Source organism: Mercurialis annua, linkage group LG2 (genome assembly GCF_937616625.2).
Source record: "Mercurialis annua linkage group LG2, ddMerAnnu1.2, whole genome shotgun sequence".
Classification (NCBI taxonomy): domain Eukaryota; kingdom Viridiplantae; phylum Streptophyta; class Magnoliopsida; order Malpighiales; family Euphorbiaceae; genus Mercurialis; species Mercurialis annua.
The window spans coordinates 12,653,938-12,798,116 of NC_065571.1; the positions used below are offsets into that span (position 1 = coordinate 12,653,938).

At 31.7% G+C, this 144,179-nt stretch overlaps 8 protein-coding genes and 2 long non-coding RNA genes across 13 annotated transcripts in view; 6 read left to right on the forward strand and 4 right to left on the reverse strand.

Moving 5' to 3' along the window:
* Positions 1 to 21,707: 21,707 nt before the first annotated feature.
* LOC126667765 (uncharacterized) lies at positions 21,708 to 29,268 on the forward strand. Its single transcript, XM_050360835.2, has 7 exons — positions 21,708 to 23,625; positions 26,177 to 26,267; positions 26,643 to 26,800; positions 26,891 to 26,942; positions 27,028 to 27,110; positions 27,267 to 27,360; positions 28,267 to 29,268. The coding sequence occupies exons 1-7, from the start codon at positions 21,955 to 21,957 to the stop codon at positions 28,863 to 28,865; spliced, it is 2,748 nt and encodes a 915-aa protein (XP_050216792.1). The 5' UTR covers positions 21,708 to 21,954; the 3' UTR covers positions 28,866 to 29,268.
* A 2,251-nt stretch (positions 29,269 to 31,519) lies between these two features.
* LOC126669144 (protochlorophyllide reductase, chloroplastic) lies at positions 31,520 to 34,282 on the forward strand. The gene is made up of 5 exons (XM_050362513.2): positions 31,520 to 31,664; positions 31,864 to 31,962; positions 32,652 to 33,183; positions 33,274 to 33,632; positions 33,954 to 34,282. Exons 1-5 carry the CDS (start codon positions 31,611 to 31,613, stop codon positions 34,107 to 34,109), a joined length of 1,200 nt encoding a protein of 399 aa, XP_050218470.1. The 5' UTR covers positions 31,520 to 31,610; the 3' UTR covers positions 34,110 to 34,282.
* Positions 34,283 to 35,003: 721 nt separating this feature from the next.
* LOC126670102 (lanC-like protein GCR2) lies at positions 35,004 to 44,573 on the reverse strand. 2 transcript variants are annotated; one of them, XM_050363760.2, is made up of 6 exons: positions 44,150 to 44,573; positions 43,763 to 43,941; positions 36,672 to 36,783; positions 36,436 to 36,552; positions 36,038 to 36,352; positions 35,004 to 35,483 (listed from the first exon to the last, which is right to left on the reverse strand). In XM_050363760.2, the coding sequence occupies exons 1-6, from the start codon at positions 44,315 to 44,317 to the stop codon at positions 35,145 to 35,147; spliced, it is 1,230 nt and encodes a 409-aa protein (XP_050219717.1). In that variant the 5' UTR covers positions 44,318 to 44,573; the 3' UTR covers positions 35,004 to 35,144. The 2 variants fall into 2 exon arrangements, with proteins under 2 accessions (XP_050219717.1, XP_050219716.1); XM_050363759.2 differs by having other exon boundaries at positions 36,436 to 36,558.
* A 7,015-nt stretch (positions 44,574 to 51,588) lies between these two features.
* Positions 51,589 to 54,425, reverse strand: LOC126666710 (stem-specific protein TSJT1). The gene is made up of 4 exons (XM_050359559.1): positions 54,165 to 54,425; positions 52,998 to 53,238; positions 52,688 to 52,808; positions 51,589 to 51,908 (listed from the first exon to the last, which is right to left on the reverse strand). Exons 1-4 carry the CDS (start codon positions 54,374 to 54,376, stop codon positions 51,715 to 51,717), a joined length of 768 nt encoding a protein of 255 aa, XP_050215516.1. The 5' UTR covers positions 54,377 to 54,425; the 3' UTR covers positions 51,589 to 51,714.
* Positions 54,426 to 57,653: 3,228 nt separating this feature from the next.
* Positions 57,654 to 58,344, forward strand: LOC126669920 (uncharacterized). The gene is made up of 2 exons (XR_007638591.2): positions 57,654 to 58,025; positions 58,131 to 58,344. It is a non-coding gene; the product is annotated as an uncharacterized LOC126669920 (long non-coding RNA).
* Positions 58,345 to 67,260: 8,916 nt separating this feature from the next.
* Positions 67,261 to 68,683, forward strand: LOC126670265 (uncharacterized). Its single transcript, XR_007638698.2, has 2 exons — positions 67,261 to 67,742; positions 67,853 to 68,683. It is a non-coding gene; the product is annotated as an uncharacterized LOC126670265 (long non-coding RNA).
* Positions 68,684 to 113,200: 44,517 nt separating this feature from the next.
* LOC126669086 (CBS domain-containing protein CBSX5-like) lies at positions 113,201 to 115,231 on the forward strand. The gene is made up of 2 exons (XM_050362410.2): positions 113,201 to 113,718; positions 114,164 to 115,231. The coding sequence occupies exons 1-2, from the start codon at positions 113,354 to 113,356 to the stop codon at positions 115,017 to 115,019; spliced, it is 1,221 nt and encodes a 406-aa protein (XP_050218367.1). The 5' UTR covers positions 113,201 to 113,353; the 3' UTR covers positions 115,020 to 115,231.
* A 5,105-nt stretch (positions 115,232 to 120,336) lies between these two features.
* LOC126669085 (ultraviolet-B receptor UVR8) lies at positions 120,337 to 127,091 on the reverse strand. 3 transcript variants are annotated; one of them, XM_050362409.2, is made up of 7 exons: positions 126,891 to 127,091; positions 125,847 to 126,551; positions 124,993 to 125,202; positions 122,663 to 122,773; positions 121,526 to 121,894; positions 121,325 to 121,432; positions 120,337 to 120,908 (listed from the first exon to the last, which is right to left on the reverse strand). In XM_050362409.2, exons 2-7 carry the CDS (start codon positions 126,183 to 126,185, stop codon positions 120,603 to 120,605), a joined length of 1,443 nt encoding a protein of 480 aa, XP_050218366.1. In that variant the 5' UTR covers positions 126,186 to 126,551; positions 126,891 to 127,091; the 3' UTR covers positions 120,337 to 120,602. The 3 variants fall into 3 exon arrangements, with proteins under 3 accessions (XP_050218366.1, XP_050218365.1, XP_055960735.1); XM_050362408.2 differs by having other exon boundaries at positions 124,993 to 125,205; XM_056104760.1 differs by lacking the exon at positions 126,891 to 127,091 and adding an exon at positions 126,719 to 126,734 and having other exon boundaries at positions 124,993 to 125,205.
* Positions 127,092 to 140,937: 13,846 nt separating this feature from the next.
* Positions 140,938 to 143,219, forward strand: LOC126669088 (uncharacterized). Its single transcript, XM_050362415.2, has 5 exons — positions 140,938 to 141,158; positions 141,351 to 141,489; positions 141,627 to 141,677; positions 141,822 to 141,873; positions 142,729 to 143,219. The coding sequence occupies exons 2-5, from the start codon at positions 141,361 to 141,363 to the stop codon at positions 142,917 to 142,919; spliced, it is 423 nt and encodes a 140-aa protein (XP_050218372.1). The 5' UTR covers positions 140,938 to 141,158; positions 141,351 to 141,360; the 3' UTR covers positions 142,920 to 143,219.
* A 642-nt stretch (positions 143,220 to 143,861) lies between these two features.
* The window catches only part of LOC126669083 (plant intracellular Ras-group-related LRR protein 6), an 11,497-nt gene continuing 11,179 nt past the window's right edge, over positions 143,862 to 144,179 (reverse strand). The window contains exon 22 of the mRNA XM_050362407.2: positions 143,862 to 144,179. This exon is cut by the window's right edge and continues 26 nt beyond it. Within this exon, the coding sequence (XP_050218364.1) occupies positions 144,130 to 144,179 (50 nt within the window). The 3' untranslated portion in view covers positions 143,862 to 144,129.

The window sequence follows — 144,179 nt, forward strand, 5'->3', positions numbered from 1 at the left end:
TCAAGACAATGGTATGCGCTTTGAGTGGTGGAATAGCCAACGAAAATGCATGAAATAGAGCGGTCTTCTAATTTATTCTTAGTATACGGTCTTAACCAAGGGTAACAAAGACATCCAAAATTATGGAGTTTTGTGTAATCGGGTTGTTTATTATGTATTACAGAATATGGTGAGTTACCATTTAAGGTTTTGGTAGGGAGTCGGTTTATAAGATAAGTTGCTGTACTAAATGCAAATGGCCAATAAGTGGTCGGAAGACCTGCGTGGTTTAGGAGAGCTAGGCCCGTTTCCACAATGTGACGGTGACGCCTTTCGGCATATCCATTGTGTTCTGGAGTATGAGGTGGTGATGTAGAGTGGGATATTCCATTATCAAGAAGTGTTTTATTTAACTTAATATATTCACCTCCATTATCGGAAAAAAAATGTCGAATCGGTTTTTGGAAATATTTTTCCACTAATGCCTTAAATTGAATAAATATTGTCGTGGTGTCGGATTTGCGTTTTAATGGATATAACCAAACATATTTACTAAAGTGGTCTACGAATACGATGTAGTATTTGTAGTGATCTCGAGATAGGACCGGGCTAGTCCATAAGTCCGAGAACAAAAGATCAAGTGGTGCGTTTGACTTCAGTGAAGAATTAGAAAAAGGGAGCTTTTTGCTCTTAGCAACACAACAAGAATGACAGTGTTCATAGTCCAATATTGGTGAAGATAAATTTTTATTAATAATCTTAATTACATCATAAGATGGGTGGCCTAACTTATGATGCCAAGATATTGGAGCGGTTCCTTTGACAGCGGTTTGAGCAATTGGTTGTTGAGGACACCACTCGTAAATTCCTTTCTTAACTCGGCCCTGGAGAAGAATTCTCCCCGATGATATTGCCTTTAAACAAAACAAATCAGGTGAGAAAAGTATAAATGCATTATTATCTTTACATAATTGCGAAATTGACAGAATATTACGAGAGATGGTTGGAACATGCAACACATTATTGAATTGAAGAGATTGGAGAGTAAAAGAACCTATATTTTCAATCGGAAGAGTTGAACCGTCTCCGATGATGAGATCGTCCAGTCCGGTATAAGGAGAATGAAAAGCTAAGGTGTCCAGATCGTGGGTGATATGATTGGTAGCGCCGCTGTCAAGCAGGAAGTTTGGATTCAGTGGAGGTGCTCCATAGGTGGCCGAGTGGGCCTGAGGTGGTGGTTGATTATGGCGAGTAGATGGTGGCGCCGGGAAGACAATGGTTGGAAAAAGTTTCCTGAATAAGGGGCAATTGGCAATGACATGGCCTGTTTGACGGCACCACTGACATCGCCCTTGGAAGGGTCGGGGATTAGGATGGTTGTGGGTGGTGGTTTGTGGGTAAGGAGAGTTTGGTTGGTGGCGGGAATAACTACGATGGTGGTGTTGGTTATTCTGGCGATATGCGGGATTCGCAGATGGGGTGAAATGATTGGTGGTTTCTTGGTGTTTAACAATCAGTTCGTGTTGAAGTAGTTTTTCATGTAATGCTTCAAAACTAATGGGTGTATCACGAGCTCTAATGGCGTTGATGACGGGTTTATAGAGCTCATAGTTAAGGCCCTTTAAGACCTTGGAGATAATATCTTCGGGATCAAGGACTTTGCCCATAAGGGCGAGTTGGTCTACACACGCTTTAATCGAGTGCATATAGTCCGAAATGGTTTGATCCGTTGATTTAACAATGAAGTCAAATTTGTCTTTAAGTTGCATAATATGCGCACGCGAGGGGTTTGCGTAAGTATGGGCAAGGATATCCCAAGCTTCCTTAGCGGTTTTAGCCCTTACAATTAAGGATTGGAGGGCAGAAGAGATAGTACCCATTAAGGCACCAAGAATCAGTCCATCTTGCTTGAGCCAAGTCAAGTAGGCGGGGTTGGGTTTTTCATTTGTCTCAGAGTCAAGGACGGTGGCGGGTGGTGGAGACTCGGATCCATCCAGAAAACTGAGTAAGCTGAGCCCGAAAAGAATATTTGTTAACTGAAAATGCCATGAGGAATAGTTAAGCGGTGTCAACTTAATGACATGGCTTAGGTTGAGAGCAGTTAAGGGTTTTGTGGTTTCATGTGGGTTGGGAATCAGGGTTTCTTGCACAGTGTTTGTCATGGTGGAATAGGGTTGAGGCAAGGGTGGGTTGGTGCGCTTGAAAGTGAAGCGTTTTGGTCGGAGGTTGTTTGTTGCGGATCGTTGATGGCGCTGTGATACCATGTAAGACAAGGTTTGTGAATGTTTTTGAGAATTGTTTGACTGTCAATATTGGTAAGGATTTTCTGATTTGTATTGATATGGTTAATAAATAATATGACTGCCACATATGTAAAAAAAGGCCGAAAAACGATTTTGACTATAAAATATAAAAATTAGAAAAATTAGAATTTATTTCGCTAATACCTTTTTGGATTTTTAATCACTGGAGATTTTTTTTTTTACATTCATTCCATTGGGATTATTTCCTTGGTCAATTATTGAGGTTTATAAACCTTATTGTATTTTTATGTTGGAATTGTCAGTTTTTGAATGTCAAAATTTCTGATGTTTATATGTAGTCTTGAAAATTGGTTTTACTTATTGTTTTTGGAAGGTCCGGCATCATGGGGATAATTTATTTGAAAAAATTTAAAGAAGTGACTAGATAAATCTAAAGTTTTTTTGTCATTTACGATATAAAAATGGATTAATCTATTTTAAGTTCCCTCAATTTTACGGGTTTTGTTTCTGGTCTTTAAATTTTTATTTAGGCTTATCTGGTTCTTTAACTTTATGATTTTTATTTATTTGGTCCCTAAATCTTCTTTTAGGCTTATTTGATCCCTTAACTTTATATTTTTTTTATCTGGTTCCTCAGTTTTACGTTTTTTCCTTTATATGGTCGCTTAAATTGTTATGTTTTTGAGAATCTGAGGAAGCAAAAGATTAAAGTTTAAAAACAGATAAGACCAATTGAAAGTTAAGACCAGATAAATAAAAAATGTAAAGTTAAAGGGCCAGTTAAGTCTAAATGAAAATTTAGGGATCGGATAAATAAAACGCGTAAAGTTAAGGAAGCTTAAAATAGATTAATTCTATAAAAAATCATTTATCACTAGGGATGCCATCATACTTTATATCCATAAAATGACTCATTAAAGGAAAATAACAAGGTTATAGCCTCACCGACCCATTGGTTTGCAAGTTTGTTGTTGTGCACAAAGTGAATAAAATGCGCACGACCTCCACAAATGTGCATGTGCAGTCATGAGTTGGAATGCCTTTTGGCCTCGTTGGGAGACCATAACAGTGCTTTTTTGGCTGGAGATTTAATTAAAAGTATCTTCCTTACTTAATTAATTTGATTATATTTCCCTAAGCATCATTATTTCATTGGATACCGAACATGTTTTGAGTTGTATTATTTTGTGCGTTAATTATTTGGGTTGTTAGGTTTATGTAAATAATTGATCAGTTTTTCATCATTAAGGATAACTTCTAATTTATCATAAATTATTGTTATTAAATGATTGATCATTTTTTTGGGTTAATTAGAAGTTATCCTTTGTTCAAAATGCAGCCACTACATAAAATCTGAAAACGTTCCTACCACTATACTAAACCAAGCGGATTAGCTAGACTTAAACTTAACTTTTCTTAATCTTTTTTTTAAGAATAAACTTTTCTTAATCTAAAAAAGGAAAGATCTCTTCTTCCATTCAAAAAATTCACCTTCTATCAAAATAGGAAAAATTATAATAATAGTGTCTGAACTTTTCTAAATCTACAATTTTGATATTTAATCTTTTATTTTTTAATTAACATTTTTTTCCTAAAATGTATCAAACAAATACTTTTAGCTGTATTCTAAAAAATAAAAATAAATTTTGGTTTTATTTAACATTTTACGCCATATTGATAAAAAAAATTACGGCTATGTGTATAATGTTAAATCTATATATATGGAACAAAAATGACAAATCATATCAACAAATTATTTTAACCTTGTAAGCAGCATGATGATCAAAAAATTGCTAAAATCACTTATTTGATACGTTTTTTAAAAGACAAACACTAATTTAAAAGAAATATAAAAAGTTAAACACTAAAATAGCATAGATGTAATTATTTCCTCAAAATACAAGGCTGCTAATTAATCTGTGGAACAAATTTTATGTGTCCTTTTAAGTTGTGCTATCATTTATATTAGTTTAAACCAACAATGTCCTTGTATTCTATATAAATGCTTGGGTTCAATTTTAGAATTTAGGTGAAATTTTAGAATTTGGAAATGGTTAAGGAAATTACTAGATATCAATAAAAAATCGAACAAAAAGGGTAATGATTGCAAACAATACTTAATATAAAAACGAATTGGGGAAAATCCAACAAAGTCCATAAATATAGGTACGAGTATGTAAATAATGGGAGATTCGAAAAGAGAACGTGATTAAGGCAAGTAATGAATGAAAAACAAAAAAAAATTAATTACTTTGACTTGTATTTTTCTTTTGTAAATATTTTGTATGCCATTTTTTGTGTGCTGACAATCCAATCTCTATCCTACCCTATTTTAGGCATTCTTCCTCCAAAACTGAGTAGCCATTTTACCTCTTTTAGAATCATAGCTATAATCTACTTGACCTACCTTTGTTTCCAATATTAGGAGATCTTCACATTTCACATTATTGCTATGCCTAGCATTAGGACCGGATCGACTGGTTCGACCGATTAAACCAAAACTTGAGTGTATTTGAATTCTAATTCAAAGTAAATAAAATAAAAAATAAAATTTTGATCGGATCAATCGTTCTAATTGAAATTTGAACTGATGAAATATATATAAAAATATTTGGTCGTCTATACTTGTGCCAATGTTTTTATAAATTTATTTCGCATAGTTACGTGAAAATTTATTTTGTCTTTAATTACTAAATGGATCTTATATGAGATTAGTTTCAAAATATCTCATTTTGAAACATATTTACAACAAATTTGTCAATCTTTTCATAATTTTTCACTCTACACTAATATCAAACATATTTACAAAAATATCTATTATATATAGAAGTCTTATCTCATTTTAGGTTAACATTTTATATAGCCACACCTCCTTTCTCTCTCTTCTCTCTTTTTCTCAAAATTCTCTCTTATTTTCTCTTATTTTCCGTTTGATTTTCCGTTTATCTTTTTCGGTTGTTTATCCGTTCGTTCGCGCTTCCGTTCCTCTACTTCCGATGGGTTTTTCGTCTCTTTCGGTCGCTTTTCCGTTCGCCCTTTTCCGTTCTTCTCTTCCATATGCGCTATGGATTTCTTAACATCGTTTTTAGATTTTTAATAATTTTTTAGGTTTTTTGTGATGATTTAAACATTTTATAAATAAATTATTGTAGATATATGGTATTTTTGTTTATAAAATTGTTCTACTATTCATATAATTATTTTGTCTTTCTTTTACCCATAGATTCATTTATTTATTTTGATGCTTTGTAAATAACGAATTGATTTATGATGTATTTACAGTGTTTTAATAATGTATTTATGTTATAATTTTTGGTGTATGTCTTGTGTTTTCTGTATATTTCTGCCGTTTTTCTAGTATATCTATGGTGCATTTGCAGTGTTTATGATATATTTGCAAAGTTTATGGTGTATTTGCAGCGTTTTTACGGTATACACCATAATAACACTATAAAAATACTATATATATTATTATTATTACACTATAAAAACACCATAATAACACTAAAAAACACAATAAATACTATAATACACCATAGTTATCCTAAAAACACGATAAAAAAAATCTATAAAAAAAATAAATTATTAAAAAGTGAAAAAAGGTGTTTGTGAAATTAAAAAGAAGAATGTATTTTTCGTAATATAAAGGTTAGAAAAATAAGGACAAAAAACAATAGAAAATTACAAATAAAATAAAAAATAGTATGGTGCAGGAAATTTCCTTATCTTATATTTGAGAGTAATATTTTTAAATATCTAGATATTTGAGAATAAGATAAGATGGATCAAAGTTCACTCCTATAAAATGATTGATAGATTGACACACTCGGATACACAAGGGTCCAATATGAGCACTCAAACAATAAGAACATTCAATACTATACATTTACCTCCAAAGTAAAAATATGAGCCTAATAATAGAAGAAACTTAGGCCATTCTATTTTACTTTTTTAAAATTTGATCAAATTAATTAATTCTTAAAACAATATAGTTGCTCTCTAATATTTTAGTTTTTTTTAACTAAAATGTCTGTTTAGATATGTGTTTATAACTACCTAATTCAAAAAATTTAAAATAAATTAGTATTTTTTTTAAAGAGAAGAAATATAACGCGGCAAGCTGTGGAAGAGCCATTCACATGCGGACGTGTGCGTCTGTCTTGATCGCAATTGATCCAAAACACAATTCTTTAAAAAAAGCCTTGATTCTTAATTACGTTCTGATATTTATGAAAATAATTCTGTATTGGTGTTTTTTTTCTTACGGTTAGTCTTCCCGACTACTCCTTCCGTTCTAATAGAATTGTCCACTTTGAGAAAAAAATTTGTCCCAAAATTTTTGTTCACTTTTAAAAAGTAATTGACTTGTACACTAAATTTTCCTATATTATCCCTATTTAAAATCTACTAATGAGTAAATTAAAAGTAAATTGCAAGTGAACCCTCTATTAAATAAGGGTATGACAAGAAAAGTAAGAAAATTTTTACAGAAAAAATAATAATTGCTTTTCTAAAACTGTGTGATAAAGACAAAGTAGACAACTCTATTGGGACGGAGTAAATATATTTTTTTACTAGGCCACTAGCTCAAAACCTCGGGAACCGGTGATCAATTTTAATTTTTTTTTTTTTTTGAAATAAAGGATGGCTAGTAGCTAGGAGCAGTAGTGAAAGGAACAAAAGTTGATCCAAAACAGAGATACAGAAAGAAAGACATAAAGAGGAGAGACAATGGTAAGAAATGGTCCCAAAAAGCAGTTGAAATAAAAGCAATGAGCAGCTAGCAGTAATGGGCTACACTGATTGTGTCATTCTGTGTTTTTAGTTTTTACCAGCACAAATATTTTAGAGATTTCTTATTGTATTCATCTATTAATTTACATAAACAAGCCCATTTATTTTCACTTTCACTAGCCCAATGTTACATAATCTTCAGTTCAAAGAAACAGTTTTTCTTAGGATTTTGCATTTTTTTTAGAGATTTCCAAATCCGAACTGAAAATAAAACTGAAAATATATATGAAAAATGACATGAAATTTCTCAAAAATTAAAAAGTTTACGTTCTCAAATTTTAAAAATACTTTCCATGCCTATCTTTTTATAATTCTTTCTATTTTATTCCCGTGGTGTATTTTACCATAATTCTTCCCTTTTTTATAAACCGGACCATTGGTGGGATTATTATTGACCAGACTGTTGACGGCCAACAACCGGTCAACAGCGGATCAGACCAACAGTGGTTTGGTCAAATCGTTTTTAATGGTTGGACCAATATTAGTTAGATATTAAAAATTAAACAAGACATCATTTTATGGATAAGAAGACTTGAACCCTTACCCTCTTAAAAGAAATACACTGTGCTTTACCATCAAGGCAAACATTCATTGTTATAAATATTTACTCTATATGATATATATAACTGATTATAAATTTAAATTAATTTATTAAAATAAAATTAGTTCTATAGTGCAAATTAAATATAATCTAAATGCCAACTTAAATTAAATTTACTATATATATAATATTAAATTAGTCTAATTTAATTTATTTATTAAATATATATATATAATAAAAAAAATAAAAATATACATATATTTATATTTTACTCTTTATTAATAAATGAGTAAGACTAGTAAGATTTTTCACTTATTAAAATTGAAAAATATATTCACTTGTTAAAATTAATAAATATAGTGGTTTGGTGGTCGGACCCGAGGTGGTCATGGTCAGATACGTGGTAATGGGACCCGTCGTGGTGTGTGTAAACTCAATATAAACTCAATATCAACTTTATTATTTATACTACTAAAAATAATTTATAAAATGAGACATGAATTAATAGTAATTTAAAATTAAACTATCTAAGGTTTTATTAAATGAACAAAAAGTAAATTTAAAATAAGTGAACTGAATCTAAACTTAATGTAAACTCAACATCAACTCAAAGTGAACTCAACGTAAACTTAATATGAACTTAATATAAATTTAATGTCAATTTAATATCAGCTCAATATAAATTAAATATCAACTCAACGTCGACTCAGTGTCAACTCAATGACGACTGAATGTTAACGCAATGTAAACCTAATGTCAACTCAATGTAAACTTAATGTCAACTCAATGTAAATCTAATGTCAACTCAATGTAAATTTAATGTCAATCCCAAGTAATATTTTAGTAAATTATTTTAATTTTGGAATGTAAATTAATATTAACTCAATGTAAACTTAATAACTCAACGTTGACTCAATATGAATCTAACGTCCACTCAATGTAAACTTGATATAAACTACATGTCAATACAAAGTAATCTTTTTAGTAAATTATTATAATTTTAAAAATTAATTTAATATCAACTCAACGTCGACTCAATATCTACTTAATGACGACTCAATGTAAACCTAATGTCAATTCAATATAATTCTAATATCAATTCAATATGATCCTAATATCAATTCAATGTAATCTTAATGTCAACACAATGTAAATCTATTGTCAATCCGAATAAATCTTTTAGTAAGTTATTTTAATTTTGAAATGTAAATTAATATCAGCTCAATGTAAACTTCATATCTCAACGTTAACTGAATGTCAACTCAATGTGAATCTTGTGTCGACTCAATGTCAACTCATTGTAAATTACATGTCAATCCAAAATAAATTTTTTTGTAAATTATTATATTTTTAAAACTTAACTTAATATCAACTCAATTAACTTATATAATCTATTTTGAGTTTATGTCGAGTTGATGTTAAGTTGATTTGGTTGTTAATACATTAATTTATAAAATCTATTTAACTTACTTTAATTTAAGTTAATATTTAATTTAAACTACTATTAATTTAATTAAAATAAATCAATTTAAATTTTGACAAGAATTATATCTTATTAGTGTTTTATAATAATATATTATGTATAATCAACCAGTTTAGTAAGTTATATTTAATTAATATGCTTTCTTATACATTATTAAAGAGTACATGTATCTATATTAAAGAGTAAATAAAGACAACAAACATGTCTTGCCTTTATGGAATCCCACTAAGAACAAAATTATGTTTTATTAATTTTTTTAAAATCTCACCACTATAGTTGACCGGAGTTGAGCAGGGATTGACTTTCCCTGACCGGGGGTTGGCCGTTGTTGACCGCCCATTGACTGTCGCTGACCAAGCATTGACCGCTGCTTACCGATCAGACAGGCCGGAATTCGGTCGGTGGTCGGTCGCTGTTGGTTGGTAAGTCTAACCAAACTCACATAGCCACGTATCAACATTTTATTGACTCAAATATAAACCAATGAGATGTTGACAAATAGTTAGAATAATATTGTCACATTTTCTTTTATTTTGGATTATGAGAGATTCTTGAAAACCTTTTTTTTGGGAGATTTTTGCTAAAATCAAAATGGTGAAGGAAAAATACACCACCATAGCACCTTTGGGAGATTTGTGTAAAAAATCTTATATATATTGACAATTGACTTTCTTTGAATTAGTTATGGTTGAAACATTTAGATAAATTTTCATACGAAAAACCGTACCAAAATGTACCATCCAAAAACCAAAACTAAACCAAATTATATATGTAAACACACACACATGATTTGATATTTATTAACATTATTTAATAATAAATTAGAATGGTACAATAGTAATATTTTTAATTAAAAAATCTTATTTTCCAATTAATTATTAAATTAAATATTATAAGAGATAAAATTGTATTTGATAATGTATGTTGTATTAATTACATTATTAATATTATTTTGATAGCTTTTAAATTTTATATAACTTAAAATATAATTTAAATAAAAAAAAATTCCTACAAAAAATAATTTATAACTGTAAAAAATATTTTCCAACAATACTTATAGTATAATTTTACATTTATTGATTATAATGTATTTTTTAAAATTAAATTTATAGAGTTTTCTAATACTAAATAATTAAATTTAGAAGTTTTGTAACTCTAAGAAGTCATTCTGAGCTGAGAAAACAATAAATGATCTTAAGAGTTTAGAATCAAATATGCCATCTATTATAGTTATTATTAGGGATGGACAAAGAAACCGGTGGAACTAATTAATCGAACCGAAATCGGAAAAGAAAATCGAAAAATATGGTACAATCAGTCCATGAATTTATGTTTTAAATTTTTATGATTAATGGTTTAGGATTTGAAGTTTTAAAATCCGTGATTAACTATATATATATATATATATATATATATATTCAAATATTCAAATTAAAATCAAATAGTGATTAAAATAAAATATATATTTTAATACACTCATATACAAATATCAAAAATAAATATATATATATATATATATATATATATATATAAGATATTTTATATATTTATATTTTAGAAAAAATATATATGAAAAATATTTTAAAAGATTTTTATTTTTCTTAGTAGAAATGAAAATATATTATAAGTGATGGAACAACGTAAAACAATCAAAATTCTACGTCGGCAACAAATAAAAACTCACACCAAAGAGCCTATAAAAAAGGTAACCATCTCATGCTCTGATTTTTCTACTATGTTCATTTATTACTGGAGTTTTATCACTATATCTATCCAATTGACTTAGGCATTGGAATGAACACGGAGCTCAAAGCCCAAGTTCTCCTATCAATTATCTACGTATCCATCTTCCATAGATAGTCTAATCCGTACCTGCACTCTAAACAAATCTGCGTAGTCTATAATAGATCCCCAACTGTCTTTCCGAGTTCATCATTTCACGCCGTCTGTGGAAACAACTTTTTCAATAAAAAAATTCAGTGACTGAATCCCAAAATGACAGAACCCATCAAATTCCACGTCCATAGAAAAGGCACCTCTGCCACTAGACATTAGAGAAGTGCCTGACGATAGTCCATACATATTACTAGTCCAACTACAAACAGCAAGATAGGCCATCTATATCCAGGAATTCGAAACGTCCAATCTGAGCCGGGAAGAGAGTTTTGACTCAACCTTGCATGAAGTGATCACCCAACTTATAAACAATGCTCTGAGATTATTTCGTGAAGATATAGCTATAATAATTGAGGAAGTTACAAGCGCATTAATATCCCAAGCTCCGACAACAAGGACAGAGGAAACTCCAGGAGAAGAAACAAAAGCATGAGGAACCGGTAAGGATACGAGTACAAGAATAGCGGGACTAGCCAAAGATACGGATAGGTAGGAGCAGGAAGGAGTAGCGGCCAACCATGGATTAAAAACAAGGAACCAACGGAGATATCACCAAGGGAGATTATGAGAAGACAATCAATTATAATAACGAAAGGCGTAGATTTGCTAGACGTATTGGGATTGATAGTTGAAGCCATGCAATCGGCAACGAAGACCAGAGTAAGAAAACACATTAATCCTAGGAGCCTAACCCAAAGAAAATTGCCCCTGACTATGAACATCTTGTTAGAAAAAATGCCGAAAAGATTCAAAATACTAAATTTCGATAAATTTGACGGAATGGGATTCCCGTAGAGCCACGTGACTAACTTCTACAACAAAGTAGTTCTCTTAGACGTTACTGATGCAATACTATGCAAAATATTCCCTACCACCCTTAGTGATATCGCACAACGCTGGTTCAACAACCTAGGAGCAGGAACAATCACGACCTGGAAGCAACTGAACCAAAAGTTCATAATGAGGTTTTTCACAAACATTCCACCCAAGAGGAGCTGAGAGGATTTGTATCGATTCAAACTAGAAGAATGAGAAACGGTGAGGTCCTATATAGAGCGGTTCAACAATGAAACAATAAGGATCAAGGACCTGAACAAGGTCATAATTGTACAGGCGCTAAGAAGGGAACAATATGGGCGTGCTAGGAGACAACTTAAGTTCAAAAAAGCCAAAAGCCTACCAAGAAGGTATATGCATATACATGGATGATGGAAGGAGATAGAAGAAACAAGACACACCAAAGAAAGAAGAAAGCAAAAGGAACTCCACACAAAGGCAAACATCTCACTCGAGGAAAGATCACACTGCTGGTCATCAAAGTACCAGCTGATAGTCTCCCTATGAAGAGTCTAGCCACTAGCGGAATGAAAGCAACTACACTATTAGAGTAGGAGATACAACAATAGAAACATAGTGTTCACCCCTCTCAACACCACGAGAGCCAATGTGTTGATATGGGTCAAAGACAACCGAACGCCAATGACATGGCCCCAGAAGATGATTCACAAAACATGGACAAGAGATGAGAGCAGATATTGCAAGTTCCATAAAGACTATGGAAACGACACTAAGGAGCGTTATGATTTGAAGAAAGAAATCAAAAAATTGATAGATTCAACAGCGTTGAGGAAATTTACAAACCAAAAAAGAAGATAAGGAGCACTAGAAAGAAGAAGCGGATAAAAAAACAACAAAGGATGAAGAGAGCCAAGAAGAAAGAAGTCGCAGGAGTCATTAATATGATAACAAAAGAAAAAGTCTAAGGACGGGGACAAAGAGGTCAACGACAGAAATAATGCAGGTGGCCAAAGGAGCAATAGGAGAATCAAGTTCTACAAGGTTCATCCCTTTCAGTCTAGAAGCATATATGCAAGGACCATATAACAATGCCTTAGTGGTCGAGGGAATTATCAATTATTATCTCGTTATGAATTAGTGGTCGAGGGAATCATCAATAATTATCTCGTAATGAAGCTGATGGTTGATGAAGGAAGCGCAGTCAACCTAATGACCTAGGAAGTATATAGGGGAATCGGAGGAGAGTTGGGAAAGCTCAAACATTGTCCAACACCCATCGTTGATCTTGGTGGGACCCATATTCAACCGTAAGGTCTGGTGAACTTGATCCTAGAGTTTCGCAGAAGAGAGGAGACAAAAAAAATCAAAACCAGTTCAACATAGTGGACATGACGTTTGCATATAACGATATACCAGGAAGGTTGTTCCTCTATGACCCGAGATTAATAACAAGCATTCAATACTTAACAATGAAAAATACCAACGGCGGTAGGCATAGTCAATGTGAAAGGAGTACTAGAAGATCACAGCCAAATGCTATATGGTGACCATGGAAAAAGCAAAGGAAGAAAATTAAGGGACCAAGGAACATGCGTGCAAGACAAAAAGGAGGAACACGAAGAAACGCAAAAAACAAGAGTAGAATAGCGATAGTAACATCAGCCTTTATAAACGGTTTTCCAAATGAAATATATAAAATGGTACTTCTAAGAAAATGACAAGACAAGCAACACAAGCGGAAAGTTAAAAAGTTATGATATGATAGGGCTATAAACCTCGAGCATTATTCAGAAGGCAACATCCAAAAATATATAAGAAACATTTCTCAAAAGTCAACAACTAAAAATATATGAGAAACATTTCTCATAAGGCAACAAACAACAATAAATGAGAAGCATTTCTCACAAGGCAACAACCAAAAATAAATGAGCAATATTTCTCATAAAGCAATAAAATAAAGTGTATTCATGTTCTTTTATAGGAGTTAAGAGTTTGATTCGATTTATGAAAATTAAAATCATTTTTTTTTCCTTTTGTTTTCTCTTATACTATGAGGATTAAAAGATTTCTTTCCTACCTTGGTGATGAATTGAACGCAAAACATTTAGCAAAGGTGATTCTCTAGGAGATGTGGTGCTATGATGTTATGATTTTTGGGTCCATATTTTGGACATCCCGGTTGGATTTGTGAAAAGATTGGAAAAAGACGGTGGAAATTATATTGGTGAATTTGTCCATTATGATACTAGTTCGTGTAAGAATGAGAAAGTCTTTATTATGAGAATCATGATTTTCATAGACATCTGGTTACCTTCTAAGAGAAGAAGGAGGTTGAAGAGAGGGGAAAACGTATGAAATTGTTTAATTTTCTATACAAAAAAATCAGATTTTTTGTTTCTATGGTGGGATCATTGGGTCGCAACTTTGTCCTGGTGTATTCTTAATCCCTACAGATATTGCGATTTACTTTGTGAAGGTAAAATAGGCTTTTTGATAATGAATTAGAGTTGACATGAGATGGATGACGGAAAAAGACGTTTCTGATGAAGTGAATGGTTCAATCCCCTCCCACTCGCAAGATTGATTATGAATGTATCACTCATAGCTTGTTGAATCTTCTTATGTTAGTTCATCACTAACTTTTGACATAAAATGAAGAGAAGTTTTGTTCTAAATTATTTATTTATCCAATTCCAAAAGAATGATTTCCTTATGGCATTGAGATGAGCTTCACTATGAAAAAGCTCCAATTAGCAATAGAGAAACTTGTCTCAGGTCGGACAACCCTTATAGGGTTTCAGGGGACGATGATGAAGCTGACATGACATTGCTAAATGGAAAATTAACTCATGATTTGGTAATCGCATTCCTTTATTTTAAAAAGGTGGAGAGATAAGGAAAGGCGGTGATAAGACTATATCAACAGTTGTTAGCAAGGGTGGTGTGAATCTAGCAATATATTCTACTACTAAGGAAGATACTGTGGGTAAAACTAAAAGTAAAACTCATGTGGTAGAGCTAAACCCATAAAGGAAAAGGGGAGATTTAGAACTATTTTATGATGATGAGGTTTTTGGGCCTAATTTTCATACTTCTTACATAATTACAGACCCAAAGAGTTTTAGTCTAGCGAGCCCTGGAAACCAGCTTTCCAAAAACAATGAATGACATATCCTAGAATTGACATGGTTTGGCCAACCCACGAGCAATTAGGTTCTTGAAATAGTTGTTCAAGGAAAATCATCATTTGATTATCTTGTTACGAATATTAGATTGGGCTTTGGGGTTTGAAGGTATTTATTTTTTGGACTGCGTTGGCAGGAAAGGAGGTATTGCTTTAATGTGGAAAAGTAACCTTCAAGTGAATATTGTTGTTGTCTGTGACAATTTCATAGACTCAAAAATTTTGGCTGTTAATGGGAGGAAGTGGAGATCTACCGGGTTCTACCGGTTCCCAAAGAGGACCAGGGAAGAGATCTATAAAGCCTTATTCGTAGTTTGAGTTTATCTAATTTGCTGCCTTGGTTCGCTATGGGTGATTTCAACGTTATTTTAGCTAGAGATGAAAAGAAAGGTGGTTTGTCTTAAGCTAATTTGCTCACCTAGGGGTTTAGGGAAGCTACATTTTTGCGTAATCTGGTCAGCGGAAGGAGGTTACTAATTCACGTGAGCTAGAGGTAGGAATCCGACTACTAGAATCGATGAATGAATGGATAGAGTTTTGTGCTATAAAGATTGGATTAATGTGTACCATGCAGCAATTCTCATATATTTAGAGTTCACAACTTTATATCACCTCCATATATTACTTTCTTGTGATGGTTGTTAGAGACCTGTTGGGTATTCTTAGGTTTCATTTTAATAACGTCTGAGTCCAAAAACTGAAATTTCACGAGGCGGTTGTTGCTAGTTGGAATAGTGCAGGTGATGGTAATATGTTGGAAAAAATATCTAAAAATAAAGATTCTTTATTGGCATGGGGTAAAAAGTCTGGCCAAGATTTTAAAAGGCTGATTGACAGAAAGAAAAAGGAGTTAGGTCAGCTTCAAGGAAGAGTTGATGTAAAAAGAGTATTGAGATACATGAATGTGGCAGAGCAGTATTAAAATTTATTGGCTGATGAAGAAATATATTAGAAGTAAATAATAAAGCATTTTTGGCTAGCGGAGGGGATGCAAACACGAGATTCTTCCACAATGTAGCGTCCTCAAAGAGAAAATCATATCGTATCATGAAGTTGTAGGATGATAATGGCATTTTGTAATATTATAACGTGGAGATTAACGACATTGTCTACAGATGTTTCTTTAATCTATTTGATGATTCAAAATTTAATTCTTGTGATTTTGTTGATATCAGACCTAGCCTTGATAAGCTCATAACGAGATCTTGAACAACCCTATTTCGGTTGAGGAAGTGATGTGTGCCATCTTCAGTATGCATGGAGATAAATCGTCGGGTCCACACGAGTGTAATCCAACTTTCTTTCGTACTTACTAGGGACGTTGCATAAGAATTTTGATAAGTTAGACCGTACTTTGTACCTAAATTAAGAAATCTAGGTCAAGTAGGTCGGAATCAAGAACGGAATTGAAATGAGTAATTAAGTTTATCGTAAAATAATAATTTAATTAGAAATTATTATTTGATAAATTGATATTAAGTGGGATTAAATAAAATAAAAACAATAAAGATAAAATATAAATCCCGAGCTAATAAATCTCACGTTAAAATCATGAAATATAATTGAGATTTGATCGGAAAAGGTTTTCCGAAATCGTTTTGAGAATTAAACACGTCGGTTAATCAATTGAGTTAAAGTGTATTTTAACCTAGTTTAAGTGGACAATTTGCCAACTAATGATGTCATAATCCACTAATATAAGGATTAATCATCATCTTCATTATTCATACGACACCAAAATAAGAAAACCCTCTCCTCATTTCTCTCTCAAGGCCGAACCACCCCATCTGCATAGCTAAGGGAATTTCTCATCAAAACTCATAAAATTGGAGGCAAATCAACCATTAAGCAAAGATAATCAAGTTAACCTATTCAATTTAGTTGTTTGATTTTTGAGTTTAATTGATAAGAAATCGGTTAGGGTTTGTGAGAATTTTTGATTTGGTGTAAGCTATGGTTAGCTTGATGTTTAAAGCTTGTTAGTGAGATTGTGTGAGAGTTGTGATGGTAATGTTGAGCTAGAACTTGATTATGGAGTCTTAATCATGATAAGTATATTAGCTTGAGTTTTGATTAAGTAAAAAAATGATGAAATTGATTGGAAAGTTGGTGAGGGTTTCAATAGCCAAAATTCGGTTTGTGTATAGTTAATGATTAAGTGTGTATTGTGAGTTTAAAGTGAGAGTTGTAAATTGCGATTAATGGCTGAATTGTTTAGGAAAAGGAAGGATGTCAGAATGAGGCTTCAATAGCCAAAATTCTGCTCCGGTGAGAGTTGGTACGAAGGTCATTTTGACAGATTTAGTTCTGAAAAATCAAATAGAACGTTAGATTATTTGATACGGAAAATAAAATAACGCTAAAAAATGTGAAAAGCAATAATTAACGCTTTTTGCTATACAATGCTATATGGTTTAAATTGAGTTTAAAACCATTTGTAAAGGGGACGTTTAGAAGTGTTAAATTGATAAAATGAATGAGGTTAAGTAAATGTATAATGATAAGCCATTTGATATGGAAATCAAATAAATGATCAAAGTTAAGCATGACGTTAGTTATTCGACGAAATAAAATGCGCTTAAAAGCTAACGTCGAAATTGTATACGTGGACAGTTATTTGATAAGTGAATCAAATAACGTTGGAACGTTAAGTTTAAGTACTAAACCTAAAGACAAGAAATAAATATAACATTTTTGTATCGATAAGTAAATAAATAGAAACAAACCGAGCTAAACGCAAATAAAACACGATAACCTATAAATACGTGTTTTCGAATTTAAAACGTTTATAGAAATAGATTCTTACTCGAGCATTATTTGACGATTGTTTTAGATCCGGCAAGGCAATCTAATAACAGACAAGGAGCTCCGGAAGCTTGACATGAATTATCGTTTAATCAAAGTTTTTGGAAAATAGCAAGTTATGAGTTTATATCGATGTATATATTTGAAGTATTTAAAGTGAATTTCTTTATACGCAAAATGTTTATACAATTTGCATAGCATTGTTTATGAATAAAATGCTTATTTGAAATGCATACATCATGGGTTTGAAACCGATATAAATTCGATGAAACGAGCTTTCCTATTAGACGGCAACAGGAACTGTGTGATCACTAGTTAAGATCAGAGAATCTGCAGCATTAGAAATTGACAGAGATCTTCTCGAGAACACAACAGACACGAGGTTGAAATCGGTGGAAATATCTCGGGACTTGTGTCTAGGGAGTCGAACTTGATGGAATATTCCGGGACTCGCCTCAATTAATTGGATATGAGATAGTACGAGTTTAACTCGATTGAATTATCGCCGGCCTATACTATATGGTTGTAGTTGAACTCGATGGAATTATCCCGGGACTAAACCATCAGGAATAAGTATTAGAAACTTGTTCAAGACAGTAGTGGTTATGGGTTATGATAGTACAAGTTAAGGTTTAGTGTTTCAATTGGAAAGTTATACGTGGATGCATATGAATGATGGTTGTATAGCGTTGTTTTGATGTTTTATATAATACTCATTTGTAACCTTATGAACTCACTCATTTTTCACTGACCCCGTCGATATACCCATTTTTAGGTATATAGTCTTTTTGGTGCAACAGACTTCTACCCCTGTCTTAGAAGCCAATGCTTGAAGTATGTACAGTAAGAGGAAGTCTATCTATAACGCTGCAGTAGTCGGGCCCTAATGTGTATAAGTGGTCTGTCAAACAATTTTATATATATTGCTTATAATTTTGATATGTATATAAGGCTGTCAAACAATGCATTAACCGTTTAATATGAAACGGGTTATGCTGGATGTGAGACATCACTTAATAAGTCCCGTGTTTCTATGCAACGTTTTCAGATTTTGAACAAGATGTTTGTAAACGTCAAGCTTTGAAAATCTTTTATGAAAACGTAATATGTGTAACTATGTGATTGATTGTTTAAATGATTGCGAAAAATTCATAGCATTTTTAAGGCTTACTATGGGTTTCAGAACTACCATTCTCATTCACTAGTGCCTGTCTCGGTTCGAGATTTCGGGTCGTGACACATTACACTGTTGCTCCTCCTCACCTAGTCCAAGCTAAGATTTGTTTCCAAATGAACGGTGATGATAGATCTAAGAATGTTGTCCTTTTTTATGACATATTCAAATCTAGTGATGTTTGTAGCATTCTTAATGTCCCTATTAGCAATAGAAATGCTACAGATAATTGATGTTGAAAGAGAATATGAAGTTCTCTTTGAGAAGTGCTTAAAAAGCTTTGAGATGTGTTCTTGATTCTCCTGCAAATATAGTGTGGGCAAATATTTGGAAGCTTAAAATTCTGCTTCACCTTTAAAACTTTTTATGGAGAACTTGCTCATGATTTCTTCCAATAGCGGTTGTCCTTGCCACCAAGCATGTGTTTATTAATTCTACATGTTTTTTCTATTATGCATTCACAGAGAATCATGTCCACCTTTTTTTCTTGTGTTCTTTTGCGGTGGATTGTCGGGCTAGGTCAGGTTTATGTATGTTGAAAGGACTTATTTTTGATTTCAGTAACTAGTGTGCAGACTGGTTGTTTAATTTATCAATGGAAGATGCTGGAGTTGCAACTATGATATGATGGAATACATGGTGTAGGTAGAATAGTATTGTCTAGTCGAAGTCCGGAGGCAAGCCTATTGGAGTTGTTAATGCAGTGGATGTGTAGCTGGCATCTTGGACGTCTGTTAACTTCAATCATCCTAAGTTGAGGGTCTTTACATTGGGTTTGAGAAGACGGTGTGGTCAGTTGGGTTAAGCCGCAGTGGGCACTCTAAAGGTTAATGTGGATGCTGGAATTTTTGCCGGTACTAAATATATCGGTACTGGTTGTATTTTTAGGGATAACACCGGTAGAGTGGTCTAGGCTCGGCGTTTAAAGCTAGTCGAGGTTATGGCCCATAAATGCTGAATTAATTAGATTCGTGAAGCATTGAGTTGGATTAAAGTCATGGATAAGGTCATTATAAAACATGACACATCAAGTGTTATTATGGAGCTCCGTAGTTAGTAGAATGTAAAGCTGATGTTTTGGTGGTAAACTGTATTCATTTGTCGAAGCAATTTTTAAATTTATTTTTTTGTTTATAAGACGATCTACGAATAAGACAATGGACTCTTTAGAGCAACATTCTCTGTTTATTGTCTGGTCATCGTGAGTGGTTCATATTTTTTTATCTTTGTAATTGCTTCGGATTTTCCTTAATAATATTTGACAATACTAAAAAAAGTGAATAAACCATTTAAAAAACCAAACAAAAAATAAGATAATTTAAAAAAAAGCAGAAGGTACAAAAAAAACCTCTGACTTTTCCTCAAAAGTATAAATTAGCCCTGTTATATTTTGTGGGTACAATTAGTCCTCATATTTTTAAATTGAACATTTAAACCCTTGTTGTTCTAAAATCGAATAAATAAACCCTTTTAGTTTACTTTTGAGACACTTACCCCCTTAAATTTTCGGTAAATATTTTAAACATTAAAATTAATTTTGAACTCTTTTCCTATATGATTATGACAGACATGTCAGCGATTAACGAGTGTTTCTAATCTGGATGAAAGAGGTTATTTGTTATATTTGAAAATAAAGAGGGCTTAATTATATCTCAAAAAAGTAAAAGGGCTGATTTATATTTTTATAAAAACTAGGAGGATTTTTTTTACCTTTTGCCTCAAAAAAAAGAGAAAACAAAAATGAACAAAAGATCAAATCGCCCCCTCAACTTTACACAAAATATCGAATGAGTCAATTTCGCCGCTTTTAGTACATACAGACCCAAAACTTGCTCATTTTCATATCAAAAGAGCCCCTCTGACACAAAAAAGAGAGTGGATGAACTAATTACAAATTTTAAACCTAATTAGTCTCAATTTAACACAATTAAAAACCTATTTAACACTAAGTAGACTTAATTAAAATTAAACCTAATCTCATCGAAAACTACTGCCGCCACCTCCGTCCTGCCGACTACCGCCGCCAGATCCTCAACCGTTTTCATCCCTTTTAGGGGTAGAGGGATTTGTGTTCATCCCTTTGAGGGATGAACAGCACAATCGTTCAATGTTCATCCCTTTAAGGGATGAACGCAATCGTTCAATGTTCATCCCTTTGAGGGACGCAATCGTTTATCCCTCAAAGGGATGAACGCAATCGTTCATCCCTGTGAGGATGAAGAGCAGATGTTCATCCCTCAAAGGGATGAACACAATCGTTAATCCCTTTGAGGGATGAACGACAGATCTGCTGTTCATCCTTAAAAGGGATAAACGGTTGCATTGTTCATCCCTCAAAAGGGATGAACAGTTCTGTTGTTCATTCGTTCATGGCGGAGGGGTAGGTGGGAGCGGAGGACTATGGCGGGTGAAGAACGAATGGTGGCCGGAAAGAAAAAAAGAAGAAAGGGGAAAAAAAGGAAAAAAGGTGCTTTAGTTTTTATTAAAAATTAAAATAATTATTAAACTTTTAAACTTATAGAAATATAAATGAAAATTAAAAATTATTAAAGATTAATTTAAAAAATAAATAAAATATTAAGGGTTTTTTAAAAAAAATTCACTTTTTTATGGAGAGTGTAGTTCACTTGCTTGGGTGAGAGTGGGGGAGGGGCTTTTTAATACAAAAACGCAAATTTTGGGTTTGTTTGTACCAAAAGCGGTGAGAATGACTCATTTGATATTTTATGCCAAGTTGAGGGGGTGAATTGATCCTTTGTTCAAACAAAAATAGAGAAACAGAGACACTACTCTCGCTTCTTTCACACGCACACAAACAAACACACATCTTTACATCACTCGTAAACATCTCCTCTCTCCGGCCGGCCACCCATACATAAGCCTTCATCGGATCTCTATCTGCTTCAGTTTCTGTTTCAATCTGCGGCATTTCATTTCCATTCCCATTGGCTCATCTTCTCTGAATGGAAATGAAATGCCGCCCACGCCCATTCTTCAAATCTTGATTTAATTCCATCAGACAATGACAGTTAAGAGATGAGCAAGTACAGTTACACCACCACCAACACTAACCACCGTAGCCAAGAAGAAGAACAAACCGATACAGAAGAAGAAGAAGAGGAGGAGGAAGAAGAAGAAGAACTGTTCTACGAATCACTTGATCGCATTGCTTCTTCTTCTTCATGTTCTTGTTCCGCTTCAAACTCCGACTCCGATCTTGACCCTAATCCCAACCCGACCCATTTTGATTCTAACTCTAACAATGCGTACCCATTTCTTGTTTCTAAAACCCCCAATTATGATGTTTGGATCTCTGAGCCTACTGCTTCAGTCTCCGAGCGCCGCCAACTCCTTTTACATCAAATGGGTCTCGCTTCTAATCGGGCTAAACCCGGCCGTTCTGCTTCTACCGATTATTTGAACCTGGGGGAACCGGGACCGGGTTCGGATTCTTGTGGTAGTTGCATTGTTCGATCCAAATCAGACGGTGCTGGCTCAAGATTTGAGGGTGATGGTGATTTTAATTCTTCTTCTTCTTTGTTGTCTGTTTATTCTCCTCAGATTCTTTCTAATGATATAGTTAGTGTAAATAAATGTGATGATAACAACACTATTAGTAATAATAATGTTTCAAAGACTACTCTTTCGCCTAATAAGCCTCCTTCAGGTAAATACTGCTGTAGGAAAATGGATTTGATTCGATCCGATTCCGCAAATTCGAACGGTAAATTGAATCGAAATTGCTCCAATACTAGTTTGGTAGAGTTTGACAGTAATGGGGTTGATGAGATTGATGATGTTACTACTTCAGTGGCAGTAGAAGAAGTAACCCAAGTGTGTACGATTAAGAATCTTGATAATGGAAAAGAGTTTGTGATTAACGAGACGATGGAGGATGGGAGTTTAAACAAGTTGAAAGAAGTGGGTACTGGAAGGCAGTTGACGATGGAGGAGTTTGAAATGAGTGTCGGGCATTCCCCGATTGTGCAAGAATTGATGCGGAGACAAAATGTGGAAGATGGTAGTCGAGAAAGTATTGATTCCAATAGCAATGGAGGCGTTGGAAGTGGGGGGTCGAAGTTGAAAAAGAGGGCTACTTGGTTTAGGAGCATAAGGTGTGTGGCGGGTAGTGTCAAAGGCGGTAGTAAAGAGAGAAGAAGTAGTGACGAGAGGGATACTGGATCTGAAAAGGGAGGAAGGAGGTCAAGTTCTGCTACGGATGATAGCCAGGATACGTCGTTTCATGGGCCTGAGAAAGTGAGGGTAAGGCAATATGGAAAGTCGTTTAAAGAGTTTAGTGCTCTTTATAAGAGCCAGGAGATACAGGCGCATAATGGTTCTATTTGGTGTGTTAAGTTTAGTTTAGATGGGAGGTATCTAGCAAGTGCAGGCGAGGATTGTGTGATTCACATTTGGCAAGTCACTGAGCGCGAGGGGAAAGGGGAGCTGGTGATTGATAAACAGGATGATGGGAATTTTAACTTTTTGTTGACAGCAAATGGATCACCTGAGCCTTCTTCTATGTCACCATCAATGGAAGGTCATCATGAGAAGAAGAGAAGAGGGAGGTCATCTATAAGTAGAAAATCTTTGAGTTTCGACCATATTGTTGTGCCAGAAACTGTGTTTGCACTTACAGATAAACCAATTTGTTCATTCCAAGGACATCTAGATGACGTGCTTGACCTTTCATGGTCCAAGTCTCAGGTTAGTTACTTTTGTTCTTTGCACCATAGCTATTTGAATGATGGATACTTTATTTTCCCTTAATGTGAAATCTGTTGCTGTTATATTGGTTAGGATATTTCTATTCACATTCTTGTCATATTATTAGTTGATTTGTTTTATATGTCACATTTGATATATTTGGAAAACTTTCCATAACTCATGCATTGAAGCTTTAGGGTAAATACTGCTGTTTCCAGTTTCTGTTTGGGTATGGGCTTTTAAGGGTAGATATCCAGATATGCAGATGGGTTGATTAGTTTTTGATTTTCCTTGTTATTAAGTTTTCTTAAAATGATGAGCTTAGCATACAGCTTACATCAATATGACTTTTCCATCTTCCTTTTACACAAAGAGTGCTCCTCCAGACAATTTTTCCTCTCCATCAAAAACTGTAAATCAAAATAATATAAAATTTTGTAAAGATTGTGATAAACCCTTGTTTAATAGCACATTATGAATGTGACTAATAGGAAAGATAAATTGTTAGGTATGATATCATCAGGAACCTCGGTGCAAGTAATATTTTTTGAGTTTTTCTGGAATGGAAATGCCGTATCTTTAAGCGGTTCCTAACTTTCTATGGAGATTAAATAAAATGTGTGGTTATAGGAGTACTCATTCCGAAATGCTTTGTGATTGAATGCTTTAATCTTCAATTTGTAGTCTACTTGAGCACTAGCATGTAGTCACTAGCTAAAATAGCATAGCAATAGCATTACTTGGACCTTGGAACTATTTTTGGTTAAATCCAAAAGCCCAGTGGTAGATATAGTTTTTGATTTTGGTTCCTATGAAAAGGTGGCCAGTGATTATGCCAAATGCTTATGCTTCTGGTTTGTTTTGCTGCCAATCTTCAGCTGGATTCTTGATATCTTCTTCACACATGCTGTTATTAGCACCATTTTAAATGGTCGTTTTCCTCCATTCAGTAAAGGAAAAGTTTATTTTGTCATCTTACCCATGTTATTGGAAGAATAAATACCCTTTCTGGTTTGCATATGCAGTTTAGGTTAAGGTATTAGACTATAGTGATATTGGAAATCATGTAAAGGTAGAGGACTGAATCGAGCCATATTGGCCTCAACAGCTACTGTAATGTAATATTATCCTTCACTCTGCACTTATAGGGATTCCCATTCAGTTTGCTAAGTTTAAAAGTATATTGGCTAAATTCCTTTTGTGAAGAGTTCTTTTAAACATGGTAAGCTTAAAAGAAGTGATGGAGCTAGATGATGTTGGCAGAGTTTAAGAGAAAGATGTGACCGAGTTCTTTCATAATCCAAGTAATATACAGGCAAATTGCATAAATGATGGGCAATACACTTATTCGAGCCTCTAGGCCTAGTTTTTATGGATGTGGCATTTTAAAGTTGCTAGAGAGGAGTACCCTGAATTATTATAAGGAAGAAGAGCATATCTTGCTGTTTGTGATTCAAGGTTCAATAGGTAGTTAAATGCATAGTTTATTGTGCTATGGCCTCCAAATAAGGATAAAATGATTGTTAATGTAGAAAAGTTTAGGATACATAAATTAAGGCGGAAGGTACAAAAAAGCCCTCGAGTTTTTTTCAAAAGTACATATCAGCCCTTTTATTTTATCTGGGCACAATTAAGCCCCCGTATTTTTAAAATTGAACAATTAAGCCCTTATTATTTTAAAATCGAACAAATAAACCCTTTTAGTTTACTTTTGGGACACTTATCCCCTCAACTTTTTGGTAAATATTTTAAATATTAAAATTATATTTGAACTTTTTTCCTATATGATTATGCGAGACATGTAAGCCATTAACGAGTGTTTCTAATGATGTTGGATGAAAGGGGTTATTTGTTCTATTTGAAAATAAAAAGGGCTTAATTATACCCCCAAAAAGTAAAAGGGCTGATTTGTACTTTTGTAAAAACTACGAGGGTTTTTTTGTACCTTTTGCCATAATTTAATTAATTGGTTTTTCCCATTATTGTATTAATCTGTTGGATATATGTTAAATTGGATAAGTCCAACAAATTGGGGCAGTCTTGGAGACAGAAAAGAAGAAATTAGAAAAAGCAAGTATTGAAGATAGAAATAAGTAGTGAGAAAACTGATGTCGTGGATGAACTTAACATGGTAAGGAAGCCATGATCTTACGGAGTCGGAATTATGCTGATATTATAATTTAGTGTCGCAAAAGCACTTTAAGATTTTTCTGTACTTTGCATAATTTTATTATTTTTTAAGTGCTAATTTATTTTATTTTTTATCACTTAAATATGAGAGGAAGGTGCATTTAATTTTGATGATGCAAACCTCACTAGATAATAATGATACTTTTCAGAAGCCTTGAGGAAGATTTTAATGATATTCGTTAATTTTTTATTTTGGTGGAGGAATCTTGGAACTGAAGATATGTGCATGAGTTTAGCAATGTTTCTGAGACACAGATTATCTTCTAATTTATCCATGTAAAATGTCATAGAATTTTTTTCTTTCTAAATTAGTTGTTCTATGAAATTAGTCCTGACAATATTCCTTTCCGGTTTTATACAGCACTTGCTTTCGTCTTCTATGGACAAAACAGTGCGCTTATGGCAATTGTCTAGCAAGACATGTTTGAAAGTGTTCTCACACAGTGATTACGGTAAGTGCATTCTGCAGATGTAATCTAATGCCCCACTTTGTTTGGCTTATAATTTATCCGCAGTTGAACTAACTATTGTTGATAGTATCTGCCCATTTTCTTAAAAGCCAGCCCATTCTTTGTTTCATCGTCTCATGAAATTGACTTTCACCATTGATTTCATTTTGAATAACTTATTCATTCTTTAAAGTGATAAAGTTGTTCTTAGGTTTAGCATATCAGCGTGACCTTATTTTTCCAACTTTTTTATTTTGTGTAAATTTTCTTTTTTCCTGGGTGGTGAAATTTCCATTGTTTTTGCTCCTGATTTCTTTCGTTTAATCCTTCTTTTTTGGCTAATTATAATTTACTTTCTTTGTCTTTGCATTGGCACAGTGACTTGCATCCAGTTTAATCCTGTTGATGATAGATACTTTATCAGTGGGTCCCTAGATGCAAAGGTTCGCATATGGAGCATTCCTGATCGTCAAGTTGTCGACTGGAATGATCTGCATGAGATGGTTACTGCTGCTTGCTATACTCCAGATGGCCAGGTATGTTTGCACATAATAGTATTTCTTTGCTCTGCCTATGATATGCGTAAGATTTATTTGTAGCTCAATTAATTGTTGTTGGCTTTGAAGGGTGCACTTGTTGGCTCATACAAGGGAAGCTGTCGTTTATATAGCACTTCTGGTACAATTTTAGAATTCCACATCTCTCATTTTACGTGTATACGTCACATATATCATCCCTCAATGTTTCTGTATTTTCTTTTCAGATAATAAGTTGCAACAAAAATGTCAGATTAACCTACAGAACAAGAAGAAGAAAGCTCATCTCAAGAAAATCACTGGATTCCAGGTAGCTTGACAAATTACATTTTGCTCATAAGCACATACATATAGATTTTTCAAGGGAAATTGTATTATATTCCCTGCAGGCATAGCCTGTATGTACAATATCCGAGTCACTACTATCTATGATCCTTGCCAATCTCTGATCAGTTTTAGTATATAGTTTGCACGCGGAAGCTCATCAGAAGTGCTCATCACATCAGCAGATTCTCGAGTTCGAGTTGTTGATGGCGTTGATCTGATTCACAAGTTTAAAGGTAAATATGCTGGCAAATTGTTTGTTATTCTTTTTTAGCTATGTGGTGGATGCCGAAAGAAACCCTACCTGTGGTTTTGATCTGAAATTTAATTCTGTTGAGCATTTTGATAAAACTCGACTGCAAAAACTTCAAAATCTAGTATTTCTTATAACATCTTATTATGTGAATGAACTTAAGAGTAATTATCACATGCAACTGATGTACCCCATCATTAAATGCACACTTCTCTTATGTTGACAAATTTTATGTTTTCTATTTAAACAATCAACACTGACAGTACACACATGGTGGTAAATGTGAGAGATGTGTTGTAAAATGATGTGGCACATGGGTTGTATATGAATTTTTAGAATCTGTTGTAAAGTTTTTTGTAAAGCCTCACTTGGTCAACTGGTCAAGTAAATCAAATGGTGGAAAATTGCCTTGAAGTATTTTATTCTTAGGGAGACGCTTTTAATTCATGAAACATAGGAGGCGATGCATCTGCTTGACCTCAAAATCCCACTAAATGTATGGTTTCTGTATTACTTTGAGAATGGGTCAATGCAGACACCATCGTTGAATTGAATACAAATTGTTCCCGGGCCTGCTTTATGTTGGATTAGTTAGTCTAATATATGTCCGTCCTGCTTTTTGGTGGTCTTTTTTTTTTTTTTTAATCATTATTGCTTCAATGCCTGCTTGTGGTTCTCCTTAACTTCCAAAGTTTATACTTTATCATATGGAACGGGGTATTGGAAATGATAAGGCTTCTTTGATTGCTGATCTCTTATTCAAGATAAACGCAATTGATCAGAGTTTATCTTCCTTAATATAATTCTGCAACATGCTAGTTTTTATAACGTATGCTTTGATAGAATTGTACGATTCTCAAAGGTTAAGTTGGTGATTATTTTGTCACAGGGTTTCGCAATGCCAACAGCCAAATCTCAGCTTCCCTCGCGTCAAATGGAAAATTTGTAGTCTCTGCTAGCGAGGATTCATATGTGTATGTGTGGAAGCATGAAGCTGAATCTCGACCTAACAGAAGCAAAGCTGTTACCGTCACACGTTCATATGAGCATTTTCACTGTCAAGATGTATCTGTTGCTATTCCATGGCCCGGCATGAGTGATGCATGGGGGCTACAAGATCCGTTGCCCGGAGAATCAAATGGACTTGATAACCATCTCGACGAGGTCTCAATAGCCAATCATCCTCCTACGCCTGTTGAGGTATTAAGTGGCAGTAATGGTTCACAATCTTTATCTGCGTGCACAAACAGTCCGCTGAATGGAATTATTTGTAATGCAACAAATGGTTACTTCTTTGATAGAATTTCAGCAACATGGCCAGAGGAAAAACTCAATGCAGCTACCAGAACCCGGAGCCCCCGGACTAGTGTGGATATCTCTAATGGGATGAACCAAAATATGTCAGCCTATGGAATGGTAATCGTAACTGCCGGCCTTCGTGGAGAAATTAGAACTTTTCAAAATTTTGGATTGCCCGTCCGATTATAAGGATTAAAATAAGGCATTCAAGTGCGGGTTTCCAAAAATTTGGAATGCCTGTTTGCATATAAAGAGTCAACAGGGCGATGGAGGGCGAGGCAAATACAGTGGCAAGCCAGTAGAGTAAGACATTTCCACCCTCTTGGTTATTTGTGTACAGAAAATACTTGTTGAGATGTGTAATATTTAGTGCGTTCCGGTTATTTCGTCATCCTCTTGCTCACCGGATGTCGAATTCCATGGTTATCCATTCAGATGAGCGTCGAGAAAAATTTATAGATTTGTTAAAAAGAAAAAAAAAAGAGAAGTTAAACCTTGAATTTTAGAAGCCGATGCATTACTCAAGTCACGAATTGTAGAGTTGTGAGCATGGCAAAAGCTTATTGAATTAAATGAAATTCTTTTACATTCATTCTCAGCTGTCTTGTTTGATGCTTTTATTGTATTCAGCTAGCCAGTGATTGCTAAAAGATTCTGCAATTTTTTTCAGTTCAGCAGTCAAAGGGTTTGATTTAACTTATTTTCTATTCACCAATACTAATACTAACAAATCAACACTAGTAGAAACACCAACTCCAATGTGGGCTAAAAACATTATAATAATATATCATTAAAAGATAATTTAAATATTTAATTAATGTAATATAATCAAAATTTATGGGTTTAATGTAGGGGTGTAACCGAGCCGAAATGAGTCGAAACACTGCCAAGCTCGAGCTCGACTCGACTCTAAAATCTTACGCTCGAAACTCGAGCTCGATCGAGTTTTATTTTGGGAGCTCGAGCTCGAACTCGACAGAATAATTGAGACTCGAACTCGACTCGACTCGATTATCAATATAAATATTTAAAAATTATATTTTAACATTAAAATAAAGGTACTATTATAAATATATATAAATAAAAAGGGTAAAAAGGTAAATTAACCGAAGCTCGATTAGGCTCGCGAGCTCATCGAGTCAAGTATTTTGGAGCTCGAACTCGACTCGATAATTAACTCGAGTAGCTCGAACTCGAACTCGAGCTCGACTCGATTTGAGTCGAGTCGATTTCGAGTATTTTTCGAGTCAATCCCGAGTAGCTCGCGAGTTAGCTCGACTCAGTTACTCCCCTAGTTTAAAGTAACTATTTAAGAAAGAGATATTAACAGTAGAAATGAATCTCTACAAAATACATGTACTTTTTTAGTACAAAGGTAAAAACTGTTATATTTGTTTCTTAAACGAAAGGCCAAATAACAAAAAAATGCCAAATTTTTTATAAAAATTTCATAAAAGTTCAAAATTTTCAATTTTATCCAATTTGTCCTGAAATGCATGATTTTGTTTCAATTTTGTCCAACTGCACAATTTTACTTATGTGGCGTTGATGTGTGGCATTGCCACGTCTGCTCTCCGGTGAGCAGACCCACCGCGGTGGGTCTGCTCACCGGCATGAATTAAAAAAAGTATTTTTTTTTTATTTTTTTATTTAAATTAAAAATAATTATTTATTTAATTTTTAAATAAATTTAGGTTTGATTAGATTTGTTTGGTTTGATTTGATTGGGTCGGTTTTAAGTGTGGTTAGATTGAAGTTGTCTGGTTTGTTTGTATTTATTTACAGTTTTGAAGGGTATTTTGGTCAATTTATGCGAAAAGGGGTTTAGCGAGCGCCGCCACAAAGATTAGGGGGTTTACTGATCGTTTTTTTTATCAGGGGGTTTGTCGTAAGGTACCCCTAAAGTCAGGGGCCGTAGGTGATTATTAGCCAAGAGAAAAGGACCATAAAAGTTTAAGAGGAGAAAAAAATGAATATTTGAGAGAAGAACAAACAAAATTACAAACCGCATAAAAGAGAGTAAAAGAATAAATTTTTAAAAATTTTAGAGCATTTTTTATAGATTTTACTCGGGTTGTAATTTCTGTAAATATGTTTAAAAGTTAAATATTTTCTATAACTTTTTTTTTCTGAAAAATTTGTAACTATTAAACTAGGAAATAAAAAGACAATCCATAATCCAAAACATGGTTCAATTGGTGCATTAATAGGGCATATACATAATCCATACCATGTCCTTTTCAACATCTCCCATATCTATCTTAAACCCCATACTAGGAGTGGCACTTTTTGGGAACCGCACCTAAATATCCTTTCACAATCATATTTTGTTTTCTCTTACAAAAATCAATCGGCTTAATATATAGTTTGACCCCTGAACTTGTACCCTTTTACCCATCTAACCTCTAAACTTAACGTCTCACCTATCGAACCTCTGAACTTGTTTAATAATCCGATTTGACCCCTGAACTTGATAAATATGTAAATATTGAACCCTTCGTGTCCACCTGTCACTTGAAACATTCTAGAAGAAATTGTGTACGGAGGGGTTCAATGTTTATGTATTTATCAAGTTCGGGGGTCAAATCGGGTTATTTAACAAGTTCAGGGGTTTGATAGGTGAGACGTTAAGTTTGAGGGTTAGATGGGTAAAAGGGTACAAGTTCAGGGGTTAAACTATGTATTAAGCCAAAATCAATCTATCCCCAATAAGAAATCCAACCCCAACTTCTGATTGGCTACTTCATTCTGATGTGGCAGCCACATGTACTTCCCTTATTTATCTTATCCTCTTTCTAACATTTATTATTTTCCTATTATGGACACTACACTTGGCAGTTGGGACTATATATAGATTGCATATGACTTCATATCTTTTTCAACAGCTCCACTGAAAAAGTATCAGCTTTTCACTTCAAAGAATCCAGTCCAGTAATGGCTCTTCAGGCTACTTCTCTGGTTTCCTCTGCTTTTTCTGTACCTAAAGAGGTTTGTTTTTGCTTGCTAACTGGGTAGCACGGACACGGATACGGGAAAACGGTGTTATTTTAAGGTTTTCTATGTAAAAATGAAGTTTGTTCATTTCGTGTCCGAAACGTTTCCGAAACATTGTTTGGGTTCTTGATTTTTTGGGTTTGATTTAATTTTTGTTTTCTTGATTTGGGATTTGTTGTTTGATTTCATGCAGGGGAAGTGTAGTGCTTCGTTTAAAGATTCAAGTTTGTTTGGTGTTTCCCTCTCGGACCATCTTAAAGCTGACTTTAATTCTTCTGCATTGAGATGCAAGGTCAATTTTGATCTTTTCGTCTAATTATGAGTTTATTTGATGTGGGTGTAACTCAATTTCATTAAATTTTATGAAATTCCAAAGACTTCATATGATATTATACTAGTTGTAATCTATTTACTTATGAATTCGTTTTAGCCGTGTGTGTAACAAAAGTTAGTCATGTGGAAAATTGAATGATAAAAGAAATAAGTAGTAATTAAAGATTCTATATCGCAAATGCTCATTGGCTTGCTGTAAAATGGACTTGGCGGAACAGTTATTTGGGATCAACACTCTTCATTTTGATCTCCAATATTTTCTTGAACCAAACACTAAATGCTGTTCTTGAATTACGCTTGTTATATTTAACTGTTTCGTTACTTACCAGCTTTGTTGCACGGAAACTTCTCCGGTTCTACATTTCGGTATTTCATTTTCATTTACGGAAACAAATTCTTATAAACTATGTCATTTCGCCATTTCCCTTTTCTGCGTTTTTCGTTTTAGTGCTTCCATTTTCGTGCTATGTAGCTCACGCTAGTACATAATATTTTGTCAAGCATATATATAGCAACATCAATTGAAACTCTTTAGAGGATAAATTTGTTGTAACTGAATGTTCTAAATTTTACATGATAATTATATTTTTCATAATTCTACTATGTGTCATTATGAAAAATTATTTATATTTCATTTCTGGATGACAGAGGGAATCCCACCAAAGAAATGGAGCAGTGAGAGCTCAGACAGCAGCAACAGCAAGTCCAACAGTGAACAGGGCATCCTCAGACAGCAAGAAAACCTTAAGAAAAGGAAGTGTTATCATCACTGGTGCTTCTTCAGGATTAGGTCTAGCCACCGCTAAGGCGTTAGCGGAAACCGGCAAATGGCATGTTATTATGGCCTGCAGGGACTTTCTTAAGACAGAAAGAGCTGCTAAATCAGCTGGCATTGCCAAAGAAAACTACACTACTATGCACTTGGACCTTTCTTCCCTCGACAGCGTCCGCCAATTTGTCGATAATTTCAGGCGATCAGGCCGCCCTCTTGACGTCATAGTTTGCAATGCTGCTGTTTACCAGCCAACTGCTAAAGAACCTTCTTTCACCGCTGAAGGGTTTGAACTTAGTGTGGGTACTAACCATCTTGGTCACTTCCTGCTTTCCCGCTTGTTGCTCGAGGATCTCAACAAATCGGATTACCCATCAAAAAGACTCATTATCGTTGGATCGATTACTGGTATCGTATAATTTACATTATCAGGCTTAATATGTCTTGTTATATAACGAAATTCTTGCTTGAAATTGATGGGTTTTAACGAATCTGCAGGGAACACGAATACGTTGGCTGGAAATGTACCCCCCAAAGCCAACCTTGGGGACATGAGGGGTTTAGCAGGAGGATTGAACGGGCTTAATAGCTCGGCGATGATTGATGGCGGTAACTTTGACGGAGCTAAGGCCTACAAGGACAGCAAAGTCTGCAACATGCTCATAATGCAGGAGTTTCACAGGCGTTTCCATGAAGAAACCGGAATCACCTTCGCTTCCCTTTATCCTGGCTGCATTGCTACTACCGGCTTGTTTAGGGAGCACATTCCGTTGTTCAGAGCTTTGTTCCCTCCTTTCCAGAAGTACATCACCAAGGGCTATGTTTCTGAAGACGAAGCCGGAAAAAGACTTGCTCAGGTAAAAGGATTTCAAACTTTTCAGAACTCTATACTCTTTCAGTGTAGCAAGTAGGGTTGACCAGAAACCTTGGAAATTTATTTTGGTTCGGTTTAAACTGACATACCAATTTACAAACTAAACCAAACCGAAAAATATAGTAAATTTTGATCAACTGAATGAACCGTTTATATGAATGTTTGATATGGTTTGATTTTTTGTTCTATCCTTGTAGAACCGATTTGGTTTCAGATTTTACTGAATCAAACTAAACCAAACTGGACCGTGCACACTTGTGTTTGCAAGTGTTGAAATAACATGACATGTTCCTTGTTGGTTCAGGTTGTAAGCGATCCAAGCTTGACGAAATCAGGTGTATACTGGAGCTGGAACAAGGACTCGGCCTCATTTGAAAATCAGTTGTCTCAAGAAGCTAGTGACGCAGACAAGGCTCGTAAAGTATGGGAGATTAGTGAGAAGCTCGTCGGTCTGGCTTAACTGAGAAGCTTGAGACTGATCCTTGCCGCGGGAGAAGAAGATGGTAGTACAGAGCTGAGAAGTTCAAAGTTTCAAATCGAAAGAATGTTCGTTTTTGTAAGCAAAAAATTTGTTTTGTAGGAGTAGATGACTTTGTATCTTTGGTAATAAAAATCACTCACCCTTGTTGCAAACTGTTATGTCCCAAGCTGCATGGATTCTCAAGTTTTTCCGGATGTTGCACAGAATCAAAATGCGAAAATGGAAAATGTTGACATAAAAAAACCGTTAGATGATGTTTCTGTTGAGTAAAATTCCGAATTCTTCAAAGAAATGGAAGCGAAATTAGAATATGAGGCTCGATAAGTTTCCGTCCAATATAACGGTAAGATATGGTGAAGTGCTTTAAGTTCAACATAACTGGAAAATATAAATAAACAAGAACCTGGATTGCCGACAGAAAAAAAAAATCTACTTCTGACTTCTTACTCTTATGGACTATATAGTCTCATATCTACTTTCTTACAGATTTTAAAAACATAAATAACATGTTTGTGTTTGATCTAGTTTAGAATTATATTTTTCTAATTTTATGAAATTTGTTATACCCGATTAAATTTTGATAAAATTTTCTTATAAATTCTAAATCTGTTAAGCTTTTATAAAACAAAACTTGACATAAGAAAACAATTAAATAAATTAGAATGACTAAATATCATAATCAATTCATTTTATTTTATTTAAAATAAATTGTACATTTATTTTTTTAGGTAAATATAAAAATTAATCTATAAATAAATCGGACCAATTCAATTGGAAATAAGAAGTCAAGAACTTGTAAATCTGGATCAACCAAAATTGTGTAAAAACTAAAATTAGTTCCTGGGATAATTACATGCACAAATTTTCATGAAATATTCACATCAATATTATGCACCTGCTGATAACTTTATTTAAGATTTTCAACTAGCTAAATCATTGCAAATAGGTACAGGAAGCACCAGTGCTCTCAGCTATTACATGTCTACCACTTACTAAATTTTAATACATTACAGTTTAGAGTTCATAAGCTGGAAACCTGGCTTCAGAGGGTTCAGCCATATCGAAAAAGAGGTACGCCATTCCTCCAAATCCTTCGAAGAGGGAATAGGGACAATCACCACCGTGCATCGTACCCTCTGATATAAGCTTTTGCGCTCTATCCTGTAGAAAGCACGCAAATGCTTTAGCTTTGTACAAATACTCTGGATTACCTGTTAATCTGTATAGTGATAGAAAAACGTAGGTATTGCCACTGATGCCATGACATATGCCAACTCGCTTGAGAAGTCCCCGGTTCCATACTAGCTCCCCTGCTTCCACTGCAGCTTGAAAAAACTCCTCGTCTCCGAAAACCTGAGTGAGTTCATCATTTCAAAAGTTCGTCACAAGCATTTTATCACTAAACTGATGAGACCTAAGTTGTAATTGAGTCCAATTGAAATGCCGTGAAGCTTGACCTCACTAGGAATGTAAAATTCAAAATTTAATCAAACTTGATTGAATTTCATTTGAGGACCTCGAGCTCAAGTTATTATAATAACTGAAAATTGAGTGTGACTCCACTCGTTCTTAAAAATATTTAAAAATTAAATTATAGTATAAAAATAAAGGTATTACTGTAAACATATATATTTACATAGGATAAAGTTCAAGAGCTTGCCGAGTCGAGTATCTTGATACTCGAACACCAATTAACAGTTGACTGGGTACCTCATAGTCAGCCTCATGCTCGATTAATATGAGTCGACTTTGAGTATTTTTCAAGTTAATCCCAAATAATTCACAAAATTACTCATTTCGGTTATTACCCTAAGATCCTCACTTCCTCAATGCAATAACTGAATATAGCTATCCAGCAAGCAATCCTTTCGAGCAATAAATTGGTAAAGTAAATGGAAAGCCTATACCTCAGCAGCTTTCACAAGGGTAAGAGCCACTCCAGGAGCACCATGACACCAATGCACAAGACGATCTGATTCATTTCCTTCACTAGAAGGATAATTTCCACTAGCAAAACGATTCTTAATCATATAGCGTAGTGTACCCTTGACATCCTTGATTTCATCCGGTTTCAGTTCCATGTCCATCAGAACATGCATGATTCCAGCCAGTCCGTGGGCAGCCCCCCAATATTTTTTTCCATGCCATTCATACATCAATGGGCATCTATCCTTGAGAGCTAATGTTCTCCCAGCCTTAATCATCTCATCCACAACTGCTCGCTACACGGGTTTCAGATTAAATTAGCAGATGACTCATCTCAACGAAAATATAGATAACTTAGACCGAATGTTATATCCCTTACCCTGCATTCAGTAGCTATGGTTTCTTTACCAATGTGCTTGTCGATAAACAAACAGGCCCATAAGAATCCTGCTCTTCCATATAATAACTCGTTTGGCACATCATTAGAAAATTTGATCTGCAACTAAGAATAACTAAAGATCTGTGAATGTGCTTCAATAAATATGCACCATCATGTACAAGGGTCAAGGAACAATAAATATCCTGAAGATAAAGTGAGAAAATTACTAACAGTACCTCTTTGAACTGTTTCAAGTAGTAGTCTAATAGCCTTGGGTCATCAGCATACTTTGCAACGACAGCACCAAGAGCATAAACACCAGCACGTCCACATATAAACGTCACATGCCTGAATTTGATGGATGATTAATGATACACAAAATCGCAAGTGTACGATATCGATAAATCAAGTAATATAATGATAAGTAAAAGTCGAACCCACGAGGAATTGAATCTAGTACCAAAATAGTTAACTAATTATTATTTGAACTAACGAATTTGATTGATTTGATTTTTAATTAATTAAACTAAAACTGAAAATAAAATAAGGAAATACGATGATAAAAAGCAAACCTAGAATATTGTTTTTATATGGGAAATCCTTCAAATCTTTATCTAATCTCTATCAATCCTAACTTTAATTATTCTTTGCAATGGCGGATAGATCTAACCTCGTTAACCCCCTATTTCGTAGACGATGTTAACCTATTGTTTATAACTCGATTACCCCGAATCGTCCTTACTGTCACGGCTTAGAGGACAATAGAAAATAACCCGACAATCATAAACAAAGCATTAAGAAAAGTTATCCACACATGCCACGCAACGCAAACATAGTGGACGGACTCATGTTTTATAATTACGTTCTTATTATCTTTTCCAACCAACTTGCTTTAATGACGTTTACTCACAAATCGATTTTTAATCATGTAATTGGTGATCAAGTAATTACAAGCATTAATCCCAATAATAAGAATTGCAAGAATAAAGAAAGATAGAATATTAAATTTCAGATTTGAATTAAACCCATACTACTCACAATATCCTAGATTTAAAAGATTTAGCTAGACATAATTGAAGAAATTAATAACTCAAAAGTAATGAACATAATTAAATAATATGAAAGAAAATACTTGAATTAAAAACCTGGAATTATTCGGAACACAAGTCTTCGAATCAAAGTTTCGAAGAATTAAATCTTGAAAATAAACTAAGGACTAAAACGAAAATTAACCTAAGACAAATTGTTTGTAGAATAGAAAATAATGAAAAACTAGATAGAATACATGATCTTGAGATGTCTTTATATAGTGGAAGAGTCCTTGATGTGTTGCAAGAGTTGTAGTTGAAATCGGATCCAAATCCGCGTTGAAAAAGGATTTTCACGTTTTTAGGTTCGTAGGTAATCCGGGCCAGTTCCTCAATAGTGCCTGGTTCCTAGGAACTCGGCACTTTTGAGGAATTGGCCACAAAGGATTCGCAGAAAGTAATCCGGGCCAGTTCCTCAATAGTGCCTGGTTCCTAGGAACTAGACACTTTTGAGGAACTAGGCACTTTTTCCAGCTTTTTTTCAATTTGCTCCAAATTGCTACGCTTCACTCCATACGCATAAATCTACAAAATAAACACCTTTCCAAGCATAATATCCTTACAAATATACAATAATACTATATCAAATACTTGGAAAAACCCTATATAAAATATGCGTATCAAACTCCCCCACACTTAGTTCTTTACTTGTCCTCAAGTAAAGTAGCACATTAATTAAATCAAACCTCACAATCCTAGCATAATAAACTTCCCCGAACAAAATTGACATTAAGCGATCAATAACAAGCTGAAATATATCATGAAATCGAATGACCTTAACTTTGATTAATAAAGTGTATTAACTCAAGCTAAACATTTATTCATAAAAATCAATATTACACATAACTTAATATCAAACACAAAACTCAACTCTATCATTACCAATTATTACCTAAGAGTTAAAAAGCATCATAAGAACTTTAAATTTCCAACCACACTCAAACTTTAAAACAAACCTTTTTCCTCACAAGATTTCTCTCAATACGCTCATGTATTTGGGGTATGAATTCACTCCTTGCTATCATGATATAAATTGAACCATAGGCTTGCAATTCAAACAAAATTCTACCACTTGAAAATAAATGACAACATGAATCAATGGGTCTTTAATTTTGGTTGTAATGGGGCTAAGGTTCAAGGTAGGATTTAAGGCTTAAATGAGGTTAAATGAGTTAAAAATTCAAACAATAATTCTTTATCAATCTCAAGACAATAACAATCACTAATTTTTCTCATGAAGCTCAAAACAAGAATTCAATTGCTATATTTTTTTTTTCAAACCATTTTTTTTTCTTTTTCTTTGCTCTATATATTTTTTTTAGAAGTTTTTTTTTCTTTTCAATTTCTTTTTGGTTCTTTTCTCTTTTCGCTCATCTTTGAATTTCTTGTCAACTATACTTAGTGAATATGTCTTTTTCTTTCAATTCTCTTGCTCAAAATTTTAACTCATTGGGTTATCAAAAGAGGGAAATAGAAGAAGGATAAAAGGTGTAAACATGTGTATAATAACAAGAAAAGGTTAGGCTCAAATTTGGTTAATCCTAATGGGAAATTGGTAGTCTTTTTAAGTGGGATGGAAAGGGTTTTCTAAATGCCCAAATCACACTCATGTCATCATCTATCTCATATGGCCTCAAATCGATTTACAATTGCAAGTTCTAGCAAATAAATACCAAGTGGCACACTCAAGAAAAAATATTGATACTTTAGGCTCAAAAATCTCACATTCTTAAGTGTAGTTTGTAAAAAACATCATGTGGTTAGTCCTTTAAAAATTCTCAAGAAACTTAATTAAAACTTAAGTAAAATTAACTTTGATAAGAGTTGAAATTTTGGCTATCTTTAAATCACAAGTAATAGAGAATTTTTGTGCTTAAATGTTATGCTCAAAAGTTAATAAAATTTATTAAAACAAAACCAAGCTCATAATTTCAATCAAATACTTTCAACAAATTTAAGGATATCATAATTTCAACTTGACACGAGAATATCTAAACATGCTTTTCAAGTTTCATTTGATCAATTAATGAACTATCCTACTTTTGGACAATCAAAAACTAAGTTAAAAAATTAAAGTTTTCTCAAAATTCAATATTCTACTAAAACATAAATAAAATAAAATAGAAAAAAAAAATTCCTAATGTACAATACTAATACCCCCACACTTAAATATCACATTGTCCTCAATGTATAAATATAAGAAATCAAATAAGAGAAAACAAGACTACTTACCTAGTGTGCACCCTAGTTGATGTAACTTCTGAATTTGATGACTTTGATCTTCTTTGTTACATTAGTCGTCATTGCTTTTCAACTTTAATGACCTACAAAATAGACATAAAAAATTTCATGATAATAATGTGAAGGAAAAATCTAAAAACAAAAAAAAACTAAATAAAAGATATGTCTTGGGGTGCCTCCCAAGTAGCGCTTTAGTTAGAGTCCATAGCTAGACTCTTCGCATATATTCATTAAGAATACATTCGAACGTGAGGGAGTGTTCTTGGCAACATCTTTTCCCTTTTTTCTCTTGTCGGTCCCCTTTTAACTTGGTAGTAGAGAGCATATTCCACTTGAATCACCTTTGGATCAATAATAAATTGAAGAATATAAGGTTCTTCTTGTGGGTTCTCAGACAATATGCTCTCTTTCACATTCTCTTTATAAGACGATTCACCCTTATATGCAACATGTATAGTTGGATGTTCATCCTCTAAATCTTTCCTACTCTCACTTGAAGATATAGGATAAACTTCCAAATAACACGATTTCTCCATATATTCTTCAAATTGTTCAATATTTTCACTATGGAGTGGTTGTGTTTTCCCTTCAATTTCAATTTCACCTACAAAACATGAGTTAGAATCACAAGAAAGAGATGATGGGTTAGACTCGATCTCATCCTCGATCAATAAACAATCATCATCTCTTGTAAATTGTGCTAAAGCGTGTTGTCCAATTAAGCGTATATGATCTCCAATTCTTTTATTCCAAGTAGAAGGATCGTCTTCTTCTAAGCATGGATAACTAAGATGTTCAAGATTGTTGTTACGAGCCCACTCTAAAGCTTGCCCATATATTGATTTATCCTTTTGATCATCAACCACAACCTGAATATTAGTATCACCACAACTAGAAAACGAGTTAAAAGAATCGTTATCACAATAATCATAATAAGGTAAAGGTGGTGATGGTGAATAATAATATGGACAATATGCCCAATCATGATTTCCTTGACACCATTCACAAACTTGAAATTGATTATATTGCAAATTATAATCCATCATATTAGAGTATTGTGCATTGAAACTCTCATACGGATAAGTTGATTCACCGAAATTCATGATGAAAACTTATAAACGACATAAATAAAAAAAGAGAAAATAAAAGGTGTTCAAAGCAATAATTAATCAAGTTGTATTGATATAAATAACAATTCCCCGGCAACGGCGCCAAAAACTTGATACACAAAATCGCAAGTGTACGATATCGATAAATCAAGTAATATAATGATAAGTAAAAGTCGAACCCACGAGGAATTGAATCTAGTACCAAAATAGTTAACTAATTATTATTTGAACTAACGAATTTGATTGATTTGATTTTTAATTAATTAAACTAAAACTGAAAATAAAATAAGGAAATACGATGATAAAAAGCAAACCTAGAATATTGTTTTTATATGGGAAATCCTTCAAATCTTTATCTAATCTCTATCAATCCTAACTTTAATTATTCTTTGCAATGGCGGATAGATCTAACCTCGTTAACCCCCTATTTCGTAGACGATGTTAACCTATTGTTTATAACTCGATTACCCCGAATCGTCCTTACTGTCACGGCTTAGAGGACAATAGAAAATAACCCGACAATCATAAACAAAGCATTAAGAAAAGTTATCCACACATGCCACGCAACGCAAACATAGTGGACGGACTCATGTTTTATAATTACGTTCTTATTATCTTTTCCAACCAACTTGCTTTAATGACGTTTACTCACAAATCGATTTTTAATCATGTAATTGGTGATCAAGTAATTACAAGCATTAATCCCAATAATAAGAATTGCAAGAATAAAGAAAGATAGAATATTAAATTTCAGATTTGAATTAAACCCATACTACTCACAATATCCTAGATTTAAAAGATTTAGCTAGACATAATTGAAGAAATTAATAACTCAAAAGTAATGAACATAATTAAATAATATGAAAGAAAATACTTGAATTAAAAACCTGGAATTATTCGGAACACAAGTCTTCGAATCAAAGTTTCGAAGAATTAAATCTTGAAAATAAACTAAGGACTAAAACGAAAATTAACCTAAGACAAATTGTTTGTAGAATAGAAAATAATGAAAAACTAGATAGAATACATGATCTTGAGATGTCTTTATATAGTGGAAGAGTCCTTGATGTGTTGCAAGAGTTGTAGTTGAAATCGGATCCAAATCCGCGTTGAAAAAGGATTTTCACGTTTTTAGGTTCGTAGGTAATCCGGGCCAGTTCCTCAATAGTGCCTGGTTCCTAGGAACTCGGCACTTTTGAGGAATTGGCCACAAAGGATTCGCAGAAAGTAATCCGGGCCAGTTCCTCAATAGTGCCTGGTTCCTAGGAACTAGACACTTTTGAGGAACTAGGCACTTTTTCCAGCTTTTTTTCAATTTGCTCCAAATTGCTACGCTTCACTCCATACGCATAAATCTACAAAATAAACACATTTCCAAGCATAATATCCTTACAAATATACAATAATACTATATCAAATACTTGGAAAAACCCTATATAAAATATGCGTATCAATTAATGAACAATTTAATCAATTCAATTCTTCATTTATCGGTAAGTAATGACTGAAACCCTATGTTGCGCAAAAACGAAAAACGGTGAAACCATAATTTGTATAATTAAGTTATAAATTTAAAAGTCTTGAAGTTCAAAACATATTTTTGAAAATAGACACAAAATCGCCAAAACGGGAAACACCGAAACAACAAATGTCCAAACAATTATTTAAAGAAGAATAGACTAGACTATAAATTTCATGTTTTGGATTTTCATAAGCTTTTCGAAAACGGAAAGAAAATACCAAACGTAGTATACGACGGATATCAGTGCAATATAGCTGAAACCACAACTAGGTGAAGGGTTCGAACCAGTTTCATGTCTGTACAGCAGGTTTGCATGTTCTCCTCCTAAACTATGGTGCAAAGCCTATATCTAAATTAAGAATTGAGAGTTCTTAGTTCCCACATTGAAAAGGTTCAGCTTTAAAATAATATTAGTTGATCAAGTTGATATCTGAACTAGTTTCTTGCAATCAAGTTGATATCTGAACTAATTTGTGCAATCTCACATGCATGCCATCAAACAATTTAATTGACCTATGTTGCATTCACTCTCGCTTAGTTAAACTCACATGCAGATGCAGCCATGCTATCATCAAATAAGAACACAGAATTATATTAGTAATTTTAAAAACAAATAATGAATCATATTTGGAAATTATTGTTTCACACCATAGCCCATTGGTCTGCAAACAGGTGGAAGGATCCATCAAATACAAACAAATCCAAGAAATCACTTAAACATACTAAATAATAAACACATATATAAAACTTCTTAGGCAGAGTTTTTCAGACATATGTCCAGATCTTAACTAACCAAATCAAGCATAAACAAAATGTGAACATAGGATCGAAAAACTAGCCTCATATTACAATCGTAATTCTACCGAACTTTCAAGAGTGCAAGTTTCACGTTTATTGGGTCTATTATGATGGAAAACGGGCAACGGATAAAACTCACCGCTTGGCAGTAATGTTCTGGCTTTCCGGATAAATTCATTTGTTTTGCCCCAAATATCACATTATTTCTGTTTTGCTGGATTTTTATTAGGTTTTTGGATTAGTTTACAGAGACAGACACCGAATAGTAGAATTTTTTAGAGTAACTGAATCAACAAATTTTGGATGTGTAGTTTCCTACATATTCTTTTCATCAACAGATTATTAGAAGCTATTAACTAGGCCCCCTTTGGAACAATTCTATTTATCCACCGGAATTCATTTATAAATGAATTCCTCTAGAATTCATTTGCAAATGAATCTAGCCCAAATCAACATATTAACAGATTTATCAAGTTTTTTACTCACAAATTCAAGACCAAATTTCTCAAAACTAATCCAACAACATTTGCAACCATAACACAAACAACAGAGAAATATAGAAAATATACCTAGAAGCTGCAGAAGCAGAATCACAGGCATTTATAATCTGAGAACACAAATGAAGATCATTCTCATTCTTGGTAACCTCATAAGCTTTAAAAAGCAAATAAGCAGTCCCTAGAACTCCCGTATAAACACTATAATCTTGCACACGCTTCCCACTCAATCCCCACGTCTCTCTCACCACCTGCAATCAAACACTTAACAACTAGGTAGCACGGACACGGGAAAACAGGACACTTGGATACGGACATAGCAAAACTGTGTTATTTTAAACTTTTCTATGTAAAAAATGAAGTTTTGCGTCCGAAACAGGACATGCTGATCGAATGAAGTTTCCGTGCTAGCTAGCTTAACAATGTTTTACAAAACCATCGGATTGAGTAAAAAAGTACCATATCCTTGAGGTGAAGGGCTGATGCTTGAAGTGTGCGCCGGAGTGTGTGATATGGAAGAGAAAGGAGGCGAGAGAGTGAATCTTTGTTGGCTGTTTCTTCGTTAATTGTTGGAGTTTCTTCTGGTATGTAGTGTGGCATTTTGTTGGGGAAGTAACGCTCTGCCATTTCTGGGCTTATTGTTGCTTCTTTACCAGAGGGGCGCTCGAGTCGAGGCAGAAGAAATTCTAAACATTGATTCTTTTTTCAAATGTTCTAATCTTTAAGGAGTATATTTTGCCTGACCAAATTGGAGAAATTCTTTGACCGCGGCCGAGCAGGAATTTTTCTAGAGAGCAACAGTTCAATTTTCTTTGATATTCAGCGGAGGCGGTGATTTTCGGCTTGTAGCTGGAAATCATAGTCTCTTGCTCAATTTTTTTTGGAGGAAATTAGGCCCAGCACCACCTAAGGCTTAAATATTCTCACTTATACAGACCAACATCTTTCCTTGCTAAAATACGATTCAAACCGATTTCCTTTTATTTTTGATCTTTTATCTTTTGTTTTTTACTCTAAAATAACATCATAAATACATTGGACTATCTCCCTACCGGAGTCGACCATCTCTCCATCACTGTCCTCCTAATAAAATTGCAGACAAGAATAACCGGAGCCATTGATCATCCTCTCATCACCCTGTCTCCAATTTATAAACTCATCGACTCGAGAGTACTCATAATCCATGGGTTTGAATCATATTGAGAAAGATAAAACCTTCGGAGCTGATCGATTCTCGAAACGATGATGCATCGCTAGCTGGGTTTCTTCTCGATATGTGTTATACCCCTTTAATGGATCATGTGGTTGATGAATTTTAAGTTCCGTCTTATGTGTTCTACACTTCCGACGTTTTATTTGTGAACCGATATTAAATCAAAAAAACTGATTAAAGTTTTTGTAATTTGTAAAATAAATTAAAAAATATTAAAAAAATTTCATCAATTCCACATTATGTTAGTTATTCTGATTTAATGTTTTGTTAGTTTTGATTTGCTTAGTGTAGGTGGTTGTAGAGTTTTCAATGATGCACATGTGATGTTTGATAAAACTACTCAATGATAATAGAAATTGTTTATGCACTTCCTATAACTTCTTTGGAATTCTTGGCAAGGCCTTTAAAACTGGTGAATATACTATTCAGAAGATCAAGGCTAGCTTTCCCAAACCTTGATTCATCATTTTTATAAATTGTCCAGTGTGTCTTTAAGATTACTTTTAATAAATGTTTGAATTCAATAAATCAGATGAAGTTTGTCCATTGATGGATGAATAAGATTTGTTAGTATCCATTGGAAAATGAAGTAATATTTTCTTGTATATGTATTTGCTATGCTAATCAGCATATATTTTCCTCTTTTTTGAAAAAGGTCAGTTGTGCCCCTCAACTTCACACAAAATATCAAAAACTCATTTTTTATGTCTTTTAGATAAAAAAAAAGAGGGGTTTAAATTCACCAAAAATCACCAACTTTTGTATGTTTTCGGTATTTAACATGATTTTTAATTTTCACCAAAAATCACCAACTTTTATTTTTGCTATGCTAATCAGCATATGTTTTCAATTTTTTTTGCAACTAAGACCACGTGTGTTTTTATATTGTTCTACAAGTTATATCGTGTTATATTTATATCGATATTATCAATTTTAATAATAATTAGATTAGAATTAGATTTCAATTCAAATGATGGCTCAATATAAAAGAATTTTATATTTGATGAGGGGATTATTGAATTTTAATTTTCGATAACACACCGTTAGTTAACTATTAGTAAACCAATTGTAAAATAGTAATGGACTTTCCTTTTGTATGTCGATAGCAGACTGATAGTTAAGTATTAGTAAACTATTAGTAAACTGATAGTTATCTATCAGTAACTCGACTGCAAACTAGTAATGATTTTTTTTTTGTATATTGATAGTAAATTGATAGTTGACTATTAGTAAACTATTAGTATTACCAATAATAACTATTAATAAACCAATTGTAAAAAAAATAATGAATTTTTTTTATATGTCGGTAGTAAATCGATAGTTGACTATTAGTAAACTGTTAAAAAATAGATAGTTGACTATTAGAAAACAAATAGTTGATTATTAGTAAACTTATTTATATTTTAAAGTGGTTTTATTTATCGTTAATTATGTGTTAGCTAAGAGTTCCTTTTCCATTCATTAGTTTCATTACTGATGCTTTTGTTACTAACCATATTTAGTTAACCATATTTAGTTTTTGATTTGTAATTTTTATAACCATTTTTTGTCGTTGGTTAACCAATGGTTAACTAATAATTTTGGATTTTAAAAAAGACGATTTAGGTTTTGTTTGATAGTTGTTGTTGCGGTGGTAAAGACGAAGGGTTTATAATAAAATTTTATAATTATTTTTTTTGTTGGTTAACCAATGGTTTACTAATGGTACACCAATAATTTTGTTTGTAATACACTGTTAGTAAGCGTTAGGTTAATCGTTGGAAACTTGTAATAATTTTTATTATGATTATATGGTTAACAAATTGTTGGTAAACTTGAATTTTGTATTTTAAACATAATGTTCTTTTAAAAAAAAAATTATTTTTAGTACATCGTTAGTTAACCGTGAGTAAATCGTCGATAAATTTATAGTTAATTTCGATCTTTTAAGAAATTAATACAAATTATGTGATAGTACACCGTTAGTTAACCGTGAGTAAACTGTCAATAAATTTATAGTTAATTTTCAAAATATTATTTCCATCTTATAAGAAAAATAGCTAGCAAAATCGTAATCGTAAAGAACAAACAAATATAGTAAATTGATAGTAGACCAATAGTTAACTACCTATTAGTTAAATGATAGTAGACCGTTAATAAATTGATAGTAGACCACTAGTTAACTACTTATTAGTTAACTGATAGTAGACCGTAAGTTAACTACTCGTTAGTAAACTAAAAGATAAACTAATTTTGTATATATTTATAACACTGATAGTAAATCAATAGTAAATTTATCTTTTAATAAATTGATAATAAAAGTTGTATCTTTTTATATATTGAAAAAACGGATAGTTCACTATTGGTAAACTTTGAATTCTTGATACAAGATTACATAATTCTTAATAATTATACAAAATGTACAACTTCATGAGCATCTCTAACATTACAGAAGATTAACACAACAATTGACTTGATATTTGGAGAAAAACTAAAAACTACATCTCCAGCTAGTGTGAATTATATTGGGTGAAACAACACTGATCATTACCAATTTTAACTATATAACCTGAATCTTGCTTATATTAATCTCACAAATTCATTGCAAGGCAGGAGCCATCAATCCACCTCTTTGAATCATTGGATAATAAAAACACCAAAACTTTGGATGGGGAAGCAACACTTTGCAAGACAAATATCATTCCAGTAGAGCAACTCTTCTTTGTTCAAGACTTAAGAACTGAAGCCTGTTTTTTTTGACCTGTTCTACCTGATAAATCATTATTAGAACAACTTTATAGGCTAAAGACAATCAGTTTTTTATCATGTTCTTAATTACAGCAAAAAACCAAATTTGGCTAAAAAGTAAAGTCCAATGATAATCATACACAAGTTGGGTAATTGTAGGTAAAACATAAACCAAAATTCCCTACTTGAAAAGACAAAAATTGAATGAATACTTACAGAATCGTGGGTGTTGTGTTTACCGTTTCAAAACCTTCACAGACCCAACTTCCGTCGCCATTGATAGATACCAGTCTAACATATACATAATTTCGAATAAATAATTCACAATATCATGAACTGAAAATTTAAAAATTAAAGAAATAATTGGGTTTGAAGGCACATACATCTACCAAAATGGTTAGCTGCAGATTCAACATATCTCTTGAGGATCAATATTTGAAACATCTGTACCGATTTGTACAACATCCAGAGAGCCCAATATCGTGAAACGATGAACAAAATGCAAAAAAATTTCTTCTCTGATCCCAATCCCTAAATTTCTTTGCAACATTAAATCCAATTTTGCATAAAAGTTTAACGCATCGAGACAAAATACATCTTGTTCGTCTATGCTTCATCGATTTTGAAAGAAAAAAATCTGCTATAAAATCGCGAGACAAATCTGTGATTTTTATCAGATCGTATTTCTCACAACAGAAAAATTATTTTTGCAACTTATTTTAGTCAAACGGTATATTTTAACTAATTTTGGTCAATGGATATTTGTGAGATTATTTTAATAATTTGGGGGTATTTGTCTAAAAATCCCATTTTTTTGTTGGTGGTGTTTTTTAAAGTTTCATCTATATTTATATTTAGGGTTAAATGCAAATTCATACACCAACTTTGACCTAATTTGCAATTACAACATAAACTTTTAAACTTGGCAATATCGGTAACAAACTTTTATTTTTTGGCAAATTGGTACACCGACCAATCATGCAACGACACATGGCAGTATATTACAATGTCCACGTTAGTGTTTTTTGAGTTTGGTGTATCGATTTGCCAAAGGTGTAAAGTTGGTTACTGACATTGCCAAGTTTTAAAGTTTATGTTGTAATTGCAAATTAGGTCAAAGTTGGTGTATGAATTTGCATTTAACCCTTATATTTATACTATACTAGTTTCGCATCATGTTCTATGTTCATTAATAAATTTATTATAATTATATCAATTTTTTATTTATAATTAATATTAAATTAGTTAAGAATTTTTGTAAATGTAAATATAATATATTCAGTTATTAATTTTTTTCATATTGAATTTATTCTTCTTTTAGTTTTATAATAATCATAATTAAATAATTAATTTAATTTTATTAATTATATCTTTAAAAATAATAAGTTAGAAATTTAAATAATAATATATTGATCAAATATAGTATTTTAACTTTGTAGTTCAATCAAACTAAAAGATAGGTATACCTACTAATTTGGAACAATTTAGTTATTTTTTGCATACTAGAAATTAAATTGGAGATAATTTAGCTACCTATTCTAATTAGTACTTTAATTACAATAGTGATTAATTAAATAGTTAATGACTATAAAACCTTTATTTAGTAGTAAACTAAAAAGGATTATTCAGTAAATTTGCTTGTCCCCCCCTCCCATCCGTGCTTTTATATATAGTATAGTATAGATAGATATAAAAGCATGGATGGAGGGACAGCCAAATTTACTGAATAATCCTTTTTATTTTATTACTAAATAGTGATTTTATAGTCATTAATTAATTAGTTATTTAATTAATCACTAAACATATATTGTAATTAAAGTTATAATTAGAATAGATAGCTAAATTATCTTCAATTTAGTTTTTAGTATGTAGAAAATAACTAAATTTTCTCCATATTAGTAGGAATATCTATTTTTTAGTTTGATTGAACTACAAAATTAAAATAGTACATTTGGTCGATATATTATTATTTTAATGTCCATCTTATTATTTTTAAAAATATTATTTTTAAAAATATTATTAATAAAATTAAGTTAATTATTTAATTATGGTTATTCTAAAACCAAAAAAAATTCTATAAAAAAATTTAATAACTGCATATATTATATTTACTTTTACAAAAATTCTTAACTAATTTAATATTGATTATAAATAAAAAAATTGATATAATTATAATAAATTTACTAATATGTACATTGACAAATCATGTTACGGGCCACGTGCATAGCACTTAATGAGAAATTAGTTATTTAAAAACCATTCATGTTAAATTTTTTGTATCTATATTCTGATTTAGGAAAAAGTTTATTTACATTTTATTTTAATTTTTATATTTTACTTTACCCCGAATAAGAATACAATTCACGATGTGATTAATTTGAGAATGCAATTATTAAAAGCAACTAAATAAAAAAAATACATTATATGTTATTCTGTTTTAAAAAATACAAAAAAAATTAACTTTAAAATTATACAAATAAATCTTAAAAATTAATTAATTTTTAATATTTATAAATTAATATTAAACAATTCTCTCTGACGGCCACCGAAGAGCCGTCACCGCTCCTTCTCCGATGAGAAGGAGCAGCTGCTCCTCCTCCGAATTGAGAAGGAGCAGGTGAGGAGAAGGAGCAAGCTGCTCATGATTTGGAGTAGAGGTGCGATGACCGGTCTTCGTATAAAAAATTAATTTTTAAAAATTAATATTGTTATTATTTTAAAAAAATTAAAGAAGAAGGTGTTTTTTTACTAGTAATATCATTAGCGTTTAATTAGAATATAAATTAAAAATGAAGAATTATTTTGAAATTTTTTTAAATAAAAAGAGGTCATTTTAACTCTTTAGGTAGAGGTGAAATATAAAAATATAAAATAGAGTACAAATAAATTTTATCTTAGATCAGGGTATATATATAAAAAAGTTTCAATGTGTATAATTCTTAAATAATTAAGCCTTTTTTGAATATATTGCTCTTACCTATTTAGATTCTTGGCTTGTTGAAAAAAAAAATTAGTGTTTATTCAAATTTCAGTTTTATATTTTTGAAAATTCAAGGTGTTCTTATCATAATTTGAAATATAATAGCAGCGATGCAATAGTTTATAGAAATTACGAGGGTGTAGCAGGTGTTATGGATTCTTACACTTGAATTCATCATGTTTTTAGTAAACTATCAAAGTTGCTATGTTCGAAAATATCACCTGAATAAAGACGGCGTCGAGAAAATCACCGAAAAAATATAAAAATATAAATTATAAAATTATTCTAAATTTATTTTTTGTTAATTTATAAATTATGAAATTATTTAATTCAAAAATGATTTTTTTTGAAATTAATTGTTCAAATAAATAAAAACTATATTAAATGACATCATGTTAACCTTTTATTCCATTCTTTTTGATTGACTAGTTTCGCATTACGTGCTATGCACGTGGCTCGTAACATAACTCGTAAATGTACATATTAGTAAATTTATTATAATTATATCAATTTTTTATTTATAATTAATATTAAATTAGTTAAGAATTTTTGTAAAAGTAAATATAATATATTCGGTTATTAAATTTTTTTTCCATACTGAATTTATTCTTCTTATGGTTTTATAATAACCATAATTAAATAATTAACTTAATTTTATTAATAATATCTTTAAAAATAATAAGATAAAAATTTAAATAATAATATATTGACCAAATACAGTATTTTAATTTTATAATTAAATTAAACTAAAAGATAGGTATTCCTACTATTTTAGAGACAATTTAACTATTTTTACAAAGTAAAATCTAAATTGGAGATAATTTAGTTATTTATTTTAATTAAAATTTTAATTAAAATAGTGATTAATTAAATAATTAATTAGTTAATGATTATAAAATTTTTATTTAGTAATAAACAGAAAAGGATTATTCAGTAAATTTGTATGTCACTCATTTGTATTTTTATATATCGTATAGATTACCAAAACTGAAGGAGTTCATTAAAGATGAAAAAGATTTTATTACAAGTTGAGAAGCAGACATAAAAGAGAAGGAAATTGAAAACATTATATGAACATGGAAATTGAATGCTGTTTTGTTTTGGCTAAGTATGAGAGTCCCACTCGGTCCAATTAGCCTCACTTCCCCTACGTGGCAGGCTATTGACTCTCGTGTATTTATCCACTTTAAAGTCAGCACCGCAGATCACTCCTTCACTGTCTGTTCTCTGCATTGCTTTCACTTTGTTCATGGGATGCTCAAAGCTCATCAATCCCCCTTCACTATGGAACATAAATCCTGCCATTCCACCCCACTCCATTATTTTTTCACATTTACATACCTTTGATTCATTTCAACAACTTTAAATATCAATTAAAAGGCAAATTATATTTATCTATTAGTATATTTTTAACGTCTTTACCGAATATACCACGCATCAGTTTGATATATCGATGACTCATTTGGAGTTAATATGACACCACACTGCATGCGGTACGTAAGATAAATTTTATACATGCAGATGAGTAATATTGTATCACGTCCAGGGGCGGAACTAGTTTTTGTGAAATGTGGGGACGAAATCATACAAATTTTATTTTGAGGGGGCGAAATACATAAAAATAGTATATTTTTTCAAAAAAAAAAAATTCAAGGGTGTTTTTGTTAAAAAAAATTTGCAGGGGCGGTCGCTAACTCAGCCATAAGGCTGGTTCCGCCCCTGCTCACGTCAGTTCAAAACAAGTCATAGATATATCGGAAAACGACAAATGAAAATAAAAGAATTTAAAAATTGTAATATATTGAGCAAAAATACTAAATTATGAACATATAAGTTCATTTGGACTAATCGAAATGTAGATTGGTCACTATTTTCTTAAAGCCGTGAGATTGATTTTTCTTGAACATTAAAAATTCTCCACAAAAAATAAAAAAGTTATTATATATTTTCTGAAATAGACTACAATAAATAATTTTCGTTCACATTGAGAAGGGTGAAAATAATAATTTAATTGTTTGGGTCATTAATTGAGACATTAAGAAATACAAATATAGATGAATTTGTATGGAAGAATTACCTGGTGGAAAAGGGGCAAATGATTTAGCACAGCTTGCTTTAATAACCTCCAAATCATCACAAATTACAACACAACCATCACCTCCAATACCCCAGAAAAGCTCTATTCCCCCATCAGAACCCTGCAACCAAAATTACAAATCACATTATTAATAATTTTTTAGTGACAAAGACTCATTCTACTGAACCGAAACTCAATATTATTGTTCAATCCCGGGATGAAGGACTGCTCGCAAGCCCACGTTATTAATAATTTGTTGACACTAAAGGCATAATTAATTAATTAATTAAAGATAGAAATATGTGGTTACCAGTGCAACAAAAACAGTAGCAGCTTTGGAATCATAGATAACAAAAGCAAAAGTTCCTTCAAGATCTTTAACAACTTGATCAGCTGGATATGGACCTCGATCACGCAGTGTTCTATAAGCCTCAATGATAAACATAGCTTCATTGCTTCCCTTTGTTAGACCGTATTGTCTATTGAGCATGCACAAATTGTTCAAGCTCCCAATAAATACACAATATATCTCCTCCAGCCCACAAAATAACCTGCACATATACCATCCACTCTAAAATTTATATAAAAAGTTGATATGAAAATTAATAAAAAAAATACAGTTTTTACAAAAATAAATTAAAAATATTAAGATAGAATCTGTTTTTGATTCAGCTCAGACGTAAATTTTTTTAAATCAATCGGTTTTTTTAGAAAAAATTAAATTAAAATAATTTAATTTGATTCGATTTAATTAATTTTACAAAAAAACAAATTATTTTACAAAATAAAAATAAGACAATTAATCTAATAAATAACAATTTATCATATACTTTAATCATTGAATTACTGAATATATAAAATCCATAGTTATTTGATAAAAATTATGGATAAATGATCATATATTCTAGTCTCTGAACTTATAACTCAAAATCAAATTAGGTCATTTTCATCTATTTCAATCAATTAGGGATATTTGTTTTTCTATTTTAAAGGCAATTAAAGATTTAATATCATCTTGATCTCTAAATATAAACCATATTAACAATTTCACTGTTCACACTGACAATTTTATCTCTAATTAAAAATATCAATATGAACAAAATTTAGAAATCTAAATAATATTTTATCTCTAACAAATCTAAAAATATACAAAATATTATCTTTAATCGATCAAAATGGCTTAAACTGAATTTATTTGTATCCTGATCACAAGTTTACAGAAGGATTGATACTGTGCTATAAAAACAATTATATAAAGATAATCTACTTTTATTATTATAACCATCCAGCTTAAATATTAAAATTTGTAATAAATTAACATCCAGAGAATCATCCAAACTCAAACAAAAAAACAAAATATCAAATACCTTTTAATTTTAAAACAACCCAAACTCAAAAAAGTTCCATATAACATAAATTTACATCTCAGAGAACTTAACAAGTTAACAAATATGAGATCTGGAGTTCAAAAAAATACCGTTGTTGTGGCGTAAAAGGGTTGTCGGGACGAACATAGGCAAGAACAGCAGCTCCGGCAAAGGTCATACTGAAAGTGTTACGAGGATGACGAGAAATGAAGCCATTCAGAGTTTCTTCAGGTAGTTTAGGTTTGGTCGTACCGTTTTGAGAAGCTGGGCTGTTAAGCTCGTCCGGCGGATGAGCAAAAGTTTTGTGAAATATTGCCAACATTGTTTGTTGTCTTCTTTTCTTTTGTTTCTTTATCAATAATATGTGAATGATATTACAAGATGCACCGGGGTTTCTTAAGTATTTATATTGTTATTTTTAGAATATTTTATTTTTATTTTTGTTTATCTTTTAGTAAATTTATTACTATTTAATTATGTTTTTTAATTTGAATATTTTAAGGATCAGATAGGACCAGTGAGTTTTATGTTCAATTACGAATTACAAATTGTCCATTCAGTTTTTTTTTGAAAAAAATTAAAATATATTTCAATCGATATAAAGAAAAATAAATTGTTTAATTAAATAGATTAAATAATAAAAATTGATTGATTATTTATAAATTATATTATTTTTAAACCTCAGAGTAATCCATACATAAAATTAAAGGTTTAATTGTTGAAAAACAATTTTTTTTGTTTTTTAAAAATATATTCAATTTTCAAAAGTTGTAAATATATCTTTTTTTTTTACCAATTCATTGATAATATATGCAATATTTTAACATAAATTTGATATTTTTATATTCGAATCATTTGACATTCCAATTGATTTTTTTTTCAATTTTGAAATCTTTTACATATTGTAGGTTTACTTATATTAATTTTGAAAAAAGGGACAGTTTCAGGCAAATTTATTAAATTTTGATAGATTTGTAATTTTTAAAATGTTTGAATAGATATCCAAAAGGTGTAATGATAAAAAAAACTAAACATGTATTGAAAGTTTTTGTTCTGTCCAAACTTATAAAACGTCTCGATAGTATCCGAAATCGTATTATATTAGACAAGCAAGACAACTATTAATCACTCGTCCTCCCTTATCTGCCAACACAACGTCTCAAACCATAAAAGAGTGTACTGATGCTCATGTATCGTTGACGTAGCTTACACATATTTTTCTATGTATGAAAATTATTTTCTGATTTAAACATAACGTAGACTTTGTTTAAACGTTTGGCTTTTTGGGTCATTATTTGCATCTCTTGCTTTCTATTTTTCATATATGCCAGATAGATAGTACTTCACGTCAATAACACATCAGCATCAACACAATTTTTTCGACTTGAGACAGTTTTGAAAGAATATAATATGATATTGGCAATTATCGAGACATTTTAAATGTATGCGTAAAATGAAAATATTTGCTAAATGTAGATAGCTAGGATTTCTTAAAAAGTCCAAAAATGTTTGAATTTTGGCATTATTAGGCCAAAACCTAATCATATTTTGTTAATATATTAAGAATTATAGAAAAGTATACATATTTTTAAAAGTATATTATATATAAACTTTAAATGTATTTTTTTATTTAAATAATTTAGCTAGTGATTTAATAAATTGAATCAAATTGGCGAACTACCAAATTGATTTTTAAAAACACATTTTTAAATAAATTTTATGTTAATTGTTAGCGGAAATTAATAAAAATTAACTAATATTAAATTTATTAATCAAAAAATTACGGTTCTGCTTTCGACCTCTCACACTATAAGGACTTAGCCATTAGACCAAGTCTTCATGTGCAGAACCGCATTCTTTAAATTATTCAATTGTTAGAAATGAAATGAATGACAACATTAGGATGTGGATGTTATTGTGGTGGGTCCATGGGGATAAGGATACTTACTCTCTTATTCCGAGATAGACTTATCCTTTAGTATTTTGGAATTCTTTCTCATTATTTTATTTTGGCCAAATGATGAAAAAGTACCAAACCTTTTATAAAAAATTTATAAAAATTTCAAATCTTTTAATTTTATTTAATTTATCCTGAAATACATAATTTTATTTCAATTTTGTCCAATTATACAATTTTACTCGTATGGCATCTAAGTGGCGTTGACGTGGCAAATTGCCTATAATTACCAAATTCGTGTACTAATTTACCCATTAAATTAATTTATGTATTAATTATCCATTACTTACAAATTTAAGTGATGTATTGTCGTTTAAGTCGTTAAATAATTTTATGAGTAAAGTAACTAATGTCCGAATTATAATGTTTTATGATTTATTTCAAAATAACTATATATTTGCCATGCCAAGTACGTGAAGAAAGTAGAAGCTTTGTTACAAAAGAACAAAAATCGTTTTCCTATGACTTCATAGAGAAACAAATCCAAATCAGTCCAATTTCATAATTTCCATAAAACTACAAACTCCATAACTTCTCATATCTAGAGGACAAAGATATTACTTTAGATAAAAAGAAAATGATGAATCCAAGATTCGTTGCTTTAAATCTAGCTTGAGCGATTTGAAATTTTATGAACCAGCTCAATAAATTTATGAAGCATTATTATATTTAGAATACATAAATATAAATAATCTTCTGTTATTAACATTTAAAATATTAATATTCTCATTCGGATTGGAAATTTTAAACTATCAACTCGGCAATTTCATGACTCCTCAAGTTCACTTCAACTTGATGAAATCTCGATCCTTCTCATTTTATTTATTAATTATATATATTTTAATTATTAAAAATATTTTTTTATTTATTAATGTCATTTATTCTCTATATCCACAAATATAAGTAAAATTTATTTTATATAAAAATTTAAAAATAATAATTTTATTATTGATTGTTTATTACCCATCATTGTAATTTTAATTTACTTTTTTTTGAAAATATTTTAATTTACTTATTCAAATGTTTTAAATATTATTGACAATATATTTTAAAAGTACTAATTGTAGTTTGGAATTGCAAATAAATCAAAAGGAAAAATTTAAACTTCTAATACCAATTAGTAATTTTTTTTTCAATTTTTTTTAAAATCATCATAATTAGATTTAATTTTTAATTAAAAATAATTGAAATGTGGAAATGAAATATAAACGATCAATAGTTAAAATTTATGTAAAAGTAACTGAATAATATATTGTTATTATATTTAAATTTAAAATTTAATTAATGTTTTCTTCATTCCTTCTTTTTTTGAATCCATCAAAACAAATTTGGCAACAAATGATTATGATATAAAAAATTCAGAGTCAATGTTAACAATATTATATTATATATCATTAATGATGAAAAATGGAATAAAAGAGAAAAAATCAGAATAGATATTATGGGCTTATCCAAAAAGCAGTGACTGTGAAATGCAGGGATAAGGGCAGCCACCACCCATACGGGGGTGAGCAGAAACCGAACCAGACCGAAAAACCGGACCGAACCGAACCGAAATTTGTTATTTGGTTCGGTTTTTCGGTCAAAACGGTCTGGTTCGGTGTTAGATATGGAAAAGTATGGAGATCGGTGTTTGGTTCGGTTTGAAGCTGTCCCAAACCGAAAAAACCGAAAACCCGATAACACCGAATATATTAAAACTGCATCATTTCTAGGTAAATTAGCCACACTTATACATGTTTGGGTCTGTCTATTTTTGTCAAAAAATTGGCTTCAAAACTACGTCGTTTAATTGTCATATATAATCCTCTTTATAATTTTGAAACCTAACTCACTTTTCTTTCATCTCTCTCATTCACAGCCGCTCTCTTCCTCTCTTCATATTCTTCTTCTTTTTCATCATACAAACCCTATATTTTTAATCGATTTCTTTAATTTCTTTACACTACCTTTTAGTATAACACTCTTTTAACGTTGTAATTCAAGAAAGGTACCATTTTTGCTTCTTGAATCTGTAAGTTTGCTTAAAAAAATAGAGGGTTGCATTTCTTTCTTTGTTTTACTATTGCTATAACGTCTTCTTAAGTTTTAATTTATTCTTTTTTTTTGTCTTTGACAGATCTACAAATCTTAACAAAATCAAGTTGCTGGAGATAGCCTTGCTTTATTGTTGCTTCTTCTGGATCACTTATTGATTTTTACTCATTTGTTTATGTTATTTTTAATAATTTTTGGGTATTATTAATTGTAATTTCAATATGTATGGATGTTTTATAATATGTAAAGTTCTTCATCTAATAATAATATGAATTTTTTGTTTGTTTTTAATAAAACTGGAGTTTCTTTATTAATTTGCTAATTGTTAATTTTCTAGGTTATACTTCAAAGCTTTAAGGCTTTAGTTTATTTTTGGATTGAAAAAGGACTGTTAAAAAATGCCTAAACCGAATTAAAAAACCGAAACCGAACCGAACCGACCGAAAATTTCGGTCAAACAAAATTTCGGTCTTTGGTGAAAAATAGAACGGTTCGGGTTATAATTTTGACAACTTCGGCACGGTCGGTTTTGGTCGATTCAGAACCGAACCGAACCGAACCGACCGATGCTCACCCCTACCCATACCAATACTATGTGTGTTATTTGGGCATTACTGTGGGTGGATTTACAAAACCTTCTATATTTTTCTCCAAGCATTATTTATCTTCAAGAGGTTGTCATTTGTCATATATGGCAACCTCCTCGAATTTGTAATTTTCATTTTTTTTATTAAAATAAAAACTTATATGTTAGAATACTGTAATTATTAATCATTTCTAATATTGACTGTTTTTTTGACATTCATTAAAAGTAAGTAACATTACAAAAAATATAAAAAATATATATAATAAAATTAAATTAATATCATAAAAATTCACCAACTTTACATGTTTTTTCAATTTAATCACGTTCTTTAAAACTTTTCATAAACATACATCAATTTTGTTTTTCAAATTCATACACGGTGCTGACGTGTCACTCATTCATTAGTTAAAAATGAGTTACACCTCTGCAAATTGCACCAATAAATGAGTATCATATCAGCACCGTGTTTGAAATTGGAAAAAAAATGAAAGTTTGTGTATTTTTATGAGAAGTTTTAAAGAACGTGATTAAATTGAAAAAAACGTGTAAAGTTTGTGAATTTTTATAACATTACTCCAATACAATTTGACATTTAAATTCTATTCCAATAAACATATATACAACAAAAGATACAATATAAATATTAATCGGAAAAAATAATCAAGTCATGAATCTCTCAAAAGTGTCATCTTGAGTTAAGTGATGAATATAATTATGTTAATGCGATGATCTTGATTATAATTCTCTCGATTAGACAATTGAATTGTCAGATAAAATAATACATAGAGAAATTATAATTTGTTGATAAATATGAATAAAAAGAAATCCAATTAAAATAAAAAAAATACAAACTGAGTTGATTATCACACACTTTCTTAAAATATATTTGTTTTTATCGTATGTTAAATGCAACTGTATCTCAGGATAAAATTAAACGCAAATTCTATCATGAAGAAAACACGTTGGAGATAAAAGAATTTAAAATTATGTATGTGTATTTTGTTGAAGATCATAGCTTTATATGATTTAAAATTCATGATCCTCTTTTATTAGCTTAATCATGAAGATAAAATTGTCAGAAATCATAATAAAGTGTTATGAAAATTTAAAAGACAAATAAAAATCATAAAATGAAGCTTGGACGAGATTAAATATTTTATCGTTGCATTCGCGCGCATATTTATTATTTTTTAAAGTCCTTATACACATATGAGCTTTCCGAGCGTTTAGGCTCCATAATTTGTAACTAAGTAAAAGGAAAATCAGATAAAGTCTCACCCAAAATTAAATGTCATAATGACAAACAATCATGCTATTTAAAATTAATATTTTTCCACAATTTCCCATTGATGTAAAAAAAACTGACACATAATTAATAAAGTTTAATGGTCTGATATAACATAGAATAGGTAGGTGTTATCTTTTAAACATTCCTTCGAAAGGATATATTTAGTTTACGGGTAGAGTAATGGACTTTATGTAATATCCCATATAAATTTTAAAGTTTAATTTGCAAGTTTCGGAAATTATTTGAATCGTTTTCGTATTTGTAATTCGCCTGGGCGTTCGGGTTTAAAAAATAAAATAAAATAAATTAAATTAAAATTTAAAATCTGGGTTGGAGTAGTGGTTCAACCAAAATTTGGTTGAACCATTAACGAGACCCTTTTGAAATGATGTTGGTCTCGTTTGAGACCAACAAGTTTCGAACGAGACTTTGGTTCACTTTGGCTGGTCTCGTTTGAGACCAGCCCTACCTTCCCACGACTCCCTTTTCCTCCGGATTTTTAGCTCGTTTTACTCATTATTTTAAAACGTTTTGAACACCAAAAATCTTCACCACTCTACATACAAACCCTATCCGCTTTCCATTCTTGTTTTCACTGAGAATCCATCTCTCAATCATCACTCAAACTCACACTGTCAGCGGTAAACTTTTGGTTCTAAATTTCAGTTTTATTCCAAAACGACATCTTCGTTCATCCCTGATTACTGTCTCGTTTCAGAACCGAAATAGGTTCCGCTTCCTTCCAGAGATAGAAGACTCGCGTATCTACAAATCCCAATTTTTGTTTCGTCAAACGGTACGTAAACGAACCCGTACCAATCGTCGTCGTTTTACCGTTTTCTGGAAATTTTATGTTTTCATTCTAATCGACATCTCTGAAATTTAATTCGTTCCACAGCCATTCGTAGATCGAAATCAGTTCCGTTTGCTTTCCGTGATAGTAGACTCGATCCTCTTCGATACTACACTTTTCATTCGCCAAACGGTACGTAGATTATTCCGTTTTAATCGTCGCCGTCTTGCCGTATTATTTTGTTTTAAACGGTGTTTCAATATGTTACTGCCATAGGGTATGGATCTTGTTTATGTTGTTACGTTAGGCGAAGTTAGAATCTCGTTGTTTTGATTGTTAAGTGTCATGAGGATTGAAACTCATATTCGTTGATTATGTGATTCAAGTTTTGAGGAAGACGAAATTGAAGGATTTGGGGTCTGCATTCTTATGTTTTTGGTATGCCATGCTTCTTGGAAATTTTTGGGTTACAGTAGTTTATTTTTCTAACAATTAAGTCATGAATTAGGTTTAAGATTTGAAGATCATGTAAGTTATTATAGTTTGATTATAAAATTATGAGGTTTTGAATTGGTAAGTTTTGGATTCGTTTTGAATACTGCAAACATAGGTTGAGTATGGTTATTGTAGAAGATGATGACTTGGCTATTTCTTGTTGGTTATTTCAATTTATTTTTGGCTAATGGGTTGTTTTGTTCACTGAGTTTTTGTGTCTTAAATCTTTTGATTCCTAAACTTTTCTTTTAACTGTTTTTAATTGGTTTTAATTTAAAATTACGAAATTGGTTTCGACTTATTAATTAGCGGTTTAAATAATATTATTATTTATAATTTGAAACTACTTTGAGCTTTAATATTTTTAAATTTAAATTAATATTAAACTCATTATAGATTTTATGCGATTTTATAATTGACTATATTAAATAAGAATTTGGGGATTTCATTTAATTTGAAAGTTTGTCAAAATTAGTAATATTATTTTGAGACCTAAAATAATATTCGTGTTATTTAAAAATTAAATTAATAATTATTGTTAATTATTAGTTAATTGTTAAATTGATATTTTTGGCTTAGAATGCCTTTGGAATTAAATTTATATTTTTGCTTTATTTTATTATTTAATTAATTGAGATATTTTTACCGGTAATCTTTAATTACTTGGGTTTCAAGCTATTGAGTTCTATTTTAATGTCGATTAATATTTTATTAAATATTAAATTATAAACTGTTGTTTATAACTCTGGTTTTATGGTTGGGTCGAGTTAGACTTGAGTCGTCGGACATGTGGGAATAGCTTGGTGGTTTTAAGAAACTCGGCTACCTCACTATTTGAGGAAATGATTTTATTTATTAATTAAATATTATTTAATTAATATTTTCGGATGATTTTAAATATGAACTCAATAGGCTTAATTTATTTACAGCATTATAATTTAAGTGAGATTGTGTTTCTCTGTGTTTCTATCTGGATTATTATTTGTGCTAGTCCTACGTGGTGTCTAGTATTCTTAAAGTTAGGGATTGGAGCGATTTTAACGTATGATTTATTTTTAGACTCTTCGACTACTCGCGCTCCGGAGTCGAACCAGGGTTAGCTGTTTGCCAAGATCACGTGGATAAGCAAGCAGTGAGTTTGTAGTGCTATTTACCGCTTTATTAAGTACCGCATCGTATATAATAATATAAATGTTTGTGAACTGTTTTTTCGGATTATGGAACTGGATTGAAACGAGCTACTCGATAGGCTTGTATCGAGACTGTGTGCACCGGTGAGTACTCTGGGAAACGGCAGACTAAAGTCTTGCGTACGCTGGTATATATTTATGACGAGGATTTGTTCCCGTCCACTCTGGATTTATCAGTATGCTATGTCATACTTACGCTGGGATCATTTAAATACTGTTTTTTCATAATCATACTATATTAGTATAAACTGTTTTGATTTAAGGGTTTTAAACTTAATAAATGTAAATAGTATTGTGATCTTATCTCAGTATATCTGACCCCGTTGTTTTCCCAAATTTTCCAGGTTTATGATTTGAAAGCTGGTCCACTCCGATTCTTTTGATTCCTGGGAGGTTTTTATGTTATTAAACTAGTTTCTGTTTTCGAACTCTTAGACCGCAGTAGAACTAATTTATATATTACATTTGTCTTTGCATTTGGAATTGTCGATTAAACCGATTATTATTATTAGCATGTTTACACTGTAATATTTTATTATTATTATATTTAAGACATGTTGTGGAATATTTCAAATACTTAAGTTATTTATATTAGAACTGTATTATAAATTGCTAGACTTAGGTTGGAGTCTCGGTTGTCCCCGAGCAGTTTTCTGCAGGTTTAAATGTTTATTTGATTTCCGCGAGGCTTGCTACGGGTTTTGGTACAACCATACCCATATCCTAGCGCCGGTCACGATTCATGAAATTGGGTCGTGACACTTTAATTATCTGTGTAAACGACAATATATCCTACAATATTATATCTAACATTTTCAATTCGCATGGTTATGTTTATTTTAGCCTTAAATCATTTACCTAGTTTAACAAGAGTTTTTAAAAATTGAGCCCTAATCGAGCCCTCACAATTCTTCTATGAAGAGACCTCACTTTTTTCTCATATAGTTTATTTTTTATTTAAATATATGTTTGGGTAACTCACACTATTCCACTCTACTTGAATTTTAAAGTGTTTAATATTAAAAATCATTAAAAGCTAATAGATTAACCTTTACCTACACGTTTCATTGTATTTTATCATGAAAATAGGTTGAGGTAACTCCCATAATGATCATGTTAGGTCTTTACAATTTTTATTATTCATTTGAACTTAAATTTTGGGATCTTCATTCAACTAGGTTGGATTTCGATTGTATTGACCTAATTTTCTATAGGCTTTAATATCATTCCTCCCTCTCTAAAAAAAATTTTCTCTCCCTTCTCTCTAAACAACTTCCTCTCTACTTCATCTCTTAAAGGGTGGGAGGAGGTGATTTTCCGATCTCAATCGGAAATCGCCTCCTCTCCGCCCATAAAAGTTTAATCTTTTATAAACTTAAGCCTTATTTCAATAAATTTACCCGTTTAATAGCTTTTTCGGTATGGATTTTAGTGTTTTTTTGCTTGAAAGTTTATGTTTTTATGTTTTTATGGTGTGTGTTTTTAGATCTATCAAGAATCTCAAGTGATTGTTCAAGCTTCATAGTCAATTTTTTATAGATCTAAAATTTTTGGATGGGTATTGTTCTAACTTTTTAGAACTTCATTGAAGATGAGGATCGGAAATACTTAGCTTCAACGGATCAAGCGGTTTGCCGGTCAAATCGGAAGGACAAATCGAAGACCCGCTCCAACGGAACTTCACTCTTAAGTTCTTGTTCGGTCCTTTTATGCGGAATCGATGTTTAGATTTGTTTAATTTCGATTTATTTTTTGCTTGTATCTTGGGTTGTTTGTTAGTATTTTAGATCAAAATTGAAAGATCATATATTAACTTTGTTATATGACTTTCCAATGTAATTTACTCTTCATCAATGAATTCTATCTTTGGTAAAAAAAAAAAAAAAAAATATCATTCCTCTCAATTATTTAACAACTAACACTCTATTTAACTCTTTGGTTAGTGGATCCTAATATTATTCTTTGACTTCACAACATAGTAGACAATGATTATTTCAGTTGAGAGTCTGATAAAATTATGTTTACATCTTATATGTTGAGATTTATCATTATATATACAGTTATAAGCCCTACTTATAGTCGATTGGCTAGCAATGTATACATATAGTTGACATAAACTTTGGCCATTTACGATATCTTCTAAGAGCTAACATATTCAACTTTCTCTCCAAACTTATCTAACGAAATAAACTCAGATTCCATAACGGATTGGACAATTATGGTTTGTTTTGAGGATATGGAAATGATGGTTCTTCTACTATGAACATGTATCTACTAGTTGAATCAGAGTCTTTACATCAGATATCCTATTTGTATCATTATATTTTTATAGCACAACTAAATATCTGATAAAAAATATAACCCAAATCCACTAATATATTATAAGTACCTTAGTATTATGGTAATTCCTTTTCAATTATCAATTCTTGGATTATTCGTGTATTTATTCAGTTTATTAAATGTATAGGCGACTTTTGGTGTAGTACAATTTACTAAATACATCAAATCACCAATTATTTTTTAATCCTCCACCTGAGAGATATCGTAACTTATAATCTGGTTAGATGTAAATTTATATCAAACAATGTACTAACAGTGCTAGAATCATCTTTGTTAGATTTCTTAAGAATCTTGTTAATATAATTTGACTAGCTTAATATGAGTCTTTCAGATATTTTTGTGAAATCTTGATCTTAACACATCATTAATAGATTTGATCATTTTTTATTACTATCGACAATGAACATGTCATCAACATAAAGACATAAATTGACAGTATCCATTTTTCATATTTTTTAGATATACACATTTATCACACTCATTTATTTTGAAACCATTGGCTAGCATGATATTTTCAATTTTTTATGTCATTGTGCTTGTTTCAGACCGTAAAAATGATTTCACGTCCTCGAGCAGAAAAACACTCAAGTTGTTCCATATAGATTTTTTCAAAATCTCCATAAAGAAAAGTTGTTTTACATTCATTTAATGCACTATTAATTTATGCAATTTGGCAGTGAGCGCGGTACTCCGGACGTGCATATGCGCCAACAGGGGAGGAACTGGGGGGAAGGTCGGCCGACCCTTTTCGTCGACAAAAAACAGATATAAAAGTATTTTCTTGTATAACCGCCCCTATAAGTCCAAATTACCACATTTACATCATATTTACCGTCGTTTAATTTTTCTAAATAGCCAAAAATAAAAAATTTAACCCTCCTAAATTGAAGTCCTTGTCCGTCCCTGTGCACCAAGGCAGCCATTTTCCCCAAGTTCCTATTTGAGAAAATAGCTATATATGGCGGGAGATGCGACTAAGCATTATGCCATTTATATATAATTGTGTATCTTTTGTTGTTGCTTTAAATTTGGAGCCGCCACGTAGAAGTTAGAAAGATGTCGATGGGCTAGTTATGAAATCATTTTCATCTCTTCAGAGACCCTGGATTCGATTAGGTCTACTTATCTAATTGCAGCAAAATGAGATAAAAGCTAGGCTATTGAGTCTGTAAACATGCTATCAATATCTCACCATATAATAAAATTTTGATTTTAAATTATTAATCTATTTATATTGATTGAATATATAATTTATATCATTAATTATTACTTTTATAATAAAAGAAGAAGATATGAAATATTGGGTCTATAAAAAGAAAAGGAAAAATTACTTTGATTTGACCCATTGAAAGAACGATAATTACAGTTTCTCTTTTCCGTTTAAGACAAAAAAAAGTTTTATCATTTGTCTTTATCAGTTGAACTGACGCGTCTGATGTACTGATTATGATAGGGACATGTGGCACTTTTTTATTAAAAATGTAAATTGTGTAAAATAAAAAAAGTACTTTTTAAAAAGAATTCATTTAAGAATTTGATATTATTGAAAAGATTTTCCGCTTTTGGAATTATTTTGTAATTTTGTCAAGTTTAAGTGTACAATCAAAGATTAGAAACCCAATTCCAAACAAATTTTACTAGAATTGGCTTTTAGCATATTTGACTCGTTCTAACAAGATTTGAATATTTTTGACGAGATTTTATCAAATTGATTACTATACAAAGTCTTTAAAGTTTAAATTTCAATTTTTAAATTCTCAATCTAGCATTAAAATTAAACTCAATACTCAAATTCACATTTTATAATATTTCATAAAATAAAAATTAAACCCAAAACTATTTTCATAAAATGAAATAGAATTTAATCTTTCTTGGCTTTAAAAAATTAAGCTATTCTATCAAAAAGTAAATTTCAGCTTTAATTTTCTGTTCTCTGGACATGAGAATAAAATTTAAATTTCTAATTTTATAATTTTTTCATATATAAAAATGAAATCTAGACCTATTCTCATAAAGAGAAATAAAACTTAATCTTTGTCAATTTTGTTTTTAAATGTAAATTCAGTTTACCAAAAAATGTTTAATTTCCATTTTCTGTTCTCATGGAACGAAAATAAAGTTTAAATTTCTAATTTTACAGTAATTTTATTAAATATAAATTAAACTCATATATATTTTTCAGAAAAGAGATAGAATTGGATATTTTTATGTTTTTGTTTTCTGAAAAGGTAAAGCTAGTCTATCAAATGTTTCAATTTTGGATGAAGTCAGTTTATCCAATTTTAGTAAGTTCCTTTAGAGTGATTCTTGGTTTCATTTCAATCATACTTTAATTTTCAGTTTTAAACCAAAATGTTCAAATTTGATTTTAAACCAAAGGAGTCCTTAAAGCCCATATGACCAGAGTCCTTAAAGCCCATATGACCAGAGTTCAATTTCGACCCGTAAGGGCCACTTAATCCAAAATGCACATTTATTTTAGAGGAAATTAGATACAACACCACAAAAGTACAACATATTTTCACGCGTACGACCACACTTTTTTTATTGCAAAAACACTATTCAAAGTGAATTTATTCCATATTTCTAACTTTTTCTTCTCTTCATATCTATCTCTTCACTTCCATCATTATGGATGCAATCTGTCAGATTTTTCTCCCTCAGTTATCCATAATAATCCCAAACAAATCTTCAATCCCACTCAACTCAAATACAAATCTATTTTCCTAATCAACAGTTTGTACTTCACGTCTTTTTAATTTAATTTGCCTTTGAGAATTGAAGGAAATAGACCCCAATAACCCACACAAACTACAGCCATAACAAATGGAGAACGAGGACAAGAAATCGGCGGTTTCCATATGTAGGAGCATGGGGCATGAACATCGTCAGTTCCGTTGAGGAATTAGACGACGGTGATGAAAAAGGTATGCAATTTCGGAGATGCAGTCGAGATGTTCGACGAAATGCCTGAGAGAGGATTGCAAATGCTAATATTCAGTGTATTATTTATAATCATTTATATTCTGTTTTCTAAATGCTAATATTCTGTGTTATTATTTATCATGAAGCTATTAAGCTATTAGCTATGTGAATTTGGTTATCATTTCAGGTATGCACAGTTCTTCATTGGACCACAGTTGTCGGCGATGCAACTATGAGAGAAATTAAAGCTGTTTACTTGAATGAGTTGAAGGCTGAATTTTATTAATACTGTGAGGTCTGGAGACATTTTTCTCATTTAGATGTGTGCATATGAGAATTGGAGTACTTTTTATAGCATAATCTGATTTTGTTGAAATTGTTATATCACATCAGAAATATTATCACTTTTATCATAATTGAGAATGGTATATAATAGTAAATTTATTTTTATTTGTTTAAGAAGTTGGTGGTGTTTTTTGTTTTTTATCTATACAATTTATTTGGTATATTTTGACTACTTTTTATACAATTGATAAATCCATTAGTAAACATGAAGATGATTGTCTATTATTTTGTTTGTATTTTATATTTTTTGTATGAAATTAATAGTTTGCTATACGTTTTCTAATGGTGTTTTTTCTGTTTACCAGATTTAACGGTTTGCTATAGATTTTCTAATGGTGTTTTTATGTTTATCAGATTCTATATTTTTTTCTCATATGTCTGTCATTTTAATTCTACTTTGTGCTTGTTTTTCTTCAAAATCTTACTTACAGGTGCAACTTAATTTTTTGAATAATTTCAATTGCAGTCATGGAGAAACATCTCTTTATTTTTATTATATGTATTTTATTAAATAATTTTTAACATTTCACTAAAAGGTTACTAATTTTATATATTTTCGTTGATCAACAATGGGAGCGTATTGCATTTTCTTTTGTATCAATATGCGAACATGAAGATGACTGAAAATATTGAGAGTGACGAAGAGGTTGAAGTTAAGAAGACGAATGTGGAAGCGAGAAAAGAAAAAATGAAGAAAAAGTTTTAATACTTTAATTGTCTAGTATATGATGTAATAATTTTGCTGTTGGTTTCCAATAGTTTACTAATAGTATACCAATAAATTTAATTTTAATAATATTATTAGTAAACCTTGAGTTAACCGTTGGTAAATTTATAATTATTTTTTGATGATGCTTTTAATTTTGTATGTATTTTTTTTTTCACTTGTGTATTTGTAATATTTTTATTGTTGGTTATCCAATTGTTTACTAATATAACACCTATAAATTTAGTAAATTAAGTAATAATTCATTTTAATTTTAGTAAAATAAAAAATAGTAATTTGATTTAAGTAAATCGATAATAGATTGTTAGTAAACCGTTAGTGAACTTATAATTAACAAACATTTAGTAAACTGTTAGTGAACTAGCTAGATTATGAAATTAGTTAAAATTTATAAAGTAAGTTGTTGAGTAGTGTTTTTTGTAGCGGAGGAAGGAAAGCTCAGAGGAGGAGGAGGATTGTGGAGGCAACAACTAGTTGTAATGGCATTTTTAAGTAAAAATTTATGTATTGTATTTGTTTATAGAGAAAAAAAATTTAGTTTTTTAAACATATATTTTAAAATAATTTTTTTTTTAATAAACTAGACTTCGATAGCTGACTGTTAGTAAACTCTTAGTGAACTTATAGTAAACTAAGTAATATTTTATTTTAATAGTTTATAATTTAAAAATAAAAAAATAGTAATTTTTATTTAGTTTACTAAAAAAATAAATTAATTTATCTTTTAGCAAACCGATAGTAAATCTTTAGTAAATTTATATTTTAAGTTAACCGATAGTAAATTGTTTTTTTAGTAATTTAAAAGTAAAGAAAGAAACTAATTTGGTAAATGTTTATAATACTGGTAGTAGACCGATAGAAAATTAAGTAATAATTTACTTTAACAATTTATAATTTAAAAATAAACAATAGTAAATTGGAATTTTTAAGTAAACCGATAGTCTACTAAGTAATATTTTACTTTAAAATTTTATAATTTAAAAATAAACAATAGTTAATTGATCTTTTTAAGTAAATCGATAGTAGACAGTTAGCAAACGGATGATAGACTTATCTATTAGTAACTGAAAGTGAGAAAATGTTACAATAATCACCCAAAAATGTTACATTAATTGTGCTCACATATTTGTACATACATAATTCTATTATTGTTGTCACATACAAATCATGGTATGAAGCTAATTAATTAACAAACCATCAAAAATCTTACACTCAGTTCAATCTAAAGATTAAACATTAAGAAAGCCAAATTAAGATAAAGAAATTTGTAAAAAAAGATAAAGAAGTAAGAACGCCATCTTGTAGCACATTCAAACAAGGTTTTAGCAGTAACAGATCCACTTTCAAAAACTTAATTTCCATGGAATTAATTTATGAAATGGTTCAAAAGACATTCAGCTTCAATAAAATTAGCAGCACCAGCAACACCAAGTCGCTGTCTTTATCATCATCCCCGAGACCGAGTCGTCGTCTTTGCAAAAAAGTGGATAGAATGAAATACGTACATTCGTTGATTTGAATCTCACCGGCGACATCAATCATGTAAAAATTTAAGAATATCATCAGATGTGCCGTCCTCTCCAACTGAACCACCAGCAGTTCCGTCGTAAGCGCCAACCGACTCCAAGTAAGCAGACATACCCCGTTCAAGCTCACCATCATCATCCTCATCTTGACCGTCCACTATACTGCTCACTGTATTCTTCTTCTTCCTCCGCCGTTTGCGGCTGATTTAAAAAGAAGACACTAATCCAACACCAGCAGTATCGTCGCCGCCGTCGTCTAAACAATCTCCACTGTTTGATTCAGAGTGAGAGCACAACAAATTTTGATTAGCTATGGTCTCGATTGATTGAAAGTTTATTTTTGCAAAGTTATATTAGTCAAACCGTAAAATTCAATTAATTTTAGTCAATAGGTGCTCTTGAGATTATTTAGGTGTTTTGGGGTATTTGTCTAAAAAACTCTTTATTTTAAAAATAAAAATAAAAAAATATATTATCTTTACAAAAATAAAAAATAACTCACCTTTTGAACATAATTATTTTCTACTCTAAAACATATTTATATTATAATTATAGCTATTTTTTATTATTATTTTACTCTAATCATATTTTTTTACTTTAAATGACACTTGTCATTTCTTTTTCTTTTTTTCTTCTCTTCTGCTTCTTCTTCTCCTCTGTTTCTTTTTTTTCGTTATTCTTTTTTTTTTCCTTTTCTTCTCCATTTTTGTTCTTTTCTACTTCGTCGTTCATTCATCGTTCTGTTGTCGCTCCGACATCATTCTGTCGTCCTTTCATATTTGATTTTAACGATTTTTTTAATTTGTGGTGTTAAATACGATTTATTTTGACTTTCAGATCTAAATATTGAATTTTTCAACTTTAAATCTAAAAATCTGTATAAAAAATAATTTTATGATAAAAAAAATGATTTTCTGCACAAAAAACTATGTTCTGCAAAAAAAAACAGCATTTGATTATCATATGAGTATCACTGCATTATCATATCATTATCGTAACATTGTAGAGAAAAATAGTTTTTTTTTAAACTGCGTCTGATTGTCATATCAGTATTACTGTATTATCATGTAGTTATCATAACACTGTAAAAAAAAGATTACCTGTAGAAAATAATGTTTGATTATCATACCGTTATCATAACATTATTATTGTCGTTATCATAACATTATCATATGATATCGAGGTGATAATATTTATGGTAATTAGATATAATGGTAGATAATATCTATGATAATGTTATGATAAAATAGTAATACTCCCTCCGTCTCAAATTGATAGGCAGTTTAGGACAAACACGGTTATTAAGAAATTTATGATCCCTAGATAAAATGAGTTAATATATGAAAAAATACCATACTTACCCTCATTTAATATAATGATAATTTTTGTTTTTTTTGTAATTTTTGTTGTGTTTCCAAGATATTCCCTATAATTAATGAGGGTATACTTGACAATTACTTAAGTAAATATCAAGTGCCTATAATTTTGGGACAAAGAAATTTGAAATAGTTCCTATCAATTTGAGACGGAGGGAGTATTTGATTATCATTTCAGTATCACTATATTATTATGTCGTTATCATAACATTGTAGTATGATAACTAGATGATAATAAAGTATAATAATTGTATGATAACCTAAAAAAATAAATTATAGAAGGACTTATGATAACCAGATAATAACAGAGTAAAATCATAAATATTTTAATACGCAGAGTAAAAACAAAAATCTGGGAAAACATGAGGTATTTTGTGTAATTTTTTTGTGTTGAGGTAAAAAAATACAAATATTTTTATTTTTGAATTAAATACCTAAATTTTCCACAAATTCCTATAAAAAACTTAAATACTTTTAAAAATATTCATTGGACAAAATTAATTGAAATTGGCGGAGTGACTAAAATTTATTGCAAAATTATATTTTTGTTTTAAAAAATACAGTTTTCCCAAAACATTGATTTGTCTCGCGATCTTATACCGGAGCATCCATGGCAACTTTCAAAATCGACACAAGATGAATTCAATAAACCAATATTGAAAATTACGGTTTATTAAATATTGAAAAACAACAATCACAGTTTGCACCACTACCACTACCACCATCTCTACCGCTGATGTCGGTTCCTCCACCGTACTCGGTTTATCGACTAAATCTCCTATTATCGACAAGTCTGGGGATCAAGTTCAAACTGGTTTCGATGATGACTCTTCAGATTGGGAATATATATTGTTAGAGGATGCCCGATAATCGTTACTATACTGGCAGCAAATATATTGACTATATCAAAAATCTCTACCGTTTCCGCGTTGATTTTATAAGTAAGAGTGTTTTTAACGACGAGAATTTTAGTTGTTTTCGGTAATGTCCTTCTCAATTCTTGAAATTGCTTCACTGTAAAACATGTGTATTAGATGGCTGCTTGAGATATCAATTTTTTAACTGGGTTTTCACCGATTCTAGTGTTTCTTCTTTTCTGGTTCTTGGAATGACAAAACTAATTAAAATTGGTTTGTATAAAATAAGTTTTGGATTTGAAATAATTATTTTAAGGGTTTTGAAATGGAGAATTGGGTTTTGAAAGAGCCGAATTGAGATAAGGTTTGAGAAGATTTGAAGATGGAAAAGAGATTAGTGTTGTTTCCATGGTGATCGTGTGAATGATATAGATTAATGAAAATTCAAGTCTTTAGATAGCTTATCTTATCATATTGTGGACAGTGAAAAAATGAAACTTGCAAGAGAAATGTTTTTCCTGAGAGCAATTTATTTTCTTATAATTTATGTATATAAATGGTTACTTTTTAATTAAATTTTATTGATAAGTTTATCACAGGTTTATCATAAATTTATAATTACTAGAGCTTTACCTTAAGGTTTCCATGTATTTATCGCAGATTACTTCGGTGAAATAAATTATTCTAAAAAATTTATTATAGTGGAAAATACGATTACAAAATATTTATCATAAATTAAAAGAAAAACGTTTAACATAGACAATAAGTTTACTTCGACATAATAAACTATTGTAGGTTTACAATAGGTTTAGCATGTGTTACTATAGGTGTACTTCAATTTGTAGTGTAAATTACATTTACATAATATTTACCATGAATTCAAAAAAATGTTTAACACATGTTTATCATAAACATATTATAGGTTTAACACGTGTTAACCATGAGATTATTTCGACGGAGTAAACCATAATAAAATTATTGTAGTACTAAACAATCATAAATATTTTCAATGGCTTTTAAAAAATATTTACGACAAGTTTACCATAGGTTTACTTCGATTTAATAACCCACTACAGGTTATTATTAGTTTACCATAAGTTTACTTCGACATGATAAACTATTACAAGATTACCATGATTTTACTTCGACAGATAAAACTATTATACAATTTATTTTAATGCGAAATAAAGTTATAAAACATTTGTCATGGATTTGTTAAAAAAATTTACCACAGATTTACCATTGGTTAATTTCCAAGTAATAAATGATTATAGGCTTACCATGGGTTTACTTCGAGGGAATAAACCATTATAGTACAAAATATTTATCATGAATTTAAAAACAAAACGTTTACCAAGGATTTACCCTAGGTTTACTTTAACATTATAAACTATTGCATGTTTATTATAGGTAAACCGATAATTTACAATGAGTTTATTTCGACAGAATATATTTCTAAAAAATCAAAAACATGTTATTTTTACAGCATTGGGCTTGATAATTTTCATTCGTATCATTCTCAAAGACCAACGGCGCAGATTCTGAAGAAAAGGGATACACACCTTTTTCCAAATTGGAAAAGTCAATCACCCAAGTTCTTAGAAAGCTAATGGAGGAGGGTCATATAAAACCATTGTCAATAGAGGAATTCTACGAGTATCACAAGAAATTCGGGCACTCTACTTAATAGTGCACAAGCTTGAAGCATGATATTCGGAATTTGATAGAAAAAGGAAGCGTCGAAGTCCTTACGGAAACCACCGGCAGAGACGCCATTACGAGGGAAGAATTAATAGTCATCAAAGCTGACATGATTACTGAATTGAGGGTTGAGATGGAAGCCTTCAAGTGTGAAATAAACAATGAAGTCATGGATATGTTTGGAACTATGAACAAATAGCCCGTTACACCAGAGCCTCCCATAAATGCGTAATATACTGTTCGAAAGAAGATCTAGAAAAGTTCAAGTGTGCCGAAAGCTAATGGCAGCTGCACAAAAGACCTGCAGAAAATTCTCTATGATCGAAAAACCATTATCCGACATATTTGAAGGATTAAGGATGTCCGGACTGATAGATCCAGTAACCACAAAAATGGTACCTAATCCAAGTAAGCCGAACTACGTCGCCGATGCATACTATAAGCTACACCAAATCAGAGGATATCATACATACCATTATAACTATGCGACATAAGATTCAAGACCTAATTGGCAATGAGATCATTTCAGAGCCTTAAAGCGATAAAAGTTACGACCTTGCCCATGTTTTGGGGCATTCAGATATATGTTCGCTTGAACAAATTATCCTATTTTCCAGTTTTATTTATTTTCTGCATTTGAACATTTATGAACAATTTATTTATTTGATATGTTCAAGTCCCAGAGTCAATGATAAATCTAATTCTGCTCATTTATATGATCTCTTGCCTAATGGAAATGTTATTTGCAATCATCATACGTGCATATATGATAAGATTGAGCTATGTAGCCAGCTCATTCAATAGCCGGTATAAGGAAGTGAATCACTTCCAGAGATAATTATGTCTCAATAAGTATTACACTTGAAGAATGTGAGTAATCCAAATTTTCTCAAAAAGGACAACGGACTGATAGTGGGTTTCGACCTACTGGCTAAAAGTATTTGGCCACAAAAAGCTTTACAGGAGTCGAGGCATATGATAAAACGGACTGTCACACCCAGATAAGAGCAGGAGAGAGAGCTCCCCAGCAACCGCTGTCGTCGCCCAACAGATTTCTATCTCGGAGTGGGATGATGTAAGTAGTGAGAGGGCGAGTGCACTAAAGAACTCCTCAGGATTATCGACAATGTCGTTTAAAGCATTCACTATTAAAATAGTCAATTATGAAAATCTGAAAGGACTAATTGACAACAGGGGTTTAATCGCTAGAAACGTAAAGTATCTCAATTTTACCATATATTAAATGAGCCAGTAATATAGATCTTTTATCATGCATGCATGTTTCGATTATTGACCAGCACATGTATCTAAAAAAATGGGCAAAAGATCGTAAATTTTAAAAGGATAATCCATGAGACGAGAAATTTTATCAATAAATTTTGTAATTCAAAATGTTCTTATGCACTTTTCAGTCGCGCTATGTAATTGTTGAATGCGCACTGTTGGAATGGAAAACAATAGGGGCTCATTGGGCCAAGCAAGATAATATAAATGGCTAGATGGATCAACAAACGATCCAGCCAAGTCTCCTACGACTCCAACGTCTGCAACATAGATAGTCAGACATGTTAATGGACAACTAAGCAACTTTCCCCCATAAAGTTTTCATCTTGCAAAATCTCAAGATCAGTCAACTCATTCGGTATGAAAAAATTAACCAAAAGGATGCCACCAGTAGTTCAACCGATATATTAAAAACAACCAAAGAGGTACCATCTATAGTTAAGATCACCATGTTGACTAGAAAATGCATTCCATAATCAATACTCCCACATACCATCAAAGGAGAACTTGTCAAAGCCAGATGACAAGGGACGACCTCCTCTTCAACACTGTACACCCCTTCAATCTATGGGGCACAATATCGGTCAATGCAATCAGACCAGCAGTTTAGAAGTCAATCGATCACGAGGCATCTATCAAGCATCTTGATCTTCGTGTCACGACCTAAAATCTTAGGTCGCAAGCGGGGCTAGGGAATGAGAGTGGTAGCTCTAAAACCCGTAGCAAGCCTAAAACCACTAAAAACCTTTTTCTTATTAAACAATCATGCGATCATAAAACATATGCTATCTATTGCATATAAATACGATATAAACCACTCAAAACATGGCTACAAATTACAAACCCAAACGGGTATAATAAGCACAGTTCAGAATGATACATCTATACGATCATATCAAAATATCAGAGTATAGGCGGTATAATAAAAACCGTTTGACAAAGACACCATATAAGTAGGACTTAACTACTGCAACCCTATCGATTGAAATCTTCTTTCTTTACCTACTTAAAAATACAGACATCTAGAACAAGAGTAGAAGCCTGTCACGTCAAAAAACTATTCACCCAAAAAAGGTTATATCGAGGGAAGTCTGATTCATTCCGGTGTTTAGTTTGTATGTTGTGTTCGATTTGCCATGATTGACATGGTCTTCGTTCTTGACATATTTTCCATGCTTTTAAGCTTTATAACATGTTTGCCATGATTTTAATCTATTGTTATGATTGTTCATGATATTGGTTTAGAAACATACTCATAGGATGTTTGTATACACTTTAACCATCACATGTTAAAATTGTTTAGAATGAAAGCATGCTTGTAGCTCAAACTGCCATGATTTTCATGCCTTTTATGTTCGTAGTTGTTTTTCCATGATTTCCATAAGATCAGCTTAAAAACATGTGTTTTAGTGTTTTTGCATGAAAGCGAGCCAAACGACGAAATCCTTCAACCCGAAGAGAAGTGGCGGCATCGACACTTTATAGTAGCACCACCTCCACTGCTTTTGGCGCCACTGCTCTTCATATTTAGACTCTTCTGGACGCAATCTAGATCATATTTTTGTGTTTCCAAGTTCATTTGAATTCGGAACTGGGTCCCGTTTGAGCCTACAATTTTGTAATTAGTTGGAGGACCTGTTTGTAATCTGTAATGGGTTAATTCCAATTTATTTTGGGCCTAGAAGCACAAATTTATAATCTGCCATGTCAATGAGCCCTGAAGCCCAAGCCCGCCAAGGACAACAATTTCCAGAAGCTATTTCGGGTTTGTTTGAACTTGGAATCAACCCCGGTTTGAACTAGTGGAACCATATCGACGAGACAAAGAACTTTTATATTTTTCTCGAGTTCAGATTCCAATCACACAGACTGCCAAACGACAGACGAGTGTCAGACACTCCGAGTCTACAAGGTTTAAAAGCATCGCTAACCTTGTATGTATATCAAATGTGCGTGTGTATGCTTATAATGTTCTTTTTAAAGCATGTCCATATCCAATATTAACAGACTAATGAACCTAATCACGTTAACTTAGTAAATTCAGCAAATCAATTAGAAATCATAGAACTACCATGAAAATTTAATTAGTGGTTGTATATGCATTGAAGATGACTTAATAACATCAACCTCACTTAGACGTCCAGTTTTAGGCTTACTGCATGCTAAATAGAAAATACTTACCACTGTCTATTATATGATAAAAACCACCAGGATTAGATGACTGTTTAGGTACATGCTACATGTCTCACATGCCAATCCAGATCGAGTCATATGCGCGTCTTACTTGTTTACCGCTTTCAAACATGTTTATATTTCCAGTATTATATTTAGTGAATTGCATGATTGTTTTGATGACATAACCGGATATGTCAAGCAAATATTTGAAGCGTTCGATAAGGCAAATACGAGAGTTTGATACTGTCCATGAACCCGGTCTTTAGGTTCGATGTAAGGTGGTCTCACCCATAAGCGTGAGAGATCTACCCAGTCGGTATAAAAGACATTTCCTACCTGAGATAGATGGCGACTCCATTATTATTCAAACCTTTTCAGATCTAAAGTCATCCATAAGGTTGGGGGAGCGGTCCCTGAACCCCGCTCCGCTCACACACGAAAAATATGAAGTTCCAGTTGATTTAAAATTTTATACAAATCCAAAAAAAAATAGTTTTTTTCAAAGAAAGATCAATCTTTGATTGTTTGTGCTATTTTTTATTAATTAGTAGTCATGGTTTTCTAGTTGAATAGAGAAGTGAAAAATATATTTGAGTTAGATGAAGAGATAAAACATGTTGGAGTGAGATTTCAAAAAAAAAAAGAGTATAAGAATAAGATAATGTGTTTGTAATTGAAATAATACTCTCTCTCTCTTTCTCTCCCTCCCAATTCTAAAATTTTAGCTGTGAACTCAGAGCGAAAATAAAATTAATCATACTACATTAACGAATAAACTGCTTCAAAGGCTTGATCTGATACGCATTCTTAAATAACTAATTTACTTACAGATTCGCTTCCAAGATGCATGTACCGAAGCGTCAGATAAGAAGCTGACAAGTTGCTATAGTAATTACTCATCTTCTATTGAAGAATTACCACGTTCTACCATAAAGTAGGCTATGAGTTCGTATAGATTACCAACCACCGGTTAATTTGACAAACAAACGGGGGGTAAATCAAAGAACATATATATTTTTAGAGACTTTTTATGAAGTTGTCTATTTAGGGCAATCGATCTACATTTTTTTCCATAACGCTGACCCTATCCAACCACCTATTTTCATATCTGGGGCTATGTCTCGATCTCCTCCGTGAGAAATCTGAGGGACTAGTTCTTATAAAGAGAGTATGTATTAGGCCAGCCATGACTTTCATTTTCTCTTTGACTATTGTTTATAGTTTATTTTTACTGTTAATGGTAGTTATTTTTTTTAATATAGCTTTATTTCAATTTTTTGTTTGATTGGTTAAACTTTATTGACGAAATATATCAAATCCAATTTAGCGTGAATCAAAAGTTGAAGATGGATAACAACTTTTCAACAACAAAAGATGAAATTGTTTAGCGCTAATTTTCTTTTGAATATTTTATTTTATCTGTTTTGTTTATACCAGTTTTTTCTTTATAAAAAGTCTGTCTTTCTTATAAATTTTCTTTATAAAAAGTTTTCAAATGGTGATCGAATCATATGTCGTGGATGTAGTCCGATATCAAAAATTAGTTTGCGATTGATGAAGAAATCTTAATCAAAGACTGTATTTTGTTAATGAAACAATTTATGAATTTATTTTTTTTATCTTATAAGTATATTTACGGATCAAGTAGGGCACATGCTAGCGTAAAATATCAGATCACCATATTATTTTTTTGAATTTTTACTAATATAACTATTTCTATTCGATTTAGTATAATTTGAAAAGCTAAAAAAGTAAAATTATAAGGCCTAACGGCAAAAAAATCTAAACCTTTACGAGCTGCAATTTAATCCAATCATTTAAATTTTTATAAAAATAGATAAATTGCATTTTCCGTTGCAATAATAACTAAATTGGTGGCCAAATTTGTTGTCAATTACGCTATTAAGCTATTATTGCAATTGAAAATAAATATAATTTAACTATTATTATAAAAATTAAAAAATTTAAATTAAATTACAATAAATAAAATTAAAAATTTCGATTATTTTCATCATTAGGCCAAACTATAAAAGCAAGGCTGATAAATCAAATGAGAACATAGAGATTAGAAACACAACAATTCTGCATTTTAGAGGTACAATATATTTGCAAACTTTTCTAGAGAAAATAAGGACAAAAAACTCGTCTCCCCTATTGGAAATGACGACGTTTTATCCTTGTGATGGAGAAAAGAAAAGAAAAGAAAAGGATATGAGCGATAAGCTAAGGCACATTTCACCGACATTTTTGATGTCGTTTTACATAATTAAAAACATAAATTAATTATTTTAATGGGACCCATTTCAATTTTGTATGTACTTATATTTGCCATGTGAGAAGTACGGATATTGACAGCTAATATAATCCCCGCCCATGTGCGTCTTGTCGTTTTGCTTTTGACTTAGAGTGTGCTCCTTTTGTACCATTTAGGAGCTAAATTTGTTTTTTGTTTTTTACTTTTAATATTCTACCGATAGTTCTTTAAATGTTTTTTTTGGGAGATATAACAATTTTTTTTGTCAAAAGATATGAAATAATCGAGTACAACAATTTCAATTTTTGTCACGATATCTAGTTATAAATTACAACAAACCTTATAAGAGCTTTTTAGCTAATCATATAAATTTATAAATTTTTTACAATCCGCCAGAATGTATCAGAGATGCTAAGGAAAAAGCTGAAAATGCCTGGAAAGACGCCGTAGATGCCGGATAGACGTCGGAGATGTCTGGATGATGCAGAAAAAACCATAAGAAAAAAAAGGATCCATAAAGGATAAAAAATGCTTATTTAAACTAAATAAATCATAAAAAATTAAACACGTTAAACTAAGAGGGAGTCAAATAATAGCATTCATTGATAAGGAATCGACTACGTAATCTCACATCTAGCAGCATCGTATGTGCTAGAGGATTGCTTCTCTAATGGCTTTTCTGGCTATCAAGTGTGCCACCCGGTTACTGTTATGATAAAAAAATTAAAACAACAAGACACCATATTAATACACAAATTCCTACAAATCTTAGATTATCACTTCGTAGTCTAGATAAACTTGTGAGTGCAAATTTATAACATCTATAAGTCCTATGGAATCTCCCTTAAATATTGCCTTCGGCAGCTCCGAGCTTGTAGCGAGTAATATAATTTCTCGTAAGGCGAAGGCTTCTATCAATGTCGGAGTTTTATCATATGAAAAGCGCTTGGAGTAAGCAGATAACTTTGTCCAGATGACTTCGCGCTACACAAGCTCCTACTGTTGTATTAAGACGGGGGTTCGCTTTGCAGTCTATCTCTCCGAGCCAGAATCATTGGTTCCAACATGTTGGGCTCGTCTCTTGATGCCATTGCCCTAGTGAACTCTATAATGTAATCTCTGCCGCCTTTAAGACTTCTACAAAGTTGGTATCCTCGTCATTGAAGATCAAAGCATTATTTTTTATTTAGATAAATTTTTTATCGGTGGACACATCAGTAAATTATTCTGTCCACCCATAGTATTTAGAGTATTTGAATTTGACATAAAAATTAAGAATATAATTATTATGTCTTACTTAATAAATAATTTTACTAAGTTAACCCTATCTTGAAATTTATTGACATTATGATTATTATTTTTATTGGTGTTATAGTATTCTTTCGAAAAATTAATAGGGGATAAAATTGAAAAAAATAAAAATAAACGTTCTTTAATATTTTAAAGTGACAAATATTAATAAAAATATTTTTCAAATGTGATAAATATTATGGACCGAATGAAGTAATTAAATAATAAAATTAAAGTAACATCATTAATGATGAAAATAATTTAAAAAATATAGTTACAAATAAAAATTTATAACTACGATGAAAAGGAGATAAAGAGAAATGATTACCAATGAACTATAGTTCTATTAAAATGAATGCTGACATTCATACCCGAATTCTACTAAATTCGTGAGATTAATTTTTTTAACAAACGCTAATGTTTTTAATTATTTTTAATAATAATTAAAGAAAAAAAGATTGCTGCTGAAAATCATCCCAGTATAAATCTTATTCCTATTCTTTACTAATAGGATAATTCTTGGGTAATGTTTTACATCCATTCAGTTTGTGATAAATATTAGTATTACTTTTTATAGTTGAAAATAATATAGAGTTAGATAAATTTATTTCGTTATAATTATCGATACTCCAATATTATGTAATCAGGTTTGTTTTTAATATTTTATGTAATATTAATTGAAAGTATTGAAAGACGTAGAATTTATTAAAAAAAAAGTTAATGTCATAAAAATTTATTAATTTTACACTTTTTTTCATTTTAATCACACAATTTAAATTTTTTCATTTTCATGTTCGAATTAATATATTTTTTCAAATTCATGCACGGTGCTGAGATGTCACGGCTTCACTAGTGTAATTTGCTGAGATGGAGGTCATTTTACACTAATAAATGAGTGTCATCTCAGTACCGTGCATGAATTTGAAAAACAAGTGATAGTTCATTTGTGAAAATGAAAAAAATTTAAATTGCGTGATTAAAATGAGAAAACGTGTAAAGTTCGTGATTTTTTTTTTCATTCCATTAAAAAATAAAAAGTATGCTGTTTTTTTAGTTGGCGCAAATTAAATTGTATATTCTTTTCCAAAAAGAATAATCATAGTATCTTATATTTTCCGACTCATGGATGCTTTCATATGTAACAAACATCTCTATTATTGCACAACTGTACTTCAATTTAAGCCGTTTGTTTTCATATGTTTTATAATATATTAATTCAACTAATCTCATGTGTTTAAGAGTAGAATAATATTATTTAACCTAATATATTTTTTATTGTATCAGCTAATAAATGTTCATTATTGATAAATTTATTTTTAATTTAAATTATACATTTGTTTAAATAGACATAAAGAATTGAGTAGACTTATATACCTACTAATTTACGTCCATTATAAACTCTTAAATTTCAATGTTATAATTTATAATTTAAATTATACATTACTTTTTTTTTCTCTCAAAAGTAGCAGTATATTGATATGATAGAACATAATACTTTCATACATTACAAAAATAAGAAGCCTTAACAGCATAGGCCAAATCATGAGCAACATTATTAAATCGACGACTAACATATTGAACTATACACTGAGTAAACCAAGAACGGAAACGCCAAATATCATGACAGAGACACCAAGTATGATAATCCACCAGAATGGAAAAATTAACAGCCTGTGAAACCTGCAGAGCGTCACGCTAAAAAATAACATTATTCCAACAACAAAAAACAGCCCACCTCATTGATTCTCGTAAAGCCAAAAACTCCAATATTCCCGGATCCCAAATATGTCAAATAAGCATGAAAACGAGCAATAATAAATCCGGAAGAGTCTCTAGCAACCGCTGCAATAAAACCACGGCCAAACGCATATTTGGATCCCTGCATTATAACTTTTTTCCAGAATAGGTCCCTACACTAAAAAAGTGTAAAAAATTTCCTTACATTATAAGAAAGATATATTTTAAGTCCCTCAGTCATGACGAGTTAACGGAATGCAAACTCCGTTAAAAATAAAACAAAATAATGACTTATAATAGCTTATGTGGCAAGTAATACATAACTATTAAATAAAAATGTATTAAGTGGACCCGGTTTTGTTACACATCACTCATTCCATATCTTTTCTTCTTTTGTACGAGATATCTTCTTCTTCTTCATTAAAATTTTCTTGACCGATGTTGGAAATTACGTCGTCGTTTGGTTCAACTTCTAGCTCGCCTTCATTTGCTAATTTGGCTCCGATAAGAGATCATGTCATGGAGGATCTGAATAAGGTTGTGGGTATTGAGGATCAGTTTGCTCAGATAAGTGTTGCCGATGGCAGTGGTGGACAGAAATCTGGTGAGGGTTTTCTGGTAACTTTGTCATTTCCGCCATCATCGCCTGTTTCTTTGAGGATTTTTAGCGGTGGTGGTGGAGGTGGTGTGCGTGTGAGCACTCTGGTGCCACCTGATCACTCTCCATTTTCTCTTCTCTCCGCCTTATCTATCACTGTCTAACCACTGCTGCTCCTCATTACTCAGCCATAGCCACTACTACTCCTCTAATCTTTTTTTTGGGAAGTGTTAAAATAGCGATAGACCGTGAATAGAGAAGAAATTAGAAAGTGGGTATTGATTATATGATTTATATGAGTAATAATAGTCAATCTGGGAAAGGCGAGTGCATATTTATTAGATGGGAGAATATATGATTGTATGAATGCAGCTGCTTTTGCTTTTGCGAATGGAATTGATTTGTTCTGTAATTTCTACTTTTTCTGGTTTCATATGCTTATCTTCTAATTCATATGCTTATTGTAATTACATGTTTATGGCTAAGATTTGGTGTGATTTTTGCTGGGTAATTAAATTTGTGTATTTGTGAAATGGGTTCTTTAGATTATGATTGGAAGTTTGGCAGCGTGGTGGAGGAAATAAAGTTATCTGGTTTATGGTGTTTGAAGGAAGGAGATGAGATTTCAAAAAAGAAGAAGGATGGAGATGAAATTACGCCAGAAAAGGGTTGAATAATGGAAAAAGGTAGAAAACAATCCTTAAAGTTATTTTGGATATTTTTAAGTACTAATGAGGTGGCGTCTATTTAACAATTCATCAAACAATTATATAAGACCAATCTCATAGTAAATCACGTGTATTTCACTTTCTGACGGATGTTAACAGAAGGACCTAAATTAAAGGTTCATGATAGTGTAGGGAAAAAATTTACACTTTTTTAATGTAAGGACTTATTTTGGAAAAACATTATAGTGCAGGGACCTATATATGTGTTTGGCCTAAAACCACATTTATAAACTGAAGAAGTCGAAGCATCATAGTTTATCTTAATAACTCCAGCCGGTGGTTTGATCCATTCAGATTGAACAGGCAACAAACTGGTATGTGATGTTGGTAAATCTTTATAAGAAGGCAAATCTGAAAATTCCAGAAACGCATCCACTGCCTCAGCTGCAACCTGAGAATTAGCTGATTTGTTCTCATTCTCAAACAGTTTCTTATTACGATATTTTCAAATAAACCAACAGATAAAGCAACATAAATTTAAAGCCTCCTTAGATGGGTCTTCTTGAATCAAAGCATTAGAAAATATACATTACTTGACATAAGAAAATATATGCGGTTGATAGGTTGATTCCTATTTTATATAAAAATTGATAATTTCTTTATAAATAAATTACTTTTATTTACTAAAATTATGTTTGGGTGGGAAGGCACAATTATTCTGCACCAAAAGAATATTCTTTTTGCTCCCTTGGGTTTCCAAAGATTGATAAATGTTATGATTGTGATTAGGATCTGTTATCACTATTAAAAACTTATAATGATAAGCTATACAGATTATTTCACGTTTAACAAGACAAACTGTTTCATTTTTTCTTATTTAATTCTGGTTTTACTACATTTAATATAATCTACAAATACAAATATCGTTAAACAAACGTAATTGATTGGATAGCAAGTTATATATTTTAAATATAAAATTTAAGTTCTAAATTCAATATTTTATTATTTCCCGAATTAATAAGAGCATAAAATCATAAAAAAGGGATGATTTAAAATAAAAAAACCAAATATATATTAAAAGTACTAAATCTTTTTGGCATAAATTCTAAATAAAACTTTTAAAATTCTAATTTTATCCAATTTTCAACAAGCACATTTCATTTTTAACCAATTGCTCATTTTCTTTTTCAAAATAAAAATAACAATTTTTGTCACGATATTTTCACTTCTAACCAAATTTAACATTTTTTTATTTAAAAAAAACTTATCAAAATAAGATGGAAATTACAAAATGGTCACAACTAAAATAAATTAAAAAAATTAATTATTTTATTAAAAGAATAAATGATTGGTTAAATTTGTTAAAAACTGTGTTTTTTGAAATTTTTAGTTAAAATGTATCTTAGCCGAAAACATTTGTAAATCATAAAGAATGGATTTTTTTTTTCAATAACTTGTTTTTAGTAATTTTGAACTATAAACTCAAATTTAAAAACAAAATATTTAAAATTATGCTTCTAGCCACATCTCTCTAATTATTCCAAATTGTTTTTTTAATTCATTCCAACTTTATTTTTTAACCATTTAATCTGGGTTTTTTTTTCCTTCAGTTTCCCATCATTTTTTTCCTGTTTCATCCTTTTATTTTCTGATTGCGCTACTAATTTAAAAAGAATATAATTACATGATTTTTAATGTTTTTTCTATGATCTCTAAAGTTTTTTTATATGTTATTATATATATATATATATATATATAGCTTCTCATTTGTGCCTGTAACAACATTCTGGATATTATGAAAAATAAAATTCAGTATTGTTACATGTCAAATTTTTAAACAATAACCAAGTTGATAGAAATTTAAACGCTTTTTAATTTTTTTATATATATTTTAAGTAATACTTACTCGATATTTAATTATTTACAACTAAAAGAAAGATACATGAAAAAGAAAAATTATTCCTTAAAAATTTATACAGGTCAATTTGGAACTAATCCAATGCCTAACATGAGTTATCCGACCAAAAAACAGTGGTTGTCCTACCATTTAGAATTATGAACATTCATTTAACAGATTCTTTAATTTAATTTTATCTAATCTCCGATTCTTTTTTTAATCTCATTTTGGTCAGAAGATCATGTGCTAATTTTATGATATTTTATATTTTCATGCTAACACTAACACATGCATTACGTAGTCACTTACGTAAGTGTTAAATCCTACAAGCCGCAATGCCAATTCTAATATAAAATTTACTAATCCAGATTAAAAAATTATTAAAGTATTTAAATTTGTATTTTTCTCTTTTTTTTAATGTATAATTTTTTAAAAAATATTAGTATAATCACAAAGTTAGCTTAGATTCATGAATTGCTTCATATCTTTAAAGAGTCCAATTATAATAATTAGTTTATTGAAAATCTCATGATTTTTTCTTCTAAATATGGCTCTTGTTGGAATTACATAAATACAATATAGAAATTTTATTGAACTTAATTAGCCAAGATCATTTCAATTTAATTAATCAAGAAACTGAATTAGCGAAAGCATATCTTTCTTCATTATATATTTATCGATTTCGAAAATATAAATTTGGTTCTTCAAAATTTAAGCAACGTCTAATTCTCGAAATTTTACTTCTTCTCTTGATGGGATAAGAGTAAGAATATGAAGATGTCGTGAATCCGAGACCAAGACAACATTTTATACCTTTTCATGTGTGTTTTGGTGAAAAGTGGCTTGTGTTGCACTATTACAATTTTCCCCATCATAAAACTATAATTGTGCACTTAAGTCTCTATATATAATAAACCATATTATATAATAATGCCTCAAAATTTTAATTTTATTTCTTTAATTGATCACTTAAATAGGTTAATTTCATATGTTGAAAGATAAATTATTCCAGCAATCCCTCACATGGAAGACGTATGGTATGTTACTTTAAAAGTGCGTATTCTTATAAACTCAAAAACTTTTGCTATATCTTTTTTTAAAAGGATTTCTTTACAAATTTCGTCCATCGTCAATTATGCAAAGACAAGACCTAACCGATCTTTGTTACATTTATTGTAAATATACCCATCAATGATCGCATATATCATAGATAACTGAATGACATAAATTAAAAATGGATATATAACGTGGAAATTGCACGTACTGTGATCTTAACATGTCTATTTCCACCTGGTCCAACATTACTTTTTAGTGCCATCAAAATTTTAGAATTTTAGAACTTTAACTTAAACTGTAAATTTTAATCCTTTAAGACAAATGTTGAAACAATATGCATATTATGTATATAAAACAAATATGTGTCCACATTAAAGATAACCATATAACATTCAAATACAAAACTCCCACTAAACCTAATTATCATCGAATGATACAACACCCATATTTGTGGTATGCTCATGAAAGATCTTGGGCCCGTTTAGTTTGCAATTATCGAGTTTGTACTTGATAACATTAATGTAGAAATTTAAAATCATTGATTGAATAGAAAAAAAAAATCAGATACAAAGAAATAGAGGCTAACAATAGAATAAAAAACTTTATACCCTAAAATAACATAAGAAGTCTTTATGTAAACAAAACTAAATAATAAAGAAAAAAACTATACTATCCCACAATAGTATATTAAATACGCTAATATCCTCCCCTCAAACTCATGATGCGATAGCAATAAGCATCGAGAGTTTGTCAGTTAAAAAACGAAAGTGCGAAGAAGACAATGATTTAGCAAACAAATCTGCAAGTTGTAAGGAGGAAGAGACAAATAGCAATGTCAATGTGCCATTCAGAAGGTGATGGCGAGTAATATGACAGTCAATCTCAATATGCTTGGTCCTTTCATAAAAAACCGAGTTATGAGCAATTTTAATAGCACTCTTATTATCACAGTGTAAAGGAGTTGGTCGCCGCAAAGAAACTTCCATATCAGCAAGCAACCATCGCAGCCAAACGATTTCACAAGTAGTAGAAGCCATAACACGGTATTCGGCCTCTATTGAAGACCGAACCTGCTTCTTAATTTTCCAAGAGATAAGAGAATCACTTAGAAAAATATAAAAGCCAATAGTGGATTTGCGATCAGTAGGATCACCAGCCCAATCAGCATCAGAGTAAGCACATAACTCCAAAGATGAAGTAGAGGAAAGCAAAAGAGTCTGAAACTGAGTGCCACAGAGATATCTCAAGATGTGAATAACAATAGCCCAATGAACTGTAGTAAGAGAAATAACAAACCGACTGACTATGTGAACAACATATGCAATATCAGGGCGAGTGATAATGAGATAAACCAAACTTCCAACAACCATTCTATAAAGACTCAGATTTGGCAATGGAGACCCATCAGCCAACTATCATGACGAAAAAAAAAGTTAAACAACGCAAAACGTACCGATTGGAACTAACAAGGTCGATGATGGTTCGAGATGATTCGGCTCGACTTGAACGAATGTGTAGGGCCTAAATATAACGAGAAATCATGCCCATACAAGGTTTAGTGTTTTGCAGCAACACTTAAAGGATGCGCAGTTAACATCACTTGAAAGCGGTGAACCGCAACGGCGTCAAAACACAAGAATTATACGTACTGAATTGAGAATCAGCGCGTATAATGATTTGAGGATGAGAGGGACTGATGTGATGAAGAACCTAATCTCAGATAGATGCTAGAACGGAATGGAAACGAGTTAAAAAACGGAAGTACGATATCGAATAAACAATAAGAAAAAGTGACGAGCATTACCTACCGGATTCAAAAGCGATGGAGAGGGGCGAATGGTGAATATTTTCAGAATGTTGGGTGAGTGTAAGACGGCTAGGGTTTAGATAAAAGTGAGGAAAAAAATTAGGGTTTAAAATAAAACCTATTTATAAGGAAGGAAACCATCGCAACATGCGAGGGAGTAACAAGAATCATAAATTAAATTCTGATGCAAATGAACTCTACACATTGATGCACATAAAGCAATGGGCTCACATCTTGTGTTGAATTAGTTTATTTAAAGCCAATTATTATTAAAAATCTATAAAAATTAATCTACAAAATAATAATATAATTGATAATTATTTTTAAACATTCTAACCCAATAAAATAAAGTAAAGAATGATAGAAAATAAAGATAACATAAACTCTATCTTATAAATATTTTTATTTTAATTTAAATAAATAAATATAATGGTATAATATTCAGCAATATAGTAGAGATAATAAAGAGTATAAACTAGTAGCACAAAAATAAAACCAACATGAAACAAACCCGAAAAACGTCATATATATAAAAAATACGGGATATTACAATGACGTAAAACGTTTACGTATGTGATGTAGGATTTGCTCAAATTCCGACATAGTAGTCGTAATCCGCTACAAGAAATACTAGGATTAGCTGTAAATATTTTTACTGCTAACAGTGTTATTATTAACATATAGCAACAAAAAAAATTGTGGCATATTGATGCTAATAAAACGTCGTCTTATGTAATTGGTAACAAAATTTGTTGTAAAATGCTGCTATAACTTATCTAATGCCAGCAATTTTTAATATTATTGCTGCAAAATATCTTTTAGCAGCAAAAAAAAATAGCTGTAAAAATTATTGTTGTCAAATAAGGAAATTCTTATAGTGATCGTTAAGAAAGGATTATATCAAAAGTAATTGAGGGGAATTAAGGGTTCATTTTCTTGAACATCTCTAAGGATAATTACATTTAAATTATTAATATGACAGTATTTCTAAATGTTTTAGTCGAGAAACGAGGAGTCTCAATATTTGTAAATGATGGACGGTCTTCTATAAACATAAGGAAAATGTATGTCACGACGAGCATAGTGACGATTGTCACAAAAGTGACAATCTTTAGAAATAATAAACAAGCGTTAATCGCGAACAGTCTAAAATAGAACCCATTTCGAGTATAATTCATTTTTTGGAGCATTTTCTCACTCTAGGGTTTATTTACCTCTCGAAACACCCTTATTTTCTATCTCAACCCTACACACACATTTAAACATCAAAACACTACTCTTTGATGATCATTTAAACAAAGAATTAAGGCTTGCATCTAAGATCAAGTGAAGGATTTTTTAAGATTTTGATCATTTGTGTTCTAAACTTGGAAGATCCATATCTTTTGATTTTCGTAGTAGTTTTGGCTGAGATGTGGAGGAGTGGATCATAAGGGTAAGTATTCAAAATATTTTTAATTATTTTGAATTTGGATGAGGTTTTGATGATGTTTCATGTTTTAAGTTTTTGGTTTAAAATCTAGTAATTCCAACATGCAATTATGGTCCATGTGAATTTTTATGATGAAGAATATGAATTCATGGTTAAACATTATTAAAAAATAAAACTAATGGTTTTTACATCAAATTGAATATTTAATCAATAAAAAAGATGGATTAATATGAATCCAAGGTTTTTACATGACTTTATATTTGAATTAGATGCATGCAAGGGATTTTGTGCTTTGATCATGAAAATGATTATATGGATATTTTTCAAATTGGAAATAACATGTTTGTTGTGATTTTAGATGAATTTAGACTTGTTGGTATAAATTGAAAGTTTATGGATATTGTTGTAATATTTACCAAGATCAAGAGTCTACTTGATTATTAGCCAAAAGTATGTATTTTTGATGCCAAGGGGCTGTTTTAAAATGACTGGAAATATTAAGTTATTTTGAGTTAAATTGTTTTCAAATTGGGAATTTTGAGTGTAAAATGGTTGGATTTTTAAATCTGTAAATTTTGAGGATTTGGGGCTGAAGTGATACCCAAAATTATTAATTAAGAGTTTTAAGATGATTTTGAAAGGTAATTGGAATTGAGAATGAATTTGTAAAATTTGAAAAGTTTAGGAAGTTTTTTTATACTTTTACCAAAATCCGGCTAATAATCACCGACGGTACTCGACTTTTACTCCAAACTTCCCTAAACCCCCTATACTTTCAAAAGCTTCCCTAAACCCCCCAACCTTTATGGCGGCGCTCATTCATGGTCTTTATGGACAAAAATACCCCTCAGTGCCGTCATTTTTTGGCGGTTGTCATTTAGAAAAAAAGTCTAAATCAACACCCAACCCACCCGACCCACCCGACCCAACCCATCCGACCTTTCCGGTCGTCTTCTCAGGTGAGAAGACGACCAGCTGGGTCGCCTTCTCACATGAGAAGACGACCCAGTTAGGTCGTCTTCTAGTCTTCTCAGGCGAGCTGCAAAGACCAACTGGTCTTCTTAGCTCGTCTGAGAAGACACTTGAAGGAACGATTTGTTCCTTCAAGAACATCTTGAAGGAACGATCTGTTCTTGAAGGAACAGATGCTCGGAGGGCGGCGGCCGACGTTGGTGGAGCGTGGCGGCGGGCTACGGTGATTGAAAAATTGACCTGGTGGGTTGGATTCGATTGGTGTGGTTCGATTTGATTGAGTGTTTAGGGGTATTTTGTGTTTTTTTTTTGAGATATTTAATGACGTGTCAGTGGACACTTGGCGCCGTTTTTTTTTATATATTTACAGCCGTCAAAAAATGACGGCGCTAAGGGGTATTTTCGTCTATAAGGGCCGTGAATGGCGCCGCCAAAAAGGTTGGGGGATTTAGGAAAGTTTTTAAAAGTATAGGGGGTTTAGGGAAGTTTGGGGTAAAAGTCGAGGACCGTCGGTAATTATTAGCCCCAAAATCCTAATATTTTAGCGGGTTAATTCCATATAAAATCACCACCTTTATATATTTTTTTTATTTTAATCACGTTCTTTAAAATACGTCATATAAATTTACAAACTTTCATTTTTTTTTGCAAATATATCCCCGATGTAAAAATTCAGTGTATCTTTGTTAACTCGACAAGAAAAGGAAAAAAAGAAGGTATTTTTATTTTAATTAGGGTATTTGTCAGATTAGGACATTTATCTAGGAGGAGGAAGACACTATATTTTCTCATCGGTGATAAATTTGTAAAAAAAAAGAGAAAGGTAGTGAATTTACATGATAACTCTTAAAGTATATGATTAAAATGAAAAAACGTATAAATATAGTGATTTTATATGAAATTATCCCTATTTTAACCAAAGAGTGCTTGATTTGGTCAAATGATTATTAAAGATACTTTTTTGAAAATTATTAATTGAGATAAGGAGCAAACAGAAATTGAATTTAAACGATTTCAATGATATGGAAAAGTTTGAGAATTATTGACATTCAAAGGTAGGGTCATGTGTTTTGATGGTTTTTATATGATGATCTTTGATTTTCATAGGTTGTATGTTCATGGATAATAAAGTATGTGAGTCATATGTCAAAATTAATGACATGCACGAGGAAAATTAAGGTTAACAAAAAAAACCCACCTTTTAGCCCATTTTTAAATGCACCCTGACGTTGCAATTTTATCAGTTGCATCCTAATTTGCACCTTTGGTTTTCAATTCCACCCTCAAGTACTAAATTGATCTCTTCTCCATTTGAAAAAAGTTAAAAAAGTCATCCATTTTTAACCTTTTGTGTGGAAAAGAGTTCAAACGAGTACTTTATAAGGGTTTTAATGAATTTTTTCCTAGTGAAAAAGAGTCCAATTTGATTTTGAGGGTGGAATTGAAACCCAAAGGTGTGAATTAGGGTGCAGCTGAAAAAATTGCAACGTCAGGGTGCAACTGAAAAAGGGCTAAAGGTGGGGTTGTTTTTGGCGATTAAGCCGAAAATTAATAAATTTAAGATGATAAATGAATTATGATGAAAGATGATGTTCTTAATAATTATGGAAGTTGAAATGGTTTGCATGCAATAAAATTAAGTATTTGAGTATGAAAATAATGACATGGGAATGATTGAAACTATGGATTGTATGTTTGGTATGGTTTTAGTTGATTTGGGTGAGTTTGTGCAAAATTAAAGTCTAGGGTTTAAATGGTATTTTTGGCAAAAGTGAAGGACTTATTTGATAATTGACCCAAAATATGATTTTTGGAAATGAAAGAACTTAGTTATGATGATTTTCAAAGTATGAATTATTTTGGAACTTAATTTATTGTAAATTTGGAATTTTGGATGTAAATGGTTAAATTTCAAAGTTCAAGGGAAAAATCTGTAAATTTTAAGATTAGGGGCTGAAATGGTACCCAAAGTTATTAAATGAGTGTTTTGGGTGAATTTAAAAAGAAAAATGTAAAAGAGGATTAGTTTGTAAAATTTGAAAAGTTTAGAGAGTTTTTTGTATTTATACCAAAACACTAATATTTTGGCTACGAGGGTTGTTTTGAGAAATATTGTATAAAGATAATATTTTGAAAGTTAATATTTTAAATGAGAAATGAATATTGAAAGAAATTGAATGTATATGATTTTTCAAGATTTTATCGGTTTACGCTCTAAGAATGGAATTTATCGTTTTCGATATTTTAATGAAACTATTTGAGATTGGTGTTTCAGAAATGGATTTATTGAAATTGTGAGCGAGTTCTGTTGAATGGACCGGGCTACTAAGAAATAAACTAAGCCGACAGGTTACGAAAAATTTGAAATCAAACCGATGTCATCGAGGGTGAGTGGAGTACTTGGTCGACGAGGTATGGGAAATTTTACTAAAAAGAAAAGAATAGAAAAAGGTTTCAGAAAATATTATTTTAAAAGATGTTTTATCTTGGAAAATATTTTATGGAGCTAAACTCGATAATGATTTCAAATGTAAAAACAATATGAAGTTTCAAAATAAAATGATTGCAATATTTTAATTGCTTGAGTGTTATGTGTTTGGTATTCGAGTCTAAATGTTATTCTAGAGTTAGGATGTGAGTACATGCATTACGTACGAATTTTAATTCGTTCATATTTGATAGATTCGTTGCATTCCGAAGCATCGGGATCCAAACTCTTGAGAATTTGTATCACCGAAAGGTGGCACACGATCGGTAAATTGTAATTTACTTCTATATATTAATGCATATGAAATATTTCATATACATGTACTGTTTGGAAGAGAACATATCGTATATATTTGAAAAGTCAATATAGTTCTAATGAAACGAGCTTACTTATTGGGCAGTAATAGGACTGCGTGTACACCAGTAATATCAATTCAGGTATGTGATTAGACTTATTGAAACAAAAATGAAAAGTTAGATGGCAGTTAAAAGTATGAACACGGTCAGTGAAGATGGTGCTAAATACACAGTCATGTGAAGACAATGGTTGCTATACTTACGATCTAGATAAATGACGGCAGAGGCTGAAGTCCCGATCATGTGGCGATGGTGGAAAGTATGTACCCTGTCAATGACGACGGAGGTTGAGATACCCGGTCATGTGGAAACGGTTTCCATGATGGAATGTTATTCGAGTAAGTTATCGTTAATCGAAGATTAGGGTTTCATCTAGTTTCCGTATTTGGCTATACGAATTATTGTTATTTTATTAATGTTTATTACTAATGTAAAAACTCACCCGTTTTAACTAACATTTTAAAGTTTAACCCTTTTCAGGAGCGAGTTCTCGTCTTTGAGGTTGACTTCCGATTTGCTAGTCCTCGGAAGGTATTTTGGGATCTTAAAGTATGTACAGTTTGTTGCTTCTAGTAGATCCTCAGTATTAGTATTAGTAGTGATGTTAACAGTCGGTTGTTAGACTGTCTTGTATGTTTTGGATGATGAATATCGTTTTGCTTGTATGTACATTTAGCATGGTTTATGATATCAGTAGGTTTTCAGTGTTTATTTAAAATGATTTGCCATGCTAAGCAAAGCATAATTTGACAAAGAAGCATGCTAGTTAAATAAAAGGAAAGATATATGCATGAATCGAGAAAATTGATATCATCCATAAGTAACGAGGCATGTTTAAGAAAGAAAAATGAAATCGGCTGTGTTGTATGCATAACGGGATAACAATTAATGAAATAGATAAGAAAGAATTTTGAAAATGGGATTAATTTAATATAGAAATCGATAGAGCGTTAGGCTTGCTACGGGTTCTAGAGCAACCACTCTCGTTTTCTAGCGCCCTTTGCGACTCATAGATTTGGGTCATCATAAAATTGATATCAGAATAATGATTTAGTATACCTACGCTGTTGCTACCGTTGCTGCTCTCTATGTTTTATATGATTAGTATGAGTACCTAGGAAGACTACTGCAGACATGAAGATTCGAGTCATGTCATTTCTCTATCGTTTCGTTTGATTTTCAAAAGTTCAGATCTTCATGTCAAGAGTTGAGTCGTTATGTGAAAATTTGTGATCACATTGTGTTTCGATAAATTGACATGTTGTGATGAATATGAATTGATACATGAAATATATATTTATATATGAAAAATGTGATTGATAAAGTTTGTCTCTTTATTAGCGATGTCGGGTTATAGAATTATACGGGGTACTTCATCTATGTCTCGAGGGACTGAAGTTCCGGGTCATATAGTTGAAAACGATGAGGTTGAGCCGATTATCATTGAGAGCGATACTAGTGAGGATGATATAAAGTTTTAGCGAATGATGAGGCAGAAGAAAGTGATCCGAGTGAGGAGACAGAAGAAGATAAGAACCCTGTTGGAAATGGGAGAGTGTTAGAGGAGCCATCAGAATCAGTATTCCAAGGTTTTGATAAGGACCGATTTCTAGAAGATGTGTCGCGTTTGAAAGATGTTAATATGAGATATCTTATGGATAGGTTGACTCGAGCGGAGCAGGAACATAATCAGAGAGTAGGGATTCTTAGAGATCAATTAAAGACTGTCACGAGAGATGATAGGTCAGTGTCAGAGTATACCACTGAATTTATTAGGTTGAATGGGTATGTACTGAAGTTGATGTCTTGTCTGGTGGAGACGAATATTCGGCATATTCGTGGGTTAGGACCCGATTATGGGGAGTTTTTATAGCATGTGCATATGCATTTCTCGTTTGTAGTTGAGCATGTCAAAATTGGAATGTGACTTATGGTCACGAAAGAAGGTGACTCGAAGGCTTGGAATATGACTTAAGGTCACGAAAGAAGGTGACCCTGAAGGTCAAAACAGGAATGTGACTTATGGTCAAGAAAGAGGGAAACCCGGAAGGCCATATCTGGAATTGAAAAGGTAATTGAGCCTTTTGGCTAGTCAAGGAAATGGACTTTACTTAATCGAGATTAGATATGTTGGCTGATCAAGTAAATGGACTTTAATTGATTGATATTGAATATGAGGGTTGATCAAGTAAATGGACTTTACCTAACTAGAATTGGATATTTGGGTTGATCAAGTAAATGAGCTTTGCTTGATTGGAACTGGATATGTGGACTGATAAAGTAAATGGACGTTTTTTGATTAAATGTTGGTATTTAGATACCGGTCAACAGGGTGATTTTTTAGAAAAAATGGATAAACATTATTAGGCCTGACCTAAGACAGAATGAAAACTGGATATCTAGAAAACAACGGGTTTAAAATCCTTACACTGACATGCCTCAAATACAAATATTATATTTGGTATTTCCTTAGAGAGAAGTGACTAGGCTGGAATACTTGTGGGCTGAGTCGATAGGGTTTGGTAGTAACCGGCTTAGGTCCTCACATCAAATATACCTTTGATGGGTCTCCTCAATTACGAGTACAAGCGATGGAGGTACTCAGCTGTGAGTGATGCTACTCCACATAAGACATTCTGGTCATTAGAGTTCAATGCCAGAACGTGAGATTGGCTAAGAGCATCGGGGTTGATAGGGACTCCTAGAGAATAAGATGAGAAAAGAAAGTATAACGCAATGCAACATGTGCGGATATGTCTAGTAAATAGATGTGATCAATAAGGCGCAAGTCATGTGATTGTGTCCATGGAAACTGTTTTTTTAAACACTTTGAAAACGTTTTTGGTTTTTAATGTTTAAAAATAAATTTTTAGTTGTCCCCAATGTAGTCGCCACTATGAGCGGAGCGGGCTTCGGGATTGAAATATGTGCATAAAACATGTAAAAACAATCCTAACACATATTTCTAGGATCAAATCATGACAATCATGGAAAATATGACAGTTTTGACAGTTTATGACAGTTATGACGAAAATAAGTAAGCATGCACCCTTAACTGACAGAATTGAAAACATAGTATCTGAATAATAGCATGTAAGTGTTAGGAATGAGATTGGGTTCTCAAAAGTATCATTCAGAGTCATTGGCTCGTTTTCTGGCAATCCAAATGTTGAATCCATCTCTGGATTGCAGTGCAACAGTATGTGCTTGATTATTTATTGAAGCGTTTCGGCTTGATTTATGGTCTGAAATTGATTATGGTGTGTGTGTGTGTGTGACTGGTTTGGTTCGGCCAAGTCAATGTGTTTTTAGACTTTTGTTCTTTTGCTATGTACTGTGTCTTTTGGATTAGGTTTAATTAGTGTGATTAGGTGTTAGGATTAGCTTAGAACTCTATCTTAGGTAACTAGGTTAATTAAATTCATAATAATTAGTTAGTGCATAAAAAAAGAGTTGTTAAAAGGCTGTTTTAGTGTTTGAAAGTATCAAAAAAGACTTCTAATGCCATAAGAGTTTGGATATGATCAATTTCATCCGTCAAATCTACAATTGACCCATAAAATTTTAAGTCATGGTAATTAGTTTGTTGGACTTTTATTGTGACCCTTTTGGATTTTTATGGGCTATTTGCGGTTAACTACGCTTTTCCTCAAGTTTGTCACTGCGCATTGATCTAGACTATTTGAATTCAAATATGCAGATCGCTAAGTCGTCACCTGGACGGATTTTTTTGAAAATCATCATCAAACGCTTCACTCCTTTATTATTTTTTATCTATTCGAAAATAGATATTTACACTAAGTGTAGGAATTCATTTTTAAATGAAATTCAAATAAAATTTATTTAAAAATGAAATGGATTTCACAGTATAATTGAATCAAAAGATACCCAAGAGTCATTTGGGAGAGCACATTGCACTGTAAATGATAATTCATAATGAATTTGTTAACTCAACAAAAAAATGTAGAAAAATACTGCTGTGACTGAATTTTTTTCTAAATTTTTTTGTTGGGTAACTATTGAAAAAAAAAAGTAACTAGAGAATGTTTCTCTTCATGTCATGCTTATCTCATCCTCTTAAATTATGAAAATTAATTTATCTACTAGTTAAACGAAGAAAAATGAAATCAATTATTTAAAACTTCCCCATTTTAAAACTGTATTCCTTCTCAACTAAATGTAAACATCACATCAAAATGAAGAAAACATCTACTCCTCAATTTTTTCTTCTCTTTGCATTTTGAAAGCACAAAAACAATTAAAATTAATTGGGAATGAGACATTTGATGTGAAAATTAGTAATTATCGTGCATAGACAAAAATATTTGGGGATGGAAAATTGCCTCTCTAATTTTATAGAAATTAAGTACGAAAAATAATTTTAATTGTTTATATTTTCTTTAAGAAATGATATAAAAATGACAATCAAATATTTTGTCACTAAACTCATTTTCACTCTCCTTATATAATTAATATTTTTTTAATTTTATTTAATAGCATACTAAATACAGTATTTTATTTTTTAAATTGCTTGTTACATTAAACTAAATGTCAAACTATTTTTGAAATTCAAAACTTTGCATATTTTATTAATTACAACTAAATGTTTTAACTTTTATAATTATATTCAATTTGAAATTTTTTTATTACAGTTTTAACTAAAATTTTAAGTTCCATTTTTCAAATCTAAACCTTTATATCCTTTATCAATTACGACTAAATTTCAAAAAGTTATCTAACTTATAAATGAGTTAATATGAATATTTGGTCGCAATTGATAAAAAAATGTAAAGGATTGAATTCAAAAAATTATATTTAAAGTTTTAGTCATAGTTAAAAAAAAAATCCAAATTGGATGTTATTATAAAAATTAAAAAGTTTAGTTGTAATTGATAAAAAAACACAAAAAATTTAAATTTAAATAGAAGTTAAGTTTATGCTAAATGAACCCTAAGGCGATATAGATGAAGGGGAAGGTACGAACTTGGGGAGGATATGAACTTGGGGAGGTTATCAATGGGGTTTATTAAATTAAAAGACCTTAATTGTATGAGGTTGCGTTTGACATGAAAATGGACTTGAAATGTTGATTGAAATATGATGATAATCTATGCAATTGTAACCACAAGATTATTTGGGGTTCATTTGATTACAAATGTTGGTGTTAATCTCATGTTGGGGTCGATCTCCTGCAACATTATATTTGTAAATATTGTAGAAGAAATGTTCTTATTTTATATCGTTTACAATGTGGGATGACATTTCTTTGTATAGATATAAGGATTAATTTTATATAAAATCACCATTTTTACACTTTTTTTTATTTTAATTACATTTTTTAAAAAAGTGTCAAATAAAATTACCATTTTTTGATTCTGTTTTGCAAATTTATCATCGATGAGTAAAATCCGTTCTTTTTTTTCCAAATAAATGTCCTAATCTGACTACTGCCCTATTAACACAAAAAAATACATTTCTCTTATTCTTTTTTATCGATTCCGGTTGTCGAGTCAAAAAAGATACACCGAATTTTCACATTCGTGATAGATTAAAAAAATGGTAATTTTATTTGACACTTTTTAAAAGACGTAATTAAAATAAAAAAACATATAAAGATAATGATTTTATATGAAATTAACCTCAAACGTAATAAAGCTTAGTTCTCAAGTAAATTTGGTAACCAAGCTTTATTTACAATGACAAATCTCTTACACTTTTTCAGACACTTAATAGTTAAAAGTGTGAGTTTACCTTGCTCCTTTTTCATTAATAAAACATTGTCTAAATTTATTTTATCGTATCAGAAGGCTATCATGAATATTAAACTCTGTAAATCACTAAAAGTGTACGTTTTATATAGGTGAACTCTTTTGTAATAAAAGGTATAGTTTAGTGACCATTTTGCAAAAAAAGCTTGTTTAGTGATCTTTCTGTAATTTAAAAAAAATTGGTGACCTACAAAATTTAATATCCGCTATCATAGACTTTGTAAATTTTTCAAACCATGCTCTTGGAATTTCTCTTGTTTCAGTCAATATAAGTTTTTTCTTTCTTCATCTTTTCAAAGGTAGGAGAAGATGATTTTCCCGGTTAACCGGAAAATCATCTTCTCTCCGCCCATAGCATTATTATTTATGGATATATCTCTTTTTTCAATAAATTTTATTTAAAGTGTTTGTTTGTTTGGATTTTAGTTGGTTGAATAAATTTTGAAGGCCTTTCGCAACTCTTTGATCCAAAGTTTTAAATCGATCAAGATTCTATCACTTTTCTCGAAATGTTAGATCTATATTCTTGTAGATCTAAGATTTGGGAGATATCCTTTGATGTTGTGTTTTTTTTTTATTAGATCTAATTTTTGGTTTCATGATTGAAGATGGGACTTGAAGAGCTTGAAGTTTTAGGGATAGAGCGGTTTCAAGATCGTAATTCAATATTTGAATCATAAATGTATTGGGTGACTCATTTGGTGGTTTTAAAAGCCCTTATCGATGACTGTATGTACAGCTGTATTTACAGCACTCATCATTATCTTAGAACAGTTTTTTCAATTTGTTGAAAAACCGTTCATCTATATAATTTTCGTTATTATTAATGAAAATTTTTTTGACAAAAAAAAATGGTTTCAACCCTTTAAAAAAATAAATGTATGTTCTATATATATAATTAAGACATACATATTCTAAAGTCGTTATACTTCATCCCTAAGTTTTTTTATTAGCTCATTATACTTTCGGAAACAGTTTGTAGAACTCTTTTTAAATAAAAGTGCGGAAATGTGGTGCACTCTCACAGAACAAATAAAACTATTTTCAGAAGTACAATAACTAAATAAAGAAATATAAACACTTCATAAAACTATTTTTAAAGATACAAAAACCAAGTGAAAAATAAAAACACCTAAGAACAAAGTAAAGAAAAAATAAAAAAATACAAGGACCTATTATAGGTTAAGCCTATAAATTATTATTAAATATGTTACCATATTTTTCTTTAAGATCTATTCTACTCTCTTCATCTGGATACAGAAGATTGAGTGCCGGTTAAGAGATTTTTTTCTGGAGGTTTACTGTCCTACTAAAAGGCTTCAATAGTCTACTGTAGTTTAATAGATTACTCCTGAAATCCAGTTAAACATTAACACATCAAATATATTGAAATGGATATTATTGGTCACGTAATGAAATAAAGGCATTACCCTTTTTCATACTCTTTTATATAAAATCATGAATTTTGCATCAAATTTTAAAAATAACATGACCTTTAAAACGTGTGAATTACAGACACCATCTTTTATTTTCTTTCAAAAATAACATCAGTACTTTTTAGTGGCATTTTTACTGACGTGACATGATACATGGCAGATCCATTGGGTGTCCAATTTTCCTTCTCTTTGCATTTTGGAAGGGAAAACACAATTGAAATTAATTGGGAATATGCCTAATGCTTTAAAAATATCAGATCTTTTATTCCATTTTCAATTATATTTTGATGTTAAAAACTGTCAATTTTTTATCCTATTTTGCATTCTCGTTTCAATTGTACCTTTAAGGATTAAATTGACATTTTTTTATTTAAAAAAAGTTCAAATTTGTTTTTAAAGAAGGTCATTTAATGCAAAAAGAGTAGATTTAAAGAACTTTTTTGAATTGTTTTCAAATGAAAAAAGGTTAATTTTGATGTTTAAGGGTACAATTGAAATGAGAAAATGCGAAATAGGATAAAGTTGACCAGTTTTCAACATCATGATAGGATTAAAAAGGGGATAAAAGGTCGGGAGGTTTTAAGACAGTAGACCTTGGGAATAAGACATTTGATGTGAAAAACAAAATCTGCATAGACAAAAATAATAATGGTTTCGAAATTTTTCTTACTAATTTAAAGGGAAGAAGTATGAAAAATGTCTTTTTATTGTTTATATTTGATTAAAATAATGATATGAAAATGATAATGGAATATTTTGTTGATAAATGCATTTTCATTCTCTTTACAAAATTAATCAAATTATTTAAAAAAATTACATTAGATGGCATATTAAACTAATTATTATTTTTAGACTAAATAATAAAGAAAGGCTAAAACTTTCATGAAAGTTCCATAAAAGTCTAAAATTTTCAATTTTATCCAATTTATCCCGAAACATATGATTTCATTTCAATATTAATGTCCAATTATATATGTAATTTTGCTCTTATAAGTAAAATTGTATAGTTGGACGTAGTTGAAATAAAATTATGTATTTTAGGACGAATTAGATAAATTAAAAAAATTAAACTTTAATAAAAAAATTATAAATTTTTTGATTCTTTTAGTCATTTGGCCTATTTTCTATTGTATTAAACTAATTAGCCCCTAAGCGATACAGATAAAGGGACGGTATGAACTTGGATAGGTTATAAATGGGGTTTATCAAATTATCGAAAATATCATACTAGTATGAGTTTACGATTTGACATGAAAATGGAATTGAAATGTTGATTGAAATGTTAAATGCCATAATAACCACAAACATCATTAATAATGTTACATGTATCTTTACAAGATTACTTGTGGCTCAAATGCAAGGTCGTACTGTGAATAAATTATCATGATTTTATTCATTTTTATTGGGCTAATCTCCCGTCAAAACCTCCATCTTTTAGCCCTTTTTATTTGCATCATCACATTGTAAAATCACCGATTTTACTTAAATTTGCACTTTTTTTTGAAACTCATAAACTTCATTAATCAACTAGCCATTTGGTTGGCCAAACCATAACATTGAAAGTTTTGGGAGACACAACCTCTCCAAACATTGCTTTTGACATTAATTACTAAATTCTCTAACTAAACAATGAACAAACATATTTGTATCCTTATTACAATAAAAAATACTAATACACTCTCCGCTACTAACTAGAATTAAGCTGTCTTCCGTTGTTAATCTCACATCATTACACAGCACCTTGTGCTTTGTGGACGCCTCTATTGCAACTTTTGGAAATGATACCTCAAAAGGAATTAGATTGGCTTTCTTTGCTATGATGATGCCTTCTCGGATTGCAATGAAAATTTTGAACCCAGCAGCTTGACCCATTTCTGTTGAAACTTTAGTCGGCTGACCACGCCAGAGTAGACACCAGAGATGGTTAAGGCCGCCAAGCACGGTTGGGACTGCCAGAATGAATCCCGCAAACCGCCAGATTGCGGGGATCCGGTTCTTTCGAACCACAAAAACTGCAAAAACTTGCAAATCTACTCCATAAAGTGGAGACATACTAATTTTAAATAAGATTAGATTAGATCTAACCAAACTAAGACACAAAATAAAAAAACTAGAACTAGATCAAGAGAGAAATTAGCAAAGACTAGAATTAGAGATAAACTATGTAGAAGCTAAGTAGGAATCATATAACAACAAAAATTTAGATTTTTAAAGGGTGGGGAGAAGATTTTTGGCCTAAAAAGGCCAAAAATCATCTCCCATGAAAAACTTGGGTGTTGCAGCTGTCAAGAGAAAAAGGAGAGCACTCTAGGATTTTTGTCCTTGATTTTTACACTTTTCATTTTCAATTCCACCTTAAACATTAAATTGATCTTTTTTCAGTTGAAATTTTTTTAAATCCATACCTTATATTTTAATACATACTCTAAATAGCTCTTAATGTTATATTTAAAACAAAAAAAAAATTCCTAAAAAATTAGAACTTAATGAAAAAATTAATTAATATAAATAAATATTATTATGATATAATAATCTACATCCGCCTTTATTCAATCTCGCGTCTTAACTCCGCAAAATTAATTACAAAATTTTGAACAAAATATTTTCTAATTACTCATAGTTATAAGGCTAATTTTAAGTTTTATTAAAAAATTAAATTCAATAATCTAAATTTACGAAATCTACCGACACCGCTCCGGCAGCCCCTTTGCCACCACTCCGGCATATGTTAGAGTTTTTCTGAGGATGAACCCCATCTGGATTCGTCCTCATGATGGTGAACGGCGGAATGAAGAAAGAGGATGGTGAACGGCGGGACTGGACGGCGGCGGACTGAAGAAAGAGGATGGTGAACGGCAGAATGGACTGAACGGCGGAATGGAGTGAAATGGGGAAGGGAACAGCGGTGGTTCAGAAAAAAAGGAAAAGAAAGAAATGGGGAAGGGAAAGGGCTTCTGCCCGTTTAATGTCTAACATTAGCGACGAATATTTAGACATTAAATGAAACGCAGAGTTTCATTGTTCTATTAGCGACAAAATTTTACAATTTGTCGCTAACAGAACAATGAAACTCTGCGTTTCACTTTCCCCTAGAGATTAGCGACGGATTATTACAATCCGTCGCTAAAATCAGGGGGGAAAATTGGTGGGGAAGCTCCCGCCAATTTATTTTGAGAACTTGGTGACGGACAGTATGTCCGTCGCCAAGTTCGTCGGTATTATTGAAATTAGTGACGGATTGTACATCCGTCGCTAATTTCGGTCGCTAATCACAGGAATTCTAGTAGTGTCAGACAAACCCAAATCTGAAGACGAACCCAGATGAGGACAGCTTCGTCTGAGAAGACGAACCCAGAAAGGGTTCGTCCTCAGGAAGGGTTCGTCTTCTCAGACTAACTGAGGACGAACCCCATATGGGTTCGTCCTCAGATGAAATTTGAGGACGAACCCAGATGGGATTCATCCTCTAAAGAACCCAGGTTTATTTGAGAAGACGAATCCAAATAGGGTTTGTTTGAGAAGACGAACCCAAATAGGGTTCGTCTAAGGACAAACCCAGAAAGCTGGGTTCGTCCTCAGATAAGGACGACTTCATCTGAGAAGACGAACGCAGAAAGGGTTCGTCTTCTCAGACGATCCTCATATGAGATCTGAGGATGAACCCAGATGGGGTTCGTTCTCAGACAAACTCTAACACTTTAGCCGTTGTCGAAGTGGTGGCAAAAGGGCTGCCGGCGAGCTCGAGGGTATTCCGATGCCGAGTTGAGAGTATTAAATTTAATTTAATTTTTTTAATAAAATTATAATTAATTATATATCTATATATTCATAAAAATTATATATATAATTAGAATTAAATAAAAATATTAATTATGGATTTAAAATTTTGGAATTAATTTTTTTGGGACAAATATAAAATTTGGAAATAAATGTTTTAAATTTATTTTTTTTATCAATATATATGATGAATTTTTTAAAATTTTAAGGAAGATGAGTTTTTTGTTTTAATTATAACATTAGGGACTATTTTGAATATTTATTAAAATATAAAATATTGAAAAAGAAGTCAATTTGATGCTTTAGGGTGCAATTGAAACCAAAAAGCGTGGATTTTGATGTTTGAGGGTGTAATTAAAAAAAAAGGTGTGTATTTGGGTGAAATCGGCGATTTTACAACGTGAGAGTGCAAACGAAAAGGGACTAAAAGGTGGAGGTTTTTTCTGGGGATTAGCCTTTTTATTGTCACCTTTGTTGGCGCAGCGGAAACCAATGGACGCGGGAGGGTTCAAAATTTTAATCGTTGATATTAATTCCAAATCAGAACTACAAATGAAATGTTAGTCAAAATAATTCTTCACATGTTCAAATGCAAACAAAAAATTGTTAGAATTCTTCAATCCTTCTGAAAAAAACTCCTAGCGGTTTAAGCGCCGAAAATTTAATGTTTTAAACTCGTTCACCGAATAAGACTTGATCGAATATCTCCAATTTAAATCAGATCATTCTGTATTCTTCTAGTCCGAGATGCGTGAATTGAAAATAAAATTATTTACACTAAATACTTTGAGATAGAACTTGTAAATAGTCTAGTCTTTTTTATCATTAGACTCTGCAACTCCTTATTGTGCTTAACATTCTTTAACAATCTACAATTAAATTTGTAAAGAAGGTCTTTTAATCTTCAATATAGATCTAACACTTACAATACAAGTTAAAGAACAATTTAAGAATTTGAAGATCGAGAAAAAAAAGGATAATTTGTTAATGTTTTAAAATAGACTAACACTTAGTCTTTGATAACTAGTGGACCACTGGGGCGAGTTTTGGGCTAAATGTAGGCCTTAAAACTCACCTGAGATGCAAAAAACAACCGTTAGAAGGGTGCCGGAATAGAATTATAGAGCACCTCTCCAACAGTTAAGTAAGTATGAGTAAGAGAGAAAAAATAAAAAGTGAAAGAAACAAAATTTAAAATTAGAAACAAAATTACTTTTGATCTTATTTATTTTTAGGGTCTTTATAGTGAGTGATGACATGGCAATGAGAGTGTACTTTTAATGATGTGTCTTTGGTTGGTAGGAAAACGAGTGTATGTGGTTGACATATTTATTCTTGAGAAAATTACAAGAATGAGCTAAACAAGGGATTTTTTTACAAAAATGCTAAGACTTCTCAAATCTTACACCTATGCTAATTTTTTTCTTTATTTTTTTTTAGCTAATAACGGGAAAACATTACATTTTATACCTACTTAATCACAACCTTCCACTTGTCCTTTTTGATTCTATTTTTTATAGATCTGACACATATTGTTTTTGTTCTTTTTTTTTTATTCTTTCTATTTTCTTACTTTCTCCATTAATGGCCATGGTTAACCTTAAAACTTAAACAATTCAAACAACAAACACCAAAAAATTAAATCATTCTATCAAAATAATTCAAACTCATTCAAATTGTTGTTATTTAATCACGCACCCAATTAGAAACTGCAATTTTTAAAAAAATTATTGATAAGAAAACCCTAAGTTGTCATGAACCACCGGCCACCACTCTCACTGCCCATGTGCAGCGGTGCTCATGTTCCTGAGTTCCTCCGCTATCTTGATCAGTTCGGAAAAACTAAAGTCCATGGCCAAACCTATCCATTTTTTGGCCTGCCAAACCCACCGGCACCTTGCCTGTGCCCGCTTCGGCAAGCATGGGGCAGCCTCGACGCACTCATCGGACGGCTCAGAGCAGCTTATGAAGAACATGGAGGACAACTAGAAGGTAATCCATTTGGTGCAAGAGCTGTAAGGATATTTTTAAAGGAAGTTAGAGATTTTCAAGCTAAAGTTAAAGGTGTTTGTTATGAAAAGAAAAGAAAACGGCCTAAGTTGTGGAAATTATTTGCATCTCCATTTTATTTTTGCAGACTAAACTATCTAAGCGATAATTTGTGGAGCTGGTTTCAATTAGAAGGCTTGGGGATGAGGTGCAAAGGGGTTGGTGATGAAGGTGTCATACAAGTTGTGGAGCTGGTTTCAATTAGAGGAATGAAATGGCAAAAAGGAAAAGCTTAGGTACCACATTTCATGGAGAAAGTGCCGAAGACTGTGAATGTGAAAGTGAGTCCAAGGATGATTCAGCAGCCTAAGTAGATAATTTGGATCAATTTAAGTTAATTTAAAAAGGGAGGACCTAATTGCAAATATTTCTGTAGTTTTTTGCTTTAGTTTGCGAATTATAGAATTTGGATTTGAATTTTGATATATATATTTAGTACAATTGTTATAATTTAATAGTGGATACACGTATGATACATGTATAATACATTTATTTTTTATTATTTAATAGATGTATTTTTTATATTTTTTTATACATTATGTGATATAAATAGTATATTATTATTTGCTAACATCTATTATGTGCTTTTTTTATTTGTAGTTTATGGTTTTAACAGTGTCTTTAGTGAGAAGTTTAGTATATAGTTTTTTTTAGAAAATGTATTTAAGTTGTCTCTAAGATGTATAGAAAATGTATTTAAGTTGTCTCTGATACATTATTGATTCATCTCTGATACATCGTGGGATAAAGATGTGGAGGAGAAAATTAGAACTTTCAAGAGGTCTAGTGTTCCGATGTTGCCAGCCAGAAGAATTATGAAAATTCTTTGCAACCAAAACTCATCAACCTCGTCATTCAATCCATTTGCTGGAAGTGTATAATTCGATAGAGTTTGATTCAATTTTTTTGTTTTAAAAAAATGACAGTATATTTATTTAGAAAATATGATAGCATTGCAAATGAGAAAGAAGTGTATTATTTATGTATTTAAGATTTATCATGTCTAAGATATAGTTTTTCAATAAATTCCATTAATAGTATGTGACTGTGTTCGAGATACATCTTGAATACATATCAGATACATATATTATACATATCAAATGCATGTTAGAAACAGCTCAAATACAATGTACCACCGATACATTGTAGATACATTACAGATACATCACACATACATCAATAATACATTACCGATACATCGTTGATATATTGTAGATACATCGATCGATTTTTAAACTAGTGAATCATTATAATTGTAAAGTAACTGTTGGTATATGGTTTATAATAATTGAAAATATAAGGAAATGCTTATCTGAGCGATAGTTATAACTTTTTAGCATCACTTTTTTCTCGGCCATTTTATGAATTTAAAAACTAAGTTTATTCAGTCACACCTTGAAAAAATGAGATGTATATATGACGTATCTGAAATGTATCTTGGATGTATTTGTATTTTTCTATTTAATATATAAATTATACATAGCAAAAAACAGTTCAAATGTATACATTTTAAATATATATTAATTAATTAAATGTATTTTGACATGTTACTTACTTGTATTTGTTAGATAAATCTCTAATATTTAATTTATATATATATATATATATATATGATACATATTTATATATATATGGAACACATATTTTTTTAATATGATATATGTTATAAATACATTTCAGATACACGTCATATATTTTGATAGATATATCGGAAACAATAATGCTTAAAATATGTTAGAAATATCTTGTACATACATACAAGATACACATAATTTTTAAATGTTAGGCAACTGAGCTAAAAAAATGCAACCAAATTATAAAGATGTTTATATCGAGTAACAAATTAAAATGTTATTGATGCGTAAATTTTAATTAAAATATATCATACATGTAGCTTTAATTTAAATATGTTATACATACACATTAAAGACACATTATTAATACATATATATATATGAGAGTGTGTGTATGAATATATATATATATATATATATATATATATATATATATATTCATAATTAATAAAAGAACAAGGCACGCATCAAACATGTAAGAAGAACATTTTTTATGAATACTCTTTTTGTAACATAATTTATGTAATGCGTGAATTTTAATTAAAATATGTGATACATATATCTTTTAATTTAAAATATATTATACATACACCTTCGAGACACATAAATAATACATATTAATAATATATTTATTTATTTTTGTAAAGAAAAAATGAAAAAATAATAATCAAATATGTCTTTGATACATATCTGATACATAACAGATACATAAATGATACATGATTGAATAGTTTTGACAAACTAACGCGTGATTGGTGCACAGCTCTGATGCGCGTGGCAGACACATGTCAGATGCGTTTCTGACGCGTTTCTGACCTATTCTGACGCGTTTTTGACTTTTTTTGACTTGTTTTGTGTGTGTCATGTGTTGCATCCTCATTGGAAAGGTATTAAATGTAAAGTTTCAGCTTTTTGAGGTGCTCATGTAATATTTCAACAAACTTAGCATTTTTGTTATTTTCTTCCATTTTTTAAATATTTTTGTTATCTTCTCTTTATTCTTTTCGTCTACTGTGGGATTTGCCGACATAATGTCAGAGTACCTCTTGTCAAAGATACTTGTTGTCGGGAGATGTTCCTTGTCAGGGTGTTGGTACGTGCTCTTAATTTTGAGATAACCTGTACTCGACCAATTATCCTCTCGGCGTTATTTAGTGTTGGTGATATTAAATTTTGGCTGAGGGCTGTATTCGGTAGATGACTAACTCGGTCATTCGCTTAACTCATTTTTCGACTTTGTGTTTATTATTGGGCTATTGGCCTTGGTTGCTCGGTTATGAACTTTGGACCTGGTGGATTTCGGCCCTATTGCTATAGTTGTTCCATCTATCTTGTTATGAGTATGGATTGTATTTATTATAGTGGTTGTGTTCTTGAATCAAATTCAAGTATATATGGTATACGTTCATTCTCTTTATTTATCTTACAACTGAAAAAAATGAGATGTATCAAAATTTATATGTTGATTTCTTATTTTGCTTACGTTAGTTATCTCATAACTATATCAAATAAGCATATACATATTTTTATATATTTAACTAATTTAGTTTTATATATATATATATATATATATTCATCATCTAGACAACACTATTTTTTTTCTTAGACACGTAGCTTCTTCATAAATATATGAATATATTTCATTCGTTAGGTGTTATATGCATTCTACATATTAGCACAAAGGGGAATTTGAAATCAATCTTTGCCCACTATTATAAGCCATATATGATCAAGTACATTAGAACTTACAATAAAATTATAAACTCAGCTTGATCATGAAATCAAGAATAATTATCGATACAACCGTTGCGTCATGTCATTCGTGCAACAAACCAATCATGCGCTAGCTATGTGGAAAAATTAATGATAAAAAAATAAGTGATAATTAAAAGATTTCCTATCGCAAATCCTCATTGGCTTGTTGTCAAAATGACACGGCACAACGGTTGCGTGGATAAACACTTTGAAATCAAATATCAAGCGTCAACATTTAATTCGTTTCTTTCTACTTCTAATTAGAGATCAATTAATTAATTAATTTTTTGTTTTTCTTAAAAAATTGCTATATATTATAATTAGTAATTCACTGGGTTTTTTTTTAAGGAAAAAGGATCATATATGCTTAACATTTGGTTTTAAAATCATCTATACTCTTATGGTTTATAAAGGTGCATATATGTCCTTAACGTTTTTAAATGGGGCACTAACGTTTTTCAAAAAAGAATCATATATGTCCCTAACCGTGTTAAGTGCGAGAGCCTAAATAAGCCCATTTAAAAACATTAGAAGCATATATGCACATTTTCAAAACTTGGTGGCATAAATGATCCTGAGTCCAAATTTTAGGACCGTATGTACCCATTATCCCTTTTTCAAAAAAATAAAATTTCAAATATTAAAATAGGTTGGCTATTTTTTATTTAAAATGTATTATTTTATATTTTTAATATAAAAACTGAATAAATAAATATACTAATAATTAAAATAAATGTATATTTTTAATATATTTTTATTGTTATTTATAAAAATAAAATAGTATAAAGAGTCAAAATATTAGAGAGTCTAATAGAATAAATTTAAAAATGTTATTCTTTATTTGTGAGATGCCTTTTATCTTATAAAAAATTGTCTTTAAAATAAAGAGCACCATTGAAAATGTTTACGTCGCATAAAGATGTGCGGAGTTAAGTTTGCACAAAAATTAAAATATAGAAGTTAATAGTTATTTTTTTTTTAATTTTTCATTATAGCCTTAATTTAATTATTTAAATATTTATCAATTATATATTAAAAAACACTAATTATTTTTTGGATTATAATTAAATTATGAAAGAATATTTTTTCTATTAATTCTTATACGTGTAATGATGGAGTCTGCCTTCTGAACCGGTGAATGTACCTGCAAAACAGGATAGAAGCTAACTGGACGGTGGTTGTCCGATTAACTCTCCGATGCTAAAGTCAGTTTAGAGCTTTGAGCAGCGTTTTGAGTATATGAATGTAATTATATTTTTAGACATACCTCATACTCCTTTTATAGCAGATGATCGCATACCTAGTAGTGTTGTAGTAGAAAAGTGAATCCTACTTTATAGGGTATCCCTGATTTGGTGTAATCTACCTTATTCGGACATGAGTCTTATTTAGAAACGTCTTCCTAAATAGTCTCGTCTTCCTAAGTTAGAGTTTATCTTTCTAAGTTGCAGTTTGTATCCAAATAGGAAAGTACTTCGAGATAATGTAAATCTGGCGATCTATCCGAATCCCAGGATCAGCGCGCTTTGACCGAGTACTAAGAGATTCGGTCTTTGTCTTGTTGAATGATATAATAGTGAATCCTATGGATTCGGCCGTCTTCCTTATATGCATTATTCTTCTGATGAGAGTCCGGTATTACCCGACAGTGGATCTCCTGCGATTCGGTTCCATTGTAATTAAGGTAGGATTCAGTATCCATAATGTAATAAGTAAAGAGAATATAGTAGAAATAGTTAAAACTTAATGAGAAATAATAGTAATATTTTAAATTTAATATCCAAATTTATATAGCAAATTTGTATATATTTTAACACGTCTAAAATATTAAAAAAATCATGGGATAGAAATAGTAGCTAACCTTTAATTAATAATTTATTGATTTTAATTATCTCACAATTAAATAAATTATAATCATTAATTAAATCATTTTCTATTTATATTTAATTTAATTAATCATTAATCATTAATTTATTAAATAATCAATAATTTGTTACCTTTCACAATCACAAGTAGTGTACAAACATTTTACCCTTCACAATCACAAGTAGACCCACTTCACATTCTATACAGCACAGATACAATGTTTTCTACCATTTATGCTCATCTGTAACCTTCAGTAAACCCATAATCAACCAACTCAAACTCCACAACAACACACTATTTTATGAGTTTTTAAAAAGTAAAAACACTAGTCAAATCAAATTAAACTAATTTATTTTATATGAATTTAATTTAATTTGATATGTTAAAAAATCAATCACTTTTATTCATTTTAGTTTTTGAAAGTTCAAAATGTCAATTAAATTTTACCACAAATCAAACTTAAAAAATTGAATTGAATTGGAAAAATCCAACGAAATCGATCAATTAAATTTAACCTTTATAAATTCAGCTCGATTTAATTTTAAAAAATTAATAAAACCCCACTTTCAAGTTTATTTTTAATTTTTAATTTTATATCTAGTTTTTATTATATATATTTAATATTTATTCACATAATGTATTTTTCATTTTTCATTTTTCATTTTTAATAAACATAAATTATTTTATCCTCAATTGGACCCTACACGTTTCTCTTTTTCCTTATTTTATTTTGTACCTTATACCGTACCCCTACACTCCAAAAACAAACTGCATCATCACTCACTACTACGTTTCCATATCTATCTATATATACCCCCTTCTCCATAACATCCACCACCACAACCACCGCCACCGCCACCTCCGCCGCCGTATCTATTCAGCCTCCAAAAATCTCCCTATTTTATCTCTGTTCTTGCATGGCAGTGAGCTTATTAGCTAATGAGGTATCCGACCTCTGTCTAGGCAAGCCAGCACTGAGGTCACTTCCAGTTACTGCCACTGTCTCTGAAGCTTTGTCAGCACTCAAAAACTCTGATGATAATTTCTTAAGTGTGTGGAATTGTGATCATTTAAGTAAAACAAAATCTGGGCTTGACTGTGATCATCATGAAGGTGATGATTATGAGTGTAGATGTGTAGGAAAAGTTAGTATTGTTGATGTGATTTGCTATCTTTGTGAAGATAAAAACTTGGTGTCACCTTCTGTTGCTTTGAAACAGTCTGTTTCTGTTCTTTTGCCTAAGATTCCTGGCCTTGTTGTGCATGTGGATCCTTCTTCAAGGTATTGGAATTTGTGTTTTTTGTTTTGTTTTTGATTTGGGTTTTTGTTTTATGGTTTGAGTTAGTTTGTTTGTTTGAATCTTGATTTATGTTTTTGTTTTTTCAATTTTCAGTTTAGTTTGTTTATGGGAGTTTCCAAGTTGTTATATGTCTTCTTGTTCTTCCCCTTCAAAGACAAGGGTTACTGTTTTATTCTTGTTCAAAGAATTCTCATGTGATATGGTAAAAACTCCCATCATTATTCTTTTTCTTGGTTCAAAGTTGAATCTTTAGTTCAATTAAGTGTTTCAATCTGAAGTTGTTTCAGAAAGTCTTAAATTTTTGTGTCAATTTTGTAGTTTAATCCAAATTTATACATAAGAATTTAAGATCTTGTTATGATTCTTGCAACTTTTTATCAAGAATCAGTCACTAGTCACTAATATCTCTGATTTGAACTTTTTCAGCTTATTGGAAGCAATTGATTTGATTCTTGAAGGAGCTCAAAATCTTGTGGTACCAATCAAGACAAGGCTAAGTTCTTCAATTTCAAGAAGAAAACAGCAGCAGAAGCTCTCAACCGGCCTTGCGACCTTTCACAAAGGCCGCGAGTTCTGCTGGCTAACTCAAGAAGATATAGTCCGATTCCTCTTGAGCTCAATCGGACTTTTCTCTCCGATCCCCGCTCTTTCCATCGACACTCTTGGCATCATCAACGACGAAATCGTCACAATAGACTACAATTCCCCTGCCTCCTCCACACTCAGAGCCATTTCGCGGGCTCTAGCCACGCAAACATCCGTGGCGGTGGTGGACGGAGACGAGGGCACCTTGATCGGGGAGTTATCACCATTCACATTAGGCTGCTGCGACGAGACTGTGGCAGCAGCCATCGCGACGCTTTCCTCGGGGGACTTAATGGCCTACGTCGACTGTGGAGGCCCCCCCGAGGATCTTATTAGGGTCGTGATGGCACGGTTGAAGCATAGAGGTCTAGAATCTATGCTTCACGAATTCACTAACTCAACTACATCAATATCCACATTTTCAACATCCTCCTCCTCATCCGACGAGGAATCCGTAACTACAGTGCATAGGTCGGGGAAGTATAGTAGGTCGATGAGTTACTCGGCTAGAATGGTGAGAAGAGCAGAAGCAATAGTGTGTCATCCCAAGAGTTCACTAGTAGCAGTAATGATTCAAGCAATAGCACATAGAGTGAATTATGTGTGGGTTATAGAAGATGATTGTAGTTTGGTTGGAATTGTGACATTTTGTAATATTTTGAAAGTTTTCAGGGAACATTTAGAGGTTATGCTCTAAACAATCTTAGGCTGAGTGAGTGAAGTTTTGTTCATTTTGTAATATTTTAACTTTTTTTTTTTTGTGTTTTGTTTTGTTGTTAATCAACTTTTAGTGAGGGAGTTGGTGTTGTGTTGTATGATTTCTTGTTTGTTTTGTGCCTTTTTGCACTTTTTCTATTTTATTTTCAAATGTAAAATGATGAAAAGAGAGTGAGTTTCCATACTTCAGTACAGTTGCTCTCCTCATTTATTTAATGTTTTCTTAAAGCGGTTGGCCTTTATGACCATTAATTATTTTGCAAATTTTTCAAAAGATAATGTCATGCATTATGTGCATGATTAATGATCTTTTGTTGATTTAGTTTTTATACTCCCTCCGTCCCATTTTAGAAGTCCCATTTGACTTTACACACAGATTAAGAAAACATTAATTATTCTTATCTTTTTATATTTTTTCATGTTTTGCCCCTATTAATGATAGTGGAATTTTCCATAGAGTTCTTTAAAGATAACTAAAAAAAGGGTAAAATAAGGTATTCATTGGAAAAATATTCTAAAAATAGTAATGGGACATTTTAAATGGGACATCCCAAAATAGAATATGGGACTTCTTAAACGGGACGGAGGGAGTATATATTTTAAAAATTGGATCGGAATTCGGAGTGGGGCCGGTTTGGTCTGAAAGAGAGGAAAAATCTAACATTTCGATCATATCCGACTTATAAATATATCAAACCCGCAATAATTGGTTAAAATAAACTTTCTTAATAGATTGATCATACTATCCGGTTGAATCTAATTGATCGAACTGTAAATTTGTAATTCATTCAGTTCGGCTACCGGTTTGGTTTTTGAAATACTATTTTATAATATGGCTGAATACATAGTTTGACCCCTGAACTTGTACCCTTTTACCCATCTAACCTCTAAACTTAACGTCTCACCTATCGAACACATGAACTTGTTAAATAACCCGATTTGACCCCCGAACTTGATAAATACGTAAACATTTAACCCCTTCGTACACAATTTCTTCTAGAACGTTTCAAGTGACAAGTGGACACGAAGGGTTCAATACTTACATATTTATCAAGTTCAGGGGTTAAATCGGATTATTTAACAACTTCAGAGGTTCGATAGGTGAGACGTTAAATTTAGGGGTTAGATGTGTAAAAGGGTACAAGTACAGGGGTCAAACTATGTATTAAGCCTTTATAATATAGTGATAAACATTAGGCATGATATGAAGCCCATGTGGATACACATATAGAGAGATCTGTAACTTGGTTATGGAGGAGTGTCCATGGGAGAACAATATGTGAGTGTTTGTTGTTGAAGTTGACAACTCATAAAGGTGTGTAGGGTAAATTCTAGAACAATCTTTTTCTTACATTAATTCCTCTTTATTAAACTATTATTGCTCACTTTTGTCACAATGCATTTTAAATATTTCTATTATTGATCTTGTATGATCCTCTCACTTATTTTACTTGCATTTTACTGTTCCCATATCCTGCCTGTGCTGCTCAGTTGACTCTGATTAGAGATCAAATGAGAGCAGCACAATCCAAAATGAGGCCTAGCCCCGGCAGTTATTTCAAATGTCGCGTGTTCGATTCCGGGATTTTCGACATCTGCAGTCTGTTGTTTCGGCTGAATTAATAAAAATTCATATTATCGAACATCTAATCTCTAACGGCTGATTATATTTTAGGTAAAAGAAATAGCAAAATGAATGGTCATCCTCTTAGCGACTGATCGACGATTGTCTTTCATTTAATGTTTTTATTTCTTTCAATATTATTATTTTTTAATTGGTTCATCACTCTCTCTTTGTTTAATCACCCACTTCTTATTAGTACCCAGTTCAAGAATTTTAACATCTTCAGTTTCCAATTGCAATTAAATGGTAATGGAAAATGATTATGCAAGTTGATGCATACAATATAATTGGCATGAATGAATACTAACAATTAGATTATAGACTAGTGTTCAAGGGTGATTTTCACTGAATTACATTGATTTATGACAATTTTCAAGTAATTATTTCCTTTGAGTGAATCTTAATTCACATTACATTGGTTTTCCTTTACCATAACCTAAAATTATTTTCCTTTTTTTTTACTGTTAGCGACAAAATCAAAAAATAAGAGAATATAGAATAAAATTAAAGATTAAAAGAATAGCAAGAATATTTTAAAAAATAACCAAACAAATAGTCGGGAGCACTCGTCCATCATATCCCTTAGTTCCGCACGTTACAGTGAAGTATTTAAGAGATTAGACAAATATTCCAAAATAACTATGAACCTACCATATATTTTGTTGTATCAATTTGTATATATGTTCATGGTTTAAATGTAAGGTTGTGTTTATTTGCTTACTCAATTGACAAAAACAGTGTACCAAATATGAATAAATTAATAGTAATCAATTAGAATGTGCCTATTCTTTTTAAATACAAATTGAATAATCCAAAAGGGTCTTTAATTTATTATTTTATTCTAAAAAAAGTGAAAGTATGACAAGTCTGATGGAGATTTCATAAATGTTATTTATGCCAATAGGCTTGAACTTCTTAGTTAGTAGCATAAGTAAGCAGTGGTCCTAAGAAGTTGTGTGGCCATTATAACATCAAATTCCCAACAACTTTGAAACTGGTTCTCTTTTTTTCTATTTTCACTAATCATTATGCCTCACAAGAAATATATTTCTATATTGGATCATACTTAATTACTACTCTTATACTATTAAATTCCACTTGCAAAAATCATTAATGTTTGTTTCCTAGGATATGATTAAAAAAAAGGTGTAGTTGTGGTTAAAATAAATAAAATTATACTCATTATAGAAACTTATGTGAATGTAATGATTATTACATATTTATTTGCTAGGAGACTATACTAAATGTATTTTTTTTCCCTCCTATTCTATGAAAGATTAAAGAATTCCACTCCTACTCCCGCGGTAACTCGAACTCGGTATAGTAATTGTATTTTCATGTGACATGTTATTTTTTATTTAAAAATTAGTACATATATTGATAAAACATTTTATATAAACGGGAATATTACAAATAGCATAAACAAAAAACGGAAAAAATTTACAAAATACGTACTTCCAAAAAGTTTACGTTTAATACCTAAAAAGTTTAAAAAGTTGCAAAATAGGTTTTCACTTTTTATGTATTGTATCAGAGATATATCAAACATGTATCAAACATATATCAAAAATGTATTTTTTTATAGTGAAAAAAGTACGTAATTATGTAAAAAAATTAATTTTGGTAAAATTAATTTTTTTGACTAAGTACATATTTTTGTAAATTAAATGATTTTTTAGGATATTTTTTTGGTTATCATATAAACCATAAGCTTGGCTGATTAAAGTTTTAAGGTCACATCACTAAAGATGGTTAAATGGGTGGTTTAGCTATAAAATTAATTAGTTCACATTAGAACATAAATAATACAGCTAACTTGAGCTTTATTTATGAAATGTGTAATTGTAGTATATGGTTGGCCTGACAGAGGTAATATCAAAGATTAAAACTTTACAGTTAAATGAATGCAATGGATCGTTATCTAAGCAGGCAATATGATAAATGAGCTAGATTGTTATTTAGTATTTTGTCTGGAGACCAGATAAAACACCCGTTGCGGACATTTTAGTGGTTTCTTCTTGTGATCATAAAAAATGTCTGAAAGAACCTGAAGAAACTACCGAATAGAGGAAAAAATATATTAAGTAGATACATAATATCGAGATAATGACAGACGACATGTGATTGAGAGATAGATTGAGCAACTTTCGGAGAACCCCGGTCTTAGCAAATGAGGGTCCGGCTCTACGAGCTCCTGGTCCTATCAAACCCGCAGCGATCACAACAGTAATTGAAAAGATTTATGAGACTTAGACCTAAGTTATGTATTGTGATTGTTGAGAATTTTCTATTTTGTTACAATGCCAAACAGAAAGTTCGAACTTAAAGCTTTCGGATTGAAACAAGCTAAGGTCAGAGGACGGACATTATTTAGATTTGCATTGGCTCGATCTAAACCTAACTCTACGGTCAAAATTGCAATGAGAAATTTGCATTGCCCAATCTAATTTCAAAGTCATCATCAAAATAAGAAGAAAAGTGTAGCTAAGCATACTAAAGTGTAATGAATAATTATTTGGTACAACTGTTGCGTCATATCATTCGTGCAACAAACCAATCATGCGCTAGACATGTGAAAAAATTAATAATAAAAAAAATAAGTGATAATTAAAAGATTCCTTATCGCAAATTCTCATTGACTTGTTGTAAAAATGACGTGGTGCAACGGTTGTGAAGGATAAACATTCAAGTGTAATTGACCACTTGTTAAGCTTTTGAAAGAGTGGGCAAAAAGGGAAGATTGTGCTGCTTTTTGGGACAATCTCATTGAGAAAAGAAGGTAATTTTCATTTACAGTCCGTCGACTTTAGTCTCTTTCCCACATAGTCCCTATATTTTAATTTGTAGCTAGTTTCACCCTCAAATTCAATTTTGATATCCACATTGTCCTTAACCTTGCTCCCGTCAAAATTTAATAAAACGGTGGCATGTTAGCCGTATAGTACCAAAAAAAATGGCGCCGCACCGGTCTCCAACTGTCCATCGCGTCTTTAAATTTTAATGGGACTAGAGTTCAAGTGATGCTAGGATAATATAAATACAAAATAAAAGTTGAGGAATATAGGTATAAATTAAAATTTAGAAATTATGGTGAAAGTTGAAAGTTGATAGACTATCCATGAAAATTACATGGAAAAAAAGGGTGGGGAAGAATATCTAGAAAATGTAAGGATACAAAAGGAAAAGGGCAATGAAAGTGACTGCTCAGAAATGAGCACTAACACCCCTTCCCTGCACAAGCAAGATTGAATGGGGTGCCCGCACGGGTTTGGTCTAGTGGTCTAAGTTTCAGTCATCTGGGCGCCAAAGGTCGTGGGTTCGAACCCCCGCTACACCCTTTCTTAATATGGAGTGGTTAAAATTGGATTGCTGGCCATTATAGCCCGGAACTAACAGATATGTGGACTTGCGGGGGGTCCACATCTCGAGATTTGACAATGATATTGAGTTTCGGCTCAGTAGAGCGAGTCCTTGTCACCAAAAAAAAAGATTGAATGGGGTCCTTACTTAAAAGGAAGTTGTACATCCTTATCCAACAAGAGCTCAATGCAGTATGACAACCAAAAATTTAAGAGTGCATCCAGCTCAAGTCAAATTGAAATAAAACACAGCAGCAACAGGAAATCGGTCAAAATGAGGAAACAAAGAGTAAAAAAACTGACAAAGATGATGGTGAAAGAAAAAGAAATAATACTCTTGCTATAAGCATCCCCGTATTTTCGAAACATAATCAACAGTAAATACAATAGGCTACACATAGTATAATCTCTATTTTCTAAATAAAATAAATATAAACTTGAAATGTACTTATAGTTACATGTTTTCAAATTCGCTACTAAAGATATAGATGATGCCGAGAAAAACCTACCCGAGTTCGCTGCACAAAAGTATAGAAACTAGCACAAATGCATGTCAGAAGTAGTACCTGTATCAATCTCCCTATTCTTGAACATAAATTTCAATTGGTTCAAGGCATTCTCTCAACATATCATGCCCGAGTTGTGCTCTTTCATTATCTCCGAATCCAAATATCTTCCCCTGGCTTGTCACTGCAACAGTGTGGTATAGGCCTGTGCTGATCTGAGAAACCCGGTGCCTTCTTAAGCTATCAAGGACGCGAGGTCTCAGCACTTTATCTGAAACTCCTCTATCTAGAAAGCCAAGGCTACCAAATCCCATCCAGCCAAAGCCGTAAACGCGACCGCTGTCAACCAGAACAAATGTTTTCCTTTTTCTTGCACAAACCTAAGAAAAAGAAGCACCGCAAGTTCATTATCAAATGCTAAAAGGATGTTATAGCATGCATTGTTTTCACTAAAAGAAAAGAATTATATGCTTCAACCAGAAGCATTTTTGTTTCAGTGGCATCGAAATTCCATTTCAATGAATGTTCACAATTAAAGTAAAAGTTGAAACAACACTCAATATAAGAGCTCACGACTTATGATTACCAAAACTTCACCAATCTTACATTTCGGCAATTCGTTTCCATTTTCAGAACTGCTTGTAAAATTTCAACACTATTATTAACTAAATTTATAAAAAAAAAAAATCGTTTTGCTGTATTTGTTTTGGTAATTCCTGTTTTGAATTTTTCATTTTCGTGCTGCATAAATTAGCATTGAAGATATAGAAGAGTGATAAGGCTGATCAAACTAAACCTGCACAGCAAGGTGGCTCTTAAGGCTGTTGAGGGGTTCAGGAAGGGTCTTATCAATTTCATCTCCATGGCCTAATGCACCACAGTAGCCTTTTCCCCAAGTGTATACCTACAAACACCACGATAGAAAATAAAACGTCTTGCAAAAGTTTAAAGTCAGACGCCAAGCACTGTATCTAAAATAGAGTGCTTTAATACTAACAAATCCACTGGAATCAAGTGCCACTGCATGTTCATCCCCAGCTGACACACGGACTACGTGAATGTCCTTCCTTTTAAAAGTCTGAATTGCACGAGGTTGAAACTCATTATGCTGCTCTCCGTGGCCAAGACAGAAATTAAAACCGGAACCAAATGAGTAAACTGCCCCGTTGTTAGTTACAGCTAGGACGTAACCAGGACCAGCTGCTATTTGGACAACAGAACCAACCCAGTTTAATGCTTCAATAAGTTTAGGTGTTGGTTGATCTACTGTGTCACCATGACCAAGTTGCCCATGTGTGTTGGTTCCACAGCTATAGACTTGGCCTTGTCTCGTGAGGAATACAGTAAAGTTAAGCCCTGCAGCAACCTGAAACAAGTACTTAGCTTTAAATAATGTATTATTAGCAAAACAGTAAACCAGATAATGTCATTATAGATAGGGCCATGTCAACTCTGCATGGGCCACTTCAGAAGAAGTCTCATCAGTCAACTAAACTACATAAATGCCTCACAATAAGAAGAAAGCAAAAGACACCCAACAATTCTAATGAGAGCTTGGCTAGTTATTTTTTGTCAAATTTTTCGCAAAATAGTCAAAAAACAATTATCGAGAAAATGTTACCCTGTCAAAATGCAGAAAACTTTTAAGAGACCATTCACATGTTACCCCTCAATGTTTTATTCTTTGACAGCCATCGGCACTCTTGGTTCTAAAATTGCATTGTTGAATTCAAGCCAATGCTATTCCACTAACGTACACCAAGCAATGGTGCCTACGAATTAGATAATCAATTTCGACTTTTAAGTTCTAATGTCTCATCCAACAGTCTCCACAACTACGTCAGAACATGCTTGATAATCCACAAATAATATGGTCTTGGAATAAATGAAAAAGTATTAGGCATTTACCCACAACTTATTTCTAGGAATGACAACCAAGAGTGAAATTTAAATTATTTAAACAAAATATAACTTGAATGTGGCAGCAAGCCAAAAGGTTAAAGTCTATATTCAGAACAGCTAAGTATAGCATACCATTCATGATGTGACCCAAAAAGGCTTAATGCAAGATTTCTAAGAATTACAGATAAAACTGTGCATTCTCAGGTAAAGTACAGATAGCATAACAAATTACCTGCTTGCAAGGAACTCCCTTTAATGCCTCAACAAACCTAGGCCTGAATATGGGTCGTGTTGTATCTCGATGACCACAGCAAAAAGACGAATTATCTCCGCATGTGAAAACCTGCATGAATAATTGAAAACATTCGATTAATACAACAGCTTTTCCAAGAACAAACTCATCATTTTAATATTAGACATGCCAGTATTAGTCTCTAGCATATATCTGAAAGATATCATTTCAAATTGCAATGTCAAGGTCCTTGGTGAAAAAAGTACAAAAATGATAAACAGCGTCATAACACAATGTACATGCTGCAAGGTCCAACAAATTGCAGAAGTAAACAAAGTATAATGCCAATCATGGAGAAGAAAGAATCAGCGTTAGATACTAAAACATGTGCATTATCCTAGTTAGTGGCATCATGATAGGAAGAGTTCAACATCTCAATACAAAAAAGAAGCCATGGTTCCTGCAATACCATTATCTCATTTTTACATCATAAATGTAGAAAACACTGCAAAAGGATGCATCAAAACACAAAAGACAATGATGTTATGGAGTTACTCGCAATTTAACAAATTTAGATAACAAACATATTTCCGGCTTTCGCAGTTTGCGGTAATTCTGCACTGCCAAATTCTAACAAGTTTACTTCTAAACATTCTGGCATAAAATATACTCCCTCAGTCCCATTTAGGAAGATCCATTGTTAAGTTACGCATATTAAGAAGACATAAAATATATTTTTTTTCTTATTTTTCCCTTATTTCTTGTGCTTTAGAATTATACATATCATTAGTTATCTTGTAAAATATGTTTAACCATTAAAATAAATAAAGGGTAAAAAAAGAAAATTATGCTAAAAAGTATAGTGAGACTTCTTAAGTGGAACATAAAAAAATGACAAAGGAGATTCCTAAATGAGACGGAAGGAGTATTTAAAATTGTTAAGAATATTATCTAAATCTAGGGACAGAACATTTAATGTGCTAGACAATTAATTAGTTCATTCAAATTGCATAAACTTAAAAGCCACAAGCTTCATTCAAATTCACACAACTTCTCAAGCCAAGTTTGTGCTATCCTTTGATCAATTAATCCCCTTACAGATTCAAAATTATTTTGCATAAGAAGAACATTCTAATAAAACATATGCGCCAAAACTTAAAGAATGTGTGCAAGACTGGCTTAGATTTGTTGCTTCCAAGGGATCTTGCTCCTTATACAGTATGGGTAGACGAAAATCCCGTTAAAACTGATTAACCAAACCAAAATTTGCGCTTCACCAGTCCAATAGTTGAAGTCAGGATTGCAGTTTTTAATATGGTTTTCGGTTTTATATTTAGGATTGAGATGTCAGATAACTGCAGTGAACAGGATTATCGGTTCATATACAATACACATTTTTATTAAAATTACATAAATGTTCAAGAAGCAAAAGGTGTGGGAATAGAGTTTAGATTCCAATCTAAAATGTATTACATACTTGCACTATACTTGGGAGTTGTGAGATTTCTCAATATTCTTTTGATTTATTGGGTTGGTGAAAATCAAATGCATGGTTGTGAGTACTATAATTAAGCATTTAAATTGTAAATTGTTCACTATATGATACTCTCTCCATTTATTAGTTGTCGCTTTAGGCAAATATATTTGTCTATCAATAGATGGTCACTTTAGGATTTCTATGTGACTTTTACAATTGTCTTTCAAATTTAACCTTCTTATTAAATCTCTTCATTATTACATTCTAAACTAGTGACGATAATAACTTTATTTTCAAAACTAAATTCTTCACTAGTGGATTAATAAATAGGGTTATACAAGTCTTTACCTTTGTAAGTTAAGACAAAGAAAGAACTTCTTAATATCCACAATTTACCTTCAAGCGAAAACTAAATAAAAACAGAGGGACTAGTTGTTAAACACTTTGAATATTCAGATTTATCTATTGCTGTTTGAATATAGATGTATTAATTCTTCAAATTTGTACATTTAGTTGTTTAATTATTCAATATATTCTGCATAAAGTATTATTGTTAAAAGCTTTAAATTATTATTATCCTAATTTTTATGTATTCTGTAAAATGGTTAAAAAAATCAAAAACCAAACCGTTATGATTAATTGGTTGAGCGGTTAACCATCCTAATGTATTTAGGTTCATAATATTAAAAAGCCATAACATTTTGGACTGGTATATTATTGTAGGCTATATAGACCAGTTAACACATCAATGCAATATACAGGATTGAGACCTTTATCGCAGGATTGCTATAAACCACCAACTAATTTATTTCAAGATAAAATAATGGCAGGTAGAGTATGAAGATTTACATACCTCTCCGGACTCCAAAACAAAAGCAGCATGATTTTGGGAAGCTGAAACTTGAACGACACGAGCCAAGGATGGGAAAGTAATTCTGTTGAATGATACACATTGTGTTGTCTCAGAACCATGTCCTAGAACACCACACAAACTGGAACCACAAGAATACACAGACGAATTGCTTATCAGCAATGTATGATACCTCCCAGTAGTTATCTGCATCTGCTAATGTAACCAAAGCCAAGAAGAAAATAGCTATCAAAACCTCTTCTAGAAGTTATAACTTATAACCATACGAAGGGGGTAGAACCTGAAAATAATAATGAAAGTATTTTCACATGAACCATAAGAAAGGTCTATCGTTATGTAAAATCACAAATGTGCTTCTACTAGAATATGGAATGTGATCAGAAGTTTTATCATAAAATCTTCAAAAGTGACCTACTCCACCAATTGTCTATTGCTGACGGTGTCAAAAGAAAGAGCTTATAGTAAAAGTAAAAGAATAAATTTAGTATTAAGAATAAGGGTATGTTTCCACTAGAGCTACAGATAATTTTCTAAACTTTCTAGTTACTCGCAATGAGATTAGAGTTCTAAACATATTTTGAATGTTAATAATTATTTGCTAAACATAAGTTACTAAACTATGCTCACATACACAACAAACTAATGAATAATGACTTCGTCAGTAATCGAAGATTCGAAGTTGAGTTATAGCTAAAATTTAAATGATCATAAACAATAAATCTACATGTATTCCAATATTTTGAACCTTTGACCAATCACCATAATATGCACAAATATATTTCATTTCTTAGCTGAAAATTAGAAAATGTAAAAGCAATTAATCAAAGAAATAGTACATTGCCTGATGAAGTTTCAACCATCCCAGATGATTCCTCCACACCCTGTACGAACCTCAAAACCCGTTTCCAATTTTCACCACAACGATCAAACAATTCTTTTTGAGCATTCCTTGGCATCCCATTGTAAACAGCATTCGAAACACAGAGTTGAAACGCCGCAAAATCAACCAATGACTTGAATTTGTGAGGGTAAAGTCCATGGCTCCCTCCAAAAGTCTTAGAAGTTAACTCTAAACAGACAAGATCAATGGCACTAAGCCGCCCTGTCATCAATATTTCTAAAATCAAATGGGACGGCAATTCATCAAAGGGCACCAACCTAAACCTATCAGCCATTTTAATAAAATCCCTCAACTTTTCACCTCAACAGCAAAAACCCACTTTGTTAACCCTCAAATTACAAATTCAAAGCCTACCAAGAAAAAAAATGAGCTCAACAGAATGGAAATTAGACAGCAAAGATCAAATTTTTAGGCGAAATCTGAGACAATTACAACATAAAAAGAAAACAACATCAGAAGGAAGGAAAATTGATGGAATAGAGTACAAAAAAGGCGGCCTCGATGAAAATAAATTCAGGGGTTTTTGATTCAATGATTGAAAATAAAACATCAGAAGAAACAGCTCACACACACACTAATCCCACGAGATTTATCTTAAATTTTTTTGTTTGTCAAAACACAGCACCTGAGCTTGTACCACCTGCAAATTGAATACAATTCAATTAAATGAAATGCACATTAGCACAAAAAAGGGGCAAAATTTGGTACTTTCACACATAACAGCTATCAAAATGTTGTGCGTGAGATCAGATTAGGGTTCATAATCAATCAATTTCATAAATAAACAAGCAATTGGCAATAACTCACCGGAAAAAACTACAATTGGATTCAAATTACCACAACAAGAGGACTAATTTACAATAAAGTTTGAAACTTTTACAAAACAGAATACGAAATGTGATAAATTGAGATCATTATAAGGCAAAAAAATACATATAAAGAATGCAAAAAGGACAAAATGGAGTCAGTGAGAACTTACCATACAAAAAGCAAACAGCCCAAATGCAGCAAATTTGAGCTAATTTGAAAAAAGTGTTGAATTAAATGAATTTGGGATACAAAAGTTGGGGCTTTTTAAAACTTTTTTATAATTTTATGGCAACATAATTAGCTGTAAAATGCTTTGTTTCTCTCTCTAGACTTGTGAAATTGAAGGGGAGGAGAAAGAAAATGTGTGTGTGATCTTTATTTTTGGAGTGTTTAATATTGGAGTAAGATTCTGACTTGGGACTATTCATATTGTCCACTTTGTTTTTGACACGTGGAAGTAGATGGTGCTTGACACGTAGGATTTATGTGTTGGAGTTTGCGTCATCCCCCACTATTGGGACGGAGAAAATACTTGTGAAAACTTAACGATGACGCATTTTCATTTTGATACTAATTCGAATGAAAATGTTTAATACGTTTGGTTTTTAAAGATGAAGGAAATTTCTTAATTTGATTTTAGTGTAATTTATTTTCACCTTCTTCGCTTCTTCCATTCCTTAACCATTTTACAAAATTAAAACTAAATGGCTATTTTATTTTGAACAAAGGATCACTTTATCCCCAACTTGTAGGGGTGAGCACGGTTCGGGAGAATCCGGGAATCGGCAAATTTTCAGAACCAAATCAAAAACCGGAGATATAAAAAATGAGACTCATGGATCCGTACCAATAATCGGTTCGGTTCGATCCGATAATTTTACTTTTTGTACGGTTCGGTACGGAAATTCGGTTCGGTACGGTTCGGTACGGATATCTTTAGAACCACAGTTATTAATTTATCTATAATATATATTTTTATTCTTTTATATAATTTCAACACCAATTTTTATGATCTAAACATGAATTAAGATTATTAATTTTATTAATTAATTATGTTAATAATTAAAATAATCTTGAATGTATTAACGTAAAGGCCTAATAGCTTAAAAAAACCCACCCTTGTAACCCACTTTTCGATCCTACTCCGATGTTGAAAATTTATCAATTTTATCATATTTCATATTTTATCGTTTCAATTGTACCCTTAAATATTAAATTAACGTCTTTTTCATTTGGAAAAACTTCAAAAACGTTCTCCATGTATAACATATACTAATTGTACATGTTTAAAATTTATTTAGATTTAGTTAAATTAATTAAGAATTTAAATTAGTTTTAATTTGATTCAGGTTTTTGGTTAGTTTTTAAAAATAAAAGACTTATTTGTACTATTTTGAATGGAAATGAATTTAATTTTATCTTTAAACATGGTTAATTGAACGATTTCATCATTTAAGTAAAAACAATTGAAATAATTAAAAAATTGGGGTACAATTGAAACAATAAAATGTGAAATAGGATAAAATTGACAAGTTTTCAGCGTCATGGTAGGATCGAAAAGGGGTTATAAGATCGGGGTTTTTTAAGACAATATGCCTAACGTAAAAGTATGTTTCTTCCTCCGTATTTTTACATATAATATAGAAAATAAATTTAATAAAATTAAAAAGTTATTAATTGTTGTAAGAAAATAAAATGATGAAATTAAATCATTAACCATAAATTTTGTACACAATTGTATAAGCAGTAGGTTCTGTCCACATCTTTATAATATAGATAGAGTATTTTAATAGCACTAGTCGTATGCTATTGCGCGAAATTAGATTAATATTAATTTTTAAATTACCATTGTAGAAGTATGTTACATTTATCTAAAAATAAAAATATTATATTAGACATAATTATTATTGATTCTGGTTTAAATTAATTGTAATAATTAATTTATCAATAAATACGGTTTTTATTTTTGTCATATTAGTAGTTTAGTACATTCATTAGTTTATAGTAATTTGTATTTTTACGTAAATTAGCTTTTAGACATTGGATAATTCAATTTGGAAATCATAAAAATGCTCTTTTAGTATAAGTATTTTATTCAAATTAGGATATTAATAAAAATTATTTAATAATAACTTAAAAAATAAATAAGTGTTTTATCCAAATTAGAAACTCATGAGAATACTCTTTTGGTCCTTTCAATTATATAAGTATATAGATATAGATTAGAAATATACTTCTTTAATAGATAATTAATTAGAATATTAGTTTATTTTAATTATGTTCATAATAGTTCAGTTTAATTAGAATTCTAAATCAATTAGTTTAATATATAATTTTAGTAGATAAACATATATTATAATATTAATTAAATTTATTATAATTATATGATTGTGTTTTACTTTTAATCATTATTAAATTAGCTAGAGTTTTTATATTTTCAAAATTATAAAAAAAAATGTTCAGTAATTCAAATATAATACGAATGATTTAATTTCATCATTTTAGGTAAATAACCATACCTAAAATAAATCAGTATGGTAATGTTCAGTAATTCAGATATTGTAGTGGATCATGGCGATCTACCCGAATCCCGGATTGACGCGCTTTGGGCGGATCCTAAAGGATTGGTCTTCATTGATATATCAGCGGAGCTCAAGGGATTCGGCCGCCTTCCTCATATGTTCAGGTCTTCATTTGGAGTCCGGTATCACCTGAGAATGGATCTCCTGTGACTCGGCTCCATTGTAACTATCGTAGGATCAAGAAAGTGAGATAAACTCTCCGATTTTCAAGGTGTTTTTTTTTCCAACGTGGTTTTTAATAGAAAAAATTAGAAATGGTCCTAAATTTTTTAACATTTTAAATTGATGCCTAATAATTAAAAATAATAATTTAATCCCTTTAATTTAAAATTTAAAATAACAAATTAATTGTTACTACCCGAAATCTCAGGCGGAAACCGACGCTAAGTAATGGGAATGATAGTTCCGAAACCCGTAGCAAGCCTAAAAAAATGCAATTACAATTTTTCGCAAGCAATCACAATAAACCACACATGTATATATAAAAACGCTTTCGCAATAAAACTATTCAAAGCGTTACGATTACAAACTTTTACTTATGCTCTAAAGACGTTTATCAGGGTCTTACGTCGTGATATCTCATATCTAGCGTAGCCCTTTTTGGTAGCAAAACAGTTTAAGCGCAGTTTTCAAAACCATGCAGTTCTTATTATATTAGAGTAAAGTCGTAGCTTTTCAAAACCGTTTAACACGAGGTATATATACAGACTAGGACTTTAACTAACTGCATCACTACTGACAGAAACTTTCTCTGTACGTACTTCCCAAAATACGGACTTCGGAACAAGGATAGAAGTTCGTTATCTCCCAAAAAGACTATTTACCTGAAAATGGTTATATTAACGGGGTCAGTTAAAACTGAGTGAGTTTATAAGTTTACAAATGAGTATTGTATAAAACATTCAAATAATGCCATAAACAATCATTTATATGCATCCACGTATAATACTCCGATTGAAACCCTAAACCTTAGCTTGTATTGTCATAACTCATAACTATTGCTGTCTTGAACATGTTTCTGATACTTATTCCTTATGGTTTTAGTCCCGAGATAACTCTACCGAGTTTAACTAAAACTGTTTATAGTACAATCTCTAGATAGTTCTATTGAGTTTAAATAGCACTACAAACTCACTGCTTGCGAGACCACGTGATAATCCTGGCAAGTAAACTAACCCTGCGCGGACTCCGAAGCACGAGCAGACAACGGGTTTAAAAATAAGGCACAAGTTAAAATCCAAACAACCTCTTACTGTAAGAATACTAGACACCACATAGAACTAGCATCTCAAACCACAACCAAAGTGAAAACTAAAATAAAGCATACATCCATACAAACCAAAAAACAAGTTAAATTTAGACGAGCTCTTGCTTTAAAACCGAAATTTGGAGTTCTTACATAAATCATTTAAAATCAATTAAAATTTCCAAAATATTGTGTTAGCCATAAACCATACTATAAGCTCAACACAACATATCAGATGACACAAGTCTAATCCGACCCAAATAAAATACTAAAGTATAATCCAAAGTTTAACTTCAAAATCCTTCACTTAAACCAAAGTATTTTCGAAAACAAGAACTCAATTAAAGCTTAGTAAAATACTATTCTAATAGCAACAACATGCCAAAACTTGCCAATTTCATCCCAAAGTATATACAGCTTAAATAAGTCACCTTATCATTTTAAATACTTTTAAATACTCAAACTCAGATTTGAAATAACCATATAACTAACTAATAAAATCATAACAAAACCTAACATAACTTATGTACCATTCCGCCAATCGAGTACCAATCAATCCTAAAACAAAGTCAACATATTTAGATCATAAAACAGCCCTATAAATATCCCTAGGCAGCCACTTACACGCTTGATACGAAAAACATATACACAACCTAAATAATGGCATAACAATTTCAAGATTTAATTGTAAGAGATATGATTCCAAGCAACCAACCATCCAAAGAATTGAATTCGTAGTGAAATTTTTTAATTGAAAGGCTGTGGAAATAAAACTAGAAGATGAAGATGATAGTTCCATTATTTAACATATCATGTCATCTATATGATTATTTTAAATTGATAAAATAAATAGTATTTAATATATTTATCAATAATGGGATAAACAAATGAATGGTCTGGATTATGAAAAGTTATAACAAACTCTAACATAAATGTTAACAATAATAAGTTGATATTTACTAGTTAAGAACCACATAAATATACTAAAATGGATTAGCTCCATAAAAAAAAAAACCATTTTGCCTATAAAATGAGAATCACTCTTGAGCTTTTCCATTACAAATCAATTGATCATGAAGTATTGTAAAATAAATACAGCGATTATTGTAATACCCCAATTATTTGAAGATAAATAAGTCATGCCACGTGTCGTAATTTCCGATAAGTTAAGTTAAGAAGAATTTAATTTAATTTTATCGGGAGTTTAGAATAATGTTTAGAAAGCGGATTAGTGGGATTTAAGGAATTTAATATTGAAAATTTGGATGTAGAGACATTTTGGGGCTAAATCGTAAATTTTGAAAGTTTAGGGGCTAAAGTGCAAATTAGCCAATTAAGCCTCGAAAATAGGAATTTGAGGATTTTAACGGAAATAATATATTTTGAGATAGTATTATTTATTGGATATGAATAATACGTATATGATTTAATAGAAAGATTAATTGAATAAGTTTTGGATTACATTGAAACATTTAAAAAGTTTCAAGGATCAAAGCGTACTTTAGCTGGATTGTATATATCTTCCAACTCCTTCTCTATGAAGGTATCAGATCATCATTGTCATTTCATTACTTTCTCTCGCTCGCCGTTTCAATTACGTTCCGTCGTCCGATCGTCGTTTCTCGTCCGTTTCTGACGTTTCTTAACTCGAATTGATCGTATTCCAGTGGTGTATCACGGTAAGCTTGACGTTTTATCGTTTGGACGGATATATTTTGAGTTATATCGATTCAAAGTTTTAGGCCACGAAACGATTTTATCGTTTTATCGATTATAGGATCGTTTTTGGATGTTTAGATGTTAGAATACGCGTTTTGGTTGAGTTTGGAGCGTTTTTACGTATATAGCATGTCGGAAACCCCGGAAATCGATTCTGGAGGATCGTGTACGATAGTACACGATCGTGTACTTGTGGTACACGAACGTGTACCATCCATGGTACACGAACGTGTACCAAGGTACACGAACGTGTACCAATATATGGTACACGACCGTGTACCAAGGTACACGAACGTGTACCATCAAGGTACACGAACGTGTACCTCCCTGCACGATCGTGCAACCCCCCCCCCCCCCCCCCCCCCCGACCCTCGCATCCCCGATTTTTCGTATTCCTATTAAGTTAGTTTAACACTCGTCGCCGTACGCGCATGCCGAGAATTGAATGAAAAGTGATGTTCGATCCGTGAGCGAGTACGTGTGTGTTTATATCTCGAGTCTAGAATGTCTATCGAGTTAGACTCTCACTCGAGTTATGTTTGTCTGTTTCTTAGGTCCGGCAAGGCAACCAGCTACCGGACAAGGAGCTTGACGGAGGTCGCGTAATAAAGTTTTTGGGGAAAAAGCAAGCAGTGAGTTTATATGTGTTTACTTTTGATGTATTGAAAATGCATTGCTTTTAAACGTAAAATGATTTATATGAATTGCATAACACGATTTGTTATCGAAAATGCTTTGTATGAAATACATGCATCATTATCTTGAAACCAGTATAGATCCGATGAAACATGCTTTCCTATTGGGCGGCAATAGGAACTACGTGATCACTAGTTAAGTTCAAGCTGTATACTCCTTCGGTTGTGTTTGAAAATGTTTTGTTTGTTTGAATACGAAATTCATATCGATCGATCGTTGGACTTTAAGATGGACAGTCACCTTGGTTGAACTATCCCGGGACTGTACCAAATGGTATTGGTTGATCTGGTTGAACTATCCCGCAACCTACCAGCAAGATTAAGATATATCGTTTTGTTTGAAAGAAAGAATTTGGTTTTGATAATTCGATGAATCAAGGATTAGGGTTTCAATCGGAAGTTATATTTGGATGCATATGAATGAATGATTTATTGCATTGTTTTGTTTTATAGAATACTCAACTGTAAACTTATGAACTCACTCAGTTTCGACTGACCCCGTTGTTATAACCAGTTTTCAGGTATATAGTCTTTTGACGTGACAGGCTTCTATTCTTGCTTCAGAAGTCTGCTTAGAAGTATGTATAGAAGAAGTATGTATCAGTAGTGCTGCAGTAGACCAGTCCTAGATATGTATATAGTTTTGTCAAACGGTCTAATGTATATTTATACTCTGATGTTTGTAAACTTGAATGGTGTTACTGCGCTTTAAACCGTTTGTTTTTGGTGTGCGAAACAGGGCAATGCTTGATGTGGCATCGCATTGTAAGACCCTAGTTTCTATTGATGGTTTTCAGAAAATGTACATAGATGTTTAATATCTTATCGTTAAAAAGCTTTTCTGAAAACACTTACTTGTTTATATCGCAATAAGTTTGTAGTGGTTTTAGGCTTGCTACGGGTTTCGGAGCTACCACTCCCATTCCCTAGCGCCGGTCGCGGCTCGAGTTTCGAGAATGGAAATCGGGTCGTGACAACGTTGGTATCAGAGCAATGGTTTAGTTTCCTAGGCCATTGCCTTATGTTTTGTTTGTTATGTGATCCTAGGATTGACAATGCCTTTAGGTTAAGATAGGAACTACTGCAGCTATAGGATTCGAATTATGTCATTGAATTGTCTTCGTTTGTTTTCGCGCTTTCAACTCTTATCTATAGGATGTGAGTTTGTTGTACGTGTGATCGATAGTATACGGATGCCTCTGTTTGCATATATGATTAGTTTTGCGCTTGGAAGTAAGAATATGTTCATCGTATGATTGCTGATCGGGGCGTTGTTTGCTTTGGTCAGGATGGCTGGCCAGAGACAAACTAGATCGCGTAGCGCTATGGCACGAGCAATAGCTGGAGAGGCTCAAGATGAGTCTTCTGTCCAGGGTGGACAGCAGGAACCGGCTGGAGCAGCTGGAGGAGGCAGAGGGCAAGCTGCCAATGTGCAAGAACCAGTGCAGGCACCAGGAATGCCTCAACCAGTGAATTTTGGAGGATTTAATATGGAACAGTTTTTAACTGGAATTGCGACTATGGCAACAACTCATGTGGAGAACCAGACTATGCAACGGGAGCAATTGCTGCAACAACAGCAACATCTAATCGGGAATGTGGATAGAGATATTACTTTGGCTTACATGCGTCTTAAGCCAACTGAATTCAACGGTACTGTAGATGCGTTAGATTTTCTGGACGAAGTGGAGCGTAACGCTAGACGTCTCCAAGCTAATGAAAGGCATTCTATTATGATGATAGAAATGTCGTTGAAAGGACCAGCAAAGGATTGGTTTTAACGTGTTATTCAACCGACTATGGATCAGATGACATGGGCTGAGTTTGTTAATCGCTTTAGAGAGTCTTATTTACCGTACTCAGTGACTGAGCTGCATCGTGATCGATTACTGAATTTGGAAAAGGGAGATAGGTCGGTGCAAGAGTATGTTACGGATTTTACAAGATTGAGCTGTTTTGCACCAGACCTGAATGTGGATCCAGTCAGAGTGAATACGAGGTTTGTAAAGGGATTAGGACCCGAGTTCGTGAGCTTGATGTCGAGTGTGACCAGAGATTTGGTTCAGCTTATTGATAGTGCTCAACAAATTGAGTCTACCCTGATTAGATACGGGAGACTTCCAGATCCCTCTGGTCGAGTACCGACTAGAAATGAGAATGTGCATGTGGTGCAGAGTGCTCCAGTGCAGTCTCATGATGGAAACTTCCCTAGACCTCAGCGTAATCGAGAACGTAAAAGAGCTAGATATGATTCACAAGCTAATACGTTTGGAGAAGGATATAGTGCAAGGACAACAAGTGATGCAGGAGTTGAACCTCCTATTTGTGAGACCTGTAACAAGAGGCATTACGGAGTGTGTCATCTTGTCTCAGGAGCGTGCTTTAATTGTGGTCAATATGGTCACTTTGCTAGACATTGTCCGAGACAGATACCTCAAGGCTCAACGACCACTGTGATGCAACGTTCCTACAACCAACAGAGGACTGCATATCAGGCAGCATCTGGATATGGTCAGACAGGAAGTACTTTTACCGGCCAGAGAGGCCGTGGATATGGAAATCGTGGAGGAAGGAATGGTGGAGGTCGTGGTGCTGGTCAGACTTCACAGGCTGGTGGGGGTCAGGCCAGAGTTTTTGCTTTGAATCCGCCAGAGGCGCAAGAGTTTGACGATAATGTTCAAGGTACCTTTTATAACTCTTATGGACGTGTTAGTTTCTTTTGATAGGTACGTGAGCTAAAGTTTTAAATTCGAGGACGAATTTATTATAAGGTGGGGTGAATGTAATACCCCAATTATTTGAAGATAAATAAGTCATGCCACGTGTCGTAATTTCCGATAAGTTAAGTTAAGAAGAATTTAATTTAATTTTATCGGGAGTTTAGAATAATGTTTAGAAAGCGGATTAGTGGGATTTAAGGAATTTAATATTGAAAATTTGGATGTAGAGACATTTTGGGGCTAAATCGTAAATTTTGAAAGTTTAGGGGCTAAAGTGCAAATTAGCCAATTAAGCCTCGAAAATAGGAATTTGAGGATTTTAACGGAAATAATATATTTTGAGATAGTATTATTTATTGGATATGAATAATACGTATATGATTTAATAGAAAGATTAATTGAATAAGTTTTGGATTAAATTGAAACATTTAAAAAGTTTCAAGGATCAAAGCGTACTTTAGCTGGATTGTATATATCTTCCAACTCCTTCTCTATGAAGGTATCAGATCATCATTGTCATTTCATTACTTTCTCTCGCTCGCCGTTTCAATTACGTTCCGTCGTCCGATCGTCGTTTCTCGTCCGTTTCTGACGTTTCTTAACTCGAATTGATCGTATTCCAGTGGTGTATCACGGTAAGCTTGACGTTTTATCGTTTGGACGGATATATTTTGAGTTATATCGATTCAAAGTTTTAGGCCACGAAACGATTTTATCGTTTTATCGATTATAGGATCGTTTTTGGATGTTTAGATGTTAGAATACGCGTTTTGGTTGAGTTTGGAGCGTTTTTACGTATATAGCATGTCGGAAACCCCGGAAATCGATTCTGGAGGATCGTGTACGATAGTACACGATCGTGTACTTGTGGTACACGAACGTGTACCATCCATGGTACACGAACGTGTACCAATATATGGTACACGACCGTGTACCAAGGTACACGAACGTGTACCATCAAGGTACACGAACGTGTACCTCCCTGCACGATCGTGCAACCCCCCCCCCCCCCCCCCCCCGACCCTCGCATCCCCGATTTTTCGTATTCCTATTGAGTTAGTTTAACACTCGTCGCCGTACGCGCATGCCGAGAATTGAATGAAAAGTGATGTTCGATCCGTGAGCGAGTACGTGTGTATTTATATCTCGAGTCTAGAATGTCTATCGAGTTAGACTCTCACTCGAGTTATGTTTGTCTGTTTCTTAGGTCCGGCAAGGCAACCAGCTACCGGACAAGGAGCTTGACGGAGGTCGCGTAATAAAGTTTTTGGGGAAAAAGCAAGCAGTGAGTTTATATGTGTTTACTTTTGATGTATTGAAAATGCATTGCTTTTAAACGTAAAATGATTTATATGAATTGCATAACACGATTTGTTATCGAAAATGCTTTGTATGAAATACATGCATCATTATCTTGAAACCAGTATAGATCCGATGAAACATGCTTTCCTATTGGGCGGCAATAGGAACTACGTGATCACTAGTTAAGTTCAAGCTGTATACTCCTTCGGTTGTGTTTGAAAATGTTTTGTTTGTTTGAATACGAAATTCATATCGATCGATCGTTGGACTTTAAGATGGACAGTCACCTTGGTTGAACTATCCCGGGACTGTACCAAATGGTATTGGTTGATCTGGTTGAACTATCCCGCAACCTACCAGCAAGATTAAGATATATCGTTTTGTTTGAAAGAAAGAATTTGGTTTTGATAATTCGATGAATCAAGGATTAGGGTTTCAATCGGAAGTTATATTTGGATGCATATGAATGAATGATTTATTGCATTGTTTTGTTTTATAGAATACTCAACTGTAAACTTATGAACTCACTCAGTTTCGACTGACCCCGTTGTTATAACCAGTTTTCAGGTATATAGTCTTTTGACGTGACAGGCTTCTATTCTTGCTTCAGAAGTCTGCTTAGAAGTATGTATAGAAGAAGTATGTATCAGTAGTGCTGCAGTAGACCAGTCCTAGATATGTATATAGTTTTGTCAAACGGTCTAATGTATATTTATACTCTGATGTTTGTAAACTTGAATGGTGTTACTGCGCTTTAAACCGTTTGTTTTTGGTGTGCGAAACAGGGCAATGCTTGATGTGGCATCGCATTGTAAGACCCTAGTTTCTATTGATGGTTTTCAGAAAATGTACATAGATGTTTAATATCTTATCGTTAAAAAGCTTTTCTGAAAACACTTACTTGTTTATATCGCAATAAGTTTGTAGTGGTTTTAGGCTTGCTACGGGTTTCGGAGCTACCACTCCCATTCCCTAGCGCCGGTCGCGGCTCGAGTTTCGAGAATGGAAATCGGGTCGTGACAATTATAATGATGATGATAGCAATGGTTGTGATGATGGGATCAACTGAGGTAGGAGAAGCATGGAATTGGCCATGGAAACCTACGGTTGATCCAATATGTTACAAAGACTGTTATAAACAATGCATGGCTGTTCATGGCGCCAACGCTGCTACTTGCAATAAGAATTGCACCCCTATATGCACTGGCGAAACTACAGCTAGGTTAGGGTAGTCTCTATCCCGGGCTGAACATATTACATAGGTAAATTACTAAAAGACATATTATTACTGTTATGCTTGGTTCAATGGTAAAACAACTTACAGCTTACTTGTCCTTTCTATATATATAGAGAAAGGGTTCGACTACCTTGTCCTACAACAACAATCTTTATTTTATTATTATTTTTAATAAAAATTAAAAGTTATAGTTTTATTTGTCTTCTGTTAATCAAGCTTATTTTTCCTAATAAAAGCTAAAACTAACAGCTTTTCATTTTTTTAGGCTTAGTTGCATAAAAAATAATCAAATTTCGCGTGTTTTTGGTATTTAACAGAATCTTTTTATCTTGTCATATTTAACATTATCTATCACTTTTTGGCATATAAGACCATGGGACCGTTTTAGATGTAAAACACTGCTGTTTTGGCTGTAACCGTTTTGAATGTAAAATTACACTATTTTTTTAAAAAAAAAAAACAACTGATGTTAAATATTCTAAAAAGTGATGGATAATGTTAAATATGCCAAGAAACAAAGATTATGTTGAATACTAAAAACACGCGAAAGTTGGTGATTTTTGGTGCAATTAAATCTTTTCTTTAGAAAATATATAAACAAAAACTAATAAATGTTTATGTTATATTAATTAAACTTTTTCTTTTGTAATTAAAGTTAAAAGATATATTGCAACTGTAAAAAAAAGTCAACTAAAATTTATTTCACGGTCCTAATTTCGAATTAAAAAATACACAAATTATTAATTTTGATTCAATTTATGCCCTAAACTTACATTAATTTGATTTTTTTTATGGTTAAATGTAAAATATTTAAAATTTGAATAAAAATAGATGTTTATATAAAAAAATCAAAAATTTAGACTCTCTTAATTATTTATTTCAAATCGGTAAGGTGAAATTTAGCCCAGACTGAAAAAACAATTCTAGTTCCGCCACTGCCTATATGTCCTACCAATGATCGAGGTATAAAAACTGTACATCAATGGTAATTTTAGTCTTTTAAATGATTTAATTTGTACAAATTTCAACTTAAAAAACCTAATTTGTATATTTATATTTTCTATGTTGATTTTTCTTCTAAAGCAGTCATGTTTTGAACCAAATATAAGACAAGATTTTATAAGTTGAGATTTTTGTTTTTACAGGTGCTAGGTGGTCGTTCGGTTAAACTCGGTTTAACATAACCAGCAACCATCGGCATGAGATGGTCATATGATAAGGTTGAAAAACAAATAGCATAGAGGAAGAAAATAAATACTATAAAATAATCGACTATGTATTATAGCTAAGTTATGATTTGGTCCTTTGTGTAAATAAAATAAAATCAATAAAATTATCACATAATGTAATTACAAAGATCTACATATTGTTTTTCCATTATCTATAATTTTATCTTTTTAGGCCTTATCATCCATAAAAATAAAAAAATTTACATTTGTACTTTTTTTTTATCTCGTTCTTAGGTTTTGGTTTCTTTACTTGGTCATGTAATTTTAAAAACGGTTTTATGAAGTGCTTATATTTCTTTACTTGGTCCTTATATTTTTAAATATAGTTTCACTTGGTCACTGAGAGCGCTACATACTAGTTTTAACTCACAATTTAAACATATTTGTGCGCCATCCAGAAGCTCCTTCTCTCTAACATTTCTCCTAACCCTAACAACAGCCAGCGCCGCTCATGTCTTGGGGAGGTGATTTTGGCTAATTTTTTGTCAAAATCATATCCCTACCCTCTATTTTCTCTACATCTATTCTAAATAAATGGTATTTTTACCATCTATTATCTATTATTGTAATAATATTTGCCATGTTGATTTCTACCCTTTATGGGTTTTCTTCTTCTCTTCATAGTGAGCTATGTAAGATTTACTACTCTGGTGTTTTCGCGCTACAAAATCACTTGGTGGTCCTTCGTCTAGAAATCGGCCAGAACGGGTGTTTCGTTGAAGTTCTGAATTTCTAACATCTCCTTTGGAAGATTAGTTTACAAATTAATTTTATGACTTAAATGATATTTCCTTAGATTTGTTATAGATTTAAGGTTTTTATTATTTTTGTTGTAATTTTATATTTGTAAATTGCCCACTTTAGCTAGGTTTATTTTTAGATCTAGTTTTTGTGGAGTTTGATTTTGGGTGACACAATTGTTGTCGAGTAACCCTAATATTCTGTAATTTCTAATCCGTTTATTGCGGTTAGAATTGAGATTCTTGTAGTCGAATTTTTATCTATGAATGAAATTATATCTTTGGCAAAAAAATTGAGAGCGCTACCATTTCACACTTTTCTTAAATAAGACTGTTTTTAAAAGTATAAGGAACAGATAAAGAAAAACTAACTCTTAGAGATTGAAAAAAACCACTAACTTTGAAAAAAAAAAGAATAAAAACAAATTAATAGTACATGAATTCTAGTCTTGTGGATAAATGTGCCCAGTAAATTGCATAAATAATTATTACGTAGAATATGTTAAAATTAATGATTTTAACAGTTTTGATTATAATTGTTTTTTTGATGAATAATTTTAATTATAATTAAAACAAAAAAAAAGATTTAGTTTATAGAATCAAACTATATTTATAATTTAAAAAATATATACTTTTTCAAAAAATTAAACAGTAAATTAAGAAATATAATTTTTGAAGGAATAAAGTATTACTATAAAATAAATTTTGAAAATAATTGAAACATTTACTTTTCTCTTAAAATAATGCAATTTTCTTTCAAAATAATAATGCAATTTTAACCACAGCTACTTCACATAACATAAACGCCGCTGCTGCCCGTCGCTGTTTCCCCTCCGCCGCCTTTGACTGCTGCCCTCTTACGCCGTCGCAGCTTGCCCGCCTCCGACTTCTCTGCAGCCCCCCGCCGTGTCTTCTGCTGCTGCCGCCAGTGCTGTCTTGTTACCGTCCACTTCAATCCATTCCATAGGTTGTTTCTCTTTTTTTCATCACAATTCTTTCTTGTTCTTGACTTAAAATGCTATTTTGTTTTGATGGGATTCTATAGTTATGATTTTTATTGGTTTTGCGCCTTGGAATTTATTGGTTTGACAATTGCCTAAATTTTAAGTTAGAACATTCACTCACACTTTTTACACTTGTGCCCAATCTTCATAATCAGGACTTCAATAATGGAGGGAAACTCGACTCGTCCTGATAATGTAGAAGATGAAAACGAAGAAGAAGAATACGTATTACTTGATCTTGATGCGGTTTCTGGGCAAGTTGAAATTCCACCAAATGCTCCATATGTTTTATCTGTATGCAATTATGCTTTACTTACTATTAATACCATATGGCATTTGCTTGTAGATTTATTTCATTTGTTTAGTTTGATCCTGATATTTAATAGTTCTGAATTTTCGTTACTTTTGCTTTCTTACGTTTTGAATTGTAGGGTCTCGACACGTTGAATCCTAGACTGATAATAGATAACAAATTGAAATTGGTGAGTTGATGGATTGGTGTATTACACATTCCTTTGAATTTGATGGATTTTTTAGTTTGGACGAATTGCTAATTTTTCATTCTGATGAAAATATTCGGGTTTCATTCTCACCGAACACATAGTTTATGCTCTTTTTTCTCACAGATTGGAGAATACGAGGAAACGATCGGAACAGCCTTGGTTTTTACCGAGGAGGGTAAGCTTATTTAGAGTCCTTTCCTTAAAATTTGGTGATGAAGGCAGGAAAGTTTCCTTGCATGAACTTACTGAACAAACTAACTATAATAGAAGTTGATTATCTTTTTGCATTGCATGCTAGCTTTCACTCTGTTCATTTTATCATTCTCTGGCAACTAAGAGAGCTGAGGAATGCTGGATATGGTTCCATTTCTACTATTTATTGCAAATATAAGGGGACTGAAATAGTATTTTTTGCAGCAGAAGTTGCATTTCATCATAATCATGCTATAATATGTACGTCCTGTATATTGTTTCCTGCATGTAGAAACAAGCTAGAAATAGAATCTCTATTAGATATCTACTTATTTGGGCTGGAGGTCCCAACTGTTGCCTCAAACTTAATTAGTGTCAAGTGGTACATTTCAAATGTTGAAATGCTAATGAACACACTTGGGAACTGTCATTTGGAGATGAAATTGGAGAAGTCACCTTTTCTTCCTTTTTATGTTTTATTTGTTTGTCAATTAACTCCGGATAGCAAACTCAATGTTTTTCCTAACTAAAAGGTACTTCCTAATGCAATTGCAAGAGATAGTGAGGTCAGTTCATCTCAATCGGCTTTTGGGGTTAGGAAATAATAAAACATTGAACACAAACAACCATTATGTGTTTTTTATGTTAATTCCCTTTGCCGAATGACTAATTGATTGGTTGAATTGCGCCCCTAATGACATTTTGTTGCAAACATTGGGCATTTTTCTGGAAGTGTTAAGGATATGTATAGTTAAAATAGTTTAGCTTACAGTATGATCAACATGAAGCTGACTGGGGTATTTTACATTATATGCTGTGATGACCTTAAATTTTTCAGAAGCTGCCCCGGTGGTTCATGAGGAGACAGGACCATCAGAAGCAAATCTTTTCTCTGGTGCATATATCATAGATCCAAATCAATCTCCCGTTAAGCAGGTGAAGCCAGTTGCCTGCCTTCAGAAGATTCTAAAGTTTAAAGTGTTGTTGGATGATGATGTCCAAGATACATCCATTGGAGTGAAGACATGAGATATGTCAATGTAGATCCGTCTATTACAAATTCCGTATGCTATTTTATACTGGAGAAGATTTTCAACCGTGTTGTAGCATAGTGATCACTAGCAAACACTTTTGCATCTGTTTTAGAAAAAGCTAACACAACACAAGGTTTGTTATCCAAACGGGAAATCTAGAATTTGAAGGAATTTTTTTTGTTAGCTTATCTAGTTAATGCCCTATTGTAAATATGTTTCCTTGATAGTTAGGGATGTTTCATCATTCATGCTAATTCCTTGAGTTATGCTTGGCATCAAGTTATTTTTCATACCAGACATGGTTATACTTTATGATTTTCTATACAAAGATTTAGTTATATAACTGCCCATTAGTACATAACAAATCACCATGAAAAAAATGAGTTGTGATGACGGTGGACTAGGTATGTCACCGTCAGATGGGAATCTCTATTGGTTCGCTTTATAGAGTTGATAAAACGGAGAAGGTCGAGACTGCTAATTGGTTTTAATTTGGCAACGCAGACATCAACGACTGGCATTATCTCCCAACATTGATGGAGAAGATCAAGGTTGAGAATTTTAGGAGGTTGCATATTTGCAGCAGCAGTTACAAACTGGTGCGGTGGTTAAGTATGCCACAACCCGTCCTAGTAAATGACATGACATGACATGATTCTCATCTACAACCCCAAAAGAGGCATTGATTGCCGGATTACTACAGGTCAAGCTGAGACTTACAGTTACATTTTCAGGTTACTGAACTTGTTATTAAGAAAACATGAAAAGATAGCAATATTTGATCTTTTGGTCTAATATTCTTCCTTCAACTTTCTTAGGAGTTTTGAAAGCACATTTTTCCAGTTAATTATTGCCTAGATTAATGAAAAGTACAAAGGCATCTGATAAAAAAAAATATGCATAAATTGATATTTACAGATAGTTGCATTACTCGTACTGCACTCTGAATCTGATATTGCATTCTATTGTATATCATTCAAGCAAAAAGCTGCATAATGCAAAACAGCAAGTGTAGTCTTGCATACGTGTATGTTACAAATGTGTTACACTCGGAATTACAAGCACAAAGTTTTTTCAACTTCAGGCTTTCACATACAATACAAAATAACAACAACAACAACAATAATAATTATTATAACAACAACAGTAACAATAATAATAAAACTGAGGAAGAAAACAGAACAGGCGAGTAAAAGTGTAATAGACTACTGCTCGGGAAGTTTGTCTTTCAAATAACTAAGAACAGCTTTTGTTC

Excerpts from the sequence above, each read along its gene's own strand:
- LOC126669086 (XM_050362410.2), top strand. The coding sequence starts at position 113,354 with ATGGCAGTGAGCTTATTAGCTAATGAGGTATCCGACCTCTGTCTAGGC. Across the intron at positions 113,719-114,163 it reads CATGTGGATCCTTCTTCAAG|CTTATTGGAAGCAATTGATT; the intron begins GTATTGGAATTT and ends GAACTTTTTCAG.
- LOC126670102 (XM_050363759.2), bottom strand. The coding sequence starts at position 44,317 with ATGGCAGAGCGTTACTTCCCCAACAAAATGCCACACTACATACCAGAA. Across the intron at positions 36,784-43,762 it reads TCTGCTTCTGCAGCTTCTAG|GCATGTGACGTTTATATGTG; the intron begins GTATATTTTCTA and ends CATCAAATTCAG. Across the intron at positions 36,353-36,435 it reads CCATAGCTACTGAATGCAGG|CGAGCAGTTGTGGATGAGAT; the intron begins GTAAGGGATATA and ends AAACCCGTGTAG.
- LOC126666710 (XM_050359559.1), bottom strand. The coding sequence starts at position 54,376 with ATGTTGGCAATATTTCACAAAACTTTTGCTCATCCGCCGGACGAGCTT. Across the intron at positions 52,809-52,997 it reads CTACTGTTTTTGTTGCACTG|GGTTCTGATGGGGGAATAGA; the intron begins GTAACCACATAT and ends TTTTGGTTGCAG. Across the intron at positions 51,909-52,687 it reads ATTTGCCCCTTTTCCACCAG|GATTTATGTTCCATAGTGAA; the intron begins GTAATTCTTCCA and ends GTGGAATGGCAG.
- LOC126669088 (XM_050362415.2), top strand. The coding sequence starts at position 141,361 with ATGGAGGGAAACTCGACTCGTCCTGATAATGTAGAAGATGAAAACGAA. Across the intron at positions 141,490-141,626 it reads ATGCTCCATATGTTTTATCT|GGTCTCGACACGTTGAATCC; the intron begins GTATGCAATTAT and ends TTTGAATTGTAG. Across the intron at positions 141,678-141,821 it reads TAGATAACAAATTGAAATTG|ATTGGAGAATACGAGGAAAC; the intron begins GTGAGTTGATGG and ends TTTTTCTCACAG.
- LOC126667765 (XM_050360835.2), top strand. The coding sequence starts at position 21,955 with ATGAGCAAGTACAGTTACACCACCACCAACACTAACCACCGTAGCCAA. Across the intron at positions 26,801-26,890 it reads GCTATACTCCAGATGGCCAG|GGTGCACTTGTTGGCTCATA; the intron begins GTATGTTTGCAC and ends TTGGCTTTGAAG. Across the intron at positions 27,361-28,266 it reads TCTGATTCACAAGTTTAAAG|GGTTTCGCAATGCCAACAGC; the intron begins GTAAATATGCTG and ends ATTTTGTCACAG.
- LOC126669085 (XM_050362408.2), bottom strand. The coding sequence starts at position 126,185 with ATGGCTGATAGGTTTAGGTTGGTGCCCTTTGATGAATTGCCGTCCCAT. Across the intron at positions 122,774-124,992 it reads TTGTTTTGGAGTCCGGAGAG|GTTTTCACATGCGGAGATAA; the intron begins GTATGTAAATCT and ends TTATTCATGCAG. Across the intron at positions 121,895-122,662 it reads AGGGAGTTCCTTGCAAGCAG|GTTGCTGCAGGGCTTAACTT; the intron begins GTAATTTGTTAT and ends TACTTGTTTCAG.
- LOC126669144 (XM_050362513.2), top strand. The coding sequence starts at position 31,611 with ATGGCTCTTCAGGCTACTTCTCTGGTTTCCTCTGCTTTTTCTGTACCT. Across the intron at positions 31,963-32,651 it reads CTTCTGCATTGAGATGCAAG|AGGGAATCCCACCAAAGAAA; the intron begins GTCAATTTTGAT and ends TCTGGATGACAG. Across the intron at positions 33,633-33,953 it reads CCGGAAAAAGACTTGCTCAG|GTTGTAAGCGATCCAAGCTT; the intron begins GTAAAAGGATTT and ends TTGTTGGTTCAG.